Source organism: Macrosteles quadrilineatus, unplaced genomic scaffold (genome assembly GCF_028750875.1).
Source record: "Macrosteles quadrilineatus isolate MER2022 unplaced genomic scaffold, UCM_ALF_1.0 Scaffold_3__2_contigs__length_128488019, whole genome shotgun sequence".
In the NCBI taxonomy this organism is placed as follows: domain Eukaryota; kingdom Metazoa; phylum Arthropoda; class Insecta; order Hemiptera; family Cicadellidae; genus Macrosteles; species Macrosteles quadrilineatus.
In genome coordinates this window covers 62998344-63142522 of record NW_026542596.1, presented here as the reverse complement: position 1 = coordinate 63142522, position 144179 = coordinate 62998344, and the positions used below count along the sequence as shown (strand labels likewise).

Genomic DNA, 144179 nt, shown 5'->3' with positions numbered 1-144179 from the left:
TTGTTATTTCAGTCATTTAAAACCTCGTTTAGCCAAATACAACTATATAATCATAAAGAATAACTAGTACCCTTGTTATCTAACCGAACAGTAAAGCACAACAAATCATTAAATCAACCCTAAAATAATATAAACAAAATTTAGTTTACACTAAAGCCCAGTGTCACTGGACGTAAACTAGACACGAAAAACGAACTTTAAAATGGGATTAGAAGTCTACTTTTGGTTAGTTAGTTTGTGGTACTACCAAGTGAGTACTACCATAGACAAAAATAATAAAAAAAAGAATTAAATATAGACTGTCAGCCGTGCTGCGGTTACCACAGGTTCTGGCGCACACCGCTGGTAGCGCCGTGTAGTTATGTAGTGCGTACGCCATAACTACACGGCGCTCCCAACGGTGTGCGCCAGAACCTATGGTAACCGCAGCACGGCTGGGATATTTAATTATTTTTGTCTATGGTACTACAACCACTAACCTACTCATGACAATGTATTAATTTATTCAACCTTTAACATATCAATTCCAGCTGTTATGTATATATCGCTTGTCTTGTATCAGGATTCAGGATAGAACTACATTGTGCACTCTTTTGTCACTTGAGCTCGAGTAAGTTGATTAATTCCGAAGCTAACTTAATGGGGAACAAGAAAGTCAAGTCAATCAGTAGCAATGAACACAGAACCTGTATTGTCAGTAGGCTGCAATAGAAACTTATAAAAGCAATTTCTTTAAACGGGAGGGAAATGGTTGCGTTTTGGCGGGAGTCAACGCGTGTAATTGAATGCGTGTTGCGGGATATTGACCAAACTAAACGATGGATCGGGAGACGAATAGACGATTAATGGTCCCAAACCGGAGTTACACCTCAAGTTGGGGGTGTTTCTACAAAAACAATCCTTACGTGTCGTGCTTTGCATATTGACTCGCAAGATATGTGAACGCCATCCCAACCTTGCGGTTTATGTATTCAATATGTGGATATGTGTTACCTTCGGTCTATTCTATTTCACTTCTTAATAAAAGTTAGGTTTATTATTACTTCAGAAAAGATTGTTACTTTTTCTTTATATACATCCGAAATGGACACAGTAGGAATAAACATCAGGATTATATAGAATTATGATACTTAATCACATTAGAAGCTATTTTCAATTTGCATAAATAATTTGATGTCTTCAATAGGAAATCCACACTTTCCACCATAGCCTGCTTAGGAATTCAATGAATACACCGATCTTATTTTCCTAAATGTTTGTGTACTTTATCCTGCAGCAATTAATTACAATTAATGTTTTGGGTACCCTGAAATGAATGAAGTACATGTTGTCTTATATCTCGGGTTCACTACAAACACTGCAAGAACATCCACTCCTTCCTGATTAAATATAAGGTACTAGCTGTTGTACCCGTGCTTTGCAACGGGAAGAGGACACAAAATAGAAACAATTTAATCTTTACATCTGTTGCATATAATAGTTAAACATCCGCCAACACTTTTAGAAACAAAATTCAACTTTTATAGCCTTAATAGAAACGTTTAAGTTATGAATTTTAAATCTGGTAAGTAGTCGATACCACCATTTTGGTTTTGATTAATTTTAAATCTTGTGTAAGCTGATATGAGAAAAACTGACCAAATCTTCGAATAAAACTTTGACATACATGATTTACCTTCATCTCCCTTAATTACATATCTTTTAATTTATTATTGACATTTTAAATTTCAATTTTGAAGTTGCAAATATACTAATTATTAAATTTAAATGAACATTTTTTTAACTTCACTTTTCTTTATATTAAATCACAAACCTGCCATCTTCAGTTTCTTCACTCACAATAAATCATTAGCAAAAATAAATCAGCTAAATATTGCTGTGCCTTATCAATACAGTCTTTTGAAATACCTATTAAATAAACTATATCTATAGGTACTATAAACAAATTTAAACAAATAACTTAGCATTAAAGACAACAGACAAAACTAATATGATTATCAAAGCATCTGCATCAAGGACTAAAAAATGTAATAGCAAATACTATATGTTTAATTGCATCTCTGATTCTACTCTACAAAAATATCAACAAACAACTTAATATACAAACCAGTTCTTTTAATCAGTTCCATCATCCATTGCCTTTATATTTTCACACTTACCATTAAGTAAACATAGTAACAGATATTTCATCGATTTTAGAAACAAAAGAACACTGTGTACTGCTTAGTTTTATGATATTTTCCTTGGTTTAATTTAATCAGTGGTGTGACAAAACACAAATAATAAATGTATCAAATAAAGTAAATGTGAACTGAATGCTATGTTAAGATAAAATAAGAGTATTTTGTATTACCATTTGATAATTAAATATAGTTACACATATGCAACAGATTTTAGAAAACAAAAATCAATGACGTACAATTTAGTTATTGATGATATTCTTTAGTTTAATTTAAGCATAGGTTTAGCAAAACACAATAACTTAATTTACCTAAATATACATATAAAAAACAATGTGATGTGCAAGTTATGTTAAGTTAATCTAACACATGTTAAGCAGTTAGAATTTATTTAAAGTAGCCTCCAAATTCATACAAAACATCTATACATTGTAATTTTCATACTGTTTTCATAAAAAAATACCAATAACATTATTTCATAACTAAGATGCTTTAAAAAATCCAAAGCAGAGCCGGAGTTGATACAGCAACGGTTATAGCATATTTTTTTCTATAATCATTGACATAGTTTTAGAATAAATAATCCATGATAAAAGGTTAGATTAAAATAAACCTACCTCATAGTTATGGAAAATATTATATTTAATTTCTTGTATCAGCTGTCTGAAATTGTGAAATATGCAGTTTAGCAGTTCTTCTTGTTTACATTTAAATGTCAAAGCAAATGTAAACAAACATTGTTAGTGTTCTCATCGCAGCCATGGAGACCAATCAATATTTACTTTTAAAATGTTCACCTCAGAACTTTTAAAGCCAAAGGGGCAAAGCCTACGGTCAGTATCGAAATGTGAATAGTCCTATAATGGTCCTTGGTATGGTAACTATTTTTTTGTAAAATTTAAGCCCAGTTGGTTCAATAGTTTTTGCAACTATTAGTAATACACATACAGACAGACACCATTAGATTTTTATATCCTACTAATATTATAAATGAGAAAGTTTGTATGTATGGATGTATGTTTGTGACAAGTGAACGCGAAAAATACTGGTCGGATTGGGCTGAAATTTGGCATCATGATAGCTCACATTCCCGATTAACATATAGGCATATTCTTATTTCAGAAATCCTTTCGGGCTCCGCCCCAGTGGCTCCGCCCCAGTGGCTCTGGAGTTTCCCATGTTAACCTTATGAGAAATGGAATTATTGAATCTTAACAGCTGTTTCAATTAAACAAGTTCGTTCTGTTCTATGATGTTCAATAGCATTAAAGTTACAAGGATTACCAACAGGGTGCAGCACTATTATTTCTTTTACACTTACGACAACAGCTAATTTGCAACCAAAAGGTGAGTGAGCGTAGCGAACGAACTTCAACCTGGAGGCGAGTTAGCGTAGCGAACGAGCTAACCTGAAGGCAAGTGAGCGCAGCGAACGAGCTCCAACCTAAAGGTGAGTGAGCGTAGCGAACAAACTTCAACCAGGACGTGATTGAGCCATGCGAACGAGATAATCTTGAAAATTAAGAAGTTCAACGGGACAAAGCCTGCGGGTTGCAGCTAGTAATAGTATAGATGAACACCTCAAACAAGAGATTATTCGACCTTTGGACCAAACAACGAAGTAGACAAGTAGACTAAATCCGAACCAAAAAGTGTATTACATGACGGATGCTTTAACAATTAAGCTTTGCATTTAATTCACGTCGGGCATTTAGTAGGATAGTTTAAATTGTTATCGAAAAGTTTGAGAAAAAACTTAATATTTAATACGGTTATTCAAACTGTCCTTCCTAGAACAATAAAGTAAAATATGACGAATGTATTGTATGAACCAAAGTGTAAATTTAGTTCAATCCTGAGACTAGGAGGATAATAAACCCGATTAGAAAATTAAATTACATAATTATTTCATTTCCCCCGTTGCAACAAACCTTAATGCTAAGTAAATTTTCATTCGATTTACTGGAATGTTAGTCCGAAACAAAACTCAATACCTAGCTACTTTCCTACAAAAAAGTTTTTAAAAAAAAACCCCCATCAAAACCTAATAAAAGTTACCCCAAAAACTTTCCAACCTCAAAACAAAAACACATCGCGTGAACAATAACCAATAACGCGAGCTTCTTGGTCAATATAAGGAATCTATCGGGGCCGAGCATGCAATAAAAACGGGCGGCCATGACAGCTGATCGATCTAAAAGTTACCTTTATTGCATATCGGGAACAGCTGAGCTTGTAGTTGTCTAACGTCGTGGGCCCTGGTCGCGCAGAAGTCCATATCATACTGTCTAGACCCTAGAGTCGTGGTAACCGGCGAAACTCCCCCAACCCGACGTCGTAACCAAGCAACTGGAGGGCAACGTGGAAAATATCATACCTAGATAACATTCAATTGACATAGCTATTTCTGTAATTTTCTGCTACACTTTTTAGAGACTTTTGATTGGGGGAATAACATCTATCGGACGATCTATCACCAATCCAGTTGGCATCTGTATATTTTTATCTTTTTTCTCCCACTGTGGATAATTTTTCATCGTACAAATATTGACTTTTGGTTAGAAGGCATTCACTCTATATGGACCTTCTTCACCAATACATCCAATTGTTCTCACTCAAACTGCTTTTTTCGTAGCGGATGTATGACTAAATTCATCATATACTTTTTCAAAAGACATGATTTAGCCCCTGGGCTGAATTGAACATACTTCAGCATATATTGTATATCCTTTTTTATAGTGTCGGCGACTTTTGCATAGTTAGGCGAGCTATTCTTCGCCAATATATTCTATTGACATCTCTATTTTTATTCATTCCTCCTATGCTGGATTTTTTATAGCATTGAATTTTGGATCAGCTGTCATTAACAATTCATACTAGTATAGCCATATAGCCCACATTTTTTCGTTACAGTTGTATGAGCCCTCACAGAGAAAGCAACTGTTAAAATATATTTTCATCACATTATGATGTTTTTAGCTGTTAATTTGTGGTTGAATGTTACGTTTTGCTGTCCATGCCAGCTGTCATCGTCATTTGGGGACCGAGCAGGCTTTTACATCCCTAGGGCCGCAAAATCAGCTTCCCGCTTACTTTCATGAATGCATATTAAATACACAATCGGTATCCATAGCATTGCTATAAAATTGTTTTATTTTCACCGCTACCTAGCAAATATTTATTATTATTTTTGCTGATTCCTCAAATTATTTCTTCACATAACCTTAAAGTTGTAGTTGTGTTGACTATCAGTGTGCATTATTATAGTGGTGAATAGTGGTAATAGGGTAAAGTGTGGTGAAAAATAGCGTTCGTACCACGGATCGAAATGGTTTTGCAGCTCTCGAACGTTTTAAGTTCTCGACTTCGTCTTGAACTTAAAAAAACTATCTCGAGCTTGCAAAACCTCATTTTCGGCCCTAGGTACGAAACATACTAGTTCTTAGTTTTTGACTGAAAGATATCTGATATTATTATGATATTAAAGAAGCCAAAGTTTACAATAAACTGTTCAGTTTAGTGCCTATAGTTAAGTAGTTATCTACTAATCTCCATAGTCAAAGATTTAAGCCAGTCGGGCCATGGTTCAAGAAAGCTATCATTATATTCTATTTAAAAAGAACTAATCTATATTAAGTACAATTTTGGGAGATACAAAACAAGTGCAGTCAAACATTGTGTTTATTAGAAATCAGTAAGAACCAAATTAATTTGAGTTTGATCTTCAAAACATAAAGAATAGACTTTGATTAATGTTTGAAACTATTTGTTGGTTTTTGTGTGATATGCGGTTACATTTAATACATTACGGGTTCTATAACCTGTACCAAACCACAGTCAGACATGTTCCCAGAATAACTTGCTGAAGGGATGAACCAACCCCACTCAAGGGCGTGGCGTGCAACGCTTGATAAGTCGACAAAGTTTCCCGGTTAAACTTTTCTCCATCTTTCATAGTTTCAAAGTTGAAGATTGCAGATACATCCGATGACTCGATATCTATCGAAGTCAGTAGTTGAAGTATTACAAATGGGGGAAAGTTTTAACGGGATGCATAGTGGTTTTCGAAGGTCAACTAATCGTTTAGTGTTCTTCATAAGTGGTAGGCCTATGTACATTTTATCGGTTTATTGGGACGTTTTGAACACGCGTGGCATGAAAAGAACTTTGAAAAATCAGGTATATTAATTATTTTCTAAACAGCGAACTTTCGGTATTATTAATTACTTACATTCATTCCCGGAAAACGTCCTGTCCCCAGAGGCACTTTCCCTTGGTACCTCAAATAAAAGGGGGGCCTGGGGAGCCCCCAGTGAGCCAAAGTTCAGTTGTATGTAGGAGTGTAAGAACTGCACTATTTAAATAACGCTCTCTGTGGAATGAACGTGTAGCAATTAATACAGTAAACATTTACTGGATAATCGGGGTTCCAAAGTCGTTTGGAGTCATGGAGTTTGGAATAAATTTTGTTAAAACAGTGTTAAACTAGGATCTTTTAAACATATCTTGTTTACTGTACTGAAATACCTTTACAGTATAGAAAAAAAACATTTAAAAGCATATTCTGATTAGAACAGTACCACCAAAATGGACATGGTAACGAGTTGGGAGAGCACGGGGCTTCGTTCCCCAAGGTCCCTGGTTCAAATCCCACCAATCACGAATGGATTTTAAGCATGTGATAATGCTGCAACCGTCTAGACATAGTTTGAAGTTATGTGTACGGTTCCGGGTTAGAGCCAAAGTCCTAAGATGGAAGATGAGACAGAAAAAATAAAAAAATAAACTTGTTACTGAGCACAATACATGTCGTTATGCGCCAAATAAATATGTTTCTGAGATCCAGGATAAGATATTTTTGTAGAAAACAAGAATTTATTACAATTATTTTATTAAGTTTGATGAAGTAGTTTCTTCATCGTGATAAAAAGTATCGTTCAATAATCGTCACGAAAGTCCCATTTCGGGGCGAGACAGTGTTTTACATGCGAGTCGCCCCGAAATGGGTTACTTTCGTGACGAGTACTGTAGTGAAATATACTATATCGATATACACAGCGATATAAACCATCCGTTCGTGGCTATTTCTTATTTCGCCGGATGACTAAGTGGATAGTTCGATCTTGAGAAAAGCCAGAAGCTTTTAGATGTTTCGAAGCTGAGCCCAGCTGTACTTCTCGCTGGACTGTAATAAGCGGTCCTTGTTGAAGAACCAGCTGTTAGTTAGTCAGTAACAATGCTGAAATCGAATTCAACATTCATTTTATTCTTAAAATGTGCAATCAAGGGTGTGTAAGCGTCGTGTGATTGCAATCTAAGAAAACGTACTTGGTGTGATCAGAGATTATTGTGTGTGCGATTATTGAGTCTTCCAGCAGGCCAAGTTGGCTAGCTTGGTCCAAGTTTGTTCGACTGGGGCGGTGGCGACATCCTGTAATCCAACTACTAGAAAGTCTCGAATTGTGGATATTTATAGGCATGCAGACAACTGCATTTTACACCTAGTTTAAACCGTCTACTTCAAAATTGAACAGTTCGGCCCATATAAAGTTTATTGCACCCAACGCTGCCTGTTCGTTGTGAAATTCCCAAGTCAGTTGCCAGGATTTATCGTGAGGAGCCACCAGTTGTTTCAAACACCGTCTTAATCAGCTGATCCTATAGGAACCGTGTCACTCGGTTGCGTTGACGTGTAGTGTGCGTTGTCTGCGTGCAGCTGCGTACGTAGTGATATTGACCAAACATGTGGTAGAGTTCGATGATCCACCACGTGGCGTTAGTGTGCATTGTTACTTGGCACCGACTTCATTATCAACTTTGACTCGCCGCTTCCCGCCAGAAACTTTATAATTGGCGGGAGCTGGGGTGCAACGAACTGTCAGCGCGCCGTGTTTATGGTTGACGGCTGGGCTGGAGTGAGGATGGTTTAGGAAACGTGGTCGAAGTTAATCATTTTGACACACTATTTGAAAGATCGTATAGAGTGGTGTTAACTAAAGGAGTGGGGGGAAATGTATGGAGGTGAGGGTAACTTTTAGGGGATGGTTTTTATCCATACTAGGAAGCTTTAAAAGCTTTAATTTTAATTAAAAGTATGTGAGACATTTTTTTAATTGCAGTGAGGAGAAACATTAAGTTAGGAAAGGCTGACATCTCCTTAATCTAACCCTGTAATCGGTTTCGGTTATATATACATTCACGAATCTTTGCTTACGACCCAACTCCAACCACAGTCAACTCGTAGTTGACTGTGTGGGGGGGGGGGGGTTCCCCACTTCAAGGGGAGCTTCAACTCCTTCTGAAGTCAACTCCTGAACAATGTTCGACAATCTGCCCTGGTAGCTCAGCTACCTGTCAGTAGTTGTTAGCTGCGCAGTCTCAGTCTTTCGTCTGGGGGTGAAGGCGTGGAGTTAGCTGCTGGAGGAGGTCACGGCGTCACAACTGATGTCAGCTGTAGCCTCGCTAAATGCACGTCGACGAACTGCCTGATGGTAGGGAACTGTGATGACGACGTTCCGGACGTACCACGGAGAGTTGGTGGCACGCCGGAGGCTCCTACTCTGGATCGTTAGAAGTTTCCTGCGCGGTATCCTGCAAGTGAGATGGCACCAGGCCGGTGCTGCGTAGATGAGCACCGGTCTGAGCAGGGCCGTAAGTAGTCGGATCTTCAGCCGGATGAGCAGTCGCCTGGCGTTGAACAGCAGGCCAAGACTTCCGATGCCACCGGCGGTGAGGTGGTAGACTCTGTCCACGTGGGGGTAATGGTCATCCTCTTGTCCACCAGCGCCCCCAGGTACGTTACAGTCTTCTTCCAGGAAACTGGACGACCATCAATGGAGAGATGATGTCCATCTGCCTGTTGTCTGGTTCGAATGAAACTGATGGCTAAGATGGTGGAGGTAACTTATTATCAGCTTCGAAAGGCAGCCAGGAAGTGGGGAAGAGGCCAGTTTGTAAATTAGCCCTTCGTGCCATACTTGGTCAAAGGACTTGCTGACGTTAATCAGGACAGACATGGCGTGGTGCTTGCTTTCAAGAGCTGATGGTGTTGATCGGAGATGGTGTTGATGACACGACGGAGTTGAGTGACCTCTTCTGAAGCCGAACTGTTCTGCCCTGATTGAATTGAAGAATTCCTCGGGGAACCTGGCCAGGAAGATCCTCTCGAGGATCTTGGAGAGTACAGGCAGCAGGGAGATGGGCCTGTGGTTTTCAGGAAGAGAGGGTCTTTTCCGGGCTTGGAGATGAGGATCACCATAGCATCCTTCCAGGAGGACGGAAAGTGCGAGAGGCACAGACAGGAGTTCATGACTGCGGCAATGAAGACAATGACCCAAGTTTGCAGGTTCTTCATGGCTGGAATCCCTGACCAGGTGCTTTGCGAGGACGGAGGGCTTTGATGAGACCATCGATCTCATGTGTGGTCACGGGGGCAACTTCTTCATTGTCGTCGGGCTCGTAGATCCGTGCTCGGCGATGACTGGTGGTGCATACTTTATCTAGCACTATTTTGAGATTATGGTCTTAGTTTGTAAATGTACAATGTTAAAATGGGCTAAAAATTATAAGTTATACAATTCCTCATAACTTTGGAATGGGTCAAGATTATTAAAAACTTATTGTGGCTTTGTAATCAGGGTAAAATTCTAGTTTGAAATTATGGGTCACAACCCCACCTTTAAATAAAAAATACCCCCGCCACAGCAAACCTGCAGACTAAGCGAATTTCAACTAGTCTGATTACATTTTTACTCAAATATTTCCATAAATAAGACATATTTTTATTCCCTATTTAAATAACATTAGATTTAACGAGTGCTTAGGTTTGCTGCTACGGGCAAGGTAAAAAGTGTTTTTGACCATACGTCAATAGTATAGGATTCAATAAATAAATTTGCCAAATTTTATCAATATATATCCATAAACAAGTAAACTACAATAATTTTCTTTTTCTCCATAAGAATAACATCGGAATTTTAAATTACGCTATTTTTGAATTTTCTTCGTGACCGTTAGGCATGCAACAGCGCTTCAATATACTAAATTATTTTTTTTTAAGCTCTACAAAACGGTTTAGAAAGAAATTGCAAAATGTTTTGTTTTTAGGGTCAAAAATGGGAAAACCCATTTTTACCCCATAAAACCCCCCATAAACCCCCGTTCCCATAGTCTGATTATGCTGGATCGCGAACTCGTTCGAATAAACGTAGGTTTACACGTTTGTACCAAATTTCATCAAAATCGGATCATTTTTGCTCGAGTTATCGCGCTAACGGGCACATATATATCTTCTAATATATAAAATTCTCGTGTCACAGTGTTTGTCTGCAAACTCCTCCGGAACGACTTCACCGATCGTTATGAAATTTGGTGTGTAAATTCTGTAGGTATGCGAATCGGACGTAAACTATTTCCCGTTTCGAAATTCTTAAAAGGGCTCCGCCCCAGTGGCTCTGGAGTTTCCCATGTTAACCTTATGAGAAATGGAATTAATGAATCTTAACAGCTGTTTCAATTAAACAAGTTGGTTCTGTTCTATGATGTTCAATAGCATTAAAGTTACAAGGATTACCAACAGGGTGCAGCACTATTATTTCTTTTACATTTATGACAACAGCTAATTTGCAACCAAAAGGTGAGTGAGCGTAGCGAACGAACTTCAACCTGGAGGCGAGTTAGCGTAGCGAACGAGCTAACCTGAAGGCAAGTGAGCGCAGCGAACGAGCTCCAACCCAAAGGTGAGTGAGCGTAGCGAACGAGCTCCAACCCAAAGGTGAGTGAGCGTAGCGAACGAACTTCAACCAGGACGTGATTGAGCGATGCGAACAAGATCATCTTGAAAATTAAACGTAACGGTACTTTCTTTCCATCGGTCTGTCTTAGGGGAAACCTATAACTTAGGCGATACGAAGTTCGCCGGGTCAGCTAGTATAATATATATATATATATTTGAACGGATGTTGTTTTTGGCCTCTAGGGACCTCAAAATGAAAAATTAAATCGGTCCCGGGTCTAGGTCTTACCATGAGTACTACGGTAATAGCTTATTCCCTATATGGGAAATTCGCCAAATTATATATTACATCCAATATGGTGAAAACAAGATGGTGGCCGGAAATGACCGCCTTGTCAAAATTAAATACTCACTACCCAACAATGTTTGAAAGTGGTCCGGGATTCATATTTGAAAAAAAATATATATATAAAAAAGATGGAGGGAGTAACATTTAAAACTCACCCTGTATATGTTTTATTTTATTTTATATGTTAGACGTATTTTTTATTTATTTTCCATAAACTTAATAACACGTACAATGATAATCAAGTTGACAACATCTGGTTCCCAAAAATGTTTTTAAAGGTTTTGTTGTAAAATAGGGTCTAAACGTGACTTTAGCTGAAGTATTTGAAAAACACGGTGACTTTAGGTAACAACTACTTCAAACTACTTCCTTGCAAATCAATACAAAATTACTCACCAAAAATAACACCAATACGACTTTTAAACATTGTTAGCCTAATAAATAAATGTTATCCACGATTTATCAAGTGTAAATATGTCTTATATCTAATTCTGAAGTACGATTTCTACGAGCTAAGTGACGTCATCGCGTGTTATGAATTTTATGATATTTGTATGACGTCAGAAGCTTTTCGTGACGTGACCCCCGTAAGGTTTATGGGACTGCCTTTTGACTAGCAATGAGTCATAAACTTACCCAAAAACTTATTCGTATGTATACTATATGATCCGCGTACGACTTTTTTATGTGAACATCTTTAGTTATAAAATTCGTATGAGCTTTCGGATTTCTTGGGTAAAACTGTATAACAATAATTGTCATAAAGTAGGCCTAACTGCTTTCTAAACAACTCTTAAATTAAATAAACACTAGTGGAACCCCGTCGAAATCGACGGTTAATCTTGAGGTTTTATGTAAATTCAGCTAACTGCGTTGGATAGAGTGAAGTCATTAAAAATCTTAGTTATATGAAGGGAGGATAAGCAATAATAAGTAGGCCTATGACGATTGTGTTCCCTAAAAAACGTGATTAATGAATTCGTTTAACACAATATTTCCTACCTTTCTTTTTATCGGCTTTAGGTTGCCCAAAAGGTTTTTTAGGAGTCTTATAATTGTTTGTTCATGAGTTTGTTTCATACCAAAGCCACTTTCACTATATGGGAGAATGAGTTCATATAATTAGTCTATCATGTTACGGAAAGAGTCAATATTTATTACTAACCACTAATTCCATCTGCTTTAGGAAAATCATTCAGATTGTATCCGGATTTATCTTGAAAAATGTAAATCTTCATCTTTTTTTTATAAAAATATCTGATTCTCCAGGAAGCAGTAACATTCTTACTTCGATCTCAGCAATTTTAAATCCTTCTCTTGCCACATCGACCCATGTATGTAATCATCCTGTTCTTACTTGATAATTCATTAACTTATGGGATAGTTTTGCCTTGGCCATATAGATCACATAAAGCTGTGCATGTATTTCGTGGATTGGAATGAACCATAATTGTAGGAAATTTTATCACAAATCTTGAACATTTGCGGAACCAAATCCATAACCTAGTCCAGCATTGGTAACAAATTATGCAAATGCGATGAGATGTGATGACACTGTTGTGTTTCCGAATGTTTTGTATGTAGTGAGGTTAAGATGCGTTGTTCAACCTAGCTACATGTGTACATCAAAGCAAAAACTGTGTACACATTTTTTTTAAATACCTGAATTGACATTAGTTCACCTACTTTACCAAAACCATAGACTCCGTAGTTAGTCTATTCCAAAACTTGAACACAGCTCCCATCCTCAACGTACTCATCTATGACACAATTTTCAACTCGATTATCAAAAACTGTTATACCAATAAATGAATCTCAGGTGTTCTTTCTTGAATTTAAAAATAAATGGTGATTGAAAGTAGGAAAAAAGGCAAGTGCCAACCTTACAATATGTATAAGCTAACCCGATAAGGAATAGTTATATGTTCCTTTGAAATTGATAAGTCACACTTATTTCATAATTTAAAATTTTCTAAGAGCAATAAAGCATAGATTTTTGAACAAAACATTTCAAACGTATCATAAATTCATCATTTTGTTGAAACTATAAAAAAACTTGCCATGCAGTGGAGAATCCATTTAAAATCATAAATAATAATGTAAACATTTAATTTTGACAGTTTCAGTAAACCTTTGAATACAATTTTAATATTAACAGCTGGCTCATTAAAAGTAGTGTAAAATTATCCATATGGTCGAAATGTAAACAAAATTGCAGAGTGAACTTTAAAGGCCTCTGGGGCAGAGCCCCAAGGAAATTTACATCGTTTCTCTTTTGAGGGCTCACCTACAGCCCAATACCTTTCTTTAGACACCCCTACCAAGTTTCTACGCCCAGCCGTTCTCTCAAATTAGCTGTGACAAAAACCTCGTTTTCCTCTATAAGAATAACATGGGATGGGAATTTAAAGGCCACTGGGGCAGAGCCCCGAGGGAATTCTCCATGTTTCTCTTTTGATGGCTCATCTACAGACCAGGACCTTTCTTTAGACACCTCTACCGAGTTTCTACGCCCAGCCGTTCTCTCAAAATAGCTGTCACAAAGAAAAACAGTTTCAAATTAATATATAGATTTGACAAAATAATAGGGCGATATATTCATGTGATTTATATTTTCCTTAGCAAGCTATAGACAGCCGATCAGCTAACCAGCTGTATCAGTAACAGTTAGTTATGGAGTCACTACGAAGAATACACGTATAGATAACCATTCAATAGTGAATAAACAACTTCAAAAAATTATCAAGATCACTAGTGTGTCAGTGAAGACGAGAAATTGAGTAATTCTTGTCCGATTTTGATAAAATTTGGTTTGAAGGTAGGCGGGATAAACTTGAATGAGTTCGCAAACCAGCATGATCGGACCATGGAAACGGGGTTTAACGGGGGTTTTTATGGGGTAAAAATGGGGTTTTCTCATTTTTTTACCCTTAAAACACAAAATTTATCAATTTTTCTCCAGACCTTTTTAAAGAGCTTAAAAAACAAATAATTTAGTATATCAAAGTGTTTTTGTACGGTGATTGGTTAAAGAGAAAATTCAAAAATTGTTAATTTAAAATTCCCATGTTATTCTTATGGAAAATATTGTAAAATGTTGTAGTTGGTTTGTTTATGGATATATTTTGATCAAACTTGGCGGATTTATTTATTTTATAATAAGCTATTAATATTTAAAAAAAGAAAAGTACACTTTATCAATTTCCCTTTAGTAGCTAACCTAGGTACTCGTTAAACAAAATTTTTAATTTAAGAGATTAATTGAAAATCAATCCAGGCAAATGGAAATTCGCTTAGTCGGCAGGTTTGCTGCAGGGGGGTATTTTTACAACTACTGCATACATCTCAGTCGTCAAATATAAGAAATACTGTAATAACATTTGATAGTCAATATATAAAACATGAAGATGCGATCAGCCAGACATCAAATTCTATTAAACTGTACGGTTATTTTTGTACAAGGTAGGTTTTCGAACATTTTTTAAATTATTTTTTTCACAACATTCCTTGTCATAACAATTAATGACATATTAATCTAAAACTTCTGTGAGGATCTTCTAACTTATACTAATACGGTATATTATTATCACAAACAATTCACCAAACCAGTTAACTAAATAGGTCAAAAAGTTTTATTACAACTAAAATTTCCAATCATAGAAATACTTTTTAATACTTTTTTGTAAGGTCATCACGAAGAAACCATGGATAATAGGACCGGACGGTTTGTATTCTGAACAATACATTGAAAATCAAAGTAGCCCCATTTTCCTTCTTTTTGAAATCGAATGTACTCAATGGTTACTTTTATGCAGATATTTTTTGTATACAATCGAAATATTTCAACTAATAAAATATGTATTCATCAGTTTCAACACCAATAATTAATTTTAATTGGGAGACCCATCTGAAAGTTGAACCATTAAAGTAAGTATAATGCACTTTGCATACACAGTAGTAATACAATACAAGTATGCACACTGCAATATTTCGTTGGTGGTTGATATTTGAAAAGGTATGATATGGTTTGCTTGCAATCATCCATGTTTACATTTTTGACTAATTTACTGAATTAGCTCGAACAGCAAATGGTGGTTCACTAACCATAAACAGTGTATGGTTCAAGGCCTATTAATTTAAGGAGCGAAACCACACAAAATACAGGATGGTATCGTATGTTTTTAAGCCTACTTAAGTTTTGTTTAAATTACTAGAATATGCAAAAATGCGTAATGGTCCAGAAACTATTATCTAAAAACTAAAGAATCACCGATCAATGCCAAAACAAACAAAAAATTGATATTTCTATGCAAAAATCAAGAAATAAATATTACCTGTTACCTGTCAAATATATTTCTCCATAAGCCTATATTTACAGAAAAATTAGTAGTATAATTAATATATTTTATTGAGTAAAAATTTCTATCAGCAATCATTGTAAAAATATCAACAAAGATGCTTACCTCTACGGATGTCTACTCGACTCATGCCTTTTGCGGACACAAACATAAAATGCCGATAACATTTTGCCTCCCCGCAACATACCCCCCCCCCCCCCCCTCTAGAGGTCGATACAATCATGAAACTTGTCGCATTGTCCCATCAAAATCTGCTTCCGACATGTCTTGCTCTTTTCATAAACACCTTACCGTGGCACCGTCCCCGTTAATGAGATTGAGTTTGTAGCGCCTTCATATCAGGGTGGAATTTCTAGGCGAATTTGTTTGACTGGTTATAGTTGGTTGAACGAATGATAGCTCAGTTGCTGGCTAAGAACAGCTGGTTTTAAAGCCATGACCATTGTCCCACGTCATGGTCGATGGAAAACATAGGTGTTCTATCCCCGTCATATTATGCTGACGTCACTCGGATTACAAACACGATTTCACCATTAAAAAAATTAAAAAAAAATAACAGTCAAATCAAAACAAATACAGTATATACTTATATGGCAATTCAATCAGTTGATTTTTTGTTTCCAATCTGGGTGACGTCAGCATAAGACGGGAATATTACACCTATGTATTTTCCTTCCACCATAGTCCCACGTCATATAAATAATAATCGAATTTGCTGAGATTTTTTAAACGTCCACAATATACGGAGTATTCATGGATTGAGATATAACTATTATAGAGGTCGTCCAGTGGTCGAAAACTCGGCCAAAAATATGTAATGTACAGACTTCTCTATTTCCTCCCCAAACTGTAAATAAAACATGTGATTGGAATTTCTTCCATTTGTTTTGATTTTCTGTTTATATTCTGATGTTTCGTCACCAGCATGGCAACTTATAAGGACCATGTTAATTTTTTTAAATTTAAAATTCAATCGTTGTACTTATTTTTGAGTATATTTTAATTCATAAAGGGATTCTGCACGTAGTTTTCTAGCCAGAAAATGTGCCTAGAGCTACTTTTTCTACTATCACTACTAGGGGGTACAAGGATTTAAATGTATACTTTCAGTTGTTTTTTACTAAACTATAACAATTGCTTTGGTAAATAATATGCATGTACTGCTTACTTTGTGCAAAGATCAACACCTTTGATTTATTATGTTGTTGTGCGTTAACACAACTTTACTGGACTATCCTTTTATATAATACGGGAAGGCGATTTCTACGAAACAATACTCCTCCGTTAATAATGGACGGATTTTTTTACAAACGATGTGTCAAAATTAAGTGTTTTTGTGTAGACGCCCCCTTTCACCAATTTCTGCAATAAAAGTTCTCGGGCTTTGCCCCACAGGCCATCAAAATCCCAATGTTTTTCTTATGAAGGAAAGATTATGTTTACTTAAACAGACGAATAATTTGTAATAATTACAGCTGTTCGTAGTAAATAGCCTACATGATACAAACCAAAGCGTTCGTTTTCAGTTTGGATAACTGGAGTGGAGTGAGTGTTTGTTTTCAGAATGAGTTCAGTTCGTTTATAGTTTCGATAACTGGTGTGGAGTAATTGATTATTTATTAGCAAATTTCCCTATAGGGAAGTAGCTATTACCGTAGGTGGCACGGTAAGACCTAGACCCGGGACCGATTTACTTTTTCATTTTGATGTCCCCAGAGGCCAAAAACACCATTCGTTTAAATTTTTATATATGTATATATATACATATATAGACTTGTATATATATATATATATATATATATATATATATATATATATATATATATATATATATATATATATATATATATACGTCCGTGAACGCGACAACTTGAGTATTTTTTGTCCGATTTTGATGAAATTTGGTTTAAAGGTGTAAAGCGGGATAAACTTGAATGAGTTCGCGAACCAGCACGATCGGACCATGGGAACGGGGCTTTACGGGGGGTTTTATGGGGTCAAAATTTGTTTTTCTCACTTTTGACCCTCAAAACACAAAATTTCACGATTTCTCTTTAGACCTTTTTAAAGAGCTTAAAAAACAAATAATTTAGTATATAAAAGTATTTTTGTTTGATTATTAGTAACGGAGAAAATTTAAAAAAAATTGTAAATTTAAAATTCCCATGTTATTCTTATGGAGAATATTGTCAAATGTTGTAGTTTGCTTGTTTATGGATATATTTTGATCAAACTTGGCAAATTTATTTATTTTGTACTAAGCTATCAATATTTTACTCAAAAACACACTTTATTAGTTTCCTTGTAGCAGCAAACCTAGGTACTCGTTAAACCTAAAATTATTAAAATATATTTAACTGAAAATTAATTCAGACAAATGGAAATTCGCTTAGTCGGCAAGTTTGCTGCGGCGGGGGTATTTATCTTTTTGGTTGAGTCTTTTAAAGTCATCGAAAATTATGACTGTTATTCGTTTTGAAATAACGCCTGCAACATTTTGTAATTGCTCGAATTCGAGAAACAGGTGCACTAGTAATGGATATTTACTATAATGAATGAAGTGGAGGTAGACTTAAGTATATGTTGGCACAAACAACTTAATGAAAATATCGATCGATATATCGAATGAAACAATAGAATAATCGGAATTTTCATTCGGTTGTTTGTGCCAACAGATACAGAGGTCTACCCTGAAGTCTGTATGTCATAATGGCACGCAAAACCGTGTAGTTTAAATAAAACAAACCTCACGGACAAATTGTATTATTTTACGATTTCGTTCCATTCCACAGACAGTAGTCTAAAATGGCCTTTGATAAATCATAAAACTTTTGAAAAACCTATTTATTTCTAACATTTTGTAACATTGATGTAATTCCAACCCAAATCTTATCCATGTGGTACCATTTAATCATTGGCACACAAACACGAAAAGAATTAGTACCTACTTGAGATAATGTGAAGTGTTAAGATACTTCTTAAGACCGACACGACAGACAAGATAAAGATATTGTAAACCGTAGCAGACTATTCAGTTTCTATTGTAGTGATTGCAAACAGTTGAAATGTGACTGAAGAATTAACACTTTCTGGTGTGAACTGGTAGAATGTGGTTCTGTCTGAACAAAATGTTTCCAAGGAATGTCTGCAATGTTAAAGAAGTTTGACAGCCAATCAACGTGTCCATCGTTCAACATGTATGCCAATCGAGCCTTCTACATTGGCGACGAGGGGACGCGTAAGTAAATATTTTTGATTCTCTTTGTATACGAGGGAGTAGCCACGACAAAATTGTCGAGCATAGTCAAAAAGAAGAATTCGGACGAGTAATTATGTTTGTTCGTAATTTATCTTTGAAAAAATGTTCCTTTCACAAGTTTTTTTGCATTAGCATTACATTGATGAGACAATACAATTAATTTTCATAATGTCGAAAATTCGGAAAATGTTACTCGTAATTTATAAAGAATAGCATTTATCGTCCAGAGACTATACATAGAATAAACATACTATCTACGTACTGTACTTAAAACAATATACTGTAACAACTTTTTTACCCGTCATACTAAACAGATTTTTACGTCTGAGGCGTAATATCATTGTAATATTAAAAATTACAAAATTTCCAGCAATTGGGTTTGGATTCTAATTTACAATTATTTACTATCAAAATGCTCAGAAATTACTAAGAAATAGTTATCAATATCAGATTACATTTTATAATTCATTTTCTTTGTCCTAACTAGTGTATGACCGGACTCTATCGAAGTCACCTACTTATTTCTACTAGTAAACATTTTGTCCTTGACATGGTTATTGATTGGTGTTTTATTCAGTCCAGAGTTACGATTTATCCCAATCGAATATCCTCTTTGGCACTTTGAGACGTTTTTCCAACAGTTAAGCATTGTGATATACTTCTGATAATGTTTTTTATATAGCATAAGGCTTTTTCTTTTAAACTATGTTACAACTTTTAAACTATATAAACGAGAGCGCGCCCCGTGGTCGAAAACTCGATCAAAAGTATTTATTGTGCAAACTTATTTTTTTCGCCCCACGCTGTTAATAAAACATGTGATTGGAATTTCTTTAATTTGTTTTGATTTTCTGTTTATATTTTGTTGTTATTTCGTCACCAACATAGCAACCCATAAGGCACATGTTAATTTTTTTTTAATTTTAAATTCCTTTTTCGTGCTTATTATGAGTCTTTTTAATTTATAAAGGGATTCTGCACATCTACAGGAAAATATCCTTCATTTGGTACCAACCGCGTGTAATTCGGTCGAGTAGTATGGCCAGGGTAGCTGTCGTAAGTTTTTCAAAAATTTTTATCATATAGGCCTTCGATTCCCTTTTTGTATATTACTAATTTTATAAGTGATTTACTAAACCTTCCAAAGTCGTTTATTCACTGGCATGAAATCGGTCATTTAATGGACTTTGGTGTATAAAAAACAATTCTTACATGCGTAATTGATCTTTCGTGAACAATTTATGATATAGGGCAAACCCTTAAATATCAACCAAAAAGTAGGTATATATAGCATTAATACTCTCATTTGAGAGCATTGTTAAGTTAACAAAACTTGTTACCTTAACCGGTCATTCACTGGGCAAGTCACCCTAATCTGAGGCAAATAAACACCTCTAACCACTAAGAAGCAACCCATAAGCTTAAAACTCTTCACAACTGTATCTAGTAGTACTGTATAGGTCAACCGATACTTCAACCTATAAAATCTGTTGTCATCGGAAACCATAACCACCTTATACAGTTCTTTTACGGTGGTTAAGATTACATTACAATACCTAACGTAGGCAATGTATCCAAGTTATCTTGTTAAAGTTGTCCCTTTGTTGGGAATGCGACATGCACACCGCCATTTACATAAACGGGTTGTCGTGCGCGCTGCACGCTCGCAAACGCAAAGTATTAAACAATCATCACGACATTCCGCCTTTTTATGTAATTTATTTGTTTCCTGTGATAACAGTTTAAGTGAATCGTCCTTAATCACGAATACGTCTCCTCCCTTGGAAGATTCCATGGGTGTTTCAATGTAATAAGTTTTGTTATGAAAAATGTAGGTTTACCATGCTTTGCATATTGTTTATAATTGTATTGACGTAGTTTTCACACTGAAGTCCAAGAGTGGGCGGAAAACTGTTCCTGTATATTTTAACTCAAATATACAGGAATCGAATACCAGTATGGCCTCAAATTTGAACTCAAACGGATAATTGAGTAAAAGGTGGCAGCCGTTCAAAGATTTCTTGAATCTGCCATTTTAAATCTTTGGACGGCTGCCATTTTTTAATTTGATGTGCATATCGAAGTAGTATAGTTTGTCGGTGCCGTTTTTTGAGGGACGAGGTTTTTGGGCCAACTCCCCCCCTCGCCCATGTCTAATTACTAGTACATCTACCATTTCCCTTTCCAGTTGTTTGATATGTTGTTGTCTATATTTCTGTCTTATCATTCTCAAAATCATGTGTGGTTTGCATGTGAACTCGGACCCGCTCTCGGCTCATGGCGCGCTCCCGGTCGCGGGCGCGCTCCTGGTCGCGGGCATGCTCCCGACCCATGGTCGGGCTCCTGCTTCTTGCCTCTAGTGGCGGGGCTGTGAAATGGTATCTTTTGCGGAAATCCATGAATTCTGGCCACTTGGGAATCCAACCCATTTGACATACAATAAGTCACCCTTTCTCCTAATTACCTTCTCTACCAAATACATGTCTTTATACTTGGTCTTTAACAACTCCTCTGTATAGAATCCTCCCCTGATTATATTACCATTTTCATCTTTCAAGATATAAGTCACAGGCTTTGTATTATTAACTTCTGCCATTGTAAATAGCTCCCCTGTCCAATTTGGGGTATTATAGGAGAAAGGATGACAACGTAAACATAACCTCTCTTAGAAGTTATCAGTAGTGATTTTTAGTAATGAAAACACCGTCGTAGGTAAATTAGTGTACGCAACTCGCGTAAATAGTGTTAACGACACTCGTAGAAGTTTTTAAGGCACTCGCCAAGGCTCGTACCTTAAATTTTCTACTCGTGTCGTTAACTCTATCTTTACGCAATCGTTGCGCAAACTACTATAATGTGACAGTAAATCGTTTTAATGGTTTTATAAAGAAATTCTGTTTAGTTTTTGTTAAGAATATGAGTTGAATCGGCGTTAATTCATAACTCGCCTCCCGCTCCAAATTCTTGGGTCGCTACGCTAGCGGCACGGAAGAAATTGGTAAGTCGCTAGTGGCACGGGTCGCGTCTGGCACGACACCCCCACAACAAGTGTGCTGAAATAGTTATAATATTCCTTAAGTACCATATTATGTTATCTTGTGTTGGAACTAGGTCACCCTAAAGTTAAGGATGATTACATGAGTTAAGGTTGATGTACATAAACCAATAAACTTTTTAACACACAATCCTAAGGCAAGTACCTAAAGGAATTAGAAAGTTTGTTTACAAAACCAAAACTCAGGAAGGAAACAAGAGTAAGTTGCAAAATTGGTACTCTTGATTCCGGTTGGGTAGATATTTCTTTGTCAAGGTTACCAGCCTACTTCCGACATAGAGTAAGAAACAAACCTGAAACAACACTGCAACTCCAGCTGCTGTCTACACTACAACACCATTCATCTAGATCGACATAATGTCAATTCAGTCACACAATCATTTGAATCGAATGACAGACATCACTTCGAAAACCACGTTTTTTTGTTAAGGGGGTCCATAACGGATACATCCACTCAAAACTCAAACCCGAAAAGTTTGACGAAAACAATGCTTTCTCCATATACTATGTAGGGGGAGAAAGTAAAATATCCATAGTCTGTGTTAAATACAGTAGTTAGTTAAATACGACTTTGCATAGTGACAGTGAATTAAAGGAAAGGACTCAATCTTTCCACAAGTATTTTTTTAAAGAAATATTAGAAATTAAAAAAAAATTATAAAAGGTGAACAAAGGCCGCTCCTGAGGTGTATTCCCATAGTCGGTTTGGTGTCCTTACTAGGTTTGCCCTAACACATTCATAAAGCGTTGCCGCTTTGACACCTAGAAGCATCGGTCCACCCAGTAATTCATCAATTACTTCTATATATATACACTTCATTAGAGCAATCTTTCCAGCGAGAATCAACAATTTCTACGACCAAAATCGAGGAAGAATATGACGAAAAACTACAGATTTTTACGTTGGGTAAGTTAAGACTATGTATACTTTTAAACGTAACTGTTACTTTCACAGGTTTTACTTCGTATTGTATATTTTATTTAGGAGATTTTAAGATGTGATCTACATTACCGACAGACGGAGCTTTCCAGAGGTGCCTACAGGTAGCGTTGGCTGTACTGCAATAGCAAAATGGTGCCATTCCGAATGGCTCTACCTTATCATGTGTGTACACTTAATTATTTGTTAAAGCACAGATAATAAACCACCAACAATTGGTTTATTCTCTGTGGTTAAAGCCACACAGCAATAATTTAAATTTAACTTACCAACAGACATTCAAAGTCTATGTTTATCCAAAGCTAAGGAAGGCTATTAGAAATACGTGGTGTTACCATCGACTGAAGATTCATGTGGGAGTTGGAAATATTTTGGGTGTGCTGATGTCGACTAAGTGTTTTATGTGTGTCGACTGTGTGTATAGTATTAACATAATATATACCTATATACATGTAAATTGATTTAAAAACATAAGTTGAATAAGCTATTTTTAACTACCGTTACTGTAAAAAAAATATACTGTACAAATTAAAACCTAAATGAAGTTAATTGTCTCACAAACAAATCAAAACCCAAATGAAATTGTTTCACAACTAGAACATATACATCTGAGTAAAATTCAACAAAACTAATGAACCTAATGAATCAAAATCTGAATACAATTTTTAGTTTGTAATATTTATGTTAACACGCAGCAACAAATTTATAACAACTTTCACATTATTTGCAAAAAAAAATACTTCCAAATAATAATTAGTCTTTCAAACACTAAACTACACGTTTTACATTAGGATGCAAGCGTTGAACGACAATAATATTGCTAACACGGAATTGCAATTGGTCAAATGGAATGACGAATAAACACTGCAACAGCTGATCGAAGCTTAAGTACAGTATCTTCAAGTATTGCTAACCTGTTTTCTAGCTTACACGTGTTACGTACATAATATAATAATTTTTTTCCTACAGTCACCCGACAAAGTTGGCTTCCTTGCACTGATTATAGTACAGAAAGTTGCTAATTGCTGCATTTACTTACTTTTACCGCACACCAGTATTCCAACCAAACAACACAAAACAGCGTGCTTTTATTAGGCATGTAATACGTGTACTTAATTGAAAATAAGTTGGCAACACTTAAAGATACTACGACAACGATCAGCTGTTGCAGTGTTTCCGATTTCGTCCAAAGCTTGGATTTAACTTAAACTAAAACGTGTTGTTCAGTGTTTGAAAGACAAATTGTTTCTATGCTTAACAATAACTGTATGAAATATATAATAGGTAACACGAGTCCAAACTGCCTTTGCTGCACTCGAGAAACCTTCCACACGATTCGGAGGCGAGTTTTTTGCCGGTTTTTGTGATAGATTGCTCAGTTTCCCACACCAGCAACAAACTTAAACTTAAACCCACAACCAAACAACACAAAACAGCGTGCTTTTATTAGGCACGTAAAAATATGTGTAGGGTACCGGTACGCTTGAAAAACTGTTTATCATCTCCCCTGCCAAACATAAATTTGGTGTACTGAAATAAGTTAATAAATTGTATAGTCAGCTCATTAAAAAAAAGGTTAAAGTTGCGTGGTGATATCCTCACAAAGATAACCGGTGAATGTTTATAACTTAAAAAAACGTCATTAAAAATACAATATCTACCATATACACACCAATAGTTTATTTTACATACCCCATGTTTGAATAACAAACTGATTTGTTCCAGCTTCAAAGGCCAGCTTCAAAGGCCAGCTTCAAAAATCAACTCAACAAAGTCTTCATACTTTACATTGATCTCCCCTCTATTATATGGGTCCAGTTTTTTAAATCCGTTTGTAATATTTTGAAGGATTACACAGCAGTGAATGAAGTCATCCAAGAATATATTCCCCTCGGTCCCTTTTTCGAATCGTTTTATAATGACATCGACTGTTTTCAGAGGAAATTTCATCCCAAAAGTCTGAAGAGCAGTTAGAAGTTCATGATTGTTGATACTTCCAGAGTTATCCTTGTCGAAGCCTCTGAAGCAATTTTGCCACTCTGTGATGTAATTCCATAATGCACCAAAGTCCTGGAACGAAATCATCCCTTTCTTCTCCTTGTCAAACATTTTTATCATGAGTCGACAAGTTTCTAGGTTGAACGGTTCCCATGAACCATTTAATAGTGATTGTTGGAGTTCTGTAGAGCTTATGTAACCACTTTTATCCAAATCCACTCGTTGAAAAACTTGCCAAAGAAATTGTTTGTCTTCCATTGTCAAAACATGTAAATACTTTGAAAAAATGTTAGTTGTTTCAACGAATAATAAAGTAGTCTATTTGTGTTCTATGGAATGTGAGTGTAAACTAGAATTTTGAAATTGGCTAGACAAAAATACAATCTTGGACAGTTAGTTTATTTTCAATTTTAAAATCATCTGTATAAGCTTAAAAACAAACTTTTTAGAACAGTAATTAAGAGAAAATTTACTCATTGTTTTTTTAGTGGTAAGTTAATTCATTAGTATCTGTCAACTATTTCTCCTGTGATTTCAACAAAGATGATTAATTAACAATCAAATCGTGTTTTATTAACTGATGGTGTTAAAGTTACAAAAAAAGCTTTTTTTACAGAAGGAGATTCAGATGTTCCGCAAGCTCCTACTTCCCAGGAACCCAATGAATTCTCCAACAGAACCACACCTCCCCCTTTGAAGAGGTAATTTAAATTACCTAGTAATGTACTGTAGGTGAGCTTAGCAAGTTTGGTATTGTAACTATTTTTATTTACTACTGTTAATTGCTATGATATTTTCACTCTGTTACAATCATGTTAAATATCAATGAATTTTTTTTATGTAGAGAAATACTTAGTTTTCATCAGAACATTCAAACTCAACTGTCTTGAATGAAATTTGAAGACATTTATGCTTTATATTTAAAAAAGAAAATAAACAAGTCTTGCACTATTATTCTAAAAGTCGATGATAGACATTTTTTTCATCCAATCAACCGTTTTCCACTAAGTTTTACAACGATTTCTCCAATATAATACACAGCTCTCAGTTATCTTCACTTTTCTGTTTTCACTTTATTCTGTCTAATATACATTTCTACATTTCTAGGCTGTGCAGAATGTAATGATTTGCACTCACAATATTCTTGGACTATTTCTAGAACAATCTGGACCAAATGTGGTCAGTTTTAAAATAAAAATGAACTTAGTTGGATTCACCAACAAAACAGGACCCTCTTTGTATATGACTTTGACTACTGAACATCAGGGCTATATAATACATGTATTCTATAGCCCCGACTGCTCATAGCACTAAAGTTTGAGGAGTGTCAAATTACCAAAAAATAAATATATACTGTATGGAAATACATAAATTGCAATCAGTATTTCAACTGTAAATAATGTTAAAGGTTGTTTTTAGGTGCATTAAATTAAAAAAAATCTCAACCTCTCCGCTGAGGTTATTCCATACCACAAAGACCCACGGACATGAGGAGTGCAAAGGCTTTTTGCAGCTCAAGGCAAAATTCATCCTGAACTGGGTGGTTGATATCAATCACTAATTTCCGATCAAATACTCAAATACTGTAACATTTTTATCAAATCAGACAAAAACAACTAAGAGGACAACTTGTTGTTAACTGTATAATTCTAGTAAATATATAAAACTTGTATTTTATGTTACATCAAATATCTCAGTAACAAAGATCATAAAAGTACCTCAATTTCTAGACAGTAACACATTTTGCATTTGTGAGTGGCTTTTCAACTAAAATTTCTTTTGGATTGGCTACATACTGTTACTGTTCTATGAAATTGCGACCGTACAAAGTAGGTATTTTAAGCCAAGTATGAGTGTAGGATGAGTGTCTGGTCATCTGGTCCAAATAGTTAGGATGTTTTACTTAAGTATCTAAAAGTCAATGCTTTTGTAATAGTCAAAGCTTTCGTCTTAATTTTTACAACTATTGCCCAGCACAGGTGATCCCGGATGGCTAAGTCAGCTATTTGTGAACCAATGTGGCTGCGGTAACACTCTGCTAGTGCGACTGCTAGGAGTGGTGATACTGCTGATGGTAGTCTGGCTGCTGCTGGTAGTCCTGGTCGGAAGGGAGGTGCTGCCAGGTGGTGGCCTGTTCAACCTGCTGGTGTTGGTACTACTGGCTCAGCTGGTAGGGGAGTTGGTAGAACTGCTGCATCTTCCAGCCATCCTAGGCATGCTGATCACCGGCATCGCTATGCGGACTGCCAACCTGTACAGTGTCAGCGGGGTGTACGTCAACATCGTCAGTACCTTGAGGTAAAACCTGTTCAGCCAAAAGATATATTAAACACATTTTGTAAGAAGATTTGTTTCCTTCTAGATTCTACTCAATAAAACATTCATAGAAATCACACTTTTTTAAAAACTTATTTTGTGAAACTTTAAGGTTGTAACATACTGAGACTCTATTGTAAGTATGCAACGCTCAATTAAAGGATGTCTACCAAAGAATTTTTTTCAAAGTAGAACATCAAACAAAATCAATATTTTTTTCTTTAGAAACTAAATGATTAACAGTTGTCTGATAGTATTGACTATGGAACAGATCAATCATACTTCTGCGTAGATTTACAATATCATCTTTATGGATCAGCTGAACAATTTTAAAATAGATTCCGTCTAGTTTTAGAGGGTAATTTGAAGTATACTTTTTGTTTCTTACAACCAAATAAATCTATATCTATATAATTATACGTATCTGGTTAACTGGTATTCTAACCAAACAGTTAAGCAGAACTTTTGTAATCTATCCTAAAACAAAAGAGGAACTTATTCGACATCAGAGCACTCTAAAATAAACTAACCAACATGAAACACGCAAAAGCAGGTTTCAAAATTAAAAATATTATGACAAATCTATTTTCACTATTGAAAACCAATGACTATAAATACTGAAGAAGTCTTCCCATTGTTTCTATACAGTATAATGTTAAGGTAATCTTCATAATGTCATTGGTTTGATCATAGACAAAAAGAATTAAATATAGACCGTCAGCTGTTCTGTGGTTACCATAGGTTCTGGCGCACACCGCTGGGAGCGCCATGTAGTTACAGCGTACGTGCTACGTAACTACTTGACGCTCCCAGTGGTGTGCGCCAGAACCTATGGTAACCGCAGCATGGCTGACAGTCTATATTTGATTCTTTTTGTCTATGGTTTGATATACATTTAGACACCAACGTCAGTTATTGGTTCTCTACAGCTAAACAGCTTTCCTTAAAGCCAAAATAAAACTTAACTTACCATATCAAATTTGTATTGACTTTGCAGGGAGATCTCTCTTGGTGTTATCCTGATCAAGGCAGGTCTTGGTCTAGACCCTGTGGCTCTGCGCAAGCTGTCCTTCACAGTAATAAGACTGGCCGTGTGTCCAGGGCTGGTTGAAGCTGTGACAGTCGCTATCATGACACATCACTTCCTCGGCTACCCTTGGCTGTGGGGGTTTGCTCTCGGGTATGGAAACCATCACTCTTATGTTGGTCATATTAATGGGATTCATTGCTTAAAAATCCATTATATATTTAATTTATAGCTCACAACATTTTTGTTTATTTTTCGAGAGGGGAACATTTTGCTAAGGGATGCCTTGTGAATGTGGGGATTCCTGTCCTCCCTTTCTTCTGGGGATGAACCAAAAACAGCACCTCTTCTTTGCCCTGTGTATCCTGTAGGATCTCCTTCCAGAATAACTCCATGAACAGAGTGGAAAACCCTTGAGTTTCCCCTCGGCCGCCTTATTATTTTTCACTATTTTGTAGACAAAGCTTTAATTCTAATATGTTCCAAATTCCATCCTTCTTTCCCCATCCTTATCATTCTGCCCAGATAACAGTTCTGACCCTGTTTTTCAAATCCACCTTCTTCTGCATCACTCACTTGCCAGCTTTGGGCAATATTGATCTTTTGTTAAAGCAAACATTCAAATAAGGTTGTTATTTGCTTAGCTGACATAACAATTTGCTAGTAAACGCTTGTTTGTAGAATCCTTTTGTAGTGGGTGAATACTGAAAGCCTTTTTAGGGAAAAAGACAAAACTACTTTCAATTCACAAATTACCTTGAGTCTCCTGAATTTTACTTGCGGAGAGGAAGTCTTAAAGTCTTGACATGTATAATTACATGAGAACAACAACAAGTTCATTGGTACATATCTAAGACTAAATTATCATCATGCATTGCTGATGTTACATAATTTGAGTTTTAAATGGAAGTATTGATAACTGAAAACTGCAATTTCAAATTTTCAACTCAACTTTTACATCTGTAAGGTATTTGTGTTTAACATCATAAGCAAAGAAAGCTATTAACCCCACATGGATATAAATAGTCATTAAAAAATGTAAGAATTTTTGCAAATTTACAACTAAACCATATTTTAATCTAAATATGAGCTATAATTTGAAGTACGGTAAAATAATACTTCAACATTTATACAGTACAGCACTTGTTGACATCTGCAGGTTTCTGATGTGTGCCATTTCCCCAGCTGTAGTGGTCCCCACACTACTCAAACTGAAGAAGGAAGGCTATGGAGAGAGCAAAGGCATCTCCACTCTAGTCATTGCTGCATCTAGCATAGATGACGTACTGGCAATATCCGTCTTCTCAATCTGTCTCAGTATTATATTCTCAACAGGTAAATTGTCGACCATACGGAGGTAGGTATTTTAAGCCAAGTATGAATGGAGATGTAGGATGAGTGGTGCGATCTTGTAGTCTTGTTACTTACTAAGGCTAACATATTTCCTTAGACAGGACTGCTAATTAATAGCCCATTCATCCAACGACAACTAAGGGACCTACAGTTTATAGTGGAATCCGTAACGCATTTTTGCCTTGTAATTTACTTATGTCTAATTATCAGGATAGTACTGCAGATAGTCGTAGAACTCACTGGTGACAGTTTATGAACTACACATGATGCACCATTTTTATGTACATTTTGGGCATTTTGGCTAAAGTGTACACGGTGGGGTGAGTCAGTGGCTCAGTTGGTAGCGTCACTGACTTAGGGCCCAAGGCAGCGATGTCGTTGGTTCGGATCCTGGTCACTGCCGCAAACATTTTATCAGCACAGTTCACCTTCGTACTGTACCGGCTCACCCATTGCTTTGCTGGATACGTTCCACGCACAGATTTGTAGTCTACGTGGACGGGCAATTGCAAGGTTAAAAGAAGCCTCAACCTCTTTAAAAAATGTATTAACCTGTACTCTCTAATACCTGTTGAGGCCTATGCTCTAGACATTGTCAAAGGAGTTGTCTAGCAGTTTTATCCCTGGAGTACCTAAATAAAGATTTAGGTACTCCAGGGATAAAACTGCTTTTAGATTTTAGCACACTTCCAAAGTTTTTAAACTGATGACACCACCAAAAGATGCCTCTAGGTGTGTTAGAGAATTCTTCCTAAAATTCTTGAGAAACACACTGATCTTCATCGTAAAACTCCCTAAATTTTTATGAGAATGGAATGCTTCCTTTTTTTACAGTAAAACGCATTCATACATTCAAATATTCTTACTAAAACCCCGGAAACATGTTCTGTTCCCAGGAGAAAGCTTGGTGGGGCAGATATCTCAGGGTCCTCTGGATGTTATGGTTGGTCTGACAGTAGGAGCTGTCTGGGGTCTGACCTCTGCACTAACACCACTACTGGAGGATGTAAGGAATAAAATCATAAATTATTTTCTAACTTCTCATATGTAGATAGTTTGTGTATCATCACCATTACGTTCACATAATGGAGGTAAGGGTGGATTTTAGAAAGTTTGGAAATACCTTTACAATATAGTGAGATGAAACGAACAGAAATGAAGAAATGAAGATGGTTCACTTTGATGATGGCTCACTATGCACAATGAACATACAAGTTCAGAAAATAGCCAATAGTATCTAGAGTAAATGTTTGTCATTAACAAGACTACGTAACCATTTCAATATCGCATATTTTAAATTTCTAATCTGCTAGGAAAGGGGTTCAAGTTTTTCCTTTTAGGTTGATTTACTTGCAAAAACTTAATTAATTGCTATTGAAGGAACTTAAAGCCCTCTTGGACCCAACATTTTTTATTGGTTCCTTATATGAAGTTCATTTTATGTTTTTAAAAATATTGTTCTAGACATGTTCCATCACAATTATAGTACAAACAATTATTCATAAAAAACATCTATGATCTATTTTGTATCAACATAAAAATTTGCAACAGACACGTATTTATGATAGAGCATCTAACATTTACGAAGCAGGGTAGCAAAACAGTTGTGTTTAAAATTAAAGATGGTTTCTTGTGCGATGAATTTGAAAAGTAATATTCCTACTTAAATTTTCCGATGTTGTCAGGACTACCTGGTGTGGAAGCGAGTGGTGCTGATCGGGTGTGGAGGTTTGAGTGCAGTCCTGGGAAGTTCCTTCGCTGGTTACCCAGGAGCTGGGCCTCTGGTGGCCATCACCTCGGCCTTCGTAGCCTCCACAGTATGGGCTCAGCAGGGGTGGGCAGCCGACAGTGTAAGCGATGAATAATATCTGAACTCCCATCAGGCAATGACATTTTTGTGACATGTTTCAACTATGTTTACTTTCTCGGATGTCTTTGGATATAATTTAACCATTGACTATTAGCATAGACAAAAAGAATTAAATATAGACTGTCAGCTGTACTGCAGTTACCATAGGTTCTGGCGCACACCGCTGGGAGCGCCGTGTAGTTATGGCTTAGCCTACGTGCTACGTAAACTACACGGCGCTCCCAGCGGTGTGTACCACAACCTATGGTAACCATGGTAACCGCAGCACGGCTGACGGTCTATATTAAATTTTTTTTCTATGCTATTAGTCAAAGGTTTAAGTGTTCCATTCATAACCTTAAAATAATCATCCTCAGGAGAAGAAATATTTTCCCTTAAAGTCTTACGTAAGAAGGCATGGGGCCGTGTCTCCCTCTCGTTGGATGGCTGAAGAAAGATTTTTAAAAGTTTATTATTCATACAAATATTTAAAGACTGCAATGAACATCTTGAACCATTAAATAATGGTAATGGGAAAGAGGTATCTTTGGAGAGGATGAAAATTTAGTGAAACTCTAATCCCCCAGACTTCTCCTGAAAATCCCCCCACGTTATTACAGAAAAGGGAATAAGTACTTATTGACCTGCCTGTGATATTACTAAAGTAGTTACTACTTGATAAGAGTTGACCAGAAACAATTCAATTTGAAATTTCCAGACACATTCAATGGTTTAGGTTTATGTCTTAATCAGACAGTATTGAGTTGCCTTTGAGTGAGGTATTAATTAATTCTGGAAGTCTAACATTCTAATATATATAATATAATAATCCATGATATGTCATTTCCATCCCTGCTTGGGATCATCGACTTTACTAATTTAATAAATGTAGAAACAAAAACATATTGTTTTCTCATTCACAACATATATAGAACATTTTAACTTCAATCACTTTCAAATCCAGTTAATATGAGTAAAAAAAAAAATATATTAACTGCATTGACTCGAGTACGAGCAATTAGAATCTTCATGTCAAGCAAAACAGAGATTAATTAATTGAACAAATAAAAGTTGCTTTTCACAACATGTTTTTTTTTCATAGAACCCTGTGGAAAACATCTTCTCTGGGATATGGCAAGTGATGCAGCCTGTACTTTTTGCCCTGATCGGAGCCGAGATAGATCTGACTCTGTTACAACCAGAAATACTCACTTGGGGATTGATAGTAATAGCTGCAGCTTTGGTGGTTGGTATTCCATTAGTGTAATTAATTACAACTTATGTGTTAAATAACATAATATAAATACCTAAAAAGGTTACCCTAAGGTGTCTATATTCTTTGTTGTATAATGGTGGTAAGTTTGTGCGTAAGTACTTGAGCAATTTGTTTTTGTAAAATCAAGAATAAATATAGGGAATTTTTAAGTGATAAAATTAAGCTAGTTACCTAAAAAGAGTCTCGAGGCTTAAAGGTACACAAAAATAGCCGAACAAACACTTTACATTGTGTGTGTTTATACATGAACCCTTTGACTCTAGCTTAGAGAAAAGCTGGAACTCTCCCCCTTAAAATATTAATCAGCTGAATTGCTTTAGCGCTAAAAGCTTTAGGTATGGATAATGTATAGACTGTCAGCCGTGCTGTGGTTACCATAAGTTATGGCGCACACCGCCATAGGTTCCTGGGAGCGCCGTGTAGTTACGTAGCATGTATGCCGTAACTACGGACATGGCGCTCCTGTAACCGCAGCATAGCTGACGGTCTATATTTAATTATTTTTGTCTATGGTAATTACTGTATACATGAGAGGCAGGGATTGCTGAAAAAAAACATATTTATGCTTTCTAAAACTGCAACTTTAACATATAAGTATTTTTTAGTGTGTGTTTTTGTAAAATGCTCAGTATCCATCCAAATACCTAACATTTTTTATTAAGAAACTAGTTGAGCATAGATTTATTTGGGTAGAAATATTATAGTTAGTTAAGAGAGACATTAGGGTAGGTACAATATGTGAAAAAGTACAACATTCTTGTAAAAAGAATAAGTTGGTCATTAGAAATCATTAGTTGGAAAAACACTAGTTTTGAGCTAAAGCTGAATGTCAACTGAAATTGATAATCAGTAATCAAAACAAAAGTTTATACAGGTGCCTTGTTTTACATTCAAACTTTATATTATTATTGATTCATAAGCAAATCAAAACCGTACATAAAAGATCACTTTAGCAAACTTAAGATTTTATTATATTGTTTTAATCATCTTAAAACCAATTTAAATTTCAGATGCGAGTTTTCGCCTGTTCCTTGGTATTGGTCGGAGGGAAACTCAACTTCAAGGAGGTGGTTTTTGTTAACCTAGCGTGGTTACCAAAGGCCACTGTCCAGGTAACAAATTAAATATTGCCTAAATGCTTGGATAGTTTTTCTGAACATGATTTAGTACCTACATGATTCAAATCCAATTTCATTTTACGCTTATTAAATGGATAACAAGTCGAAAATGCTTGACAGCATTTATACAAATTCGGTTCTAGATTTCCACAGGATCCTACGTGTGTATAATACATATTTTAATTTTGTGTGTGTTTTCTAAACCAGTGGCATTTTTTAATTGATTAAAGAACAACCATACTGAAATTTCCATGGAATTTTACTACAGACCATTTCATTACTAACTCACTGTCGCAAAAGTAAAAATAGATGAACTCATAGAACAACTAATTATGTTCAATCTATGATGAGACCTTTTAGCGAATTTCCCTATAGGGAAGTAGCTATTACCGTAGGTCTCATGGTAAGACTTAGGCCCGGGACCGATTTACTTTTTCATTTTGATGTCCCCAGAGGCCAAAAACACCATTCGTTCAAATTTTTATATATGTATATATATATATATATATATATATATATATATATATGTGTCCGTGAACACGATAACTTGAGTAATTTTTATCCGATTTTGATGAAATTTGGTTTGAAGGTGTAAGGCGGAATAAACTTGAATGAGTTCGCGATCCAGCATGATCGGACCATGGGAACAGGGTTTTATGGGGGGTTTTATGGGGTAAAAATTGGTTTTTCTCATTTTTGACCCTCAAAACAAAAAATTTCCCAATTTTCCTCTAAACCTTCTTAAAGAGCTTAAAAAAACAAACAATACAGTATATCAAAGTGTTTTTGTACGGTTATTGGTTACGGAGAAAAATAAAAAAAATGTAAATCTAAAATTCCCATGTTATTCTTATGGAGAATATTGTAAAATGTTGTAGTTTGCTTGTTTATGGATATCTTTTGATCTAACTTGGCAAATATATTCATTTTATACTAAGCAACAATTATTTTACTTAAAACACACACTTTATTAGTTTCCTTGCAGCAGCAAACCTAGGTACTCGTTAAACCTAATGTTATTTAAATAGATCGATTGAAAATCAATTCAGCCAAATGGAAATTCGCTTAGACGGCAGGTTTGCTGCGGCGGGGGTATTTTCATAAAAAATTGACGTTAGCTCACTGTTTCAAAGGCTCAATTCAACTACCTATGTATCCTAGTTTTTGTTCTAAAACTTGCTACAGCTTCAACACAAGAACTCTAGTTCTATCAAGAGTATAAGATATTTAATTTACATTCCTACTGGTAAATAAAATGTTCATTAGTTCAGTTTTGCCAATATCTTTTTGTCCACAGGCAGCACTGGCTCCTCAAGCTTTGGACATGGCTCGTAAGTCAGTGGACCCGTCTGCGGCCGACCTCCAGCGAGGGTCAGAGTTCCTCACCATCGCAGTGTTGTCCATCCTCATCACAGCTCCCCTAGGATCCATCGGGGCCAGTGTGGCGGGGCCTCGGCTGCTGGCCAAGACATCCGACACACAGACCCAGCAAAGGAACGAGGAGGACCATCATCTGTAAAGTGTTTCCCTAGCCTGTAAATTAGGCGTTGTGATTTTTGTAAAATTATTTTGTTGTGTTTTTGTGCTGGCTAACTTTTTTTATCTTCTCCTAAACTATACCACGTCACATATGCCCAACTGGTTATTAATGGTCCAAGTGTAAAAAATAATAATGTTACATCTTTTGAGAAAACAAGCTGTTCAAATTTCCCGAAATATATGGTACAAAACAATAAAAATACAAATCACTGGAAAAAAAACTATACATAAGCTACATCATTTACCTTTCCCCACCTTAGACAGTAAACAGTTCATTTTTGTACTCTTTTTCCTTTTTAGTACCGGTAGTTAGTTTTTTGAATTAGTAAATTTAGTATTTGAACATCTTTTATGGTTTTTGGGCCAAAGACCAACACCCCTCCTACCAATTTCAGGAATTAAGCTCGTAGAAGTGAATAAACATATCCACAAAGTCCAAAGACACAACAAACAAAACAGGATGTTAAGGGGGTTTGAGTGAAAATAGGTCAAAAGTGTAATGGAACAAAATGTACACTAGTAATTAAAGTCAATTTCACAGTTTTGAATTGAAACTGATTTTACTCGTAACCCGTTTAAGATAGAAAAGAACATTAAAAAAAAATTAATTCTGCACTTTAACAACTTTTTATCAGATCCAAGCATTGGTTCAGCATATACAGAGCAAAATATAAAGCCTTTACATCATAGTCGAATTTCATCAAAAATAGCTTTCCAAAGTATTGCTGTAGCTGTAGGCCTAACAACGGAACGAATTAACTGTAGTGTGCGTGCTATTCAAAAACCATTGGAATGGAACCACCAACACCTGATGCGGTGACCTTTGTACTGGAATAATACAGCAAACGCTACCTATAGGCACCTGTTGGAAGCTCTACGTCTGTCGGTAATATAGATCACAATTGAAAATTGCACCTATAAAATATACAATAAAAAGAAAAACCTTTAAAATCGACAACAACGTTTAAAATTATTTACAGTTTTAAGTAACCGAGCGTTAAAGAATTCAGTTTTTCAACATATTCTTAACTTGTTTTTGATGACAGAAACAGTTGGTTCTCGCTGGAAAGATTGCGCTAATGATGTGTATATAATATAGAAGGAATTGATGAATAACTGGGTGGACCGATGCTTCTAGGTGTCAGAGCGGCAACGCTTTATGAATGTGCTAGGGCAAACTATTTAGTAAGTCCACCAAAACTACTACAATAGGAATACACCTCAGGAGCGGCCTTTGTTCACCTTTTTGACATCTTTAAATTTCTAATTATTTTTTTAAATCCAAGACTCGATCAAAACAATATTATATGTTCACGAAAATATGGGGTAAAAATAGGGTTTTCCCGCTTTTAACCAAAAAAACATAAAATTAGCAATTTCTTTAAAAACGATTTTGTGGAGCTTAAAAAAACAAATAATTTAGTATATTGAAGCGTTATTAACACTAATTATTACGGAGAAAATTCCCAAAAAAAATAAAATTCCCTTGTTATTCTTATGGAGAATAAGTAAACTGTTGTAGTTTGCTTGTTTATGAACATATTTTAATCAAATTTGGAAAATGTTTTTTATTTCTTACTAACTATTAACATTAAAAAAAAAACACACAGTTTTATCCTCCCTGATGCAGCAAACCTAAGTAGGTACTAGTTAAACTAATTAATTCTATTTAAATAGGGAATAAATGTTATATTTTTAATTAGACATTTTAGTGTAAATCCAATCAGGCAAATGGAAATTCGCTTAGTCTGCAGGTTTGCTGCGGCGGGGGTATTTTATACAAGACTTGACACAATATTACATGTTCACGAAATTATATGCGAGACAAATAACTTATGTCTGTAACTTACTTAGCTTGGGCTATATAGGCTATAGTGACATGTAAATATTAATGTAATAATATTGGAACAGAAGTTTCTTGTTAGGCAGATGATTTAAACAAATCAAAGTCGACCAAGTTTATTGTAAATTTGATCTTACACAAACCGTAACACACTATTTTAGAATCACATTCAATTCAAGTGATTGTGTGACTGAATTGACATGTCACTGATATGAATGGTGTTGTAGTAGTGTAGACAGCAGCTGGAGTCGCATTCATGTTTCTAACCGGTTTGTTTCTTACTCTATGTCGGAAGTAGGCTGGCGACCTTGACAATGAAATTTCTTATGTATCAAATTTGCAGCAAAAATAAATAAATAAACCAAAATTAACGTTATTTCCATAAAAGTGTACAATGGAAGACATAAACATCTTCAGTGAAACAAAACAGCTTACTTTGCTACTGCACAAAATAAAAGAGTATACATAAAACTTAAAAATAACAGTATAAAATTATATATTTCACAGCAGTTTATATTGAATACTTAAATAAATTATAATATCGATTTTTTGGGTTTGATGTTACAAGGAATCGGAAAAGTGTTTTGTTTGAAAAAAAAAAACAACCTTACCCAAACAACTTTTTGTTATTTAATAGATTACGCATTCTCTAAACAATGATTAGTATTTCTATTAACATTAGAAGGAAATGTGACGAAAATCACACAATGTTGGGGTTTTGGTCATTTGTAATTATATTTCTTAAGTAGGTAGGCCATGTATTCTATGGAAAAGTACCGGTATCAAGGATCGTCGTCAAAAAGGTTGTTATGAATAAATGTGTAGGCTTACGTACCCAAGATATGAGCTATGGGCCTATTGGCTGTATGGTCCAGCGATTGCATCACACGGTGAGTAGAAACAGAAAGTGACACATTGGAAAAGCGAGTTTAGCACTTCCTCTGTTAAACCTCTGTTACAATCACCCACTGCAGTTGTGATTTTTTACATTACACTTTACACAACCGCCATTGAAGCGCCGTCAATGAGTGGAAACCTTTTTTGTAAGCTATTGGTGACGATCATTTCAGTGTCCAGCCCTATACAACACTGATTCAAGGTCTTCTTTCTGGTTGTCAAAACTCAAGAAACATTTTATACTCAAAGAATTTCTGGTTCCGATTTGGACGATGTCTAGTTATTTAATTTCATTTACGGTTACACTATTAGACTATATTATTGCACTTGCGATTAATTAATTCCGTTATGTAAGAAAAACGTTTTTAATCTCACTTGGTTGGGATTAATTTGCTTTCAAAACGTGATTCGAAATGGTTGCGGTATTTGTAAACAACATTTGTAAACATATCATTGACAGCTAGAAAAAATAATCTTGATCCGAACAGCTGTTCGTTATTTCATAAACGATTATGTGATAAAAATTGAACGAAAATTTGACTAAAATCGCACAAAACTGCATTTTTGAACCTCCGTAATTTTATTTACAAAGTAGTGAGGCTATATTTAAATCACTAAAGACACTCTCGCCAATCCAGTGAATACATTAAAATGACTTGGATCTTGATAGGTACTCTGGTTTTCACGGGGAAGAATGCGTAAAATGCCATCTTGAGTGTTACAGACAAAGGGAAAGACAGACAGACAGACAGACAGACAGAAATAGAGATAAGACTCGTTTCTGCTTCTTTAATGTATAAAACGTAAAAATAACCTAAAAGTATATAATTCTGAGCAAAGTACAGACAAAACTCTAATTTTATTTATATAGAAGATAGATAACCTGGAAATTTTAAATGTACAATTTTTTTGGCAATTCATCTATCATTTCTAACAATTCTACACTGTAGAACATTGTTCGTTCAAGCTCTACACGATGGATGTAATAGAAATTGGGCCATTCCATGTTTTAAGGGTAAACATTCGAAAAACAATTTTTGAAAATTTTCCTTATTAACTTACATATTAACCGATCTTGCTGGTTTGCAAACTCAATATAAGTTAAGTTGTATGTGAGTTTCATGCAAAATTTCATCAAAATCAAACCTAAATACTCGAGTTTTCGTGAACTTATAATAAATGTTGTTAACTGGATTATTGGTCCACTGGATTATTATTATTATTATTATCATCATTATTATTATCATCATTATTATTATTATTATTATTTGCGTTTTGCCACAATAGATAAAAGTTCTTATACTGTTATGCCGTAGGAAATCCTTTGATGACCAGGGAAATTAATATTCTAGTTCTCATTCACTATTCATTACACGCTGTGTCAATTATACGGTACTAAAAACTTAAACTACACCTTTCCGAAGGTAAACAACTTTATAGGAAATGCACTCAAGAATCATCGAGGATCAAATGCATAGGAGAATAAAAACACATATCAGCTGACTGAGCTACAGGCGATCAGCTGTTTCCCTCGAAATATTTCCGCATAAAGTTGCCAGCCTTGTGGAAGGCTGCGCGCGCGGAAATGAAACCGAAGTAGATCAGAACTTCAGAACGGAACTGACCGGCGACTTGGAAGTTGCGAGTCACTTTGTCACTTGCACTTTGCTAAGTAGCCTACAAAGAGTGCGTGTGTGCGTGCGTCACTAGCGCTCCTGGTGGACAATATCAACAACTGTGAATCAATAGCAGACGCTCGATCAGCAGTCAGCTGTTAGGCGTACTTAGTCAATGCGGTGTGGGTTAGGCTCCGGACTATGTCTACTTGTTTTCTGCTGAGGTAGGTCCAACATTTAACTTAAAAAGTGATATTTATTTATTTTAACCAGTTTTATTTAGGAAGGAACGTTTTTTATATGTTTTGTTAGTGTTAAGGGTTCGGGTTCTCATGCCGGCACATTGTATGTCTGAAATGTTGCATTTTACATTTAATGTAACATTTTCATTTAACTTAGGAAACGTCATGTCACCTAGAATAAATAAACCACTGTATTTAATAATATGCCGAAACATAAATAGATAGATTGTATTTGAGGGAGAATCTAAGTACTGTTGGTAATTCACAGCACAGTTGAATTATTGATCAATTTAAGTAATTGGATTTTTATCTTAAAGAGTTAATTGCAATTTACACTGTTCAATGCACAATTTTAGAACAATCTTGACTATTATCTTTATTTATATTAAATTATTGTCTTACATTTGCCAATAATCCACCTGACTAAAAAGTTTGGTTTTATGTTTTATAATCTTTACTAGGCTACCGTCTTTTAAATCTTATAAATTTAAATTAAGTGTGTATTTATTAGTACTATACAGCAAAAGCTATTAGCAATGTAATAACAGATTACATATATGTTTTTGCCTTTATTATTAATAAACAAACCTTTAACAAATTAATACGTAAAAAAATAAATAAAAAGTCGTTCTTTTGACCACTTTTCTTGTAAAGGACCCAATTATTTTCGTTCACGGTAACAGATTATCGATCTCGAATAACGTCATGCCCAATGGTTATAATATTACCGACAATTAATTTTAATCATATTTAATTTCACAATAATTGCAATGTGCTATGTTCTCATGTTCTACCTTACCCATTATTCAATGTTGAATTGGTGTAGAACGTACTATGATATCAAACAATCAAACCAATCAAATCATTTATTGTCCATAAACATATATATACAATGCATAGACAAAAGTCACCAATGTCAAAATAAAAGTCATATAGAAAAAAGAATACAATTTCAATGTATAAAAAAAAAAATATTACCTCTTTATGGCTATTATATATAATTTATAGCTGTTAAATGCAAGATTTTATTTGAGGTAGTATATGAATGCTGCAGTATATTTCTACCGGGTATTTTATTGCAAATTAATTAAAAAACCATATATTAAGATATTTTGAAAAGAATACGAGGGTTATCTTATTTAGAACAATGTTTAATCCATTGGAAGGGTTAGTAAAATGATTTCAAGTTGTTGTATTGTAAAATCGATAGTAACGAGGGATAGACTTTGCGTACCACGACATTTCAAATATTTGTTTAGGCCTAAATATTTGCCTTTATATGTTTGTTTGTAAAAAAAAAAACTGCTTAAATTTGGTAGGTGGAGTTGAATCCGGTACTGTGTTTGGAATAGGCTGCGTTATTAAAAGCTTCCCATTATGTGACAAATTATTGCACCCTGACTATGTCAATAGATGCTTTAAATATAGCCAAACCTACTTACTTGGACATTAGTTATTACTATGGGCGTTGATTCCTTTATTGTAACAGTTACAAACACTTAATTTAAACGTTACTTTTCACAAATGAATTAGGAAGGTTTCATCCATGTGTAATGTACCCAGTTTTTCAACTACACCATCCGATAAGATATACGTATTGTTAACTATAACTTTATCTACATGAAATGTTGTATGCTGGTAAATTGCTGCCCTATGAAATGACGTTGACTACGACTTTAAAATACAAATACAATTGTAAAATGTTACTCGATTCTTTAATATTCAAAGTAAATCTGAACTCCAAACGTTAACTTCTTATTCCGACGCCCACCCCATGGATACATATTGCATTATTGAACTTTATTTATTACTTGGTCCTCTCCCATAAACTGTATTTTGGCGACGTAGCGGGTAGAGCGGGATTGCGCCAGTTTTGTGGGGGTTAAAAAGGGTCAGTCTTGCACGCACCGGGATTGCGCCAACTCTACCCCAGGTAGCCGGGTAATCGGGCAAACGATGGAATTTAACCTAACTTATCCTAACTCGGCAATGAAGGGAGAAATTAATATTGAACTTGAAGTATTTTCTGAACTTGAAGAAAATGCCGCATTGGCGCAATAACGGTGCGTTTGGGGGGGGGGGTAGATTTGGCAGTGACACTTTGCCGGTGTCTACCTGGCCCTAGTGGCGCAATCCCGGTGGACAGCCTTCCAGAGGTCCTGGTGCCCTTGAACCTGAGCCACTAGACTCCTTCGTCCTTCACGAGATTGCGCTAGAACTCGGTCTGCCTCGGGTCATACCTCAGGCCACCTTTTACATAGACTCAAACGTCCTCTTCCGTCCTCTCAAGTCGGTCAGTTTAGTCTTAGATGGGATATTATGCAAAAAAATCACCTAAATAATAATTTCTCATCTTTACCAATATTTTAGTGAGAAACATATATAAATTTTTCATATTTAAATTGTTCGGAAGTCCTTAGTTACTCACACAGCCGTCATGTTTTATTTTTCACCTATTATTATTTTTTAAGTGGTTAAAGATACGATATTGAAACTTTGTACAACCATTTATGATAACAAGGCAAAGCCACAAAAAAAAAAAAAATTATGAGATTTCAAAATCATAAAACAAAATAGTGGCTATTTAAATTGTGTTTATTAAATAACTCGAAAACCGTTGATTTTACAAAAGTTTAAAATGGCTACCATTTTGTTTTATAAATTGAAAAATTTTCATAATTTTTCTGTATCTTTGTATAGTTGTTCTAAATGTGTTTTGCTGTTTCAATTTCTAATCTTAAACCACTTTTTATACAAAAATAATAAGTGAAAAAACAAAATGGTGGCTGTATGAGTAACTAAGGACTTCCAGACAATTTAAATATGATGTTTCTTACTCAGGAATAATGCCCTAAAATATTGGAAGAGAGTTCTGGGACACCCTGTATAGGGGGTTCAACATCCATATATGTTTTTAGTTCGAAACTGGACCCAGCTATCCGGGGTAGTGTGAATTGTAATAAAATTTAAGCTTAATAAACAGGATGATCTCAGTAACAAACCTACTTATTTATTCACTGCCATTCACGCACATCTACCAATACCAATACGATGTGTAACCATGATGGTTTAATATAATTTTCCATATATTAAACATGTAACATGTTTTACAATGCAAAATTATTCAAAAATTCCTAAAATATGATTCCGCTCGCTCAAAAACTCGTCATTTTATAGTCCCTTAGATGTCTCAAAGATAAACCGAACCCCGACCATAAACTTTGCAAAAATAAGAAAGAGCAAACGTTTTTGGCATGTGACCTTTTGAGTTTTATTGACCAGTTCTGATGGATTGTCAAATCATATTTTTATTCAGAAAAAAAGAACAACTCAAAACCGGTGTCGTACTAGAACTATAATAGGTCTACCTCGAGACAGCCTACCCATCATTTGCATTCTACTTCTACATCTGAGAAGTAGGTGGTACAAAACCGCGGGGATCTTCCGAGGTCTTCGTGGAAAAACCCCGCCAAAACTGCTCCAGACCAATCACCTGTTTTTTTTATCAACTGTAAGACTTTAAGTTGGTTTCGTGCGTGGGTAATTTTACTAATTATGTGTATGGCGTAATGGGTAATACATCTGGCAAACAAATGGTACTGTTAGTAGACCTCTGGGAATAGAATAATTTTAGTTCATTGAATTAGAGTTATGTGGACGTATTTTTTGGGTTAACAATTTATTATAGGTACTAACTGTGAAATTGTTTTATAGTATAGTTTTTATGACATTTCGAATCGAGCTAGGTTTTTACGTAAATAAATGAGTATACAAAGTAAGAACTATTTTATACTCACCCAAGGATTTGAAAATATTAATACACTTCAGTCTATTTCAAACTACAAGTCAATCGCCAAACATGAGCTAACCAGGTTTCTTTTGTATCGGAAAGTATTTAGGTCAAGAAAGATAATATTACAAATCAGGAAACTACTACTGTCAATACACATTATTGTTTAACATAAACGAAATCACAAAACTTGTTTATTGGAAACTTTGAAAATTGATATTGCATTTCTGTGAAAACATTGAACGTTTTCAGAACTGAGTCATAGCCCTTTGGACGCACTACATGATTTATAAAAGGCTTGTGGTAAATAAATATTAAGCTTGACTGCAATATGATAATTTTAATTTTAATCTCCATCATTATTGATTATATTTATTGAATTTTCATCAAACACATGAAAATCCATACTGGATAAAATAATCTGTATAAATAATCTGGGATAAATTAATGTAACAGCATAGAAAAATTAATATAATACTTCATCCATGGTAACTGCCTAGCACCATTTAGTGAGTAATCGGTTTAAAACCTGAATATACAGTTTTTCCCTCATAAATAATATCACAAGATTCGGGGATTTTCAATTAGTTGTAAGTAAATTTGATGGTTGTAAAAGTTTTTTAGCAGTTTGTTTGGGAAAAAGATTATGCATATGTGGATAGCTTTTAATTAATTACCAGCAAACCTGGTGCACAGAGTTGTGCGCAATCGAGGTAATGAAAATAAGGATTTTATATTTATATTTCATTATTTGGCGCTTCAGGGTTTTTAGTTTTGTTGCTAAAGGTTGCGGAAGACCTAACTGAGTTAACAGTTTACGTACCGTATTTTTTTTGTGCAAATCGGTAAAAGGTTATATTTAAATTAATCGACATAACCTAACCTAACCTAACCTAACCTAAATAATTCTTTCTGTTTTTAGCGAATTTCCCTATAGGGAAGTAGCTATTACCGTAGGTGGCACGGTAAGACCTAGACCCGGGACCGATTTACTTTTTCATTTTGATGTCCCCAGAGGCCAAAAACACCATTCGTTCAAATTTTTATATATGTATATATATATATATATATATATATATATATATATATATATATATATATAGACTTATATATATACGTCCGTGAACGCGATAACTTGAGTAATTTTTGTCCGATTTTGATGAAATTTGGTTTAAAGGTGTAAAGCGGGATAAACTTGAATGAGTTCGCGAACCAGCACGATCGGACCATGGGAACGGGCTTTACGGGGGGTTTTATGGGGTAAAAATTGGTTTTTCTCACTTTTGACCCTCAAAACACAAAATTTCCCGATTTCTCTTTAGACCTTTTTAAAGAGCTTAAAAAAACAAATAATTTAGTATATAAAAGTATTTTTGTTCAATTATTAGTAACGGAGAAAATTAAAAAAATTGTAAATTTAAAATTCCCATGTTATTCTTATGGAGAATATTGTCAAATGTTGTAGTTTGCTTGTTTATGGATATATTTTGATCAAACTTGGCAAATTTATTTATTTTGTACTAAGCTATCAATATTTTACTCAAAAACACACTTTATTAGTTTCCTTGTAGCAGCAAACCTAGGTACTCGTTAAACCTAATGTTATTAAAATATATTTAACTGAAAATCAATTCAGACAAATGGAAATTCGCTTAGTCGGCAGGTTTGCTGCGGCGGGGGTATTATTTGATTTAATTTAATATAGTAAAAATAAAAGTTAATTTTACTAACAAATACAATAATATATACTCTGCACTTGAAGCTGAGCCAAAGTTTTATGCAATTTTGAATCTAAGATCGTTTGCTATCGTATACAGTTGAAATTTTATAATATATAAAACCGTTTCGTACGTTTAAAAATGTCCAAAGTGAGCGGTTGGAGTGTATTTTATATGTAATTTTGACTGTGACTGCCTTCTTTTGACGCTAAACAAGGAATGCTAATAATGAAGAACCTCTGATCACTTACTTCCTGACAATCCTCCAATTAAATGAAGAACTAAGAGGCAGTGGAAGTGATTAAGGTGATTTAGAGGCTGGAATATATGAATGGGATTATTTGCAAGGTCATACACTCATCACCAGTGCTTGACATGGTACACTCACTTACAGGACGTTATTTATTTCAATAAAATATTATTCATTACTGTCAACAGTCTTTGGAAAATCATTTACCTTACAATCTATCGTAACAATAAATTATTATAAATAGATGCCATTCTGCACATGAAATACCATTATCGATCTTAGTCGATTGGAGTATACATGCCATTTTGCTTATAAGAAACCCCAACCTTCTTGCTAAAGAAAACCATTAAAAGAATTTTTCTGTTTCGAAACAGCGGCTAATAACTTAAACCTTAACTAAACAAATGGCTGATTTTGTGAAAAAATGTCAAATCACTTTCGTTTAGCATTTTTTAATGTCTTTTGACCAAGTTGATTTTGATTCTTATACCTTAAGATCGTTTGGTAACGGCAAACGAGTTAACGGGCAATTTTAGAAAAAGTTGATTCTTGTTTTTTTTTTTTAATTTTGACCGATAGAATCATTTCCCAGAGTTTGGGTGATAACTTATGGGACACTGTTTATTTTTGTCGCTAATATTACAGCTTTGAGCCAACTAATTTTGTATGGTGTAACATTACTTTATCCATGAATGACTATTTAACTCTTACAGCACTATTATCAGATACAACGGATGTATGCCTCATAGACATCTGGGTGACGCGGGATCGCTTGATTTGGTAGTCCTTGTGTTGATTGCAGACTTTATACTGTCCAATGTTTTACAAAATTGTATATTTAATGGTATAGAGACTACTAGATGGGATCAACAGTCATAGACAAATAGAATTAAATATATACCGATAGCAGTGCTGCAGTTATCGTAAGTTCTGGCGTCCACCACTGGGAGCGCAGTGTAGTTAAGGCGCACGCACTACGTAACTACACGGCGCTCCTAGCGGTGGACGCCAGAACTGTGGGCTTGTAGGCTTAACTCGCACAGCGTAATCGATTTAGGATCAACTTGGTGTAACGATTCATTTACAGTGTACTGGGTTTTTTATAAACTATTCATCAAGAGTAGAAGAATCTCAGATATTTACCTTCTTAATTAGACGTGGTAGAGAGTACTTGAAGTACTACTCCTCTTTTAAATCTTTTTTTTTATTTCACTTTATGCAATTCGGAATTCCCACGTAAAATTGCTCGACCTCTTCTTAGATCACGTGAGGTGAACGACTCATCTCGTGAACGACTCGTCGAGTCATGATGACTAAAGAGTCGCGACTTGCGAGTCATCACTGAGTGAAGGTTACGTTGGTTTACATCATCTATATATAGCCAATAGCCAGACCACTACAGATCTCTTCGTATACATTTGCGCTGGGGTTCTCGGCAATACAAAAGATTTTTCAGCACGGGTTAAATTTAAAAATGTTTGGAATATTCATGAAACCATCAATAATACAAATTATAACATAAAGTAACATCTCAACTGCGCGGACGAAACTGTAGTCATACAATACACTGTTTTAACTGCCCTTAAATTTTCCATGATATTTGCTTGCAGTGCGTGCAGAATCCCTTTATAAATTAAAATAGGTTAAAAAAGCACAAAAAATTAATTTAAAATTTTAAAAATTAACATGGGCCTTATGGGTTGTCATTTTGGTGACGAAATAATAGCATAATATAAACAGAAAATCAAAACAAATGGAAGAAATTCCAATCACGTGTTTTATTTACAGCGTTGTGTAAAAATTGAAAAGTTTGCACTGATATTTGTAGTCGAATTTTCGACCACGAGGCGACCTCTAGTTACATAAAACTGTATAGCAATAATATTGAATTTTCACCATACTATTCCCATCAGTAAATGCATGTTCAACATTTCTTCATTAGGGTATTCTTTATGTTTTTACAATGTCAACAATAAAATTGCATGATGGTACAAAAGCCATGCAAAACAATTTAAGACACTAACTTTAGGATAAATGAAATCTTCGATGTATCGAACCATCTGTTCGAAATGGGTAAAAATCACTCACATTTTTCAATGTAAATAATGGGTTCGTTACAAAGGAATACCAAATAACACACACTATAAAGGGTATCACAAATTTTCATATACAAATAATTGCTTTTTTATCGTAGCATGGATTTAAAAACATTCTGAAACTCCGCAATACTCCAATCCTATCGGTGTAGAGGTATCAAACATTTAGATGGCATCTTGATCGGGTAATTATTTTTCATTATTCCAATTGATGTAAAAGTTGTCACAAAGCAGATTTATGGCTGATAGTTTTCTATAATAACGAATATAAGTGTCAATAAAACCGTGAATGCTCTAATTCACAACCATTGCGGCCGAGTCTGGGATACGCAACTGGAAGTTTGCAGCCGGATGTACGCACCTTGATCAGCTACACTATTAATTATTCATAATTACCTATATCGCTCATAATCTGACTTTCTGAGGAAAATAGCATTGGAAACTCTCGGTGTGTTTAGTAAGTACGCTGTTGTTCGTTTGTCCAATTCTAGACTGAGGAATGCTCTCTCGTGCTTACCATCTTGATTCTTATGTTTACATAGTTTCTTTTGTGGATAAGGTAAATCAGTTAAAAAAGTAGAGAAATAGAAATAGATTAACAATATTTGTATCGATTTTTTATATTTTTTTTACGTCATAGATTTAAAACCATATCGTATTGATCATGTCGATTAGGCTAATGCAATACTCTGTAGACTTTCCATTCCCATTTTAAAATCGTGGATAATTTTAGAATGATTAGAGTGAAGTTCTATTAAACCACTAACATTTTTTATTTTTTCAAGTGCCAACTCCTTTCACGTTAATCATGCAAAACTTTACGCGAACTTCTTCTAAGCGATAGGTGTTTTATGTCTCCTGTTCGTTGCCATACTTACTACAGAACATACTTGAATAGAGGGGATAAACTAGGAAATATTCCTGTAAATTAGTAATTAAACTAGATTGTACTTTGTAATCGGAGATTTCGTGAATCATACGGCATAAATACGTAGATTGATACAAAGTGGGGTTTTAAAACCTGGTTATCATGTGAAAATCCTGTGTCTTTGCCCAAGAATAATAATTTAATGGCGTCGGCCAAAGAGGTGGGTTTTACAAATTTTTTATAGAATTACGTAATAGTATATTATGTTACTAGTGCTGAAAATAAGTGTTTACCGGACGAGTGTAGCCGTTCCCGTGCGTGACGAAGTCGAGGGTGGGATTACCATATGAGATACGAAAAACATTTTGAACGAGTGACGTACTATATTTTACGCCATACTACTCCAAGCTAACTCAACAATTAAAAATCTGTACAAATCCTTGTATTACCACTGACTAAAGGACTAACAATCACTACTCATAACCGAGAGGTTATGTTTTTGTTTATAACAGCTCATTGCCAAATATAATAAGCTGGTTGGTGTCTGGCGGCAAACAGCTGTTTTCTGGACTAAATCCTTGCGTGGGAAGTTTGTTAAAACATTGCAGTGTGGCGTAAACATGTTGTATAATAAAATCAAAGGAGATGACTACAGCTGATCAAATTAGGAAAGGGTGTACTAGCACCCAAAGTCAGTGAAACTAAAAACTACTTCTGCATTTTGTCGTAGTAATTATTTTAGAGAAGAAGGTTTACTATTGTTTTGTAACGTTATATTTCAGTTCAATTATATTACGCAACTGGAAATTTCGTGACGCCTACATACGCTGATCGAAAAAAGTGGGATTTTAAAACTGGTTAGAGTATGAAAATCCAGCGACTTCGCCCTGGAATAATAAACCATTTTATGGCGTTGGTCTTAAAACCGGTTTTATATATTACATTATATATTACGTAAACCCTTTGTATAATGAAAGACAAATAATTAATCTGTAAAATGAGTTGTCTGTGGTATAATGTGACAAAAAAGTTAATTTTCTTAAGTAACCGTGAACATAGTCCGTAGTACAAATGTTTGGTATATTTATACAATACCGCGTACTTCAAATGCCTAATTCATTTCCAACACCTATCATATTGTAAACACAACTTTTAGAGAGGTTAAAAATTAGAGAGACTTAGACTTTTAGAGAGGTTAACTTGTATTTGTTGAATATATTTTCATTGCACTTCGTTACTAATACACCAATATGAATCGATCCAAATATTATTTGGAAAATATTACACATTCCCAAAAATTTATGCATACCATCTGACGATTTTGCCTTTGATTTGTATTGCGGATTGCCTGAAGGAATGAACATTGATGCGGAAAACCAGAGAAACGTCTTTACGTTCTCCCATTTTCGATTTGGCTTGTTGCCCGGTCGCTCTTTAGTGTACATTATCAAATTTCCTTGGCAAAAGCATTTTTAAAATATCAAAGAGGATAATTTTAGTTAACATACAAATATTTGCCTGACGAATTTGTTGATACTATAATTTTTAATTGAATTAAATTGATAGAACAATTGAAATAAGCTCAAACTGTTGGTAGTTTAATATAACAAGACAATTTCAGTTTTTAAACTCGGTACAACAACCTTATCATGATAGTGGAATGTATACTTATTTTAATGACCTAAGGTTGGAGGTAGGCTAGTATAAAATAGTTCCAACTTAATCCGAGTATAACCACAACTGACTTATTCTCTTATAAGTTACTTATTCTCAATTGACCAAGCCGAGTTTATGTAAGAAACAAACAGCGTTACTATACAGGGTGTCTTGAAAAAAATACATAACATGTGTCCTATCTCATAAGGTTTCGGTCTATCGTCTGTATGCGATTTTTACAACAACATTCAACAACAACTCCTTAACTGTAATTTTTACTGTTAACCGCAATTTTTGTGCAAAATATAAATAAAAAACTCTTGAACCGTTTAAAAATGGAGACTTTAAAAATATTTGATGCAAAATTCCATTAAAATCGTTAATTTTACAAAATATTTGCATGCTAGTAAAATCTAGTAAATTTCATGCAGATTACAACGATATCTTATAAGCTTAGTTTGGACAAAGAATAACTGAGAACTGTTTTTCTTTTCATACAGTTTTATTGATAAAACTACTTTTTAACATTGTTTAAAGATGAAAACAGAAGGTATGGCAAGGAAAAAAAAAATAATTTCTGAGTTATTCTTTGTCCAAACTAAGCTTCTAAGATGTCGTTGTAATCAGCATAAAATTTACGAAATTTTACATATCCTATAAATAAATATTTTGTAAAATTATCGGTTTTCGTGGAATTTGGAATAAAATATTTTAAAAAGTTGTCATTTTTAAACGGTTCAAGAGTTTTTATTCATTAAAAAAAAAAAAAAAATAGTGGTCGATAAGATAAACATTTTTACAGAATTTCAACGATGTAGCTCAAACAGTTAAGGAGTCAATGTTTTTGTAAAAATCACATGCTGACAGATAGGCCGAAAACGGATTGAGATAGGACACATGTTATACCGTAGTACTCTTTTTGCTTCTTTGGACATGCTGAAAAAATTGACAAAGTTTGTTCATATGGTTGCAAGATACCCTGCATCGATTTGTAAGGAGAGTACGTCGATGATTATGTACTGTGGTGACAGAAGCCAGAATGCGCTTACGTTGGCGATTCTCACGTTCCTCGAATGTTGTAGAGCAGACCGCTGCAGCGTTCCGAGAAATGCGTCAGCATATGCTGAGTACCATGGTTTGTCAGATGTATCAGCATCAGCATGTCAGCATATGCCTCGAATGAGCCAGATGAGAGTCAGTAACTTTAGCATAACGTTTCAGGTTCAAATAACATTAAACCTTGATTATTCACTGGGCGTGTCTTCGTCCAATGGTTAGGCGTTAGGTGTTGTGGTTAAACTCGAATCAAATATTTTTGACCAAACTATGAGAATGAGAATTTAATACAAGTCCAACTTTTTAAAATAAAATCAAAGCCCATTTTGGGAATCATTTTGTTTACAAAATGCAAAGCACCTCCACCAGAAACAGCTGGGTAGCTGAGTGGTAGTTTTACCTACTCCGATAGGTCGTCGGTTCAATTCTGAGAAATAGTATATTACGTTACTAGTCCTGAAAATATGTAATTACCGGACGAGTGTGGCCGTTCCCGTGCGTGACGAAGTAGAGTGCGGGATTACCATACGAGTCCGGTAAACACATTTTGGACGAGTGACGTACGATATTTTACACCATACTACCATTGACTATGAATTCATAGTCAATGATACTACTCCAAGCTAACTTAACATTAAACAATCCTTATACCCACCTACCAAAGGACTAACAACCACTACATAACCCCTAAGATAGGTTATGTTTGTATTTATGTACTCATTACCTCATATAATCAGCTGGTTGCTGTCCGGCAAAAACTCATTACAGTACAGTAGTACGTAATGAAACCCCATTTGATTAATATACATAGCTGGCGCCAAACAGCTGTTTTCTGGACTAAATTCTTGCGTGGGAAGTTAGTTAAAACATGTTGGTGTGGCGTAGAGTAATGTTTAACGGTTTGAAACTAGACCCAGCTGTTTACATTGTCCTGGTAGAAAACCAGCTGATCTTAGTCAGGGACAAAGTTGTCACTCTTCCATTCAGCATTCATTGTTCATCTTCGGACTCTAATGTCCCGACGTCGTACAAATCGGATGTAATTCTAAAATTAAAACCATGTATCCTCTGGATTAGTTAACAAATAAATTTAGATACGCTTACGATTTTTAAGATTATTCAACCTCTACTTGAGTTTTCAATGTTTTCAACGCCAACGTCAGACCCCAACCTTGAATGTTCCCACGGCGGTGTCTGGCAAGTTTTGTGTAGTTGTACTGTAATAGATTTTGAACCGCGTCATTTGGCCAGTTTTCTAAAATCTCAGAAACGATTTGGATAAACGGGTTGATTTTCTGCTATCGGTATGGCATTAAGTGTATAGCTGCATATGGATTTGTCTACCAAATGCTTTGTGTTGAAGATTATCGTGGACAAAATAAAACCATGTATTTAAATGTATTTATGTATTTATATGTATTTAAAGTGTGCAAAAGAACAGTTTTCATCCACAATGCCTCTCAAATGTATAAATCGATCAATTGATTCTAACTAAGTCTTAAATGAATAAGCGACTTTGTTGTTTGAACACTTAACACTAATCGAATGAAAACAAGTTTCGCCGACAGATCCTAACACTAAATGTGTTTAAGGAAACAGACACTTCAAAACAATTTTGCCCTGATGTCAGTTTTGTGGTTTTGCCCACCTAGGGCGTTTATTTTACTAGTTCTAATCGCCAATTTAGGCCATTTCCTTACTGTGTTTTTGAGGGAGATGTTTCCGGGATCTGTTAACGGAGTGAAAATGGATAGCTCATTGCAAAAGTGTATTTTGCAACTCACAGAAATATTCGTGTATTTAATTCATTTCTACCAATTAAATACGATTAACATTACATTAGCTATTAAAATGCTACATTTAATGAAATATTTCGTACCTAGGGCCGAAAATGAGGTTTTGCCGGCTCGAGTTAGTTTTTAAGATCGAGACAAAGTCGACAAGTTAAAACGATCGAGAGCTGCAAAACCATTTCGGTCCGTGGTACTAACGAAAATAACAGTTTAAAAACTATAAATACATAGACACTTGAAACTTTGCAAGCATAATTTTGGATACTTGGTGAGTACATTAAACCAACCCTCTATTGATTAGTAATAATTGTGTACATCCAAGATGATTTTTTTTATTTAAAAAAATTGATAGTTTTTTGTCCATATATTTATTAAAAAGGCAAACCACGCATAAATATATGGATGTGGTTAATAGGCCTAAAAAATATCAGTATGGTACTGCTATATGTACTTAAATAGAGAATCCCCATTTAAAAAGCATTTATCAGGAATATGTACCCCCGTAAAAATTCCTTCGACTTTTAAATTGTAATTTTTAAAATTTCAAACAATTTTAGTATTCGCAGGCAAATCGTCGCCAGATTAAACATTCTAGCTTAGTAGGCCTATTTTAAACAATAACACTAGAGGTTTTGATAATATATGATCAAGGTTATGCATTGTCCTAAGAATAAACCACACAAAACAAACACACATGAAGAAATCTGCCAACTTTAGCCCTGCGTGCGTCACCTTGCTGGGACTGCGGAACCGTGATGTGGTTCGCGATTACCATTATTTATGTCGGAAACCTGTCGACCTTGAAACACCTGGATCGACCGAGAGATTGTTTTTATAAGTTTCAGCGGAGTAAATAATTAGAGATAATCCTTGGTAATCTACAAACACCTGCAATGACTGCAATAATCACGTTAGTCGTTGTGGAATTGTATGTAATTTATCTGTGTCCTATACTTTGCATACAATTCTTACGAATCGTCTTAATTGATTTGTTGTAAAGCTATGTTTAAGGTTTAAGCAGTATTTCTTTTTTTTGTAACATATTAGGCACTCACAATTTTTATTTGTATCGGAGTTCCGGCATATAAGGCGAATGGAGTCATTTGATTGGCTGATCCAATAGTGACAGATAGCAGATGCAGATATTCGATATTTTCACCATATCCTACTAATATTATAAGTGAGAAAGTTTGGATGTATGTATGGATGTTTGTTACAAGTAAACACGTAAAATACTTGTCGGATTGGGCTGAAATTTGGTGTGATGATAGCTCACATTCCCGATTAACATATAGACGCATTCTTATCTCAAAAATCCTTTCGGGCTCCGCCCCAATGGCTCTGGAGTTTCCCATATTAACCTTATGAGAATTCATATTTTAAAGGAATTAAAGAATTTCGTCAGCTGTTTCAACTACACAAGTTGGTTCAATGATATCATAGACAAAAAGAATTGAATATAGACCGTCAGCCGTTCTCCGGTTACCATAGGTTTTGGCACACACCGCTGGGAGCGCCATGTAGTTACGGCGCACGCTGGCACGCTACGTAACTACACGGCGCTCCCAGCGGTGTGCGCCAGAATCTATGGTAACCATGGAACCGTAGCACGGCTGAGTGGCTGACAGTCTATATTTTTTATTCTTTTTGTCTATGATGATATTAAATAGCATTAAAAATGTATAAGGTTTACCAACAGCACTAATATTTGTTTGCATTTATGACATATGACAGTATCTAATTTAAACCAACTCGCAACGGAAAATGGTTTTTATTGTTTAGTTGCAGTGGTAATTGCATTACGATTTTAATCACATGGCGATCTTTTTACCATCGGATGGTTCTTGTTTTTGTACATACACAGTAAGCTATGGAACCACTGTAGTTTCCTAAGACCAAATCCACTCACGATTATCCTATTTGCGATCTAAACATTCTCCTTAATCGCTTGTAGAAGTCGGTGATATGTGTAAAGGTAAAGTGAAGGGACAAAGCCATGTAATGCATCGTTAACTATAGCAATACCATCGTTATCGTAGGCTCGTAGGATATCAGTGATTCATAAGGCATTGTTATTGTGTACTGGATTGGTTTGGTTTTGTAACGAAGATTTTTGTGTAATATTCCTTGATTTTTACCACTCTAACATCACTTTAATGGGTCCAATAATTTCAAAAGAGTAGAATGCATAGTATAACATGTAGCAGTATCCATATAGTTATATAAAATAGAAAGTTGTGAATAATAAATATCTTTATAAATTCAGTATTTAATCTATGCTTAAGTTGTGTTGTAACTTCTCTTGGTATAGAATGGATCCATCAACAATAATTATTGTGATATACAATATTATTATACATATATCATTATAATTTACAATTATAATTACTGTATTATAAATATTATGAACCAATAAGTATGCATAGTTGAAAATCAGAATTAGCAACAAATACACTTTGACAGGAGGCCTACTAAAATTATTAAATTATATGACTACAGATTTTCTCGCACGTGTGCAGAAAATAACGTGTATACTTTCAAGGATGTAAAACCATGCATACATAACACAGATATACAGAGATAGATTTTTTTAAATATATTTTTTATTAGCATTTGATTGAGTTGACCATTTTGTGACAGCAAACAAAACACTAGAAGCACTAAGGTTATCAATCACGTGAAAAGCAAACTCAAGTAGGGGTTTGTTGGGGATGGTAGTTTGGGGGGGAGGGGGGGGGGGTAGAAAAGGGGTAGTTGTGGCAAGGGAGGGAGGGAAGGGGGCTCGTCAATAATACAAGGGTCACGCGGAGCTGCGGACTTGGCTAACTTATGCTAAACTTAATGTCTCCTCAAGGTCAAGTTTTACACAAGTTAAACTTTGCTCTGCAAAGATGCCTCTGTTATGCAATGACTGCACAAAAGTGATTATACTACCTGATACGACTAAAACTTGTTTGTATGGATTGGTAGTCAACTTTGAGTAAAATCATTCTTGAAAAAAGTTAATCAATTTACTTTTGTGAAATGAGGACTCTGTCAGGGAGTATTTAAACTCAAATACAAATATGGAAGATGAGTGTAGGGAGTTGCCTCGTTCTCGTTTGCTCTTAAATCTTTGTTATTGGCCAAGACGAACTGTTTTTTTATCAATACTTGACTTAAAATACCTACCTTCGTAAGGTTGCCATTTAATTTTTTTTTCTTTTTCTACGCAAGTGACATTTTACAAGAGAGTTACGAGAGAATAAATGTAATAAATGTAATTAAAAGTGTTTAAGTATTGTTTATCAAAAAGGCCGATTGAGGACAACTGGGCCAAATTTCAAACAATCAAAAAGCTATTGAATTTTTTTAGATCAAATAGGCAACCTAAAGGCTATCTAGTCAGTCCTGTCATCAAAACTCATTTTTAAACAATGCTGCATTTTTTAAAGAGGTGTTTCCTGTTTATTTACCAACATATACAATATGATGCTGTCTTGTAAGTGCTGTCATGTTTAATGGTAAAAATATATCAATAAATTATTATGATGATTTATGGAATTTCGGAAAATACAGGAAATATCTTAGATCCTCTCTGTAAGTAGATGATGGACTAAGACGTCTAAAGGGTCATTTATATGAATTATATTTTATTGTTATAAGTTGTCATATTCTGTTGGTAAAAGGACGATTGTGACAAAAGCGGGTTTTAAAATAAAGTAGTAATTTTATTGTGTTTGTTCCTACTTCGTGCAATCTAATAATGAATCAGTTAGGGGAACTAAGATTTAATCAGTGTTGGCTCTACTCACTATTTAATTGTATTCTTGAGCATCAACGACAACTTACAGTTTCTTACCTCTGCTAGCACGTGATTTGGTGAACTATTAAACCACGCCCTGTTTAAATACTGTCATTGACTCTAAACCTACCAATCGTGACTGATCCAAACATCAACCTTGAATCAAAAACGAAGACAACGTTACAGTAACTCCTTCACCGTTGAAACTTCGGTAGGTTTTTCGTCTCGCCAACAATGCCTCTCAACTCTCTATTCTGTCTTTTGCTGCTTGAAGTCAAGTGTCGAGTTTATTGATGTCCTTTTAAACATGGTTCTTCCAAGTCATTCTTTGTCGTAGTGCGTTTTCTTCATTTAGGGTTTCTCAATCTGACATTCTTAATTGTCTAAAATGTCGTAATCTTCACACATTATTCTTTACGAAGCATCGACGCTTACTTGGTTGTGAATTTCAACATTAATATAAATTAAGGGCGTTGAATGGCGTGCCACAAGTTATCTATCTTTGTTACTGGCCAAGATGATCCGTTTCCTAACCATGCTCATCTATTAGAAGCCCAACTATCAAAGAGAGTTTCCTGGCCCACCTCAGTCCACATATTTTTATGCGATAACCACATGCAATGTCTGATAAATCAAATCAAATCAAAATATCTTTATTCATATAAGACAAGTACATGTTAGTAGATCTGAATAGTGTCAACTTAGCTATTTAAATAAGCATTTGCTTAATTATTCATTTTATACTCTTCTTTTGAATATAATACTTTGCAAACCAAGTTAGTTTTTCGTTTTAGTTTAAATTTGGAACGGTTTACTTGACACTTTAATTCTTGTGATAATTTTCTGAAATAACTTGCTCTTTTGTAAGACGGCTTCTTTGTGTAAAATTTAAGTCTATGGTGAGTGGGTATGATTTCATTCTTTTTTCGTGTAATAGTGTATTTCTAGTTCTAGTGTTGTATCCTTCTTATTGTTTAAAAATATCATAATAGTGTCCAAAATAAATTGACCATAAACTGTTAATATGTTTAACATTTTAAAATGTTCCCTGCATGATGTATCTGGATGTAGGTTCTTTATCATTCTAATTGTATTCTTTTGTTCTTTAAATATTTTATCTATATTTTCTAATTTAGATGAGCCATACAGACTAATTCCAAATGAAATGAGTGATAATCCTAGTATAAATTAAGAAAAGGAAAAATAAAATGATTCCTTAGAGAAATCCATGGTTGCTTCTTAAACTTATTCATCAACTATTATAAACGGTTATACAAAGCAATAGCTTGCCATCAGATTTACCTCAGATTTTATCACACGAAAGACAAGACATGAAAGAGAAATAAAAACACTCTACAATTGTTTGAATCACACAAAATACTTCAGTACCCCAAGGTTGAGTTATTGAGGTCACAGGTGATGCTACTAGCTTGCCACACACTGACATCGGCTAGTTTTTACTAAGTGCTCTAGTTGTTTATTTAGCCGCAAGGGGTTTTGCTAGATCTAACAGAGCTCAAGCATAGATGAATCTACTTCATGGCTTAAGTATTGAAATATTGTACATTTACAGTTTTCATTGTAAACTACGAGTGAATTGTTTAATTCCTCCTACAAAATAGCCCATTTATCAATTAATAATATAATAATATATATTATGGAACTGCTTTGATTAAATTTATTTTAAAACCTGCGCTGCTATTTTCATTTGGACTACTGGTTTAATAGATACTAGAGGTCGTCCAGTGGTTGAAAACTCGACCAAAAATATATAATGTACAGACTTCTCATTTTAACCCCCACCCTGTAAATAAAACATGCGATTGGAATTTCTTCCATTTCTTTTGATTTTCAATTCACATTTCGTTGTTATTTCGTCACCAGCATGGCAACCCATAAGGCCCATGTTAATTTTTAATAATTTTTAACCCATTTTCGTGATTATTTTTGGGCCTATTTTAATTTTATTAAGGGTTTCTCCACATCTACAGGGGAATATCTTTCTTTGCGTAGATTTCCCCTGCAATTCACACGAGCTAAGAAAAAATGTTTGAAAGAAACATGCTAAAAAACAATTGAGTACCATTATTTTGGGTTGATGTGTTTATATTCAATTTATCAGTAAAAAACCCTTGCAACATTTTGGCTAGTAAAAATTGACGACGAAAAACCCGGTGTACAAATACTAACTAACCCTTCTAACTAACCAAAGAAATTGAATATCCTTATAACTTTGGGTTACACGCCATGTTCATGTTAGTTATTTCAAACCACACTTTGAACCAGCAAAATAATATGTATAGCAATATTACGTTATTTAGAATTCTTCAAATTTCAAACATCCTACGAAAAACCTCTTACCAAACATAACCACTGGGTCCGTTATAAGCCATTGACTTTCTGCTCTCATCTTATCGTACAATCTGATGTTTTGATGTTCATTAAATGTTCAGTTATGTTTGACGTTGATGACTAATATGTTTATCTATTTTTAATGCGAGTGTTTTCAATCGGCTAACCTGAACAAGAAATAATTTATTTCTATGATTATTTAAAAGACATCTGATGAATGGTCAAGCATAAAACAACTGGTCAAAATCCGTTACGTGCCCACAACTCTACTTTTTCCAATTACACTTCTATAACTTATTAAAACCTGTTAGAGAAGTTTAGTTGGTTAGGTTAGGTGGGATGACTGTTCTAACCTAACCTTACCCAACCAACCCCCAACCAAACTTCTCAAACAGCTTAAATTGGTTTTTAAGTAGACCTACCCGAACTAAAATTACAGATTTAGTACCATAACTAAAAAGTAACCACGCATGTATCACTGCAAGATTCATATTCTTGCGTATAACGGTATAACATGTTTGTACTTTTCTTTTACACGGCCTTCTCTTGTAGTTATAAATATTCAACATTTGTTATCAGGGAGTAGATCGTCTTCCATCCTACGGAAATAATTAATGATGAAGGATCACGGGAAGTTTGTAAACACTTTCGTTAGATAAACTTTATCTACTCGGTAAACAGTGTTTCATCGAAAGAGTGAAAACATAATGTCATGAAAGTGTTGTTGATTGCATTGTTGTTTGGTTTAGACTATAAGCTTAAGTTTAAAATGGTAATTTAATAGCTTATGAACATGTTAACAGAAACTATCCGATAGCTAGGGGCCACAAAATTTATACTTTCCATTGAAATGGTGACCATACAAGTAGGTATTTTAAGCCAAGTATGAATGGAGATGAGTGGCGCGATCTTGTAGTCTAGTGACTAAGGCCGACATATTCCGTAGAAACAGCTGTTAATTAGCCCATACAGCTAATGGCAACTAAGGGACCTACAGTTTATAGTGGAATCCGAACCACATTTTTTTGCCTTGGTATATACGAATTGGTCTAACTATCAGGACAGCACTGCGAGTAGTCGTAGTACTCATTCGTGCGGACGTTAATCAACACCAGGGAGTATCGCATCCACAGTGATTCTGTGATTCCAACGACTCCACAGTGAGCATATAAATATCCACAATTGATTCTGACACCAATGACTGACATGACATTTTGTCGATAAGTCAGTTGACCGGGAATTATTTAATATAGTAATTTTATTCGCGATGGATATGAGAATTAATTATAGTTTTGATTTAATACTGCACTTCTGTTATCATTACAAATGACATTATGTTGAATTGGATATCAAACTTTTTATCTTGTTTATTTAATATTCTCATTAACGTGGTTAACTTACAACAAGGCCTTCATTAAAATTTATAAACATGTAACTATCCAATTTATCTGACAAGTATTTAAATTTTTTCCTCCATTTAGCGAGCAATTGTAAATAAGTACAGCGATTGCATGTTAATTAACTACTTATATTTTACATAATAATTCTCTATATTATACATATTAGCCTTCAAGAAAAGCTTGCAATAATTGTTGTCACTGAGCAAACGTTGTGCCATAAGTTTAATCTCTCTGATAAAATTTTACCCATAAAATTAAATTTTTAATCAATGTAACATAAAATAAATTTTCTTAACAGTTTGTAAATTAAACGATGTTGAGCCACCCGGAATTTCGCTATGCTGTCCCCATCGTTCACAATGCTCGTCTTCATCAATATTTTTTTTATTAAAAATATTACTATTCTAGGAAATGCTTCGAGTTTTCTTGGTGTGTTATATAAAAAAAAAAAAACACTAACAGAGTACCCTTCCTTCGTACGGGGTTGGCGTATAAGTATAAAATGCTTATTACAGTTATACTCGTGATTTGCGTTTGCAATGGGAGAGGACAATTGTTAACTACGACAAACGTTAACGTTTAAGAAAATTTGGTTTACCTTAATATACGGTATACCATAGTGTAGCACATCTACCATGGCCATAATGTTCTACCACTGCGCCTAAACAATAGAAAAAAGTAAAGTTCTCACAGCTTTTTGTTGCTGCATGGTTTAAATTAGCTGTTGTAATAAATGCAAAAAGAATTGATAGTGATGTACCCTGTTGGTAAACCTTATAACCTGTTAATGCTATTAAATATCATAGAACCAACTTGTGTGGTTGAAACAACATTGGCAAAATTATTTTATTTCTTTTAAAAATATGAATACTCATAAGGTTAACATGGGAAACTCTAAAGCGACTGGGGCGGAGCCCGAAAGGACTTTGAGATAAGAATACGTCTATATTTTAATCGGGAATGTGAGCTATCATCATACCAAATTTCAATCCAATCCGCCCAGTAGTTAATGCTTGATTGAACTTCAAACAAAAAACATAAATATATACATACATACAAACACACAAATTTTCACATTTATAATATTAGTATGATATGATTAATCTATTTTTTCGTTTTCTAAAATTTCCTTAATCGTAGTCGAAAATTAGAAGAGGTTAAACAGTATCTTTTAACTGCATGCAAATTAAAATCAGTACTTAATTACATGACTTACAAATTCAAAACTTAACGCTTGGAAACTTTACAAAACGTCACAAAGCTTCTAAAGCATATACAAAACTGTTTTAGGACCACTCTTTTCCATTACTAGGCATTAATAGAGCAAGGTTTTACTCAGCTTGCCTGTTGTAATCAGGGCAGGAACACCGGATGTGATGTTAGAAGGTCGTTTACAGGACGATGTTTACTTTACCTCAGGCTCAGGTCTTTACAACATTGCTTTGACAGCTTCATGTCGCCATCACTGTCTAGACTTCATGGAGAAACTTTTGTAAAAACTCTATGTAGATTAAATCATGCCATTAAAAAAAGAGTAAACGATAAAATTTATCTGTGTTTTTATTTGTTTGATTTTCCAAATTAAATTTTGGCAATTCTTATAGGCCTACTTAGGCTATATATGCACGTTTAAATAAATAAATATACAATAATTTGTTAGAAGGTAAAATCTAATTTTTAAATATTAAAAGTAACTTAAATTGTCGTATTTGTCGTTATTTAAGATCGAAATAATTGAAAAAGTCCGTATTACATGCGAGGATGCAATAAAACAAAGAGATCATTGTAATAAGTTTAATAACAAGTAGTAAATACTCTTTTTGCACATTTTTACAGTGCAACGTCAACAAATCCAAAAATAAATATTATTATTTAAGATTAAATAAGACTTTGGTTAGATTACAAGATGATTTCTAATCAGAAAACACGACTAAAAAGTGACAAAGATTTAGTGTACTAGCAGACTTAATGATTATATTTGAGCGATTTTAGCCTTCTTAAACTTTCTAACTGTTAACTTTTAACGTAATCTTAATGTTTATAGGACGTTGTTGCAGCACTTCAAAGAAGACAGGAGGAAAATAATTGTGATCGGATGAATAATAACGGAGTTTTTCAATTGCCTAACGCTTCTGTGATTTTAAACTGACATCACTGACGTGGAAAGAGTAGAACCATCGAAATTCTATACTTGAACTTCCAATTCAAACTATGGAGGAATTCAAGTATACGGAGGGAAACATGGATGACGCCGATGTGTATCAAGTGAGAATTTCAAACATTTTGGAATGTTTTGGGATTACGGTTGTGGTGATGGGGTTTACGATGGATTTGCATGAAAAAAAAAATGTACTGTTCAAAAAAGGTGGAGACATATTTTACGTAGTGATTCCTTGGGTCAAAACGAAGAGAAAAATCAAATTAAAACTTTTTCCAAAATCGCTTTGCTAACCATATATCTGCTATTTTGTATTTTTACATAAACATTTTTAGCTTTAAATTTCTTTCAACCAATCTTTATGAAATTTTGTATGTATCTATGTTAAGGTAGAAAAGACCCATGTTAAAAAAAAAAAAAAACAACTTGACTCAACTAAATGTAAAATGAGGCAAACTCGATTAACTTCTGCCATTCTGCCTTATTCTACCCCATTTTACAACTAAAATTCGTAATATTCCAGCTATTTCTTATTCGATTTTTTGAACGTGGTATAGTTTGATAGGGAATTAAAAATGCTAAATAAAAGTCCTTGAGACATTTTTCATAATTTCAGCCACTTTTTAGTAATTTAAGTATAAAAGATTAAAATGGCCATTATAAAATTTTTAAGTTGAATCAAGATGATTTTTTTATAACATGGGTTCTACCTTAACATACATGTACAACGTTTCATAAAGATCGGTTTAACAAATTCAACGATAAAAATATTAATGTAAAAAATGAAAAATGGCGGATGTCTGGTTAACGAAGCGATTTTGAAAAAAAGTTATTCTTTATTTTCTCCCAAGGAAGATTCTTATTTTGAACCAAGGAATCATTACGTAAATTATGTCCCCAATTTTTGGAACACCCTGTATAATATTTAATATTGTGATGATAAATGGAGATTGGTACAATACTTAGGTGTTGGGTATGTCTCGTATGAGTTATAAGGAACAAAATTAATACTTGTAAACAATATAATTGAAAATAGAAACCTTTCGTGTAGCCAAAAAGTGGCTTATTCTATCTTACGTTTACAATACACCTTTGCCACACCCTGTTTACTTCTAAAATAGCTTTAGTACTCTCCATCGTAAACTTTTCATTATACTGATGAAAAAAGTAGTCCTCATCCATCATCCATCAAAATAAAAATATATCCCAGCTTCATAAAGCTTGCAAATGATGATATATCAATATACAGTACCAGTAGTTTCAATAATTATAATTATTCCAATAGTAAACTTATAAATCATACTTCTAGGTAATAATAAAAAGTCATACTTAGAGATGTCTCTTTATTGTACATTCACATATAAAAAATAAAATGGGAAAATGTAATGATTATAATTGATGATTATTGTTCAACCCCTTCTAAATATTTTTGTAGCCATGACATTTTTCTTCTATATAAAATGATTGTAAATAAAAACAATTTTCTATGATGTTATACTGTACTAGAGGTCGTCGAGTAATCGAGAACTCGACCAAAAATATGTAATGTACAGACTTCTCTATTTTTATCCAAATCATGTGATTAGATTTTCTTCGCTTTGATTTTCTGTTTATATTTCGTTGTTATTTCGTCACCTACATGGCAGCCCATAAGGTCCACGTTATTTTTCTTTAAATTTTAAATTCATTTTTGTGCTTTTTTTTAGTCTATTTTAATTTATAAAGGTAGCCTATTCTGCACATCTACAGGCAAATATCTTTCTAACAGTATGCGTAGATTTTACCTGTGATGCACACGAGATGAGAAAAAAGGTCTTAAAGAAACATGCTTGCCTATTAATATATAGATATGTCGCTTTAGAGATTAAAATGTTTCAGAAGCCCAAGGCATTGTTGAAAGCCTGACAAATTATTCCCGATGCTTTTGTAAGCTTAATACAATGTGCAGAGTGAGTAAACACTGAAGCTTTTGAACTAAACTAAGAACATATTAAACAATCATATCTAGAATTGACAAAACATAATCATTTGAAAACCCCTATTTATTACTTTGCCCCAAATAGATGATTCCAATTTCCCCAATGGGAAATAATCAATTCATAATTATTACTGCTTTAATGAATTAATTAATTGTATAGTTCTCCAAGTGAAGATCTGAAAATCGTGTCTTTTCAACCCTCGCTCATTTCCCTCAAAAGCTCGTGTCGAAAAGAGCCTTTTTATGCCCTAGTGATGGAATATATTACTAAACAATAGTGTTATGTAAAGTATTTAAGTATTGACCTAGTCTTATCACATTTTTACACTTGCCAGGCAAAGTGCTAAAGGGTTTGGGAGGGTGAAGTGAAGATCGATGTAAGGAACATGTCGGCCTTAGTCACTAAAGACTACAAGATCGCGCCACTCATCCTACACTCCATTCATACTTCGCTTAAAATACGCACATAGTGGCATCCCCATCTTAAATAATTGATAAGTTAATTATAACACTTGAAAAAGAAGTAGTGTATTGGCAAATTATAATCTTAAATTTGACTAACACAAGTTATTATGTTTATTCCATTATTGATTTGTCAATACAATATACCTATTATTTTCCATTCGTCCTGACGAGATACATTTCGAAAAAAATCTCTACCTCTAGAGTCAAGAAGATTGTACATAATTATACCGGTTTCTAAGGGTAGTTTAAAATCGATCGATTCTAGGATTATGTAACTTAAACACAATGACCGTTCAAAATAACAAATCGTTAAACCCTATCTAGCATCGGATAACTGTAACATTACGGCAATGACTTTGACTGAGTGAGTTTCCTCACCCAAAAACCTTTCGGAATTATCAATGGATTTTCCGATATCTTAACAATAATCACGACAGTTTAGTTTATATACTTTACGATTATATTTACAGAAAACCTGCGAAGATAGGACTAATGGGTTAGATATTGATGTTTAACGCCAATAGAAGTAATAATAATGTTATTTTTTCTTTAAAGAAATGTAATGGATTGTGTCCTCCTGAGAAGCTATAAATTAACACTTTTAACTCATTAAAGGATTTGTTTGTTTTACTTTTAAGAAATTCCCAATAGGGAAGAAGCTATTTTAACTTTAATGCTCACGTTTTTAAATTTCACAACACAATTTATCATATTTGTCTATATCATCTTACTCCTTAACCTACTCATGGCTTATAGAATATGTGACTTCTTTGTACAAAATACCACGGGTGTAGACTTTTCACACTTACGTCTTATCAATCTTTGAATTTTTATTTTAGATCGATTTAGACCGTCAAAGTACAGTATTGGTCAGCATTAATTCATTTAGGGGCTTCAATCAACATGTTATTTATCTTAGCCTAATTCTTTCGATATTTACCAAATATTTCTGAACAAAATTCTTATCTAATCACCATCACAAGTCTGAACTACTTTTTGGGATAAGTGGTGGTAAACACGCACATCGTATACATGGTAAAAACTAGTCAAGGTCTAGAGACTACGCCATATCCGTGTAGTTGGGTGTAGGGTCTAATCGAACCAACAAGGGCCACAAAGTACTAAAATGGAGGAACGAGTCTTGTAAACGGAGAGTCTTCGGGTAACACCTTATTTCGCTCTAGTTCTTTTAAAAAAACATTGATTAATCATATAACAAGAATGGTATTTTCATATACATTAAACATATTTTGTCCTACAATCACCACAGAAAGTTGCTAATTGCCGCATTTACTTACTTTTGCCACACTCTTTTTTACTTTTGCCGCACTCTTTTTTTGTCGCACTACGGTATTCCAACCAAACAACACAAATCAGCGAGCTTTTATTAGGCACGAAATACGTGTACGCTTGAAAATAATAAGCTGGCAACACTTGAAGACATTACGACTACGATCAGCTGGTGCAGCGTTTCCCATTTCGTTCAATGTTTGGATTTAACCTAACCTAAAACGCGTTGTACAGTGTTTGAAAGACTAATTATTTGATTCATAGTAACTGTAGGATTTTCATGTGTAACACGAGTGAAAACTGCCTTTGCTGCACTCGAGAAACTTTGTGTGCATCAAAGTGCCACTTCGCCCACTAGTTACACAAATAACTATTGCCTACATGTATGTTGTTTATGTATATAATGGCTATTCATTGATCCTTGAACGAAGGTGAATTCATCCCAATGCATTTGATGAGAAAATATGATTAAATTCAACAAGCACACTATTGGTTGATCCAAATTCTATCTAGTTCTAGTTCTATCTAGTCTCACTGTTAGTTGACTTTCGTCATCACTTTCCACTCTCTTATGCAAAACGCCAATAAGTACATCAATTTCGCCTCGCGATTTTTTTGTCATATCATTTCACTTTTCAGTCTTGTAGCATAGGCTACTGTGAGCTCTTCTACATAAACCTTGGTGTGCGTGCAGCCTCAAATCAGCCCAAAATCGTAACCACAACTGAGCACACGCAACTGCCATCAAAATGTTTCCCTTACAGTAGGTATTTATTACTTTAGAAATTAAAATAAACATCTAAGATTTATTTGGTCTTATTATACATTACATATAGGTTAATCGTCCCTAAAAGCTGAAAACAATGTTAAGGAATGTACTATTCTAACACTTGAGTGCTAATAACTTCTTTGGTTATTTGAATATTTTAAAATCATTACAGGAAAATAGAGGTATTTTTTTATAAAGTACTGTTTGTCTTGGTATTAGAGTGATATCTACAGTGTGAAGTTTACTATAGAAAAATACAATCCTGATATAACATTGAACGAATAAAATATTGTAGCTCCGAAATAATAAATATGCCAAAATCAATCAATACTGTATACTGTAAACTTAACTGTGCGGTGATCAAATATGGGAACCTAGCATCAATGGATATCCAAACGCGTGTAGCTACAATAACTAGGTCTACAAACCCGATTGCATATCCTTATAATCCTTAATTACCCCGTCGAGTAATTTTTATGTAATGACTATTAACATTGAAATAATTACTGAAATGCTGATCTTTTAATTGAACTCTTTCACACGCCTTAACTTACAACTCAGGTGGTCATTTACATTGAAATAACTAAGCGACTCATGATAATACTTACCATAGTAGGCCTTAGTTATACTAACAGATGGCAAGACATTATCTGGTTAATGATTTGTTTTGCATTACAGCCAACGTTAATGATCTTATAATTATTAGCGAATTTCCTATATAGGGAATAAGCTATTACCGTAGGTCTCATGGTAAGACCTAGACCCGGGACCGATTTACTTTTTCGTTTCGAGGTCCCCAGAGGTCAAAAATTGGGGTTTCCCATTTTTTGCACTAAAAACACAAAGTTTCACAATTTCTTTCCAAACAATTTTGTAGAGCTTAAAAAAATAAATAGTTTTGCATATCGAAACGTTGTTGTATGCCTAATGGTTACGGAGATAATAAAAAAAAATTAAATTAAAAATCCCCATTGTATTCTAAGCTATCAACATTTCAATTATAAAAAAAAACACCTCAATACCTTCCCTCTAGCAGCAAACCTAGGTACTCATTAAAATTAATGTTATTTAAACAGGAAATAAATCTGACAATTTTAAGGGAATATCTTAGTATAAATCCAGCCCGGTAAATGGAAATTCGCTTAGTCTGCAGGTTTGCTGCGGCGGGGGTATTTTTTTCTTTATGGTTTCTACTGTCATAGTTTTCCCTTCCACAACTGAAAATGTTTTGTCGATGAAATTGCATTAACCATGTGTTCATCCACAATATTTACGTAAACGTGTATAACCTCAAATTCGTAAAAAGTGAAATTAAAAAAAATCTCTACAGATAACTATACATCAAATGAAACCAGGATACTATAAACGATGATATTAAATAGAGACTAGAACAAACAAGATTATCCTAGTGGAAAGTCAAAGGCGTACAAATTATTTCCACTGACGTATGACAGATGCTGTGTTGGTATTTCCTTTGAATGATATATACGACCGACTTGTGTTAGTGGTGCAGTTGGTGAAACAGTCTACGCTTTGGTTAGTTTTGATTTATATTCCTTGCCTACTCTATGCTTACTCCGCATATTTAGTAGGAAGAAGTGGAAGAAATAGTGTTGTGTATTTTCTTTAGGTTAATTTTACTTTCCATTGGAGTTCGGTCTGTATATGCACGGTCTTGATGCACGATTCAACTAAAAGGATGCTTTAGACGTAATACTATTTTATAAGGCTGCATACTTCCAATTGAAATAGATTTTTTAAATATTCCATCTTTATTCTTCACCGTATGCACTATTCGAAAATAACTCATCAATGCTTTTAGGTGAAGTACAAAAAAGTATAGTACTACTCATGATAACTGTGTAGTTGATTTCGTATTTTATTATCAACTAGGAATTTTTCAACATACTCGTAAATGGATTCATTGTTTGGTAGTAAATACAATCCTTTGATGATAGTTATTCTATGTTAACATGTCTAACTTTTTATATTATTTAATGTTTAAGTTTTAGCCATTACTTAATTCAATTGTTTTAAAACCATTTTCAAAATGTGATAACTGCACACGGTTAAATACATTGAGAAATAGACTCATTTAAAATTATCCTTACAAACTTTGTAGGTTCGATTATAGCTTAAAAAAAAAATACCATTGGATTTATACATAGCCTTATTATGTTCAGATTTCTAGTTATTAAGTATTTTTTTATAGAAGGGGAATTAAATCTTACCTCATGTTCCTTTACGAGCATATTAATGGGGTTTTTTAAACGCGTGGGTGTATGTGGTTCTTTTGTGGAATATCCTCACCATTCTAAACTCTATGAAATGTATTTGTGAATCGGTTTTAGAGGATAATAATAGAATAGTAGTGGGAATTGTTTGGTTTGAAATAAAACTAACTACAAATAATTGTTATTTATTGTAATTACAATAACTAACTTAGTTATTTAGGCAGCCTTTTCCGCAGTAAATTCCATTGTTAGGCTGGGCTAAGTTATCCAAATGTTAAATTTCCCTAACTAGCTTAGATATACAAATATACCATTAACAAGTATCTAAGCTCATCGATTTTATATTTTAGCAAAAGATTCAGATCTTTGTAACTACGTCATCGACATTGTCTTCGATCATAACAATTCAGTACAGAGCAGATGTATGTTTGTTGTATCTAACCATAAAGAATTAAATATTGACAGCAGTGCTGGGGTTAGCATAAGTTCTGGTGTCCACCGCTAGGAGCGCCGTGTAGTGTAGAGCGTGTGCATTAACTACACGGCGCTCCCAGCGGTGGACACCAGAACTCATGCTAATCTTAGCACTGCTGTCGATCTATATTTAATTCTATTTGTCTATAAGAATTAAATATATACTGACCACAGTGTTGGGCTTAGAATAGGTTCTGGCATCCACGGCTAGGAGTGCCATGTATTGTGTAGAGCGTGCGCTACCTATATGGCACTCCCAGCGGTGGACGCCAGAACTCCTGCTAACCTCAGCACTACTGTCGGTATATATTTCTATTTATCTATGATCTAACAAACCTCTTCTATGTTCCGCAGGTGGAGTATGTAGACAGGACCATGGTGCTGTGTTACATTCTCGCTGGAGTGTTGGCAGTGATTCTCATCCTCTACTGGAGTTTCGAGGTCCACTACTTCATCAGGATGGGACTGACTGTGTTTAATGCGAGGGTGTTCAAGAGAAAAGTTCATATCTTGGACTCCACCTCTGTCACTGGTGAGTTTGTAGAGGTTGTTCATTCTAGGCTTACCTGTAAACCACGTTAAATGCAACTTTTCCTTAGCAACTTTTGCGGGTAGACTTCCAAATCTGTTGGCACAAACAACCGAATGAAATTATCGATTATCGTTTCATTCGCTATATCGTTTAGTTAGTTAGATTAGGTTAACCTTACCTAATTAACTAAACGATATATCGAATAATCGATATATTGATTGATATTTTCATTCGGTTGTTTGTGCCAACAGATACGGAAGTCTACCCACTTTTGCTAAATTGGTGGTTTTAGCGTAAAATCTTTAAGACCTCATAGTTAACTAGAGTTTGTCATTTCATTCCTTATTATTAGATTCATGCAATTGGAAAATGGTAACGTAGATAATGGGTATGGATATTACCTAAAAGCTTATATGTTGCAGTATTATTAGACGTTTCTAATTTTCATTTCCCAATCCTACAAAAACCCAACAATGAAAAAAATATGTTAAATTACTCTGTGTAATTTATTCAAACCTGTTTGTTATAAGAACCCCAAACCAATTAAACAAGGAAACTTGACGATTTTGTCGCCAGGATTATGTCAATCAGCATTTTAAGTAGGTTAGGTTGGTAGCCGTGTCGTGTCAACAGGCATTGTGAAGATATCAGCTGTTTGCATTACTTTGATGACTCAGCCGCGAGTGTTATACGACTTGCAACATAAATAAACATTGCTTCTTCCTTTGTCTTTTGTCGATACAATTAACTATGTTATTGACCTAGAGAGGATAGTTATTTGTGTAACTAGTGTTGCAGTCGTGTTACACATTATATTTTTCATACTATAAATTGTATAAATAATTAGTCTTTCAAACACTATACAACACGTTTTTAGGTTAGGTTAAATCAAAGCGTTGAACTACCAGCTGATCGTTAGTAGCATATTTAAGTGTTGCCAACTTATTTTCTAGCGTACACGTATTACGTGCCTAGGGCCGGCGCGCACTATCCCGACCACGACCACGACCACGACTCCGACTGGTCGGATACGACCAGTTTTATAATAGGAATAAATGAAACAGCGCGCACTGGTCGACTGGTCGGACCCTGGTCGGGCTCTGGTCGCACGACCAAAATTTTCCAGTTTGGTCGGGCCCGACCCGCTGGTCGTTGCAGCCAAAAATAACACACAATGTAATGGGACGACGCGCACTACCCCCGACTTGCCTCCGACCCGACCAGTACACCACTCAACCCCCAGTATTCCTAGACCAATCAAACGGTGAGCACTAGTTTTTTGCGCCGGTCTGTGAAGTGATTCATTTGGTAAAATGTCACAGGATTTTGACACTTTCGAAACCTGTCTTCGTATTGACGTAGCTCTTCATAAAATGTTGCAAAATGCCCTTTCACACCTGACAGTTAACATTGGATGTACCCAGTATAGTTTCGTCTTCCGCTTAACGTACTTATAATACAAATGCACCATAACAACTACTTCTTCAACAATCATCTTGACACTGAAGTTTGTAAAACATTCGTTGCCTTGGTCGGGTCGTGCTCTGGTCGCATGGTGAATGACAACTACTGGTCGGGCGTTTGGTCGTGGTCGTGGTCGTGGTCGGGATAGTGAGCGCCCGGCCTAATAAAAGCACACTGTTTGCGTCGTTTGGTTGCAATACTGGAGTGCGGCAAAAACGAGTGCGGCAAAAGTAAATAAATGCAACAATTAGCAACTTTGCGTGCTATAATCAGTTCAAGGAAGTACACTTTGTCAAGTATCTGTAGGAAAAAATATACATATAAATTAACTTTCGACTCTGTTCAGCAGTTCGCTTCTAAACGAACATTAATATTTGAATGGCTGTGTTTAAGTTTTTGAGAAGTTACTTTGCCCTTGGAAACCGCTAAACTTAGTATTTTTTGACATAGCTATCTATGCGTGCTCACACGTCATGGTAAAATTGGACCAAATTACGAACAACTGTTCCTGGAAAAGCGGATATAAAATTACTCAAAGAAGACTATTTTTTTTCAAAATATCTGATCATAATTTTTCAATTTTATCTTGAACTGCTATTCACATCCAATGTTTTATATTGGCTATAATGTTACATATGTCGTAATTAACCCTCCCCCACCTTTATCGTGTAGTGCATTTAGTGTTCCATGCTGATAACGAAAGTATACGAGTATAATATCATAGATAAAACATACTCCTTTTGTTGGTTAGTCTATGATAATGTGTTGAATTTTTTTAATGAAGTTAAAATTGTTAATGTAAAAAGTTAGTAAAAGAATCAAAGAATCAACTTATAGTCCAATAACAATTTGAATAATTCTCAACAGATTTATTTCCCGAGTGATCTTGCAAGTCTGAAGGAAGATTTGTCCGTTATCACATATTAGTTTTGGATAATCTTTAACGTCAAATCCTTTAACGTCTTATACTGACCTCGTTCACAAACAAAAACATTATAAATCAAAACAGGCACTTAATACGTTTAAGATTATTCAGTGACGTATTCGATTTCATTGCATCAGTTTGTATAACTGGGGTTGTATAGCTAAACAAAATGAAAGATTTCACAAGCGAGCAAACTGTATGGTATTGCACTTTGTTATGACTTGACTCTGATTAGGCAGCACATCAGTCATTCGTCATTGCTAATAGTAAAGTTAAAGTGTCCATCATAAATAATTATCTTAGAAAAATTTAGTGGAATTGTGCTTTCAGTCAATTTAGAAGATTAATGTTTTTACTAACACTCCAGTCGCAGCACTGTAATTTACAATTAATTGCTTTATTGAATATCCAAGATATCTTCCGAAGAAAATAAACTCTTAGAGCATTCCATCCTCATGTTAAAGTTGTCGCCTGTTTTTTTAACCAAAATTGTCGTAGTTAATGTGAGCCACCGACAGATTGTGCTGATCTAAATTACTTATTTCTGTCGAATAGGCTACACAATCTTTTTTACCAATTCAAACTAATGAAATTAATTATTGTCAGCTATAGCAACTGTTATGACCCATCAACTTGGTCAGCAAACAAAAATTAGGTAGAAAATAGAGTTTTAGTCACTAGAGCATTCTGTGACTGGCTCACACAACTACGTTCATTTTTAACAAAAAATTGGCTAAAGCTGGTCCATATAGATGAGATGTCTACTTAGAGCCAAACCTGACATGAATATGGTTTAACAAATGAGATTTTTGCTGAATTTAATATCCTACCACGAAAGACTCTTGCCAAATGTCATGGAGAAAATTCGTGACAGCACCAACCCACTTCTCAATAGCAGTAACGACGCACATTGTAAACATAAACAATAAAATATTTTACCATTACAACTCCTACCACGTATACATTTTGATAGTTTAGTGCCAAAACGAGATCTGTTAGTCAAAACATCAGGGACACACAAGGCTTTGTGAGGTTTGTATTGAACGTTTGCCAAACTCAAACTCCCAAAATCTAGCAAACGACTTGGTTTCCAAGCGGTCCAGGAAGGGATCGAACCGGTGACCTTGGAGTAGCAACGCTGTGAAGCCACACAACTGGGACAGGTTGTGTGATTGTATCGGATTCGACCTCATCGAAGGCTATCGCTATCACACAATTGCTGTGGATTTCAAAATCACAAACCTCTTGACTCTTAATTTGGACTATTTTTATAGCTCTCCGAGTTCTTTGTTTTGGATTTTTTTTAGCTCTATGAGTTCTTTATTTTGGACTATTTATAGCTCTCTGAGTTCCTTACGGTAGACTATTATTTGACGGCTTTTAAAGTAACATTCTTGTAACTCTAGTCCATATAATTTTGTTATGCACCATAATGTCGGCGATTTACTTTAGATTTCAGCCATCTTAAATAAATTTGAAAGTGTTTTGTTAGAATTTTTACTGTTTAATTGTTCTCTTTAAAGTTTGTATTTTCTAGCAGTTTACAAATTATGTTAAGCTTCGTTTTTGAGTGGCAAATTCATTTTTGGCATCCGTTACTCAAGTATTTCGCAATATACATCCAACAGAAGATAAAAATAGTATTACCTTATTGCTAATTCCTAGACGCTTCTCCAACTAAAGCAGAAGGATATTTTGAAGCGTGTAGAAATAGCTTACAATATAAATTTGTTAAAAATGGTTGCATAAAAATTATATTGTTTTGAAGCTTCGTATCAACTATAACCAGCCTTAGGTTGAACAAAGAAGAGTCGCCATATTAGGTTTTTCGACACAAACGTTATAAAAACGTCTTTTTTCACTATGGCGTTTCAAGAACTAACTGCTGTTCGCATAGAGGCCACCTTCCATAAGCACGTCCTGGAGGTCCAGGGGACCGCCGGGAAGGTGGGAGGTGGATGACCGAGGATCGCCGATTCCCCACACGTGGAGCCAGGAGCAGGAATGACCTTGGGAGAGTACATCCTCAAGGACTTCCAGGACAACGGGAAGCGGGAGATGGGAGAAAGTTGTGTAACTGACGTGACGACGAAACTGTTCTGTCGAAGAGACTGCAATTTTTTATAACAAGTAGCAGAACAAGTAGTAGAATAAATGTATTTCTGTCTTGCCATAGTTTTAAGGAGATATGCAGCTTGGAAAAACCTCTTGTCAATAGAAAAAAACAAATAATCAAACAAAAAACCCTAAATACATTTAATTAAACACAGTTCCATATTAATGATCAATAATTGCATAAATTACTCCACTTCGCTATTTAAATGAGTTTCACGTGATTCAAACAATTATAGTTAAACTTTTTATTACAAGTGTCCCTATAATATTCACAGAGGTCATTTCGTGTGTAAAAAATCAAAAGTCAACTTGGAAGAACATGTTTTTCTGAAACCCTAGAACACGAACACCTCTTAACTAATCACGTGTTTATAGTTACATTTTTTTTTTTTTGCTTCGTCAAATGTTTTTATTAATTGGTTCACATTATCTAATAGCGTTTTGTCACCTTGAGAATGTTTTTCTCATCGAATCGGATGTCGGGATGCAGTTAGTTATCCACAAGCATTAATATTTGTAAAAAGAGTAAAACATTACTTGTATTTAATCACGATTATATCAGTTTGTAAGATTAACTTTGGATTGAATATATTCAACTTGTAGACCATCGTCGGTATAAAAGAATTATCTTCTTTGTGAAACAAATGAAGACAATTTCATCACATAGTTTCTGTATAGCTTATGTAACGTGCGTTTTGAACGCTTTTATCTTTCGTTTCTGTATAATAATTTATTTATTTTAACAAAACAAACAACTTTTGGCCTTTACTGTACTATTTCTTGCCCTCTGAAATATTACCAACGAGAAACGAGCAATCTGTAAAGGTTTCCCTAGATCCAGAACGTCTCTCTCCTACTCTCCACATTTCTAATAGATGAAAAGTCACATACTTAAACAGTTACAAAATGACTCTTTAGTAGCCTACTAAATGCATCTTAAATCTTGTGAAATTATTTTATAAACGTGATAAGAAGGTTATTTATTTTTCCTACAGTCATCTAACAGAGCTTAGAAAGTTGCTAATTGCTGTATTTACTTACTTTACCGCACACTTTTTTTTTCGCCACACTCCAGTATTCCAACCAAACAACACAAAACTGCGTGCTTTTATTATGCACGTAATCTGTGTAGGCTTGAAAATAGGTTTGCAACACTTAAAGATACTACGACTACGATCAGCTGTTGCAGTGTTTCCTATTTCGTTCAACGTTTGGATTTAGCCCAACCTAAAACGTGTTGTTTAGTGTTTGAAAGACTAATAATTATTTCTATGATTTATAGTAACTGTCGGAAAATATTATGTGTAACACGAGTGCAAACTGTCTTTGCTTAACTCGAGACACTATCCACACTCGCCTACGGCTCGTGCGTAAACATTTTAGCTGTGCAGCAAAGTGCCACTTCGCACACTAGTTACACAATAACTATATAAAACATTTTACGATAATATTCTCTTCTCTATGATACTACAATCATGTCATCGAAGTGAAGCTGATTGTTGCGTTCCAATGCGTATGTCGACACGCTGGAAACAGCAACCTGCCCAGCTCAAGGAGAACATCTGGATGTCCCGGTTGTAGCGATAGAATGAAAGCTGACTTACCCATAATGAAACAATTAGTGACAAAAAATCCGAGTATTGAGCAAAAAGCGACAATTTTCATAAACGTGACAATCGGATCACTCAGTAATAATTTATCCCCAAAAAATTATATAAATTAAATAGTTTATCAACATTATATCCCCCAACTCAGTTGAGAGTAACCATGATATAACTGCCGTAACTAAAAGTCACTCCCAGCGGTGTGCGCCAGAACCTTTGGTAACTGCAGCACAGCTGACGGTCTATATTTAATTCTTTTTGTCTATTGTGCCGATCACTTGAACACCAGCCTGATTGGCGCCAATTTGCACAGCCGTGGTAACAGGTGATAATCAGCTGATCGAGCAAGGCCAAGGTCAGCCATGATAGTGCTTATCCACGTGAGTGGCTCAAATATTTGTATACTACAAGTGTGTTTGTCCAGGGTTTATAGTCAGTGGTTTGGCTAAATTGCAATCGTTTCTCGGTAACGTGGTCGTCGGTAGCGTAGAATGTGTGTACTTGGTATTCTGCTTGTTAACACTGTTATGTACATTGTACAATCATAGACAAAAAAAATAAAATATAGAATGTCAGCCTTGCTGCGGTTACCATGGTTACCAAAGTTTCTGGTGCAAACCGCTCCCAGTGGTGTGTGCCAGAACCTATGGTAACCGCAGCACAGCTACGTCTGTATTTGATTCGTTTTGTCTACAATACGTGTTGTATGCAGTGGATGTGATCGTCTTAAACTCCGAGGGTCGTTGTTCCAATTCCAAACTAAATACAATTTGTCATTGGGCTAAAATTAGGTAATGATGCTATTTAAAAAGTCAATGTTAGTTGGTAACACGAAAAGGACAAAATTATCCTTACAAAAATACTACGAAATCCAACGGTGTGCAATCACGAAAAAACAAACACTAAAGTAATTAACCTTCGCACACACATAAAACATCTGAAGGTTCAAAACCTAACAAAAGCAAAAAGAAAAACATGACCTTTTGACGTTAGTGTAAAAACGGTATTCTTAACCTTCTTTAAAAATATGCTACTTAAAAAATGGGTCTTTCCAATGAGAGGGCTGCCACTAATCCCGTTTATACAAATGAAGGTGATGTACAACTTACAACCTAACCTAACTTGCATTCTAACAGTGGTGGTCTTCTTCTTGGATATACCCATTGACTATAGTGTTATATAGTCAATGATATACCCCTTCTAGATTCTTCACGAAACTGACACACCGAGATTGTATGTTTCACTCTAGCCCTATTCTTGTACGTTGTACACATGCTATGTACGTGTACATGTACAGGACGGGCGTGTGTACTTGACCTCATGTACGGCCTCGACCGCTAACATTTGTTGCATGTTAATCATAGTTGCCTAATAGAATAGAATACTGCTGTAACAGAGTCTTTAGTTTAAAGACTACTAGTGTACCTGTTGCTCGAATTCGAGCAATTGCATTACAGGCGACTCAAAGATTATGGAAATACTCACAATCTACACAACAGTTAGATATAATCAAACTATTTTGTAAATATCTTATCTTTTTTCAAAAAGCTGATCTTGTTTTTTTAGTGTTTTCTACAAACTTTCCATCTCATAGTCGCATTAGGTTGTCCATTATAACGATTATAAATGAAAAAAAAACATTATTTCTATTTCTTCTACTTGGTTGTGTTCTATGACTTTTTCTATGTTTCCATTGTTTGCAAATCGGTTATTTCAATGATTGCTCAAGAAATGTAGAACAGTGTTAATTCAGTTTTATTTATAGCCTATATCAAATTGTCCAGGATTTCTCACTTTTTTCCATTCTATACACCAACCCAAGCTTCGTCTACAGATGCAATATGCCAACGAATATCACCTACGTACAATCTCCAAGAAGTGGTAAAAAAGGCAGAAACTAACCCATACAATAGATGTAAGTTAACTCCAAAAGAAAAGAGTTACTCTGTGATGATAGGATTTTCCACTAATTTGGTAATAGAACATTATATTGCAAAACATGACACGATGCAGAAGAAAATCCATTTTAAAATCAGAAAAACCCATTGCAAATACCTTCATTTTGACAAATTCAATAAATCAACATTTAAATATTAACAGCTGTTTCATTAAAAAGTAGTGTAGAATTATGCATATGGTCGTAATGTAAACAAATCTGGAGGCAACTTTAAAGGCTTCTGGGGCAGAGCCCCAAGGGAATTGGCCTCGTTCCTCTTTTGATGGCTCATCTACAGACCAAGACCTTTCTTTAGAGACCCCTACCAAGTTTCTACGCCTAGCCGTTCTCTCAAATTAGCTGTGACAAAACCCCCGTTTTCCTCCATAAGAATAACATGGGATGAGAATTCAAAGGCCACTGGGGCAGAGCCCCAAGGGAATTCACCATGTTTCTCTTTTGATGGCTCATCTACAGACCAAGACCTTTCTTTAGACACCTCTACCGAGTTTCTACGCCCAGCCGTTCTCTCAAAATAGCTGTGACAAAGAAAAACAGTTTCAAATTAATATATAGATAACAAAACATATTATTTGATTTAAGGATAGGCACATGTTTATGGATACAGTAGCCTATGTTCTAAAAACATAGGAATTTACCCAAATTAGGAAATAATGATTTCTTAAAAATCAATAAAGGAATATTTTGATGATGAGCTTGAGGGTAAAACTATATTGACTATATTGTCTACTAAAAACACAAAAATAGTAACAACACTGATTAATTAGTAACAAAGTAATATTCCTCTTCTAACACCAGTCCAAACTTTTATCATAGTCATTATTATAATTTAAAATAGTCCACGTATCATCTTATTACAATTTTAAAATAAAAATATAGTAATCCAAGTTGAATTTAGTGGCATTTCGTACATTTTTAACAATTTACAATTTTATCTTTTGAATTTCGCAACACAGATTCACAGAAAGCTATTATTACAAAGCTAAGTAACTTAGAAAATTTCACATTAGCGAAAACATTTGCTATAAAAATTGTAGCAGTAAACAGTTCGCCAACTAGTTACAGTCGCAATATGGACTTGGCTCCTGCTCAAACGCTGATACATACTGCAGTACATTAACGTAAGCTCATGCTATCTATATCTGTGTTCGAACTGCAGGCGTTGGCAAACTGAATGTAAATACAGTATTCATTATGGACAATAATCAAAACAGTTTACGATAAACTAATTACTGACCTCCATGCATAACATTTTAGCACCCATTGCACTGTGCCAAAAAAGAGTGTTATATTTTTGGCAAATATTACAGCAAACAATCAATTTACCAAATTCTGCACCCAAAATTTGAACTATTTGTAATGCTGCAAACTGTTACATGAATGAAAATATTCCAGGTGTGTGCCTGAGTACGGATGTGGATACACTGCTGTACCATATGAACAATGCAAGGTATTTACGAGAGTTGGACTTTGCCAGAGTGGACTTCTACGAGAGGACAGACTTGTACCGTACCATTCGTGCCAAAGGTGGGGCCGTTGTCCAAGGGGCATGTACCATCCGGTACCGACGGTTTGTGCGTCCCTTCTCCGTTTACACGATTACCTCCAAGGTAGGGTCTCAACTTCTCTTAAATGTGTGTGTGTGAAGATTATGAATCTGTGAATCGTGAGTGTGTGAAATTCACGGAAGTAACTTGGATACTAGTTGTGTATGCAATATGCAATCTTATAGTTGATTTGTATTTAAATAAAAACCATTCATTACCATCCATGACTTCATAGCACATAAACAATCTAATGATTCAACCAAGTTTGTTAATTGATTTTGCATTGTTTGTAATTTGGTAAATGTATGAATCCCATTGTTTGGAAAAGACTCAGATTTACTTACACTCTTATAAAGAAAAGAGATCTCATCATTATTGCCATAAAGAGTATTTTGCCAGCACATAAAATTGTTAGGAGTTATTCATTCCAAAGTTAAGTGTGCTCATGTATTTATTTCAATCATCTGACAGTGAAATATAACTACCTCGCACACTCTACATTTTTAGCCAGAAATATTTTTCTATTTTTACCCAAGGATCACTCTTATCTAAATAAAAGCGCAAACTCCCCAAGAACTGTCAGGTGATCCTAGTTTTTGTTGGGTGACTAAGGGTATCCGCCTAACCAAAGGGTGGTGAGTCGGTGGCAGAGTCAGTAGTGTCATGGACTACGGGCCCAAGGCAGCGATGTCGTGGGTTCGGATCCTTGGTCACTGCCGAAAACAGTTTATCAGTACATTTCACCTTCGTACTGTACCGGCTCACCCCTTGCTTTGCTGGATACGTTCTACACACAGATCTGTAGTCTATGTGGACGGGCATGCAAGGTTAAAAGAGACCGCCAACCTCTTAAAAACAAATTGCAACCCTTTGACAGTATTCTCCTTACAATCTTCCTTTCAGTGATTGAAGTCTTATTGTCACATTTCTTGCATTAATATGTTTCTCAACTTGCAGATCGTCTATTGGGACCAGAACTCCATCTACATGGAGCACAGGTTCATCACGCCCAAGGACGAGTTTGTGAGAGCGATCGCGCTGTGTCGCCAAAGGCTGATCAATGTCTCTGCGGAGGATGTCATGACAGAGTTGTTATCCAACGGAGCCAAAGCGGCAGATCCCGAGAGAGGGCTGGAGAAGCCCGAGTGTCCTTTGGAGGTGCTCCGATGGAACGAGTCTAACGAGATCTCCTCTGCAAATCTCCGCAACGGATGCTGACCTCGGTTGGACCTTCCTGACAAGGAAGAAGTGACCATCGACATGTGAAAGTGTTGTGATAAACTCTCTCAGAGAGAATCGGACAAAGTGATTTTAAGGTCTTAAAACTCTGCAATGCACTATGATACAGTGTACTTAAATGTTTGTGTTATTCTGTCCTTTGAAGTGTTTAATGATTTTATATGTAAGGATTTTAGACTTAGAATATAAAATATTTTAAAGCTTTGAATGTAATGTGAGATGCTTTGGTAAAATTGTTTAAAATCGTTCGAAGCCGTTATTTTTTCAGTTTTGTTAAAGCTTTGAAAAACAAAGGTATAATTTGGAATACAATTTGACAAAAGATTATCAATTTCCATGTTTCCTTATGCACTATGTAGTCCTGATTCAAATTTGGTTATCAACAGTAAATAAACATTTTATTTATGAAACCTTTATCAACGTCAACCTATTTGTTGGGCAAACAATCTTACAGCGACACCATTTTGTAATTTTAAACTCAGTTTTTAGAGTAGTTTTACATTACTCTTGGTTATAATGTGACACTTTCACCTTATAGCTAAAGAGCTAAGGAACGGAAGTACTTTTTTCTCTATTGGGTACCCATGAATCTGTATCTAATGTTGACAAACTTGTAGTTTCAACCTGGACATTTAAATAATGTTATTGTTAAATGTAGACCTAATGTTACTTAATGCTGTGGTTATTTATATAAGTTAGAGAATTGTAAAAAAAACACAAATCTGTACATACTTTAGTGTTTATCATAGAACCATGTAAGGAGATCAACATGGTGACTATAGTAGTTAGAGAATATTTCCTTTCATTGGACTGTTACACTAGTCATTCTAAAATAACGTGTTGTAAGTTGTAAAATGCCTTGATGGAACTTCACGTTCCAAGACCATATTCTTCTAGCTATATCTGTTACATTGAAATTTGACTCATGCTCTTCCATAGAATCAAATTTGTTGTTTTAATTAAGTTTTTAAAGACTGAAGTGATAGAAAACTGTAACATATATGGTTCCAAACACAACAAAAACTCTTGAATCAAATTATAGGCTTACTGCAGCCTATTCACACACATTTTTATTAATTTGCCGTATCAGCACTTTAACCCTTTTCAGTCTGTTTATTTTTGTCTGAGGAAAACCAACTACTTAGGGAATGTTTTTCTTCTATTCAGATGATACAATCAATAAAAAGATAGTTATATCTTTTATGATTTAAAAAATAAACTACCGTAATAATTATGTTTCCAATATTGAACTCATGTTCATTGCAATTTGAGTTTGGTACTTGGAAACAATACTGTATACTCCAAATATTTTTATCCTCTATTGTATTGGAAAGTTTGATTAATCAAATCATGGTTCTATTATTACTAATTTCTTTGTGTCAGTGGACACTCCAGTAAGTATAGACTACATCAAATCAAATCATTTTCTATTGGATCAAGATGCCATTTAGCTTGTGATCAAACTTATTAAGTGACAAAAATAGTTATAAGTTAGCATAATTCGTCTGATGTTTTATTGACGAGTAAGAGATGTTGGATATTTTTCATGACACTCAAATTAGTTTAGGTGATTTGAAATCATAATGTGTTAGGATGTATGTATATACTTCTAAATTGTATGGGTAGTATAAATATATATCAACATTTTGCTTTGAGCTTTATTAAATTGTCTGCTGTTACGAAATGTACTTTCTACTGTTTCTATATTTTTTTTCTTTAAAGACATGTACTACATGTTGATTACATGTTATTTATAATAAAAGTTTACAGTTTCAATGGGGCTTTTATTTCAGAAAGATTATCCCTTGTTCAACTGGGTTTAACAGTTATGAAACCATCATTTCGTACCACTTTCTCAACTATGTACCCAGGAGTGTTCTAAGTAGATTGGTTAATCAATCCTATATTGGTGCAAAGATGGTCATGTACCTGGGAGTGTTCTAAGTAGATTGGTTAATCAATCCTAGATTGGTTCAAAGATGGTCATGTACCCAGGAGTGTTCTAAGTAGATTGGTTAATCAATCCTAGATTGGTTCAAAGATGGTCATGTACCCAGGAGTGTTCTAAGTAGATTGGTTAATCAATCCTAGATTGGTTCAAAGATGGTCATCTACCTGGGATTGTTCTAAGTAGATTGGTTAATCAATCCTATATTGGTTCAAAGATGGTCATCTACCTGGGAGTGTTCTAAGTAGATTGGTTAATCAATCCTAGATTGGTTCAAAGATGGTCATGTACCCAGGAGTGTTCTAAGTAGATTGGTTAATCAATCCTATATTGGTGCAAAGATGGTCATGTACCCAGGAGTGTTCTAAGTAGATTGGTTAATCAATCCTATATTGGTGCAAAGATGGTCATGTACCCAGGAGTGTTCTAAGTAGATTGGTTAATCAATCCTATATTGGTGCAAAGATGGTCATGTACCTGGGAGTGTTCTAAGTAGATTGGTTAATCAATCCTATATTGGTTCAAAGATGGTCATGTACCCAGGAGTGTTCTAAGTAGATTGGTTAATCAATCCTATATTGGTTCAAAGATGGTCATGTACCTGGGAGTGTTCTAAGTAAATTGGTTAATCAATCCTATATTGGTGCAAAGATGGTCATGTACTCGGAAGTTTTCTAAGTAGATTGGTTCAGTGGCGTAACTAGAACATGGCTTTGGAGGGGGGATGGATGAGGTCAAAGTCTGCACTCGTGTAGGGAGTCTGGGAAAATTAGGAAAAATTAGAACTCCAAAACTTGCGTTTTCAGGCATTCCAGAGGTGTAATCAGGTTAAAAAAAACACAAAAAATCAACCCAATTGAGGCTGTCTCTGGCCGGCGGGATTTAGGAAATAGTATTTCTTGATTAAGAAGTACCACTATCAGTAAACACACATGATTGTTTTTACCGGCCGTCTGCGCGATTTGCAACTTAATACAGTTTCTCCAGGTTTTAGACATTTGGCTGACATACCCTGCCGAAATCCCATTTTTACCCCATAAACCCCTGTTCCCATATTCCGATCATGCAGGTTTGCGAACTCGATAGAATAAATGTAGGTTTACACGTTTATACCAAGTTTCATTAAATTAAAGTTGGATCATTTTTTGCTCAAGTTATTGTGCTAACGGACACATATAAATGTATACATATATATATATATATATATATATATATATATATATATATAAATTTCATGGTGATTTTGTTCTCTTGGGACCTCAAAACGAAAAGTTAAATCGGTCCCGGGTCCAGGTCTTAGCATGAAACCTAAGGTAATAGCTATTCCCTATATGGGAAATTTGCTAAAAATTGATATTTTGGTTTAGTTTCTGTTTTAATAATCTGTCTTCCAGTGGTGTAGTGGAGGGGGGACGCATGGGAATGGCGTTCCCACTCTGCTTATTCAAAGAACCTATATATTGATAGGAGACCCGTTTTACTTTTACCACTACATCGGTGAGCCTTCCTGTGCTTTTAAATTTACAACGACACCACTGCTGTCTTCCCAATTTGTATCTGTTATGGTCTAGTGTTGGAGCAGGTAATAATTCTGAAGTAATGTCTTGTGTCAAGGAAAATACCCTGATATCCTCTTAAGTTTATTAAAGGGCTACTTCACCGATATAAATCTGATGTGTTTGAAGATATCTCTTGTGAAAGAATTGGCAGTACTGCAATGCAATCTCCTGAATATCGACAGTTCTCAACATCTTAAATGATAATTAAGTACTCCAAATGCCCACTTACTGTTGACAGATTCTATTAATAAAAATGCTTTTAAAAGTATCTGGGATTTCGTACTATACAGATTATAAACAGAAGTTTACTGTCTGATAACATGCAACTTTATCTAAGGCTTTTCCTTTCCGAGAATGAAGCCTTGTGTGCCTACCTAGCCTGTTCAGCAAACATCCGTTCACAGTTCAGTTGATGTTGACCTAGGGGTTGGGAGAGAGCATCTCACTTCTCATCATGTACTTGAACATTTCTTCTATTTTAGTTCTGATCACAAAATGTTTGAGTGCTCCACACATAGTGATAATTTTAGCTGATGACTTGGTAAGTCTGAATCAAAATCTTTAAATATTTATAATGCTTTTAGTATTTAGATATTCAGTGTAGCAGTAGCATGCAATGCAATGCAATTACACAAACATTGCATTTTGTTGTAAACAAATTACTTGTATTGTTTATCTCTTGTTGCGAACGATTTAACTTATAGTTTATATCGATAATAAAAGGAGGAAAACTGTGATGATTCCAAATGAAAACTAGTTTTAGATTTATTTCATGAGGAACAAGTTGAGGCAATGAGTGTAAAATCTATATAGATTGCAGATATGGTTGTAAATTACACGTATACCTAACTGAAGTGCAAATAAAACTCATTATAAATTGACCTAAAGATAGGTTTTAATAAACTCTGAAGTCAAGTAAGATTTGTAACATACAAATACAAAATGTAAATAGTAAACAAAGAACAACTGTGAGACAATAAAGAAATTCATAAATTAAATAAGGAGTAATAACAGTTCATATGTATAAAAACTAGGTGGCGTTCGCAGAGGCATCCACAAAATTGAGCGGAGTCATCAAGGGTTCATATTATATTGTTTTTGTCATACTGCAGTAAAAACAGTAGTTTTTAATGCATGCGTTGCGGGTCTAAAGTAGCATCTATCTATCTTCTATATATTTAATACGCGACATGAAACTTTGTGAACAATTAAGGCTTTTTTGTTTTATGATTTAACCCCACATATCATATAACAAAATGTTCGTCTAGGTGTGTAGATGTGCAAACTGGCTTTAGATTTTCAAAACATATCTTTTAAAGGGCGTGGGCGGGCGTGGGCTGCCCTCAAAGTTCCTTCCATAAGGATAACATTGTGATTGATTCGAATGTTATTGTATTCTAAAACAAATGTCAATACATTAGTAAAAAAATCCAGCTGTTTTGTTTGGTTTTGAAAAATTCTCAGCAGCATTCACTTGGCGAGATGGCATTAAAATGTCAGAAATGTGGTGCGCTACATTTTAAAGAAGAACAAAGAGGACGAGGCGAAGGATTTTCATCCAGCTGCCATAAAGAAAAGTAAATCTACCACCGTACCGAGAAATCTATTATATCAAGAAATCGATTGAGCAGGAACTACAAAGAGAACATTAGATCGTACAACTCTGCGCTCGCAATGGTCAGCACTCGAGCTAAAATTGAAGAACATAACGGTGGAGGGCCTTTCATGTATAAGGTGCACGATACAATTTATCACTCAATTGGCACCTTTCAACCGTCAGAAGGGGAGCATCCCACATGTGCCTAAATTTATATCTACGGACGTCGAAACCGCTGTTCAAGAAAGAATGCTAAACAAAGCTAATGGCTCTTGCAGCACTGAATTCATGGACATTTTGACTCAACATTTGGTTGATATTAATCCATACGCGCAAGTTTTCAGCACGATGAGCTTCGTCCTGCAAAATACTCCTACTGAACAGCAAAAAGAACTTAGAATGCATATAGCCAACGATCGAGCTCAAGACCAACGCCGATACAACGACGAAACTTCTAACGACGTTGCTATAATATCCTAACTTATTATTCGTGCGAATTCGCACGGGTTCAACTAGTTTTAATATTTAGGGAGTAAAAATAGTTTTTAGCCTCTATGGAGTAAAAATCAGCTGTTGTCAACTCAGTTGTAAATTTATATTTCAAACGATTGCATGTATAGAAAATATGTATCGATTCGTGCTTCGTAATCATTTTAACATACCTACAGTCCACAGTCTCTTCCCGTAGCATTTTAGCATTGCAGATACATTAATCCATTCCCAAACTCAACACTTCTCACCTTTATTACTTCCTTCACCACACCGTACGTCGTAGACCTGTTTCCCTCTCTTCCCAAAGCATTTTAGGATTGCTGATAATTGCTAAAGAAAGTTCCCACACTCTGCACTGCTATATAGCCTTACTACTTCCTAAGCCACTTCCTACGTCGTGGACCTGTATTCATCACTTTCCATTGCGTTTTAGTATTTTAGATGTAAAACAGTTTCCACACTCCAGACTGCTCACCTTTACTACTTCCTTCACCACTTCATACGTCGCGGACCTGTTTCATTCCTTTCCAATAGCATTTTAGGATTGCAGATACCTTAATCTAATCGTCATAAACAGTTCCCACACTACGGACAGCTCGCCTTGACTACTTCCTTCACCACTCCTACGTCGCGGACCTGTTTTCCTCCCTTCCCATAGAATTTTAGGAATGCAGATACCTTAATCTTATCGTCATAAACAGTTTCCACACTCCAAACTGCTCGCCTTTACTACTTCCTACACCACTTCCTACGTCGCGGACCTGTTTCCTCCCTTCCCATAGAATTTTAGGAATGCAGATACCTTAATCTAATCGTCATATACAGGTTCCACACTTCAGCCTGCTCACCTCTACTACTTCCATCACCACTTCCTACGTCGCGGACCTGTTTTCCTCCCTTCCCATAGAATTTTAGGAATGCAGATACCTTAATCTAATCGTCATAAACAGTTTCCACACTCCAGACTGCTCGCCTTTCCTACTTCCTTCACCACTTCCAACGTCGCGGACCTGGTTTCCCCCCTTACCATGGAACTTTAGGAATGCAGATACCTTAATCTAATCGTCATAAACAGTTTCCACACTCCAGACTGCTAGCCTTTACTACTTCCTTCACCACTTCCTAAGTCGCGGACCTGTTTCCTCCCTTCCCATAGAATTTTAGGAATGCAGATACCTTATCTAATCGTCATATACAGGTTCCACACTCCAGCCTGCTCACCTTTACTACTTCCATCACCACTTCCTACGTCGCGGACCTGTTTTCCTTCCTTCCCATAGAATTTTAGGAATGCAGATACCTTAATCTAATCGTCATAAACAGTTTCTACTCTCCAGACTGCTCGCCTTTACTACTTCCTTCACCACTTCCTACGTCGCGGACAGGGGCGTCATTTGGGGGTAGGGGGGGGGGCATTCGCCTTTACTACTTCCTCCACCACTTCCTACTTCGCGGTCCTGTTTTCCTCCCTTACCATAGAATTTTAGGAATGCAGATACCTTAATCTAATCGTCATAAACAGATTCCACACTCCAACTGCTCGCCTTTACTACTTCCTTTACACCTCCTACGTCCCGGACCTGTTTCCCTCCCTTCCCATGGAATTTTAGGAATGCAGATACCTAAATCTAATCGTCATAAATAGTTTCCATACTCCAGACTGCTCACCTTTACTACTTCTTTAACCACTTCATACGTCACGGACCCCAAGCTAGTGTCGTCATTTGATTATATTTATGATCCATACCGTTTCTGTTCTAATATCTGTGGAATAACGCTATTAGCTATTTATTTATCTACTTCATTCAAAAGTCAACACTTGATCATATGTTTTTGCTTATGTGTCAAATACTGCTTCCATAAGGATTACATTGAAACTTTGAGACCCAGTAGGGCGGATTCCTGAGAGACTTTTTTAACACCATATAGATGTTGGCACTCAACGATATGGTCTTTATCACCATGCAAAATTTGAAAACGATTGATTCAGCCGTCTAGGAGGAGTTTGCGTATTACGAAATGCATAAGAGTCGACGTATAAGAGCTTCGCTCGCTTCGCTCAATAATATCACACTAACATAGATTTCTCTTAATTCTGTGATAAAAGTGTTTGAGAAAAGCAGATCTTGAAACCTTGAAAAGTCAGTCAAGAGACTTCAAAAAGGAATCCAATGTTGGTGTAATTTAATGTACAGCCATGAATGAGTTAATTTCAGTTAATTTCCATTAATTGTTATAATTCCACGTATAAATAAAAGTGAGTATTATCAAATGTCTTCAAACAGTTTGGTCAAAAAAGAGTAAACATGAAATGTACAGTACACCATACATTAAATTACCTCAGCACAATGGTGTATCTGAACGCATGAATTGTACACTGGTCTAGTCGTAGAGTGCGGGACTTTTGTTCCTGAGGTCCCAGGTCCAAATCCCGCCAAATCATCAATAGAGATAATGACACAACCTCTAGGTCCAAGAAGTAGTAATGTGAAAAACAATCCCGGGCTGCCAAGCGTCCTAGGACAAAAAACCTTATTGAATGTGACGATGTGGCATGCAGTGTTCTACCTGGAGTGTGTGGTATTTCTCACCCTTTATTTACATTCTCTTGATAAGCAATAGCATGTCAAGGCTTTAGTCCTTTTACAGATTTTTCTACAATGTGTTTTCAGGGATGGAACGATGTCAGTTTCCATGGGTCAGACCAGTTCCAGACACCCAACATTGATGCCCTAGCATACTCTGGTGTCATTCTACGGGACTACTACACTCAGCCTATCTGTACACCAGCCAGGGCTGCCCTGCTTACTGGCAGACACCCCATCAGTAATGGTGAGAAATTATTCGACTTTGATTGATATTATGGTTAGTCTAATAGACAAACAGAATAAACATAGACTGCCAAAGGAAGATTCCGTGTTGTGCCACTAGAGCACGCTCGGTGTTTGATTCGTTGGCTCCTTGCCATATGTTCCCAGTAGACGCTGCAGAGGTGTGCGCTGTAACTACACGGCACTCCTAGCGGTGGACGCCAGAACATATGGTAACCGCAGCACCGCTGTCGGTCTATAATTATTTTTGGCTATGGTCAAATAGAGGGTTTATTGGGTTTAGCCCCAACTTAATTCATTGTTGTAGCACCTGAATTTGTATATTTAAATTCCTGTGTCAGCTGTTCAAATTGTAACAATCAAGATGTAAAATTGTTTGACGGGTTGCCTTTGTGAAACACCTCAGGCCAGGAAATAGATTCAATCAACTTAATTAGCTTTCAAGTGCACACAATTAGTATTTCGTCCCCTGAGGGACTTTTTCAAGCGTAAGTAAAATGGAAATTTTTTGACTACTTCATAAACTCATCTCTTTGTATATACTTGAAAAGTCTCTAGGGAATGAAACTTTGTGTGCTTTATATGTCACATTTATGTTCTATCTACCTGTACTTCTTCTAAGGTAAGCTAGCTGCCGTCACTTTATTCTACAAATAAAAATCATGGCCTTGAGTCTTTTTTGAGCAAAAACTACAGGAATAAAATAATAGCCAAATTGTATTTGAAAGCATTCCAACTTTGTTTTTACTCTAAATTGAAATATGTAAACATTAAGTTGTAACTTGTAAGCATTTAGGTGTTGTAACTGTTCTACTCAGGTATGCAGCATGATGTTATCTACGCTCCTCAGCCGTGGGGGTTACCACTAGAGGATCGACTGTTGCCTCAATACCTCAGGTCGGAGGGCTATGTTAGTCGAGCAGTGGGCAAATGGCACCTCGGCTTCTACAAGGCAGACTATACTCCAACCAGAAGAGGATTTGACTCACATTACGGCACTTGGTTAGGACACCAGAACCACTTCACTTACATGACGGATGATGTAGGTGATGAGTCAACATTTGTTTATGAACATAGTATAGACATATTTTATTCAAATTTAATTAGTTGAAAGTGTCACTCACACAGTATCACATTTTAAATGTAATATCTCCTTTGGTTTTTGGCATATCATATTTCATGTAGGCAAGAAAAGAAGCAATGTTGTAAAACTATGTTTATTTTCACTTTGGCTTCATTAAAAATAGAGCATTATTAAAACAAAATCTGTATTTGGGAATTGACCAACACACTCTGTTGGTAACAAAATTAATCAAGCTTTAACATGGTAATGTAAATGTCTACTTCTAACAATTCTCAAATTTGTAACTGATAAGGAAGACATTCCATATTGAGACCAGCCATTTCCATAATATTTCTACTCGCTCACTACTTAATTATGTGACTTAGCCCAACAATCCTTTGCTGTCATTGAACAGACCAGTGGTCTAAATACATAGCTGTTTAGGTAGGAAAAATTAGATGGTATCATGGTATTCAAAAGTACAATTCAATATGGCTGACTTTGAATGCTGAACTATAGACACACCATACACTCCCAATGACAATGATGGTCAAATTTTGTGTGAGCCAACATTATAACTCCAATGTTTAATTAAACAGCGCTCTAAAGATGAAAGTGCTTTGTAAAATTTTATATTCTTTTTCACAGAGTTTATAGTTCAATACATAATTCCACATTATTACAAATGAAAAAATCCCCTAATTCAATTCTGATGATTAGAACCATCCCGGCTATGACCTGCACAGGGGGCTGAATGTTTCATGGGACGGACGGAACACATTCTCAGCTGACTTGTTCACCAGAGAGGCTGAGTCTGTTATCCAAGACCATGATGTCTCAAAGCCTTTGTTCTTGTACCTCTCTCACACGGCGCCTCACGCTCCACTGCAGGCGCCTCGAGACGCTATAGCCTCAGTCAAGCACATTGCGGAGCGCAAGAGACGAATATATGCTGGTGAGGTTATCAATGACTCCCTCTATTGCACATTAAGTTTCACTACTAATAGAAATAGATATCTAACAGGTGTAAAATTTTTAGCCAGTTTGACTTCTAATTTGACTTTGAATTTTTGGATGGCTGTAATTTACGACTCAGTTGTTCTTTCAGCTAAAATTTGCAGCATTGTGTATTCTACTAATAAAGAACTTTAACTTGATGTGCATATCAACCTATGCTAACATTTTGTGATTTTCTGAATTCTAGTGGGTACCCCACTTAGGAGGTACGGTATCATTGCATTGCAATTCAAGACATCTTTGAACGGCATTGTATGGCATGCTTACGTTAAAAATTTCCTTCTGACTCCTAGTCCCCCTGAGGAGGTAGGGTATTTAGTCAATGGTATTACTGAATAATTTGGTAAAAATAGTATTTTATGACCAGTATAGCTTAGTTCAGGTATTGCTGCTTTATTAAACTTTTTAACACATTCATCTGTCCCAGGACTTTTTCCCACCCTATGTTTTATGGCGTTCAAAAGTATCAAGATCATATATTTTGTGCAGGGTGTATGCTAAAAAAATGAATGTAACATTTTTTTTTAACCTCTTTCAGCTATGGTGACCAAGGTGGACGAATCAGTTGGGAAAGTGATGCAAGCGTTGAAAAGTAAAAGTATGTTGAACAACACCATCATATTATTTCTCTCTGACAACGGAGGTGCTACTAACAACTATAATGGCAATGCGGCTTCTAACTGGCCTCTTAAGGGAGTAAGTAGACAATATACAATAGACAATAGACAAAGCTTTATTGTACATAACGCCTGATACAAAAGTAATTCCCAAGCTGGTACATGGTCAATTTATATCTAGGTTCCTTAATCTAATTATACCCTGACAAGAGTAAAAACTATTACAATTTATCTTTATAAAACGTCTGAATTTTGTAATACGCTTTTTGGCTCAAAGTCTCTTTCAGTTTATATGTAAAATTTGATTTTGATAAAGTTCTGTATGAATTAGGTAAATGATTGTAGATTTTTAATCCCATGTAAAGAGGCCCAGTTTCAAATTTTGTGTGCGAATGTTTGGGATATTGAAAAGTTTTGTTATTATTTCTCGTTTGATAGTTATGATTTATCTTATATTTTTCAAAAAAGAAAGGATTTGCATGAACATACTTTGCTATTTCAAATATATAAAGAGAAGGTAATGTTAAAATGGAATGTTTTTTGAAAAAAGGCTTACAGCTTTTTTTAGACTTCTGGTGAAAAATAGTTCTGAGAATTGACTTTTGGCAAGTGAACACTTTCTTGGCCTTTGCAGAGTTACCCCATAGAGTGACGCCATAAGCCAGCAAAGAATGAACATACGCATGATATACTGTCAAGCAGACTTCTAGCGGCGTGACCTTGGATAGTACACTTAGTGAATACCTTGTTGACCTTAATTTTTTATTTAGATGATGAATGTGATCAGACCAACTTAATTTTGAGTCTAAATTTAGACCTAAAAACTTAACAATTTTTGTATTACTGATTGTGGTGTCTGTAACTCTGTTTCTGAGTTTAAATTGAAGAATGTTAGTTTTACATTCATTTAATTTCAGGCCATGGCTCTCAAACCATTCATTGATTTGTTTAATTGTGCTGTCAAAAGTTAATTTAAGTTCACTTAGTGTTTTTCTTTTTAAAAGAGCAGTTGTGTCATCGGCATACAAAGTGAAAGCACAGGAATTTGTGGAAAGGCAATTAGGCAAGTCATTAATAAATATAATAAATAATAAAGGCCCAAGTATGGAACCTTGGGGAACACCATATGTAACGCTGGCCCAGTTAGAATAATATGTTATTGATTTTTTATTACTATTGTGCGCTGCTTTCGATTGAATAGGTATGATCGTAATAATTCTAGTGCCATTCCCTCCAAGCCAATATTCTTCAATTTGATCAGCAGCAACCTGTGGTCCACACAGTCAAAAGCCCTGGATAAGTCACAGAAAACTCCTGCAGTCACCTGTGACTGATCCAGAGCTTCAAGGACACTACTAATATAAGTAAAAAGAGCATTATGTGTGCTTAGATTTCTTCTAAAACCAAACTGCTCTTGACACAGTTTTGAGTTACATTCCAGGTAATTTGCAATTCTAAGATGAATTATTTTTTCAAAAATTTTAGATACATTCCTGAGTAAAGAAATTGGTCTGTAATTTTGACTATTATTATGTGTGCCTTTTTTTAAAATTGTTCTGATTTCAGACAATTTTAGCAAGTCTGGAAATTCACCTTTACTAAATGATTGATTGATGAGTCCAGCTATAATATCAGAAATAATGTCAGCAGTCCATTTCAATAATTTAGTGGGAATCTCATCCCAACCACAAGAATTACTATTACTTAAACTTAAGATAGCATTTTAAACTTCAAATTTGTTGGTAAAAGCCAAAAACTGTAATTTATCTGTATTGTCTGATTCTAAAGAGTTTTGACTGATGTACTTGTTATTGATGAAAGAGACATTTGGCACATTTAATATTTCCTTTATGTTGGAAAATTGAACATTAAGATATTCTGCAATTTCTTTGGGTTCATTTATCACCCTATCCCCAACATCAATTTTAGTAGTAGTCTCCGTTTTTACTTGAATGCCCAGTTCTTTTTTAACAACTCCCCACATAGCTTTACTCTTGTTACAAGATTTAATAATAAAATTACTATTATGCAATCTCTTAGCCTGAAAAACTACCTTTTTGAAAATTCTTTTATAGTTCTTAACATAGTTCAAAAATGATTTTTGCCTACATGTTTTTGCCAATTGGTGTAATCTTCTTTTAGTCTCTGAAGAAATCATTATACCCTGAGTAATCCAATTCTCCTTACATTGGTTTTTCTTTTCTTTAATTAATTTCACAGGATAAACTTCATTCAGTGAAAGTGTAAAACTAGATAAAAAAGATTTGTAGTTGTCATTCACAGATTTGTCTAGAGCTAAAGACTTGATATTGTCACTTAATGAGTTAATAAAAAGTGGTAATTTTTTAATAGGAAAAAAGCGAATTCTTTTGTATATACTTTCAGGCAAGTTTAAGGTTTTAGGCAATTGTAAAAATAATGCATTATGGTCAGATATGCCAAGATCAATATTTATGGTTGCATTTTTATCATAGCTTACACTTGTGAGAATATCATCTATGCATGTTTTTGATGTTTTAAATACTCTAGTTGGCTGTCTAAAATTTATTTTCAGACCAAAATTTCAAGACAAGTTCTCAAACATTTTTGTATCATTATCATTTTTTTAAATATCTATGTTGAAATCAGCTGCTGCTGCTACTATGATTTTCTTTGAGAAATCCTTTTTTTGTATTAGTTCCAGAAAAGATCTAAATTTACATAAAAATAGCTGTGTAACACTACTACCTGGTATTCTATATATGGAAACAACAATAATCTTACAATCTATTATTTCTATACAAGAGGATTCAAAACAGTATTCATCATTAAATTCCTTTAGATCTTGCCTCACAATAAAATTGATTGTTTCATGCAATAGAATGCATGAACCACCAGCCGATTTTGTCCTAAAATACCCATCAGCTAAAGTAAAATTGGGTAATTTATTCAAATATAGATTTGTTACTTTCTTTCAATTTGTGTTGATTTAAACAGATTATCTTAATTTGGTCAATATCCTTAATAATAGTGTACAATTCCTCAAATTTATTTTTGATGCCTCTAATATTATAGTGCATTAATTGACAACCTTTGAAAGTGGTTTTCATGTTTTCTCTGAGACTATTGCCAATAACAGGTTTTTTGAAATTACTGGTTGTCCTATAACAGGAACATTGGACATTAGTGAATTAAAACTACTATTACCACTACTACTATTACTTTGGGATGAACTATTTTGGGATGAACATTCAGTTGCTTGGATATTGGAAATACAAAAATTTACAATTTTGGTTGAATAGGGAGTAGAGGTGTTGGAAGGCTTAGGAGGAGAACACTGTTGGGGGAGCACAGACTGGCTTTTACACTCACTGGACACTAACTGCCTCTCAATAGCACCTGCTCCACTGGTCTTGGGTTGGAGTTTCTAGCTATGGCATCTTCTTCAACAGCATGCTGGGACATATTTGCCTGAGGTCTTGATGCCATGGAACGTGTTTCCTCAACATTTAGTTTTTCTTCTCGAGTGCTCTTCTTGTATTCCCTTATTTGTTGATGGAGTGTATTTTTAAATGCATCAAAGCTCAGTTTATTGTAAAGATTTCTTGATGATTTCTCTTCTTGGACTATCACTGAAACCGGAACGCCTGTTGCAAGTTGAAAATTTACAATATTGCTAGCAAAATTTTCAATAGGGACCAAGTCTCTCACAAGTCCCATGGGCGAACAAATTAATCTTTTATATTGTCTTTGTTTAAAATCGTCCGTCAGATTACTAAAAGCTGTACCATAATCTGATATTGCCGGTTTCCCATTATACGTGGCTTTGGTAACCAGTCCATAGACAGCTGCTCCATTTTTATAAGTTTGCAGTGTCAGATAATTGTTGAGCATATCTGATTTTTTGGGCCTGCCAAAAAAATTTCTGAATGGAACTGCAACTCCAGCAGACATATTTCTTGGATTTATGAAATCACCTGATATGCAGTGAGAAAAAGCCACCTCCTGGTTTGATTTCAAGCTGTCTATTATATGATGCATATTTGATACAATGATGTTTATGCTGTTGTGATTATTTAAAATATCGTTTATATGTTTTTGTGTTGTCAACCAAGATGAAATAGTGTTAAGGATTATGTGAGCTACTTCACTTTTGCCTAGGTTGTTCAGATGTAAGCCATGTGAAGTGAAGTGTGATCTTTGAAGAATATTTAAGTTGATCAAATAGACATTATTTATTCTGTCTACCAATTCGGTGATATAATTATTAGCAGTTAAGAGTTTAAGATTTTCAGAACTTTTTTGCGGATTTGTCATGTCTCAGGGGTATCGTGCATATAAAAACTGGCCTAGAAGAACTCAGAAGTTGAAGTTTAGATTCTAAATTACGGTATATTTCATTAAAACAGTCTTTAAGACTGTCATTACTGCCTCCAAGAAAGATAACAGGCGAGGTGTCACTGACAATCGAAGCAGAATCAACATCTTGTGTTAAAGTGGTGTTTGCTCTGACATACCCGAAAGCATCCACTTTACCACCACTGAGAGCAGTTAGTTTTATTGGTATGTCCCTACCCTGACTGTCAGAACAGAAGGTTATTTTTAGATTAGATTTGGTTTTCTGTTGTTTTGCACATTTCCTATCCGATCCTAGTTTTATGTTCTTGTGCTTGAGGTGATTTTTCTTGTGCTTGAGGTGATTTTTCTTATGTTTGTTGTTGGCTGTCTTAGTTTGGTAAGTGCTGTTTGTCGTAGATTTTTCTCCATCATTGTCATCTGATAACTTCTCCAGTATTGAAAACTTATTTACTTGTTTAATGTTAGATTCTCCTCCCGCCTTCTTAACATTTTTTTCACAGTTAGTATTGCTTTGTTTCTTTTTAGTTTGTATAACTGACCATGAATTACAACCAGCTGCCACCAGATTTTCAGTGTTAGGAGACTTGTTATGTACAAAATTGCTACTTACCCCATGTGGGATATGGTAAGTTTGCAGTTTAGTCTTCATTTCAACTGCAGGATACTGTTTAAGCATTGACTTGAGAACAACCATGTCAACTTTATTGCTTTGCCCATTGTAACTAAGGTATGCTAATAGTGCACGCTTTAATATAACTTCTGACTTACTTATCTTCACTTGTATTGTTTGAAGTACTGTCTAGACATCGTGTGACATCTCCATTTTCAATGGCTTTTACAAGCAGGTCAACTATTAACAGAACGTAGACACCACAGTCACTTCCATTTGTTTGCTGAGGGATGTCTATTACTTTAAAGTTTAGAGGTTTTCGAGCATTAAAATATTTATGTAATTTAAGCGACAATCGTTTTGCATGCTGAACATTTTTTTGTCCTAATGAGTCGAAGTAATAAAAGGTGTCACTACATTTTGCATAGAACATCAGACTCCAGTGCTGACCCGCTACTTCTAAAGCTGCATCTGCATCATTTACTGGAACAATTATAAACTGTTTATCCTCCAGGTGTAAGGGATTGGCAATGTGGTAAAAATCTTCTGCACATTTAATTGCCTGTGATACAGCAGGGTTTATTAAGCAAGTGTCTGAATTTATCAAGCCCTTGTGTAAGAGTGTTTTAAAGTAAAGGTCTATAGTCTATAGCATCGTCCGTCAGCCATTCATTGTTCAAAGTAGACTGAACTATACAGTTTTTTGAGTCAAGACTGTAATCATGAGACTTGACTTTGTCCATCTGTTGATCTTGTTTCATTTTTTCAATAGTATTTTTAAGAATTTCTCTTTCCTTATCAGCTTCTTGAGTAATATGGTCATTAATTTTTGTTAGAGAACTCAATTTGGAATCAAGCGCTTTGATCTCCAGTATTAGTTCTTCTTATTTTTTCTTAGCATTCGTTAGAATATCCTTTAGTTGCTCTTCTTTAACCCACAACCTATCCTCAAGCTCACTTTCGAGAACAGATTTATTGAGTTTAGAGTTATGCAGCTCTTGTCTTAATTCCTCATTTTCTTGTAAAAGAGATCTGCTCATTTCCTCTTCCAAAGAAATAGATGCATTTTGTACTAGTTCCTGTGAGCATTCACTTTGTTTGCAGTTTTGACACTTCCATGAGCTCAATTCCTCACTGGATAGTTTACTCACAGTAGAATACAAAACACCAATACATTTTAGGTGAAGCCAGCTGTCACATTTCCATTGCAGTAAATTGCACCATTTTTAACTCCTTTCCCACATTTACCACAATAACTGTTCCTTTTTTTGACATCAACCATCTTTTATATATTCGTGCAAGTATTAAAAAGGATATTTATATATATAAATTGTAAAGGTATTATAGAAAGGTATTATATGTAGACGTTACCTTTGACTATCAATACAACTTCAGTATCCAATAGTCAATGACGTTACATACCGATATAAAATTGCTGCTTAAATCTTTTAGTAGGTACCAATACTACAAAGGGATTTTATAACATACTAGCTGGCCCGACAGACGTCGTCCTGTCCTAATGTGGTTTTATGTCAAATGCTCATTCATTTTCAAGATGAGGTCGTTCGCATGGCTCAATCACGTCCTGGTTGAAGTTTGTTCGCTACGCTCACTCACCTTTTGGTTGCAAATTAGATGTTGTCATAAATAAAAAATAATAATAATAGTGCTGAACCCTGTTGGTAAACCTATTAAATTTTTAATGCTATTGAAAATCACAGAATCAAATTCTTTAGTTGAACCAGATGTTAAGATTCTTTAATTCCATTTAAATATGAGTACTCATAAGGTTAACATGCCTGGGAAACTCCAGAGCCACTGGGGCGGAGCCCTTTTGAAGGATCTGCACCAAACCTCACACAAACCATCCTCGAATAATGCTTAATAATACTTGAAAGTTTAATTACAATCTGTCGAGCGGTTTGGGAGTCCATAAAGGACAAACAAACAAACAAACAAACATACATTGGATTTTATATATATAGATTGGGACTCTGTTCTGTTTATTCTAGGAATATTTACTAACAAAATATTACTGCTAGTGTAAGTAATATTTTTTAGTAAATCTTCCTACAATAAACAGAACAGAGTCCCAATATGTTATAAAATCCTTTTGCAGCATTGGTACCTACTAAAAGATTTAAGCAGCAATTTTATATCTGTATGTAAAGTCCAAAATCCCCATTTTTGAAGGAGACTCAAAATTTTCAAAATCATTAAATGATACTTCCTGTTAAGTTTGCATGACCACCAAAAGGATATCTCTGTATAATTACTTAGAAAAATATTAGACGTGGATTCTTGACTTTTTATTCACCCTGTATATACAGTATCATTGTATTCATTACTATAGTCCAGGAGCAAACTGCACATATCCAGCTTCCGTGGGATTTTTTGTGAAGGGAATGTGTGACTATGTGGAATCTCTTTATTATATGTCACATAATGGTGTAGTACCGGGTGTTTACCCTCAAATTGCGGGGTTTGGTTTTTATGACGTCGTAAATCCAAGATGGTCGCCATGTGTGACATCTATTCATTAAATTAATAATAACTCTTTTCAGAGTAAAATAATCGAATTTTAATTTACACCATTGAATTCAGCTCAAAAAATCAAACAATTTGGTGTTTTGAATCATTGCTCTATGACCATTGGTTACCGAGATATTGAAGGCGGAAAACACAGAACATTGTCCCCATGTTATCCTTATGGGGAAAAAATAAAATTGTATATCTAGCTTATTACTCAGCATATCTAAATAATAATTGGTATGTGGCTTCATTTAGTAGAGATCTACTTGATTATGGCCTAAAATCCCCCATTTTTACATTTCCGTGGCAGCAAACCTGCATACTAACTTCCAATGTTTTTCTTATGGACAATTTTTTGCATGCTTGTTCATGAACATACTTTGAGAAATGATGATGTGTGGCTCCATTTTAATTATTTATTGAAGCATTTGCAATTCGTTGAGTATACAGGTCAGCTGCTACAGGGGTATTGTAGCTATAAAAAATATCACAAATTATTGGTATAAAATAAAATAAAATAGACTATAGTTCTGGGTCATATGTAATTTCGTGTGATTGTATGATTGGTGGTGATAGATAGGTAGTGACATATAGAATCGTGTACTACCGGGTGTTTTGTCTGAAAGTGTGGCCAAGCTGGTGTTTTTGGCCCGCCGTCTTGGATCCACCATATTGGATATTAATATAATTTTTTAAATGTAATGCTGGTGTTGTGACTCATCATTATAAGCTATAGATGTTTACGCTAATATCAATTCCGAAAACCGTGTGTAAATATCGTCTTTCGTTTCGAAGATATATTGAAATGAAAACTCCCCCCCCCCCATACATCTTTTACGGACGTTTCGTACTTTGATTATTTTTCTCATATATCCAGTTCTTATTATCGCTTGCAATTCGTTATAGTCTTAAAGTATTCAGTGATGTAAGGGATTTTATTCAAGCTATCGATCATTAAAATCGGACGAGTTAGAGTTGAGCTATGAACCACAACACAATATTAAATTTAACTTTTCCCAAATCAGTTTTATTAAAAGATTTATATCTCGGTTTGTTAATACGGCAAAAGCTTCATTCTAGTCTTAAATTACTCAGTAAATAACTGGTTTAAAATGTTATTAATCACTAAATGAAATCTGACTAATTGAAAATGAGTCATGGGCCTTTATTTAACATTAATAATTATTTTTATTTAGAAATCTTTCTTTGGTTAAAGCAATTAAAGACATACAGGGCTGGTCATCAGGGCCAAACATTTGTTTGGTGTAAGTACAGAGTAAATGATGTGTGATGAGGCATATAAGACTAAGGTTTCATGTCTACAAATTGTAACACTGATGACTAGCCCTGTATGTCTTTAACCAAAGAAAGTTTTGGACATAAAAATAATTTAATGTTAAATGATGGTTCATGACTCATTTTAAAACAACTTAGTCAGATTTCATTTAGTGATTAATAAAATGTAAAATCAAACATTAACCAAGTAATTTGAGACCAGGAAGAACTTAGTGACGTACTAATAACCCGAGATATACATCTTTTAATAACCACAGAACTTTTTTTCTTTTTTTGCTGAACTCCTGCATCAATCTTTGCATATTTCCAAACTTTCTATTTATTGCATTGTTATTTATTTTTGTTAATATAGTCTATCCTGTTGTTATTGCATTGTTATATCTTGTTCTTGTACAGAGTTTATCATATTGTTATTTTTTCTGAAAGTTTTATCTGTTTTTCGTTTGTTCTGCCTCTTTACTGAAGTTTCACTCGGCTACTGCATTGCATCATTGTTATTGTTCCTATACTGGTTTTGTTTTTCGAATATCTCGTTTTGTCAACTTGTTCAGATAGTTTGTTATTTATAGTTGTTACTTATAGTTTGTTATTCATAGTTTGTTATTTATAGTTTGTTATTTATAGTTGTTATTTATCTTTTTATGTCTTGTATTGTAATATTACATGTCATTCATTCATCATTAACATTAATTTCTCTATTATTTTGTATATTTTCTCTCATAATGTCTGTTAATGCCCCTGATAATGTATTATCAGTTATAATATGTTTCTCCTTGTTAATGTGTTATTTTATCAAATTTTGTTCAATGTTATATAATATCCCATCACCCCACAGAAACATCATCCTATTTCATGTTACAATAAAATATTTATGCAAATTCTCTCCATACCTATTAAGTACTCATCAAAAACCAACAATAATCATTTATTTAGAATAATATATAATTGTAAGAAAATTGCAATATAGTAATAACATCTTAAATATAGTATTATTTTTCAAAATTATCCAAAGAAAAACAAAATTACTGTGGCAAGTGTCATTCATGTAAATTTAACCAGCTGTGCATCATTGCAACAATGGACATGGACTTCCTGAGCTTCTACCATTGCCTCTCCCCAGATCCTGCCAACTCTTCACAGTGTGAACATCATTCTATTGGAAATTGTGTTTGAGTTAAACTAAAATTTATAATCCCAAAGTAAAACCTATATTTTAAATTTCTCATCATCCAAAAGTATTGGACAAGTGCATTGAAGAGTACCAATTTAGGCTATAAGAAGACAGACACTCCAAATTTGGTAACCATCATCCATCTTATTTAACTAAGGACAAATTTAATCTTCATTGGACATTTAATCAGTACAGCCTACTAGGCCCAAAAACTCAACTCATCAAGATATACATATTTCAAATTGAACTTTTATTCAAAATTTAATCTTCAAATCCTATTTTATTTCATTAAATTCAGTGAAACCATTTGGAATCTTTCTTTGGACATTTAACATTATTATATTAATAGCATCATGAACCTAGCTTAACTTATTTCAGAACAATAACTAAATTAAATTATTTGCATTTTCAAGAAGCCTAATATATCATTCGAACCGGCACGACCACCCCTCCCTGAGATTAAGAGCTCATATTCAAATAGTAATTAGTACTGTACTTTAGAAGAAACCAACCCAATAAGCCTAGAATAATATCATCCACTTTGGAAACCCCACCATTTTGAAAATTTACCATTGTTAACTTACCCTGTAGCTAATTCAACCAACAACTTATCTAATATTTGTATTTCATTAATAAATTTATATTGTAACTTATCAAATCTATTTATTCTTAAAATAATTCATAATTATAAGATTAAGACAAAGACTTACCTTATTAGACAGAAACAAAACACAAATTAGGAATTATCTTTATTAAGAAATAAAAATGACTTTCAGTTCAATGTGGGCTAACTTAGTAGCCAAAGGAATTTTGTAGGCCTAAGTTAATGAATAGCCTATAGAAAGCTTTATGGTGCGTAGCAGTATTGAAGTCTTGTTTTTCAGTTTTTTTTCACTACTTTTGTACTGGCCTGTGATCTTTTTCTGCTTCTTCCGTATGTAAGATTATTGTATTATTCATGTAAAAATGGTGCAACCATTAACAAATAAATAAATAAAATAAAATAAACAGATTTGTAATAAGTTAAATTTAATATTGTGTTAGGGTTCGTAGCTCGACTCGAACGCTCTAACTCAACCGAATTTAAAGATCAATAGCTCAAATGAAAGCTCATACATCACTGAATATCTTAAGACTAGAAAGAACTGCAAGCGTTAATAGGAACTGGAGATATAAGAAAAATAATCTTAAAAATGTTCAAAGTACGAAACGTCCGTAAGAAATGTATGGGGGAGAGTTTTAATTTGAATATATCTTCCAAACGAAAAAATATATTTAAAAACATATTTCAGCATTGAAATCAGCGTGAAAATTTTGTTCATAATGATGTGTCACAACACTAGCATTGTATAAAAAAGTTATTAACATCCAATATATGGCGGATCCAAGATGGCGGCCGAAAACACCAGCTTGGCCACACTTTCAGACAAAATACTCGGTAGTACACGGTTCTACATGTCATTACCTATCAATCGCCAACAATCATACAATTGCTTAATTCAAAATCCTACAAAATTACATATGCCTCACAACTATAGTCTAATTTATTTTATTTTCTAATACCTGTAATTTGTTTATAGCAGACCTACCCGTAGCAGCAGACCTGTATACTCAACGAATTACAAATGCTTCAATAAATAATTAAAATGGAGCCACACATCATCATTTCTCAAAGTATGTTCATGAACAAGCATGCAAAAAATTGTCCATAAGAATAACATTGGAAGTTAGTATGCAGGTTTGCTGCCACGGAAATGTAAAAATGGGGGATTTTAGGCCATAATCAAGTAGATCTCTACTAAATGAAGCCACATACCAATTATTATTAAGATATGCTGAGTAATAAGCTAGATATACAATTTTATTTTTTCCCCATAAGGATAACATGGGGACAATGTTCTGTGTTTTCCGCCTTCAATATCTCGGTAACCAATGGTCATAGAGCAATGATTCAAAACACCAAATTGTTTGATTTTTTGAGCTGAATTCAATGGTGTAAATTAAAATTCGATTATTTTACTCTGAAAAGAGTTATTATTAATTTAATGAATAGATGTCACACATGGCGGCCATCTTGGATTTACGACGTCATAAAAACCAAACCCCGCAATTTGAGGGTAAACACCCGGTACTACACCATTATGTGACATATAATAAAGAGATTCCACATAGTCACACATTCCCTTCACAAAAAATCCCACGGAATACAGTTTGCCCCCCGACTACTACCTTTAGTAACGGAAAAGAGGTTCAAGAACAATTCTTCTTCAGGGCAAGGACACGCTGTGGGAGGGTGGAGTGCGGAGTGTTGGAGTTATCTGGAGTCCTCTACTGAAGTCAACTCCCAGAGTTCACAGAGGCCTGGTCAATGTACAGGACTGGCTGCCTACATTACTGGAGGCTGCAGGAGTTGGCAACCAAACATTGGGTTGGTACCATTGATTAAATTGGTCTCAATAGAATCATTATACAAATTTTGAGCAATGACGGGCAAACTCTTTTTTCTGTCCGAGGATTTTAGATTTCTTTCTCTAATGTGGAGTACCAGTATTTGGCCATGATAAATCAATTGAAGTTGGTCACAAGGCTGGAAAAATCCAGTTACCGTCCTACAGCCCTTGAAAGTACACATCGTCAATACCTTTTTGTAGCTGCAATTAACCAAAACAGCTGATTCAGGTTATTAGCAAATTTCCCATATAGGGAATAAGCTATTACCGTAGGTCTCATGGTAAGACCTAGACCCGGGACTGATTTACTTTTTTGTTTTGAGGTCCCCAGAGACCAAAAACACCATCCGTTCTAATTCATATATATGTGTCCGTTAGCGCGATAACTCGAGCGAAAATGATCTAATTTTGATGAAATTTGGTACAAACGTGTAAACCTACGTTTATTTGAACGAGTTTGCGAACCAGCATAATCGGACCATGGGAACAGTGGTTTATGGGGGGTTTTATGGGGTAAAAATGGGTTTTTCCCATTTTTTACCCTAAATTTTGCAATTTCTTTCTCTACCATTTTGTGGAGCTTAAAAAAAGAAATAATTTAGTATATTGAAGCGCTGTTGTATGCCTAACGGTCACGGAGAAAATAAAAAAAGTGTAATTTAAAATTCCCATGATATTCTTATGGAGAAAATGAAAACTGTTGTAGTTTACTTGTTTATGGATATATGTTGAGAAAAATTGGCAAATTTATTTATTTCATCTATACTATTGACATATGGTAAAAAAACACACTTTTTACCTTCCCCCGTAGCAGCAAACCTAAGCACTTGTCTATAATATTAAAACGAAACAGTGTTTTTTTATTTCACGATTCTGAATCAACCACTCGACGGATTTTCATGATTTTTGTGTTGAAAGAAAGATAATTTTGAGAACTAGGGAATGTCGAAGCCATAAATTTAGTTTAGGGCCCCAGTTTTTTAGAAATTAAGTTTTAATTTTTAAAAAGTCTAGCAGCCGACGCTAAGATTCTAAACTAGCTTTTGGCATAAAATAATTTGCTTAACATAACAGCTGTAAACATTCAGCTTTTGTGTCACAAATTCAGCATTTGGATAAACACGTAAAGACATACTTAGGGTTGACTTATTTATACTATGTGTAATGCAAATCATTGATACGTTCAATTCTTCTGTAAGAGGATGACAGATTAATTAAATTATACATAGTAAAATACTAGGATGTTCAAATTATTTTTTTAATGCAATCTTTGTAATCTTCGATTTGTTTTAGAGCAATATACTTTGTTTTAACTAACAGCTGGTTAAATATAAACTATGGAACTATGAGGTTATTTTATTTACTCTTTAAAGAAGATCAAGAATAATCAGGAATCACGATTTTAAATTACCACCACAACCTCAGCCGAGTTTTATACAAAGATTGAACACAACGTCAACATTGACCTAGGATACTGCAATTAGACAAACCATCCTTTTATGAAATCGTGTTCAGTGTGGTTACGTTTGGGGGTGCCTATCAGCGCCCCCAAACGTGAAAATATCACTTTTATTTCAACTATGAATATATTGTAGTTTAAATTAACTAATATGGGAAATTACGATGTACACTTATTCAATGAGGGTGGGTAATTATTAAGGATAGAACTGATAACGGTATGGATAATAAACATTGCCAATTACGTCATTTGCTTTACTAACGTGTTTACTTTTTATATTCCTGCTACATGTGACCAGTTCTTTTTTTTTAATGAATGTTATTTGAACCAAACAGCTGTTTCAAAACAAACTGTTATTGTTTTTACTTTTGTTTGTTTACACTTATTTATTTAGCAATTAATGCAGTGAAATTGATATAGAGGATAGGTGTGACGATTTATGTGTACTGTGAATTTTATTGGATATTATCGTTTTATTTTAGGTTGTTTCTATTCAGACCTACTGGAAATTGTGTATATAGTTGTTGTATTGTGGTGATAATAATTATGGAAGAGGCAGGTATGCTATGGAAGGTGGTATCGTTGACCAAGTCTATACACTTCGCAATTGACTATTACTCTCTCGACTGTAGGCTACTTATAATCAGTGTGCGTCTGTGCGATTCGGCTGCAAATCTCACTTCAACGCTTTTCACATCGTAAAAATTGCAGAATTGCTGTTTTATTGTAAAATTATCGGATTTAAAATGCAAATCGTATAGGCCTATGATGGAATAAAAACATATTTGGTCACACAACATTTGTTTACAAGATGATTTTTCACATTAAAACTGCAAGAAACTTTGTCTTTATATGTGTAAACTAGCTGATCTGAATTGTACACGATTTTAACTGACTATACTGAATTCCCGTACGTAGGACGGGCTAACACCTCGTTAAATCTAATAATGTTATTTAAATTGGGAATAAATATGTCTTATTTATGGTAGTATTTTAGTAAAAATTTAATCAGACAAGTTGAAATTCACTTAGTCTGCAGGTTTGCTGCGGCGGGGGTATTTTTATTATCATCACTTGATTTGATGTGTAAACAAAAAATTGTATTGATTAGTTTGGATTAAACATTTAGTTATATTCAGTTTTGATTCATTAGGTACCGTATACATTTTAGTGTTATTTTCAAGATTAAGAAGGAAACACGAAAGACCTTCGAAGCGAAAATAATATACAGAATCTGCAAGGGAGAGAAGCTACAATCGATCCTCAGGAAAAAATTTGATTTCTTAGTCTACAACCGATCCAGTTCCAACCAGCTTATACATCTTACAAATATCTCAGTCAAGTTGCGAATTGAATACCTAATAAAAGTAGAGAAATAATTTCAGATCATATGGCCCAGCAAAATGAAGAACAAGGGGCCAATCGTCTTGAGCAGGAGCGACAAGCGTCAACAAATCACTGCTCAACGTTTGGAAGAACCTCAGTGGAGTGCAATTCTGTGTACATGACCATGGCTCATTGAACTTTATAGCCATACATTACAATCATATCTTTCAAATAAATTTGTTTATATGGTCACTTGTATTTTGCTTAATTTTGTAAGCTTTTATTGTTTTATGACTTTCGCTTTTACAAAGTTGTGTATATATTTTGCAGCCCATAGTCAGTTGGACGGAGTGAGCCAGTGGTCTGCTCTAAACAACCAATCAGAACCCCCATACACAACAATGCTGCATAACATTGATCCAATCAGGAACATCGCAGCTGTCAGAGATGGGGAATGGAAACTTGTTGTAGGTATGAATCGTAATTCAAGCACGAATTTTATCAATGCCTTAAAAAAGTGTTATAAAGGTTAAGTGGTTAATGTGTTGAATTTTGTTACTGGATCTGCTTTCCTCGTTGGAAATCTTGAGAGGAAAGAAGGACAAGGTTGGATGGGAAGGTACAGTAGACTTCCTCTTATCAGGACTCCTTGGGACCGAGGCCAGTCTGGATAACGGTTTTGTGGTTAAACCGACGTCCCCAAAAACTCGTTAAAACGGACCATTGGAATGCATACTGTATACAGTATTTGAATTAAATTTAGGAGAGCATTGTAATTAGACATGTGATCACTGATCTCAAATCTTTCCCACGAGAACAGTCGTTTCAGTACCGCCCACTTCCTACCGATCTAGTCCGGTTTAAACGATGTGCTGATAAAAATTGTCCGGTTAAAGAGATGTCCTTTCCACCGAGTCGGTTAACCGATGTCCAGTTAAAAGAAAAGGTGTCCGGATAAGAGGAAGTCTACTGTATCTAAAACTGGTCTGAAGAAGAATTTTCATTCCTTCATTGACTTACGGATTATCTTTCTACGAATTGGTTCACTAAACCTCCAACAGATGCATGATTGTAAATGATACCTAAATAAATATCTACTGTCATTTAAAAAGCTTCTTTATTTCACCGATACCTCTTTATTTTAACTCGACATCTTAAATCAACTTTCGAGTATGAAAGCATTATATACTTATGGTTTTTTTTAAATAAATAAATAACCTTCTTTAGTTTGGTTGTTAACATTCAAAAGAGTTAGTTTTAACTAAGGTGAAATAACAAGAAAAGTTTATTACAAGCACAGCACAAAAACAATGGGAAATGTTTATGATGGTTGTGTGAAAGAAAATATGATATCCTATTTTGGCTTGACAGGAAGAGTCCATGGAGGCAAGTATGATGGATGGTTTGGGAGAGTAACATCAAATCTTCAATACAACATGAGCCAAGTAAGAAGCAGTCTAGTAGGCCAGGCAGTACAGACTACACCCTTTTCTGTGCCTGATGACTCTGTCGTTCTTAGGCTAAGGAATGAAGCAACTGTGCACTGTACTAAAACTAGAGGCAAGTATCACAGTAATAAGTATTTCACATACTAAATTTCTAAAATTTTCATAAAATTTGTCCAGTTTAGAGTAAGGAATTTTTCAATATTGAAATTTTTGTTTATATTATATTTGTGGCTTTATTAGATCGGTTCATAAAATTTTAATGTTTTTCTCTTCCTTCGATGGCAACACATTGTTCAATGTGATATTTGGCCTCACCAATGCACTACCATCAATACTTGTTTATGGCTTCTACTTTGGCATCTTCCTATTCACATCACTCACTTATTGTTCCTCCATCTATGTTTTTTAGGTTTTTGACTTCCTTCTGTGTCAAATTTTCTATTCTGTATGATTCTTCTCAGATCATTTCCTATGATTCGTAACATTTATTTCAGTATTTGTAACAACATAAAAGTATAAGGATATTGTGTTCTATGGTGAGAGGGTTCTTGTCAGAAGAAAATCAATTTATAATTTGTATCAATAATTGATGGTGCTTTTAGTATTATGAAGAATATCTCTGCCTAAGATAAACTAAAAACTTCCAACTGTACGACCTTAAGGGTGTTTGGTCAAAAATTTGATGTCTTATTTTTTGTTATTGTTCAATTGTACTAAAAATTAGAGATACAAATATGTAAGAAAAAAATATTTATTTTGAATATTAAGCGAGATATGGAGCTTGAAAGAAGTAAATTTTTAAATCTTTGGTACCAGTTCACAGGGAGAATGGGTAATGCGATTCTCACCAAAATTTGCATTCAGGTGTGGAAAAATAAGATAATAATCACTAGCTATTTAAAATTAAAATTTAAAAAAAAAATTTATTTTTTATTTTTTATAAATTTTTTAAAAATTAAAAAATTTTATTTAAAAAAAATTAAAAATAGCTGTTTGTTTTTGGGAAAAATGTATCTGTATGTTGGAATATAAAAAAATGTTATATGTTAACTCGTTTGGGCTGTGAATTTGTACCTTTGATGCCTTGCGCTGTCGGAGCACTACTCGTTGAGAGTGTGTACACTAACACCGGGGCTTTAGAATACAACGATAAACGTATTCTTTCAATGTTAAGGGATGTTAATAATTACGTGATGTTAAAGTATTCTAAAGCCCCGGTGTTAGTGTACAAACTCTCAACGAGTCGTGCTCCGACAGCGCAAGGCATCAAAGGTACAAATTCACAGCCCAAACGAGTTAACATATAACATTTTTTTATATTCCAACATACATATACATTTTTTCCAAAAACAAACAGCTATTTTAAAATTTTTTAAAGTAACATTTTTTAATTTTTTAAAAATTTATTAAAAATAAAAAATAAATTTTTTTTTTAATTTTTAATTTTAAATAGCTAGTGATTATTATCTTATTTTTCCACACCTGAATGCAAATTTTGGTGAGAATCGCATTACCCATTCTCCCTGTGAACTGGTACCAAAGATTAAAAATTTACTACTTTCAAGCTCCATATCTCGCTTAATATTCAAAATAAAAAAAATTTTCTTATATATTTGTATCTCTAATTTTTAGTACAATTAAACAATAACAAAAAATCAGACATGAAAATTTGCGACCAAACACCCTAATAATATTATAAAACATAATTGTATGATAAGCTTTTGATCAGAAAATTTGCTCCTTAAAAATATATTTAAAAAGACATTTAATAGTATATTTCTCTAGTCACGAAAGTGACCCATTTCGCACCCTCGTCTTCGACTTACATGTCAAACACTATCTCGCCCCGAAATGGGACTTTCGTGACAAGTATTGAACGATACTTTTTATCACCATGAAAAAAAAACTACATTTGAGTTAACCGGGAACTTCAGTTGTAACTTTGTTGATGTCAGGCAAAGTATTGTTTGTGTAGGGAAAGTAATGAAAAGTCAGCTGACCGCACTACAGTATTTGTTTTTGGTGTATGGAAATTGATGATTTTCAAAGATCATCCCATTTTGACTTGAGTTATTACATAACTTACAGCTGTATATGAGCTGTATGGAAATTTGCTATTTTCGAATAGAGAGTGATGAACAAAATATTTTTGTTACACATATTTAAAAAAAATTTAATAGGGTAATTACTGAATATATTTCTCATTTAAAAAGGGATTAAAATGTTTAATTTTTTGCAGGTAAGAAATCCAAAAAAGACAAGTGTCGGTCGATGCGAGCTCCATGTTTGTTCAACATTTTGGCCGACCCTTGCGAGCAGAAGAACAAGGCCCTGAGGAACCCCGATGTTGTGACTCGATTGACCCACCTGCTGAAGGGGTTTCATCACGTCAAGCCCTGTAACAAGCCTCGTGACCCCCGCAGCTACCCTAATCTTTGGAATGGAACTTGGACTACTTGGGGGGATTTTTTATCTTCAAATTCTTAGAACGGAATATGTTCAGGGCTCTACCCAGCTTTAGCAGTACCGGGACCGGGTAAAAATATTGGGCTGGGCCCCCCTTCCCTTGAGGTATTTGTTTGGCGGAGCCCGTCCTGGGGCCCCGGTAAAATTGTCCGGAAAAACCGATCTGCGTACGGCCCTGAATGTTAGAGTTAGAGATCAACTTTAGTTAGAAAGAGAAGCAAGGCAAATTAAAATACAGGATTGAAAGATCGGAAAGACATTTATCTAGGTAAATAAAGGTAAAGAGGTAAATGTACCAGTAGAAAGTGGAATTCTAGATGTATAAATGACTATACCTTACCTTCAATATGTGTGCAAGAAAATGCAAATGTGTAGTATTTTGTATCGTTAAGTTTTTTTATCAAGTCGTTTAAAAACATAACTTTTTTTCTGCTTAAGTAAGTTAGTGTTAATTTAATAACTTTTAATCTCACACCAATTAAAGCCTAATGTCCTGATGGAATTTACTTGCGAAATCTACACCACACCACAACACAAGAAGCTGTGGGAACCCAAAAATCTCCAGGTTTTGTTTGAGTTAAATTAAACAAAGTTCTAGTTATTTTTATGTCATATAAAATGTCAAATAAACTCCCACTCAAAGTGCATAATTTGTCATCTACCCACTGGAACATACAAGCAAGCTCCTTTGCTTTTGAAGAAGGGGTTTTTCTCTAGAATGAATTCTTTGATGACCCAACCTTGAACTTATAATCCTTATATATTGTCTCTGCTGGCCAAATTAGAATTTTAATTTATTTGTAATTATTGTGGCGCCTTTACCTGTGTGAGTGAGCGAAAAAGTATAAAAAGTATTATTAGAGGATCTGCTCGGATGATCTCTGGTGAAGTATTGCTGTCAAGTAAAAACTTAAAGCCTTGAATGTCTTAAATCGTAACTGATGAGGTTCTTAAAAAAAAGAAAATTGAAGACAATTGACCTGTATAAAATTTATTTGTATATTGTAAAAATGTTATACATAGATAATGTCTTTTCAGTGAAATAAACATTTAAATTCTTTTTTAACTGTAACAATAATACATTTTCAGTTTAAATTTTTTTAACATTCAGAATAAAATTCCCAGAATAACTTTCTCTGGTTTACACTGCATGGTATGAAAATGAAAAGAAGATCATTTATTTTTTACCTCGTTAAGTGTATTCATCAAACTGACGACTCGTAAAATATAACTTGTACAACTTGTGGTTTAACACTGTGCTTGTGCAACTCCTCTGCTAGCTGCTGTACTGCTTGCTCCCAGTCTTTGGGCTTCTTATCTCGTGTGAAGTTGACCACAGTAATGATCCTGGAAATCAATAAAAATTAGTTTTTTATTTGGGTGTGTAAATTATACTACCTTTTGCTACTTCAACCATTTGGAGTTTTGAAGCACTACTACTCATCTCAGACCATCATATTTTGGCTCTTGGCAAAAACCTAACAGCTGTAACTCTCGTTTTTATTATTTCCTTTGACCTTGTGTTCAAATTTATTGGAATTTTAACCCTTTATCGACTAGAGATGGACAGTTCAGCCAAAAATATGTGACATAACTCAGAATAGTTAGTTAGCAAATTGTACATGAACCATGATTAGATTGTACAAACTTTCAAGTATTGCTCATGATTTTGAGAGCTATCAGAGACTTGAAATTATAATGAAAAACTGATGATAGTTGATAAGAGTACTTCCTCAATAATCTAAATGGTACTTGATTGACTTAGCCATCAGCTTGTTGTATTGTTATCTACAACGTCTTATTGTGAATAAGGCTTAAAAGAGTACAGTTTGTTTCACAAGTTAAAAACCAGTTCCCACATGTTTACATAAGTATGTTTGTTTTACAAACCTGGGGCGAGTCACTCAGTATGAGTCACCCAGGCGATGAGCACTTTTTCCTATCACTGCACTGGGGGTATGGATATCAATTGGATATAATTTTTGATCGTACCGACCACTCTATTGTTTATTGACACTTGTAAGAAAGAAACTAACAAGTCCATTCAATAGTCGATGAAACATTTCGATTTGATTTGACAAACCTATATGACGCTTCCCGGAGCTAGGAAAATATCTTCACCAAACGGAGCCTGCCAGCTGTTCTGTCATCTGCTCGTGCATGCACACTCTAGCATCTATTGCACTAGCATCTTTTGCAATAGCATCTTTTTGTTTGGTTTTTAACGCAAACAAATTTGTTTGTAGGGCCAACAACTTTTTTTTTTTTTTTCAACAGATCTAGTTTGCTATAAATTTAATAAATTTATAAGTAAGTTATTTATTAGATACTGGAATCACAGTTGAAACCTTAATGTCAAACCTTTCTTGACATAAAATTAAAGATTTACGTTTAATGTAATCTACTATCTACAATACACACTCTTTGAGATTGCAAAATTACCATGTTGAGCCTAATTATATTATACATATAATAATGCAACAATATAATCAGCTGATCATCAATGAAGTTACCAAATTATGAGCTAGTTTTAGCGAATTTCCCATATAAGGGATAAGCTATCTATTACCGTAGTACTCATGGTAAGACCTGGACGCGGGACCGATTTTTTTCGTTTTGAGGTCCCTGGAGGCCAAAAACACCATCCTTTCAAATTTATATGGGTGAATAAAAAGTCAAGACCCCCCCATCTAATATTTTTCCAAGTAAATATACAGAGATATCCTTTTGGTGGTCGTGCAAGCTTAGCAGGAAGTTTCATTTTATGATTTTGAAATTTTTGAGTGTCCCTCCAAAAGGGGGGATTTGGGGGGTAACTCAAATATTTTAAATGTAAACCCCCTTCAAGTGACATCTCATTTTGAAGTGTTTACAAAAACTTAAAGAATGGAAACTTAAAGAATGGGGAAGAGATAGCGACCTCTAGTTTTCACCATTCTTTAAGTTTTTGTAAGCTCTTCAAAATGAGGTGTCACTTGAAGGGGGTTTACATTTAAAATATTTGAGTTACCCCCCAAATCCCCCCTTTTGGGGGGACACTCAAAAATTTCAAAATCATAAAATGAAACTTCCTGCTAAGATTGCACGACTACCAAAAGGATATCTCTGTACATTTAATGGGAAAAATATTAGAGGGGGGGGGTCTTGACTTTTTATTCACCCTGTATATGTGTGTGTGTGTCCATTAGCACGATAACTTGAGCAAAAATGTTTCGATTTTGATGAAATTTGGTATAAACGTGTAAACCTACATTTATTTGAACGAGTTCGCGAACCAGCATAATCGGACTATGGGAACAGGGGTTTACACAGGGGGGTTTTATGGGGTAAAAATAGGGTTTTCCCATTTTTGAGCCAAAAAACATAAAATTTAGCAATTTCTTTCCAAATCATTTTGTAGAGCTTAAAAAAAACAAATAATTTAGTATATTGAAGAGTTATTATGCGCCTAATGGTTACAGAGAAAATTCCAAAAAAATTTAAATTTATAATGTTTTTATTCTTATGGAGAATAAGTAAACTGTTGTAGTTTGCTTGTTTATGAACATATTTTGATCAAATTTGGAAAATATTGTTATTTCTTACTAACTATTAACATTTTACAAAAAAACGGTTTTACCCTCCCTGATGCAGCAAACCTAAGTACTTGTTAAACTAATTCTATTTAAATAGGGAATAAATGTTATATTTTCAAGTAGAAATTTTAGTGCAAGTCCAATCAGGCAAATGGAAATTCGCTTAGTCTGCAGGTTTGCTGCGGGGCGGGTATTTTTTATCTCGTGTAATTCAGGTTGCACAAAAAATACCCTGTAAAAATGTATAGTATATTTCATCACTAGGGCGTAAAGTGACTCTTTTTGACCCGAGCTCAAGTTTTAAGACCCAGGTGAAGCTGAGGTTGGAAAATGAATGAGGGTTGAAAAGACACTTTTTGCCTGTGTGATGAACTATGTTTTCGTCATATTACACCATTGTTTAAGCAAACTAAGTTAGAAAACGACAAAACCTTTCATACAAAGATAAACTCTCAATACGACTTTTGACAAAGGATACAGAAAAAACAGGTATTCACACAACTTGCTTAGAGTACACAGAAAGTTGTAAACAATAGACTAAGTAGCAGAGACCTGCGCAAGTCAGATTGTACGTCAGATCGTTGGTCTGCCATACGGCCGAGGGTCTCTGCCAAGGCTTGTAGATGACGCCAGGACTGTGAGTACTGCTGTCTCACCAGCTCTATGATGGTGGACGTTAGACTCAGTCCCAGCAGGATGTAAAGTGTACACAACAACATGTACTGCGGAGTACCTGTAGAAAACATGTGTAACGTCTTAAAAATACAAACATTCTAAGACTTTGGTAGAAGAGTGGTGTTTTCGATCATCTTTACTAGCTTTTCCTAGGTAAGCTAGCTGAACATTATCCAATTTGAATCAAAATTCCTTATTAAATACTTAGTTTGCTTCTTAACAGTGCTCGACTTGCAGGGAACACAGTTCTGGTACCTCTCTTTCGGACGATAAAAATATTGGCATTAATAGGTACAAAATCACATTAAATAGGTTTCAGTTCCTGCAACTACGAGGGTTGTTTTTTTTTCAACCTCCGATAGGCTATGAACAAAAGACAAGTTCATATAAAACATTAAATTTATTACCAAAAGTTTGGTCCATTTATGGTTACTTTTTGACATAATCACCAAAGAGATTGAGACATTTGCTATATCTGTTAACCAGCTTTTTAATTCCCTCTTCAAGAAAAGTGGCCGCCAGTACATTCAAAAAACAAAAGAATTCAAAAAAACAAAAAAATTCAAAAAAAAGAAAAATTCAAGAAAAAATAAAAAAAGACTTTAAAATTTCTAGAAATTCAGTAAACAAAGCAATAATGGTGAATCTGTGGTTTATTTAACCATCCTGTCAAACTGTTGAACCAAGTAATCTGAAACGACAGTGAGCTGGTTCAACAAGTTGGCAGAATGGTTAAATAAACCACAGATTCACCATTATTGATTTGTTTACTGAATTTCTAGACATTTTAAAGTCTTTTTTTTATTTTTTCTTGATTTTTTAATTTTTTGACATTTTTTTGTTTTTTGAATTTTTTTTGTTTTTTGGAATGTACTGGCGGCCACTTTTCTTGAAGAGGGTATTAAAAAGCTGGTGCACAGATATAGCTAATGTCTCAATCTCTTTGGTGATTCTGTCAAAAAGTAACCATAAATGGACCAAACTTTTGTTAATAAATTTAATGTTTTATATGAACTTGTCTTTTGTTCATAGCCTATCGGAGGTTGAAAAAAAAACAACCCTCGTATTTTTTTACAAATCGAGCACTGCTTCTTAATAGGCAAACTTTGACTATGATATGGATTAAATAGAAATTCCATTCCAATGTTAAAAGTGTAGCTATAATAAAAATCAACGCAATTGGATTTTACCACTAACATTGAGGGCTTTGAGAAGGAAACCTTAAATATATTTATAAGTTATCATTAAATTTACCAAGATGCTGGATTTTGAAATGATTCCTGGAAGGGGTTTGTGTTCACTAACGATTTTAAATAGCTGTGATTATTAAATTTTGTGAAAGCTCAATTTATAATGATTAAATCTTCTCAATGCCTCTTACTTGGAACAAGATCTCCAAATCCGATAGTTGTCATGGTGACAAAGCAGAAATAAAATCCATCGAAGAACGTCCATTCCTTCTCCCAAGATATGAAAACGATCGAGCCAATGGCAATGTAAACAAGCAGTATGGAGGTAGCTAGTGCGGCGGAGGCCAGCGATCTCTTCAGTCCAGAGGCCTCGGGCATGCTGGGTAGCGAGCTAGCGAGCAGCGAGCCGAGGTCTGCTAGCACGCTCAAGGTCAAGGGGATACCCACAAGAGCATACATCATACAGAACAGACGGCCCTCCATGGTGGAAGGGGTGATGTTCCCGTAACCTGAAAGTATAATAACTATCAGCCAGTAGAGTTGATGGGTAAAGGAGAAATAATGTATTCAAAGAAGCTAAATGATGTTTAAAGAGAAGGGGTGCAAAACAATAAACAAAATTTTCTGGTTTTCATTTTACTCATGTAATATTTAATTTGTTTTAGTAAAATTATGAAGTACCTTAGTACCTAGTATCCAAAGTCAATGCTAGTATTCAATTACTCGTTTTAACAAGAGGGTAATAGATTATAACAAGACCAGTGTTCGATCCAATCCCTCAAAAAAGTTGAACTTTCAATACTTTCATAGGAAATACTACAAAGGGATCATTGTGGAAGACAAGAAGTAAATGGGCCCAATTTTGGAGCAGCTCAGTCCGTATTTAGACCTGCAACAATATCACAGACTTTATACCCAGGTATTAGGCACATCAGAACCACTCTACTGGCTCGTTATAATGGTCAATGGCTTAAATTTCTTGTTTGACAGGAGTACGTATTTGATTAGTACAGGAGCTGGGTAGCTGAGTGTTAAGGTGCTTCCCTATTAATCAGGGGTTTCTCGTTAGATCCTGGGAAAAGCATAATTACAGTCGGGACCACGAGAGTCTGCAGTTGGCGTCAGCCAATCACAAGACAGGGCTAGTGCTACATTGCCATATCGCATGTTGACAAAACTATGTAATATATACTAAGCAATATTTTCAAATCAGCTGGTATTATTAGATTTGGCAATAACGCACGGTCCTCATTGGCTCCTTCGAAGTCACGTGGTAAATAGGCTCCTCCCTCAACTGCAGACTCTTGTGGACCGTACTTACTGTTAGTGGTTAAAAACTGGACTCAGCTTTCCTTAATAATTGGGTATTCAATCAATAATAGGCCAATAAGCCAACTGATCTTTTATTTAGCTATCCTTTGTTTTAAAATACGCACCTTGGTGTGTTGACGTAAATATAATCTAAGCTGAGCCATATGACATACTTTGGGTGGACGGGTGGTTATATAAAGGTGCAAGTAACATTTTGAGACATTTATTTTTGTCCTAAAAAGTTTTGGACTAAAATTATCTCCTATAATAAAATAAAAGCTGTTTTGTATAAACGAGAATGTAGAAACTCACCGATCGTTGTAAGGACAGTAGAAGCAAAGAAGACAGCCTGCAGATAGCTCCAGCGGGCTAAGCTATGGATGTGAGTTGTGTCTGATAGAGGTAGCTGAACACCTCCCTTGGCTACCTCTTGTACTACTACCTCATACCTGAACATCGCAGAAAAAACAGCATTTTAATAATATGTTATATTGCCTTACTGTCTTTAGTGATTGCTTATTGCACTAGTTTTACGTCATGGTTTCCACTCCAGAAGTAAAATAGTAAATTTGTTGGAGCAGCTTTTCCCAAACTATTTGACTCACTAGTAAATCACAGGAAAAATGTTGGGCATATTGCATCTGTAGGTACCCAAACTTGACGCAAACGCAATTTTTTGTTTCAGGATGCTAGGCACAAGTCCAATAGGATTGATCTTCAAATTATTCTAGACCTAGGGGTTGGGGCATTATCACTTAGATAAAATCCATGGTGATCTGGTGAGATTTGAACCCAGGACCTCAGGGACCAAACTCTCACGCTCTACCACTAGACCAGCTCGCTCTCCAAACCTAAGGGGAAAGTATATTCAGTACATTCACAATTTAACCGTGATTCCGAAGTTGTGTTATTTTTAGATAGATGAGATTTTAACAGTCTTGAGGTTTTCCAGGATGGGGATCTCCCCACGCTAATCATTCACAGAAGGTGTTTTAAATGTGTGCAATCAAACAACCATAGTTTTTTCCAACTGCAGGAGGTGATCATTATGTCAGTATACAAGCAGGAGAGCAGTACGATGACACTATGTCTCCTCTATTCAAAAGTATATTTCTCGGTAGACCATCTTCTATATATATAAAAGGCAAAGCCCTCACTGACTGACTCACTCATCACTAATTCTCCCACTTCCCACTTACCTAGGAGGCTGAAATTTGGTACACTGATTCTTTAGGCATTAAATAGGAAAACTAAGTGGTTTTTATTCTGATCGGACTCTCGGGCTCCACCCCAGTGGCTCTGGAGTTTCCCATGTTAACCTAATGAGTACTCATATTTAAATGGAATTAATGAATCATAACAGCTGTTTCAATTAAACAAGTTGGTTCTGTTCTATAATGTTCAATAGCATTAAAGTTACAAGGATTACCAACAGAGTGCAGCACTATTATTTTTTTTAAATATTTGACAACAGCTAATTTTAAACCAAAAGGTGAGTGAGCGTAGCGAACGAACTTCAACCCGGAGGCGAGGTAGCGTAGCGAACGAGCTAACCTGAAGGCAAGTGAGCGCAGCGAACGAGCTCCAACCGCAAAGGTGAGTGAGCGTAGCGAACGAACTTCAACCAGGACGTGATTGAGCCATGCGAACGAGCTCACATATGAAGTTAAACGGGGCAAAGCCCGCGGGTACAGCTAGTTTTATTAATAAAATATAATATATTACTATACAAATTATTTATAATGATTTAATAGTAATACTATAGATAAAACATACTCCCTTAGTAGATTTCCCATCCTTATGGAACAGCTGAAGCCAATTTTACTGTTAGTTCTGTCCGGTGTACTGTAGAGTCGTGTTTTGTTTACAATTCGCATCTTGCTATTTCAGTAATTTAAAATCTCGTTTAATCAAATAAAACTATCCAATCATAAACAATAACTTGTCTACTAGCTATATAACCAAACAGTGAAGCACAAATCATAAGAAACTAACCCTAAAATAATAGAAACAAATTGTAAACAAAACACGACATCGTCGACCTCTACAGTACACCCGACAGAACTAACAATAAAATTGGCTTCAGCTGTTCCATAAGGATGGAAAATCTACTAAGATGTATGTTTTATCTTTGACTATTAATACAACAACACTTGTGGGATGCAAATAATTCAAGATTGAAGTGAGTCAAAGTGTGGGAACACCTGTAAAGTAATAATTAAGGGTGTGTTTGGTGTATTTGTTTTTATACCTGGCAAGCGCCTGATCATACTGGATGTAAGAGAGGGATCCATTGTACATGTCCCAGAGAAGCCACCTTCGCTCCTCTCTCACTTGCGACTCAAGCTGACGTAGTCGGCTCAACTCATCCGGGTACTCTAAGTGACGGAATATCTATGGTAACATGTTATGGTAAAAATTGAGGTACTTGTATCACATACCAACACTAAATTAGAACATAGTGTTAACACTTTTTTATATTTTAGTTTATATTTATAGATTCAAATGCAATTTTTCACAAGATTTCTTCATTTTCATTGCGTCGACCGTTAATAAATAATACATATACATCACAAGACATGATACAAAACCATAAAAAACTGGCGGCCGACTTGAGTCAGTCCAACAAGAAATTGTATTGAAGTCAAGCATGTCTTTCAGCAGAAAGCTTTGATAATAATTTTTGACTTGTCTATCCAGGGTATTTGCTAACATTTTTTAAATTGAAATACATTATAAATTAAATCTCAAAGTGTTTACTCGTTTAGGTTCGTTTTGCTAAACATTGTCTTGTTAAAGACAAAATGCACATTTTTTATGAAACAAGCAGCCACAAGCATCAGCAAATAAAGTAGACCTTCTTTAATAAATCATTATAATGCCAATGTCTGTAGCGTAGCTTAAATCTGATATGCTTGAACTCTTGCCTAAGGTGCCTGAAGAATAAGAAGCATTTTACTTCACAAAATAATTTAACTTAAAAACCATATTGTATTTCTCGTTTGTAATAATAGTACAAAATAGTTCTTTGTAGCCTATGATATTCTTCCAACGTAAATTGTAGCGGTTTCCATTTATTGACTCATGTGCCTCCTCTTTTTCATAACTGGCTTCTATATAGGCTTATGTTACTTTTTTGTACAACTTTGTCTTATTTTTTGTGATTTGGCAATAACATAATATTACTAAAATAATACCCAAATTCATACAAAATCCTACACCCATATATGTTGTCTATTTCCATTTAAAAAATCACTCATTGCAGTTCCTTCACATAGATTGAGCTTTGGTAAAATATTTACTTAAAAATGAACTTGTGTTTTCAAAAGAACTGTGTGTGAGTAGAAGAGAGTTGTCTGCGCAAACAAAGGAGGTTGTTGTTTCAACAGTCTAAGTATACTCTATGACGTAAAACACAATCATTTCAAAACCAATGTTTGACTGTATTGAAACAACATTTGTCATAAATTCTACAGTGTTTTGGAATACTTTGAAGTTCTCAGTTATTGAGATTTTACTTAATTTTAAACCAGTAGGTTACAAATCTATTTATTTTAAGATTTGGATTTTTAACTATGTTTCAACCAGTGTTGTGAGTAATTTTTCTTTTTGTAAAAACATTAATTTTTTACTCGCTTGACATGTAAATTTATTTCCTTGCCCCAGTGGCCCAAATGGGTCTGTAGGGGCCTTATCACCCCCACTGTACAGCACTCGTGCTACAACCTGTATCAATTATGTGATAGCCATACGCAGGCATAAAAAGATTTTCATCATACAGCAAAAACAGCTTTTTCCAATACATATGTTAAAGGTCTAAAGTACTTCAGTAGCTCTTTTCTTCTCTAGGGTGAAAACAAATCATCTGGATTTGTTTGAGGACATCCCCTGTACATTTTTTCCCTATGACGGTTGTTAACTTCAATTAAGAAATCGGTCAACTTTAAATGAGCATTGTGACAACAATTTTACCATCAAGTTTAAAGTTTATCAAGACTAACCAATCCTCCTAGGGCTGTGTAAACAATGAGAGCAACAAACAGCCCAACATGACTTGTAGCTGCTTTGTACCATCTCTTAACAGCTGATAGTCTCACAGAAGGATTCATGTTCTTCTTCTCCTCCTGTCTGCCAGCTGACACTCCATTCTCTGCAATCAGCTGATCCTTGACACCCATCACTGGTTCTTCTCCTCACTGTAAGTGTTATATGAGGTTCAATAAGATCTGAACTAAGTGTTTTTTTTTCTAATGCAATTTCAATAATGTACATTAGAAATTTGTGTTAACAAGGTAATTTGTCCTCAAAAGTAGTATTCAGCAAATATATAGGCCTAAGCTTTTTTCCCAAAAGTTTTGAGTTTGTAGCTCTAAATATAACTAATTTAGAATACCCAAAATACTCTTTATACAAAGTAATCAAATTGTGTGAATCAAAAGTAAATTAATCTGCTGAATATAGCTAGACATAGATAGCTATATTTTATATTCATCATTATTGAAAAGGGTTGATTTTATAAAAAAATGTTTCAAATGCAGATAGTCCAATCAAAATAAGAATATAAATACAATGTAGAGGACTTTTTTCAAGTTTGGCTGATTAATTTTTGGAAAAACTAAGGATATTTAATTAGTATTGGTACAAAGGATATAAATCACATAAACACTAAACATAACAATTAAAATAAATTTTAGTTTTATTTTTATTACTTAGGGGTTAATATTAACTTGTTTCTAAAGACTTAAACTTTAAAATACCCCCACCGCAGCAAAGCTGCTGACTAAGAGAATTTATATTTATCTAAATCGGTTTTCAATCCATTTGAATAACATTAGGTTAAACGAGTACCTAGGTTTGCTGCTACATGGAGGCTAATAAAGTGTGTATTTTAGTAAAATAATTTCCCCTATAGGAAAATTCTCTAAAACTAAACTAACATGTATTAAGTACATTTATTATTTTGTTTTATAGTTCAAAAGCTTACCCTTGCAGCTGAAGTGACTAGAGCGCCAACTGACAGCCAACAATCACTGGAACTGGTAAAAATAGTTCTCCGAATGACACCACGAATAGAAGGCATAAGTGCATGTTGAAGTTCTGTACAGTTTGGAGTCTAAGTTTGGTACAGTCTGGAACTTAAAAGCTTTGTGTTTTCTAAGCTTCATCTGTGTATGACTTATGATTTTATTGTAAAATTTTAAAACCTTTGTTGCTGGCTTAAACAGGCGCTGAGTGTACTTTAGTTTGCTGAAAAAAATAAAAATTGTTTTTTTTTCAACAATTTTAAATTTAACCATTATTATTGAAGTTAAAACTTGCCAAATTTTATTGGATACTGGTTCTGTAAACACAAAATCTACTGCAGGCAAAATCTAAGGGGGATATTGAAGATAACTTACCGCATATAGCAATCATTTTAAAATAAACAGTACAGACTCCGAAATTGTGCCTTGAGGTACTCCAAAGTTTTCACCTGGATATGCGTCACCTGGGTTATTATTACCTTTTGAAGCACCATTAATTTAAGTCTAATATTTTTCCAAAACAGAGGGTATAAACAAGGCCCCACTAGAAAAACAGGCCATGCTGCAGGATCCATGACATCACACTAGTGGATAGATTTCATTGATAACTTCATTGCCATCATATTCATATTCATATTCAAACATCTTTATTCATCATAAGTCATGTACATTGGAGGTACAGTGAATAGTGTCAGAATACTTAAAATAAAAATACTATATCTATTTATGGGAGGTGGAAAACTCCTCAAAAGAATATAATGCTAAATTTATTAAATAATCTTTTAGAATTTTCTTGAATTTATAGATAGGTTTGTTTCTTTTTTTATCAATTCAGGGACAAATTTTAGAAACTCGTAACCAGCGTATGAGGGTTTTTTCAAAAAATTTTAATTTGTGAGGCTGTACAAACTTTCTTCTCCTCCTGAAATTATAAGAATGTACTGAATTTATTACTTGCTCAGATTCATTTTTTTTTGCAATAAGAACTGTTTCATAAATATATTGCCCATAAACTGTAAAAATTTGTAATTTCTTAAAATGTTCTTTTGCCGAATCATCTCGTTTAAGCTTAAGCATAATTCTGATAGCCTCTTTTTGCCGCTTCAGAATGCTATCCATATTAAATTTTTTTGTTGACCCATATAATGCTAAACTGAATGAAAGATGAGAGTGGATGTGAGCAAAATATATACTTTTTAGGGTTTTCAAATTACAATAAAAGGACATATTTGACAATGCATAAATTCCGGAGTTAGTTTTGGTCAAAACTTTCTGTGTGTGTTTATCCCAATTCAAATTTTCATCTATTGTTAAACCCAGAAAGTTGATCAGATTTTCCTTTTGAATGTTATTTGAGTTGTAAATTATTGTTGGCTCTTTTGTAATTTTGTTCTGAGCTGTTCTGAAATTCATAAATTTTGTTTTTTTGTGAATTTAATAATAAGTTATGATTGTATAAATAGTTTCCAATATTCTCTAATTCTACATATGTAAAAATTTCAGTTTCTTCTGGAGATTTAGATGATACAATCAAATTAGAATCATCAGCGTAAAGACATAATATAGAATTTTGCTTGTAGGTTAAATTATCTTCCATGCCCTTAAGGTAACACAAAAAAGCAAAGGCCCCAAAATTGAACCTTGTAGGACCCCAAATTTAATTGGTTGATAAGTTGATGATGATTTGATAATTCTATTATGATTTGTCAAATGGGTAATTTCCACAAATTGAGATCTATTTGTCAAATAGAAAGAAAACCAGTTAAGAGCTCTTTTAGATATTCCAATTATTTTAAGTTTTTCTAGTAATTTTCTATGTTTTACACTATCAAATGCTTTAGAAAGGTCCATAAATATGCCAATTGTATAATGTCCTTTGTCTACTGAATCAATGACTGATTGGATAAAAGAAACAGCTGCATCACCATTCCCATATGTTTATGAACAAGCTGGCTGTTAGTAAGATTTTAATGGTAAGAGTTTAGTACAACTATCCACCACTGTGTAGTGTTGCGCTGCCCGTGCTGCAGTATATATGGCCTGTTTTTTCTAGTGGAGCCTTGGTATAAAGCAGAAATATAGTATAAATAGTAATTATAAACAGATTATAAGGATGGACCTAATGTGACCTTGGGGAATGTGTTATCAACTGTTATCAGTGGTGGTGATTTGTCAGTTGTCCATTGAGCAGTGAAGTGTAGGACTGACCTAACCTTAGACCTCTTGATTGCCCCCTCTCTTAGTCATGAAAGATACAAAAACATATTTCATTCTGTGCATGATGACTTTGTAAGTAAACATTGCAATTACTTAACCCTAAAATGAATAAATGTTTCACTTTTTTACCAGAGGGAATGTGCATTTATACTATAATTTATTTAAATTCTCACAGAAATAAAGTATTTAACAAAAGCGTTAAATGCTGGAATGAAGTATTATTTATAAAGTTTTGTTTTAAATAATCTGAAGAAGAAAAGTGAAATTACAAATATTCTGATGAAAGGGGATAAAGAATTACCAAACAGTTCTGAAAACTACTCAAACTTAATCCCTTAAGATTATTTCTAGAGTGTAACATCTTAATTTGATTACCGGATGCGGATTATACATAAGAAGTTTGTAAGCCTTATTTGCTTTTTACTTTTCCGACACATAATCCAAGTCCTAATTTCAAGACAAAGACACTGGGTTTATAATAGCAACGTTACATGTTTAATTTAGTAGTCTTATTTAGAGTTAACTAGAGTCTGGAGCCAAGACCTTGACTATTTGCAAACATCTGTTATGAAATCTGTTTATATTTTTTGCTCTTTGGCAGTGATATTGTAAGTAAAAAGATTTATTAATTTGCATGTTCTGATTGCTGCACTTCCTTAGAGCATTCATTTCTAAAGAAAATTATTTTTTGTATGTTTTTACAACATATATAATATATACATTTACAATAAGGTTCTGAAATTTTGTAAGAATACAAAATTTAGTTGGAAGGAAAGAGTGATGTGAAAAGAACCATGTTTAAATACAATTCTTGAATTTTAATATAAACTTGCAAAGCATGAGCTCTATTTCTAAATTGGCGATACTTCTTGATTAAAATTAAAATATAAAAGATTTGAGCTACAGTAAAGTGTTTTTAATAAGTAAATTTTTTATTTTCAAATTGTATTCTTTTATAGACAAACTAAACATCAAAAGTTAACAACTCATACTCAGACAACAATACATATGTTGTTAAAATGAAACTGAACTCTTTGAAGCATGGATAGTTTTTTTCATCACTCCGTAACGAAAGTAACTACTTTCAATAACAGCTGACATCAATGAAAGTAGTCGTTTCCCAAGCGCCAAGCTCTAATTTAGGGCGAGGGAAAATCGATCAGCTGATTTTCATTTTCAAATTGTATTCTTTTATAGACAAACTAAACATCAAAAGTTAACAACTCATACTCAGACAACAATACATATGTTGTTAAAATGAAACTGAACTCTTTGAAGCATGGATTAGTATATTTCATTACTAGGACCGAAAGTGGCATTTTCCGACGCGCGCCCAAGTTTCATGTGTGAGGCAAAGCCGAACACAGGAAACCCAAATTTTACGTGCGAGGCAAAGCCGAGCAGGTGAGAGTTATTTTCACGTACGAGGTGAAGCCGAGGACGGGAATATTGGAGCAAGTGTCGGAAAAATGCTTTTGGTACGAGTTATGAACGATACTTTTCATCACGACGCAAAAATACACAGATGCAGAATAACATATCTCAGTAGCATTATTAGACCACTCTTTATCATTGAAAATACACTTCACGACTTAAATATATGGCTTCATAATTGTAATTATTTAGATAAATGTATTGATAAATACTTCGTCACTTACGTTAATTAACTTAACATTTTGTAATTTGTACCAGTGTCCAAGCTTTCTGTATTCCTCTTCTTATCCTTCCGGTGATTTATCCGGTGAAATGTGATAAGTTAAGTTGTTTTCATCAAATCATCAATAATGTTAGACATACTTTGAGCAATTCCAAACATGCACTATGTTAAAAACACAGCAAATCAAACAAATGCCTGTTTCTGTATGGATTTAGATTGTTCAACAATAAAAACAGCTGTTTCAAATCATTAAATTAAACCGTAACACTAGCGCACGTAGTGAGTAAATAGAGAACTAATCGAGAGCGAGGGAAAGTAAATTTAGAGCGAGGGAAAATCAGCTGATCGATTTTCCCTCGCCCTAAATTAGAGCTTGGGAAACAGCTACTTTCATTGAAGACAGCTGTTATCGAAAATAGTTACTTTCGGCGAAGAGTGATGAAAAGTTTTTTTCATCACTCCATAACGAAAGTAACTACTTTCAATAACAGCTGACATCAATGAAAGTAGTCGTTTCCCAAGCGCCAAGCTCTAATTTAGGGCGAGGGAAAATCGATCAGCTGATTTTCCCTCGCTCTAAATTTACTTTCCCTCGCTCTCAATTAGTTCTCTATTTATTCACTACGCGCGCTAGTGTTTTGTTATGGTTTAATTTAATGATTTGACTCAGCTATTGTTCAAAGTTGTTTTATTCTTTTATTTTGATATTCAAACAAAATGTATTGAAAAATATACGTAGGTTTCCTTTTAGAACATTTTATTTTATTTTATTTTCATGTTCAATCAAATTAATTGAGAAATAAAATAGTTGTAATATTACTGAGGTCTGCTATTCTGTATTTGTGTATTTTTGCGTCGTGATGAAAAGTATCGTTCATAACTCGTACCGAAAGTTATTATCCGGCACTTGCTCCATTATTCACATTATTAAATAAAATAGCTCTCACATACTCGGCTTCGCCTCGCACGTGAAATTGATGTTCACTGTGTTCGGCTTCGCCTCACACAAAAACTTGAGCGCGCGACAGAAAATGCCACTTTCGGTCCTAGTAATGAAATATACTATTATCCCACCTAAATTAATCACTTTGTGCACTATTTTTCAGCTGATACAAAAAAGTAATATAATTGTTGCCCAAGCTCTACACCTTTTCCACTTTTATTTCAGAAAGGGTCAATTGTATTTCAGAATGGTCATTTGTATTTCAGAAATGGCAATTTGAATTCCAGATGTAAGATTTTAATTTTAGAAAGTGTCAATTGTATTTCAGAATAGTAATTTTAATTTCAGAAATCATCACTTTTATTTCAGAAATGGTCATTTATATTCAATAAATGATTATTTGCATTTCAGAAGATGTCAATTGTATTTCAGAAATAATTTGTGTTAACAACTTTGTCATCAGCATTAGGAATTAGCTATAAATTCGTTATGAGAAAAAACCTTTAGTTAGTATAATTGTTGTATCATAGGATGAGATTCAACTCGGAAAAATATCTCATTAGGCCCTGGTCAAATCAGGAAAAACGTGATAAACTTTTCTAGGCTAACCTAATTAACCTAAACTTAACCCTGGGCTTCTTATAAATTAAATTTGAATCAGATCCGCTCCGACTGTGTAAAATTGTCTAATCGATCATTTCTGAAATACAATTGACTTTGTCTGAAATACATTTGACTAATCCTGAAGTATATGTGACAATTTCTGAAATACATATGACTACTTCTGAAATTCAATTGATGTTTTCTGATATAAAAGTTACTATAGTCTGGAATGCAAATGATACTTTCTGAAATGAAAATGATAATTCTGAAATACAATTGATGCTTTCTGAAATAGACTTGACACGTTCTGAAATAGAATTAGAAAAGGTGTAGTTTAAGTTCTAAGTTTTATCAGTTTAAAGCAAGAGAAACCGATCAGCTGATTTTAACTTGCTCTAATTTACTTTCCCTTCCTGTCAATCAGTTCTTCATTTGTGTGCTAATGTTTGTTTACAATCATTCCTTTTATAAAAAAAACCAGCCGTTTTTACTGTTCAACCATACACAAATGTAAACAGAAACATGCATAAACTAGTTTATTGCTGTGTTTACTGCACAATAAACGTAACCTTAAACTTGAACTTCTAATTTTTATGTTATTGTTATTTAGGTTTTTATAACCCATTTGCTTCAATTTTCCTTTTAATGTTACTTAGGAAATACAGTATAATAGTTTTATTTTACCGAGGACTGCTAATTCTGTTTGTAAGTATATTTTGAGTCATGATGAAAAGTATTGTTCATAACCGCTTATAACGTATAATGTTTGACGTACCATACCGAAAGTAATTTTCCAGCACTAGAGCCAATTATTCCCGTCCTCCGTATTACCTCGTACATGGATGTGTTCAGCGGCATAAATAACACCCCCACAACCCCTGCAGTGCGGGAGGGCGCCAAATTCCAGGGTCCAGGGGGTACTGAGGTCCTATTGACACCGCCGACAGCAATCACAAGACCTACCTGTCTACATGACCAAAGAAGATGTTCACGATTTTGACACAACTGCTGAATGAGATGATGTAATTTCCGTTACCGCGGGAGATGAAGATCGCTCGTTGTACTTACGCCACTGCATGTGTTTGGCTTTGCCTTACTTATGAAACTTGAGTACACACCGGAGAATGCCACTTTCCAGTAATGAAATTTACTATTCGATCATTTAAACCCAAATGCTGATAGGAATATTATTATTTTATTGATGCTTCAAGAAGAATGAGTGTACTATTTGTTACTAGATGATTATTTTAGATCAGTAACTACCATACCTAATTTTGTTCTGTAACCAAACTATTTTTATTTATTTTTTTATTTTCAGTGCAGTCCTATTGGGGCTGGGTCTGTTTGCAAGTATTTGGTGGCTTGATGCTTCAGTTCAAGCTTCTAAAACTTCTCCTCACATAATTATCATCTTGGCAGATGATTTGGTGAGAAAACAAGGAGAAAATAAAATATTCAATTAGAATAACATAGCTGTGCACTTAGAAATAGTTATCTGTAGTCACTTTGATAACGTCTTAGGATAAAATTATCAGTATGTGTAGCCTAGTTTACGCCAAAAATAAAATGTAGAAACATGTGTATAGTAGGACAAAAGAAAATCTATTGTAGCCTTCTGTTGCAGGCAAAAGTAAATTATGCTTAACCAGAATATCATACTACTCAGTGTCATTGACTTGGTTTAAAAAATAAAACTTTCAAAATGCTCATGTTATGTCTTGGCAAACAAATACGATACTCACACCTCTTAATGAAGAAAGGGTACATTAGTGAGATAATGGACTTTGACAAAGAACTTATAGAAGTTAAAAGAATATGCCATACATAAAAAGTTAGTTTGACACATACGTGTTATTGTTACATAAGTACTTTTTTAAATCCAAACTGTTTGTGCTACCAAATACCGTAGCAGGCAGGACCAGATCTTCCATAGTGGACAAGCCCGCTAAGGCGCTTTTTCCAATCGGTTGATGGCCAATGCGGGAGATCCTCAGTAAAGTTGTAGAAGGCTTTTGATGTCTGTATACCAGTACATATACCTATACTGTGCGGTAGTGTAAGTGTGGACGTGTATTCTAAAAAGGTAGATATACAGGATGCAGTTTGTATGTGTGCAGATTCATGCAGCATTCAGGGTAGCATCCAACTTTCTGACACAGTTTGTCCAGAGTATTCTCCTCTTAAGGCTTAGGTCACATGTTAACTTGACCTGAAGAAATATGGTGAACAATCTCAGGTCCGCTTCTAACAGAGTAGAGGTTTTTAAAATTAAATTGAGATTTTCCTGGTTAATTCAGAAGCCTCACACACTACTGGTTGACCACCTGGGTGCATAAACAAATTTTACCTCCTCTCCATGAATACAAAACCAAAAAGATAAACCCTCTGAACTTTTTGCATACATTTGGATTATGATTCCAGGAATTGAGCGACGTCAACTACGCTACTCAGCCTATCTGTACACCAGCCATGGTTTTGTTCTAATATTGTGTTTCCAGGGATGGAACGATGTCAGTTTCCATGGGTCAGACCAGTTCCAGACACCCAACATCGATGCCCTAGCATACTCTGGTGTCATTCTACACGACTACTACACTCAGCCTATCTGTACACCAGCCAGGGCTGCCCTGCTTACTGGCAGACACCCCATCAGTAATGGTGAGCAGATCTTCTGTAAACCATCATAGCCTGTAGTAGTTGGTACCTATATTAAAATTTTTGATGGTTTCTACAGTTCAAAAATTTGCATTGAAGAAACAAACGTATAATATTATATCTTTAGTGTTTAAATGCTGTAGGAATGGAGCATGATGTGATATACGCTCCACAACCATGGGGTCTCCCACTCTCGGAGCGTATAATCCCACAGTATCTACAGTCTTTGAACTACAAGTCTCATGCAGTGGGGAAGTGGCACCTCGGCTTCTTCCACTCCAACTATACTCCAGCCAGGCGAGGCTTTGACTCTCACTACGGCTCCTGGCTTGGGCATCAAGACCACTACTCACATATGGGGTATGAGGTTAGAGGAATCGTGATAAGTTGGATTTAAAAAAATTATTTCAATTTACGAATACATCACTGATTAGTACGTAGACAGATTCAGCCAATAATGTAGGTTTGTAATAAATAAGCCCTCAAACAAATAAAGTAGCTAACACCAATCTTCAAATAAAGAGCAACAATATATTTTTTTAAACTAGATACAATCTATATAAAAAAATCAATCTCTAAGGAGTGTGTGCTCTTTTAGCGAATTTCCCTATAGGGAAGTAGCTATTACCGTAGGTCTCATGGTAAGACCTAGGCCCGGGACCGATTTACTTTTTCATTTTGATGTCCCCAGAGGCCAAAAACACCATTCGTTCAAATTTTTATATATCTATATATAGATATACATATATATACATGCATATATATTTACACACATATATATATATATATATATGTGTGTGTCCATCCGCACGATAACTTGAGTAATTTTTGTCCGATTTTGATAAAATTTGGTTTGAAGGTGTAAGGCGGGATCAACTTGAATGAGTTTGCGAACCAACATGATCGGACTATGAACCCCCCATAAACCCCCTTTATAGGGGGTTTTATGGGGTAAAAATAGATTTTTCCCATTTTAGACCCTAAAAACACAAATTTTCACAATTTCTTTTAAAACCATTTTGTAGAGCTTAAAAGAACAAATAATTTAGTATATTGAAGCGTTATTATGCGCCTAATTGTTACGGGGATAATAAAAAAAAGGTAATTTTAAAATTCCCATGTTATTCTTATGGAGAATAAGTCAACTGTTGTAATTTGCTTGTTTATGAACATATTTTGATCAAATTTGGAAAATACATTAATTTCTTACTAAACCACAGTACCTTTTAACATTTTACATTAAAAACAACTTTTTTACCCTCCCTGTTGCAGCAAACCTAAGTACTCATTAAACTAATTCTGTTTAAATAGGGAATAAATGTGATATTTTTAAGGAAACATTTTAGTTTAAATCCAATCAGGCAAATGGAAATTCGCTAAGTTTGCAGGTTTGCTGCGGCGGGGGTATTTTATGCTTGTATTTTCTCCAGCCTCATCCAGGGTATGATTTCCATCGTGATTTGAACGTCAGCTGGGACGCTGCAGGTATGTACACCGCAGATCTCTTTACCAAGGAGGCTGAGCAGATTATTAGGGATCACGATGATTCTCAACCTCTCTTCCTCTACCTTGCCCATGATCTGCCTCACGCTCCTCTGCAAGCTGATGACAACATTGTCAAGAGATTCTCTTACATTCCAGACAAAAGGAGACAGAAATTTGCAGGTAACTATTGGTTGAATCAAGCGCTTCTTCTTAAAAAGAGAACCAACAATAAAAGTGTATTATTTTGTACATCAGTACATGGAATGGTATCAAAAACTATAGCCAAAACTTAACTTAAAGAAAACAAGTCTCTGTCATAAAGTAAAACATGAATTTGACATTTTTTTGCAACATATATGCACATTCCTCCATGGTTGTGAAGACATCATCATGCATCTTTCGGCCCCACCGGCCATGAAGTTATTGTCATTGCGATGAAGACATCATCAACGCTACAGATAATCGTGACAAAATCTATATGTTAGCCGGGTTGCAAAGACATCATTATTGCTTCCTCGATTGCAGTAATATCTCATAATTCCACCGCTTATACGGAGGCATCGTCATCACCTTTCGAGATGGCGGCAACATCTACATTCCCCTCAGTCATGTTAATTATAAAGTGTAAATGTTAAATTAATGAAACTAGTGTACCTGTTGCTCGGATTCGAGCAATTGCGGAGTATTACAGGCGACTCACGAAGATTATGGAAAGCATAATCAATAACAAAACCATGACCATGATGGTTTTTGTATTGGGTTTTCGTGTTGTGTTGTACTCACGATCTACACAACAGTTAGATATAATCAAAATCTTTTGTAAATATCTTATATCTTTTATCAAAAAGCTGATCTTGTTTTTTAGTGTTTCTACAAATTTTTCCCTCTCATAGCCACATTTGGTTGTCTATAATAACGATTATAAATTTTTTTAAAAATATTTCTTTTCTTCTACTTGGTTGTGTTCCATGACTTTTTCTATGTTTCCATTGTTTGCAAATCGGTTATTTCAATGATTGCCCAAGAAATGTAGCATATTGTTAATTCAGTTATATTTTTAGCCAAAACATGACACGATGCAGAATAAAATCGATTTTAAAATCAGAAAAACCCATTGCAAATACTGTACTTCATTTTGAAAAATTCAATAAATCACAATATAAATATTAACAGCTGTTTCATTAAAAAGTAGTGTAGAATTATGCATATGGTAAACAAATTTTAAGAGGCAAATTTAAAGGCTTCTGGGGCAGAGCCCCAAGGGAATTGACCTCGTTCCTATTTTGATGGCTCATCTATAGACCAAGACCTTTCTTTAGAGACCCCTACCAAGTTTCTACGCCCAGCCGTTCTCTCAAATTAGCTGGGACAAAAACCCAGTTTTTCCTCCATAAGGATAACATGGGATGGGAATTCAAAGGCCACTGGGGCAGAGCCCCAAGGAAAAATATTTCTTTTCTTCTACTTGGTTGTGTTCTATGACTTTTTTTACAACATGGGATGGGAATTCAAAGGCCACTGGGGCAGAGCCCCAAGGGAATTTACCACGTTTCTCTTTTGATGGCTCATCTATAGACCAAGACCTTTCTTTAGACACCTCTACCGAGTTTCTACGCCCAGCCGTTCGCTCAATTTAGCTATGACAAAGAAAAACAGTTTCAAATTAATATATAGATGTTAATAATTATTGATTATGAATTATCAAAATTGTATTGCAAGTGTTAATAAAATGTATTAATTTCACAACATTTGTTAGGGCTACTTACAAAAACCTTTACAAATCATCAATGGCAATACGTTAAAATTCCCCCCTAAACATCCCATTGGCTCAAGAGTGCCGCTGTCCGCCCTCACTGAGCATGCCACACATGCCCTGTGCAATGAGCTCGGAGAGGAGATCGTCAACCACCAGATTCCACAGATTTGGTGACAAGACGCCACCCTGTAGACACCCTCTTTGGGCCTTGACCTCTCTCACCGTCCCACACAGAGATGCTTGTGCTCCCCTACTTTTGAGCATGTTGCCTACCCACCTCACAACAGTGCTTACCACACACAGTGATGGTGTTATTTTTGTTGGTTTTGGTATGGTGGTATGGAATGTCTGGTTATATCAATAGTTAAACGCTATACTTTATTGGTCTTCAAATTGGATATTTTGTTCTAGCAATGGTGACAGCACTGGATGACTCTGTTGGTTGTGTAATGAGGTCTCTTGAGGCGAAGAACATGTTGAACAACTCCATTGTTCTGTTCCTATCTGACAACGGAGGTGCAACTAATGGATTCAATGGCAACGTTGCTTCCAACTGGCCTCTAAGAGGGGTTAGACGAGTTTTCTTACTTTTACAGCTGTTTTATGATCTAATTGTCTGGTTTAGCAATAAATAAGTTAAATACTGTAATACTTTGATACTTTTAATACTTTAAAACTTAAATCTGAAATGGTGACCATAGAAAGTACGTATTTTAAGCCAAGTATGAATGGAGATGAGTGTCGTATGAATGGCGCTATCTTGTAGTCTTGTTAGTGACTAAGGCTGACATATTCCTTAGACACTGCTGTTGATTAATAGCCCATATAGCCAATGACAACTAAGGGACCTACAGATTAAAGTGGTATCCGAACCGAACCAAATTTTTTTCTTAATTGACAAATTGGTCTAATTATCAGGATAGTACTTCGGATGGTTGTAGTACTCACTAGTGTGGACGTTAATCCACACCACGGAGTATCGCATCCACAGTGCATGCCTATAAATATTCACAATTCGTGACCTACTAGTTGTTGGATTACCGGACAACACCACTGTCCCAGTAAAAAAAATAATGAAATTATAAATACCAGAAGAGGACGTCATAAATTGCCGAGGCGCATATGAAAAGCTAAATTGAGTTCTGACTATGAATAGTTAAAAACTTTCTTAGCTTCTTAAACAACTAGATCCTTTTTAGTGCTACTTAAAATAAGTATTAGTTAAGTCGCATGGGCCTAAATTTTAACAAAGTACTGTATCATGAATAATAATTAATTAAGCCAATAAACAAGACGATTCCATAAACATCAGTTACCATTTGTCACTGTTTTATACATTTGAGTGTTTTCTAACTGTTGATTGCATATTCCACAGATTTAGAACATTCTGTCAAAGACATCTTACGAAGGGAATTTAGCTATGAAATACACAAATCGAGAATTAAAGATGTATACATTTTATACATAAGATTAAAATAGCATTGTAAATTTTTCAGATATATATATATATATATATATATATATATATATATATATATAAAGCAGAACTAATTAACAAAGAATAACTACGCCACTTTTTACTATATTGATTTTATTTTTGATATTCTTTACTTCAATACATAAAATATAAAATTAGCAATATATTTTTTTTTATTCAAGGTATTCTTGGCGACATTTGTCTTAAAAATTAGTATAAAACAAGGTTTTTGACTTTGGCTGGGCTTGTATTTTAATTGTTACATTTTAGGCACTCTCTCAACTGAGGATGGAATCAGATTCCAGATCCTGCGATGTAATAATCAAAACTTGTATTTTTGCTATTCCTAATGGAAAATGTCCGCAATAACTCCACTAAACAAAACACCATCAAAACATAGCCTAAATCAAAGAAGTATGTACCTAATATTAGTTCTAAAAATTATCCCTACCATGATATCCAGGGCAAGGACACGCTGTGGGAGGGTGGAGTGCGGAGTGTAGGAGTTATCTGGAGTCCTCTACTGGAGTCAACTCCCAGAGTTCACAGAGGCCTGGTCAATGTACAGGACTGGCTGCCTACATTACTGGAGGCTGCAGGAGTTGGCAACCAAACATTGGGTTGGTACCATTGAATAATCGGTTTGAACTGTTAAAGGTGGAGTTGTAAACAAAAAATGTATAAAACAAATGTAAACAGTAGAGGCTCTGGGTCGTGAAGAGGGACATTGATTTAAAACCCAACATAAACAAATATTCAAAGTCTTCAATGTACATTTTAAATCATTAAATGCTGCTGATGTACATATTTTCGTGGAGGAGTTCGTAAAAATCAAAATAGTAGGCAACGGTCCCCATTGTTGAAAACACATCCTGGAGCCCTTCAAAAAGTACACAGGAACACAATAGGGTAAAAATGAGTTGTTGTAAAAAGATGTTTGAAAATTGTACATTTTTATGTTTTGGAAGGATTTACAGGATATACCGTAACCATATGTTATACAATAATTATGTTAATATTTTCTATTCCAACCCAGACTAAAATGTATTGATCAAAGGTAAAAAAATTATTAAATTTACCATCAAGGTCTGTTAACCGGTTGATAACACACACATTAGATATTTTTAAAGGAGTTCAGTTTTTCCCATATAGGGAATAAGCTATTACCGTAAGTCTTGTGGTGAGACCTGGACCCCGGACCAATTTTCTTTTTCGTTTTCATGTCCCCACAGGCCAGAAACACCATCTGTTCAAATGCATATATGTGTGTGTGATGTCAGTATGTTAGCATTTTAATTCTAGAAAAGATTATCCCTTTTCATTCAATGAAATTTGGTAAAAATGTGTAAACCTACAGTTAAACCAGCATGATCTGACTATGGGAATTGGGTTTTAAGAGGTAAAAATTGGGTTTTTCCATTTCTGACCAACAAAACGTAACATTTTGCAATTTACTTTAATGTTATTAAAGTGGTTTAAAAACCTGAATTTAACTTAAATAAAAAAAAACCCCCGCCGCAGCAAACCTGCCAACTAAGCAAATTTCCATTTGCCGGAATTGATTTTCAAATTAAATCTATTTAAATAACATTAGGTTTAACGAGTCCCTAGGTTTGCTGCTACAAGGAAACTGTTAAAGTGGGGTTTTTAGTAAAATATTAATAGCTTAGTATAAAATAAATAAATTTGCCAAGTTTTATCAAAATATATCTATAAACAAGTTAACTACAACATTTTACAATATTATCCATAAGAATAACATGGAAATTTTAAAATAACAAATTTTTGAATTTTCTCCGTAACCAATAATTGTAAAACACTTTGATGTACTTAATTATTTGTTTTTTTAAGCTCTTAAAAAAGGTTTAGAATGAGATAAATTGGGATATTTTGTGTTTTGAGGGTCAAAAATGAGAAAACCCATTTTTACCCCATAATACCCCCCGTAAAACCCCGTTCCCATGGTCCGATCATGCTGGTTTGCGAACTCATTCAAGTTTATCCCGCCTTACACCTTTCAACCAAATTTCATCAAAATCGGACAAAAACTACTCAAGTTATCGCGTTTACGGACGTATATATATATAAATCTATATATATGTACACAACATACATATATTAAAATTTGAGCGAATGGTGTTTTTGGCCTCTGGGGACATCAAAATGAACAAGTAAATCGGTCCCGGGCCTAGGTCTTACCGTGCCACCTACAGTAATAGCTACTTCCCTATATGGAAATTGTTAATACAATAATACTTTTTGGATAAAAATATAAATAAGTTGGAGAAAAATACTTGCAGTCAGTATAATATTGCTATTGGAGTTATTCAAATCTTTAACATTCAAACTAGCGTTTCTAATTTTACTATGATGACTTACCTAATGCATCTTTCAGATACAAGCCATCTAGATGGTGTAAGTCAATGGCCCTCTTTGCAACAGAAGACAAAACCACCGTACTCAACTATGCTGCATAATGTCGACAAACAGAGGAAAATTGGTGCACTGAGACATGGCGACTGGAAACTCGTCACTGGTACTTGTACTGCATAGTCTAACTGAAAACAGATCAGCAAAAATTGTCAGTTGTTCTCATGATCACTGTTAAATCCTTCTATTTCTTTCAAAATCCGTACACTGACTGTGCAGTCTTTAAAAAAGCTTGAACCACATAGGGCTTAGCTAGCTTATAACTTTTTGTAAGGAGTTTGTTGTAAGGCTGGTCATCACCAAGACAATATAGTTCGGCCGCTTAGAAAGCGACCTCCTCTAGCATTGGTTAGCATTAGCGTGCAGGTCGCTTTCTAAGCGGCCAAACTATAGTAGGTTCACTGACTTCTTATTACTTGACCAGGTTAGTGAAATTCAGATTAAACAAACTTTTCTTTCTATGAAGAAAAGAAACATTTTCCTGGGACCGGGTGCACCTTTTATCTTTAAAAATATTTTTACAGATGAAAATCTGGAATAGTGTATTCCTAATTGAAAATTTAATACAGCATACTTTGCCAAAACCCTGTAGTTTACAGCAACAAATAAACTTCCTAAATTCCTAAACGAGATGAAATGTTCACACAAAAACATCGGTCAGACCCATGTAAAAGCATAATTTTAAAATTTATTATAAAAACAATCTGCAATTCAAAAAATGTCTTCTTAAATGTTGAATGAACTAAAATAGTTTTGTAAGAGCAATCGGATGATGACAATGTGGATTGTGGATTAGTGATACAGGAAATTATCACATGACCATGGCAAGGCCACAACCTCATTGTGAAACTGGCGTCAGAGTTTACCTGCTTCATTGAAATTGAAAGTATCTCCGTCAAATTTCGGTTGAGTAACATCGATCAAAAGTGAAACAGTGTCATGAAATTAACAACTTAACTGTCACCTCACCTCTGGAAGCTGGCGGGAAAAGTCATCTTAGCAGTTTCCTTGGTTTAATAAATAAAAAAAGTTGTTATCTATGTCCTTTTCACGTATTATTGATATATACATGAAAATACCATGAAAACCAATCAGGAGAATAACAAAAAATCCAATATAACTAAAAAAAATTAAATACAACTTTTTATAACAAATCAGCAAAGGTATAATGAAGCAGCATTAGGTACTGCTCTTAAATAAGTTGTCATAAGCTTATTACAATAAATCATAATATATTAGTAATATTTTTGTACCTACAATATGGTGTCTACCTAATTAATGTTAAGTGGTTTGCAAGAAAGTCAACATATTAGAATATGTTTAATTTATTTCATATAATAATTTGTACTCATTTATTAGTATCCAATGTCTATAATTTATCAGTCCAATACCAGAAACTCCTACAAAATCTTATAGGCTTATTTGTTAATTTAGAATCATTCAATAAAAATATACCTTAAATTTTAAATTTAACAAAATGAAGTGAAGACGTCAATGTTTGTTCCAGGTAGAACGTACAACGGAGCTTACGATGGGTTTTACGGACGTTTGAATGGCAAAGTGGCTTATGATTTGAATAAAATAAGGAACAGTGAAACAGGAAATGCTGTTAGTAACACTACATCACCTCTGCCCTGTGACTCTGATATCTTGAAGATGAGGACAGCGGCTACAGTCTCGTGTTTATCTTCCCAAATAGGTAAGCAGGAAAGAGATTTAAAATAACAATGATAATAATAATAAGAGGAAGAATCAATTAATCATCTAAACATTACATGGAAAACACATTGTCAGCTACAATAATCAGGCTAGTTATTAAAAGTCACTTCAGCTTCAGACTATTAATCAGTACTAGAAGTGGTCCAGTGGCTGAAAACTCAACCAAAAATATGTAATGTCACACTTCTTCTATTCACACTGTAAATAAAACATGTGATTGGAATTTCTTCCATTTGTTTTGATTTTCTATGTATATTTCGTTGTTATTTTGTCACCATGAGCATGGCAACCCATAAGGCCCTTGTTAATTTTTTGTGCTTATTTTTTAGCCTGGTTTAATAAAAAAAAAAAAATTCTGCACACCTGCAGAGAAATATCCTTTTAACAGTAAGCATAGATTTCCCGGCAATGGACAGGAGCTGAGAAATAAGGTTTTCAAGAAACATGCTTGCATATTAGGATTAAAATAAAATGAAAACTCCTTTGTTGAATACAATGGATCGTTCAACAGGCAGTTTGTCAAATTAGACTAAAATCTATATATTAATAGACAAGCATGTTTCTTTAAATCCTTTTTCTCAGCTTGTGTGCATCGCAGGAAAAATCTACACATATGGTTAGAAAAATATTTGCCTGTAGAAGTGCAGAATCGATTTATAAATTAAAATAGGCTAAAAAATTAATTTAAATTTAAAAAAAATGTCATGGGCCATGGGTTGCCATTCTGATGGCGAAATAACAAACAGAAAATCAAAACAAATGGAAGAAGTTCCAATCACATGTGTTATTCACAGCGTAGGACCAGGACGAAAATAGACAAGTTTGCCCAATACATATTTTTTTGTTGAGTTTTCAACCACTGGACGTCCTCTAGTATAAATAATTCAACACTGAAATGGTAAATCACTAATCAGTCTTAAGCCTGAAATAATTTTAATTAATTATTTAATTTAACACAGCATTTTGTACTCCAGCATTTTTATTTTCTAATCAAAGAAAACAATATGATTTTTATTTTCCAGCAACTCCAAAAGTGACTCCACACGTAATTCATATTAGGGACACAATGTTTATTGTGGATATCAATGAAACTGGTTCAGCAATGCAGAGGAAAATGAATAAAAGAAAACATTTAAACACTTCTAATGAAGGTTTGTGGATATAATGGTCATAGGTCACATCTAAGATAATAATTATAGCTATTAAAGTATTAATTATGATTAGAAATGGGCCTAACAATATAATGTGTAGCTGCAGTTTTTACGATTTTCGTATTAGATTACTTAAAAAATGCATTGGAAGACTTTGATTGATTTCTAAAATTTAATGTAAAAATTTCGATCTTAAAAAGTCTAAGCTTGTCGTTATTAAATTAATTGTAAATGTCAATGATTGTAAAAATATTAGCGTAATTTTTCCTTACGCTGTACTTAGATTGATAATACTGTTTTAATTTTTAAAACAATTATTCACAACATTTTAACTGTGGATTTGACATTCCTTTCCTTTCTTTCAAAATACTCCTTCAATAGAAGAATAATGAAAATCTGTCTAGTGGTTGTTTCAGAATATTTAGGCAAAAAATCCCTTCAGGTTATAAGGTTATTTCATGTGTGTTTGATTCAGTTAAGGTTATTCAGATGAAAAGGTTTATTCATTCTGTGTACTGTAGTTAAATCCAGCGTTGCATTTATATATTGTATCTCAAACTAAACTCACAAAGTTATTCACAGCTGTTCTTTTACCAGTTCCCACACAGAGTACACTGGATGCCACCGCGTGTAAACCTCATCTATCCCCGTGTCTTTTCAACCTGCTGGAAGATCCCTGCGAGAAACGGAACATAGCGGCAGAGTTTCCGGAAACAGTAAACCAGCTGATGTCCATACTGCAGAGCTACCAACCTGTGGCACCAAATAACCGACCAGAAGATCCCCGCAGCTATCCGATCCATTGGAACAACACTTGGACAAACTGGCTAGACTTTTTGTGATGTGGAGAAATGTTAAAAATACACCACACCAATATACGTTGAAAGAACCATGCATAGAATAGGTTATGTTATATTTGTATAACACTGATATAACAGAGTGTGTATAAATATGATCATGTATAGTATGATGAGTGATGGATGAGCGTTTAAGAACGAAAGAGGCCCAGATGATTACACTATTTATTCAAGATTAAATTTTTATTTCAAAGACATTTACACTTACACATCTGGGTCCAGTATTTAATCATAAAAAAAGAATTGATTATTTTTACTGTTCATCGTATATGAACAGGGAACTTTTTTTACAAAATCACTTTTCAGAAATCGGTTTCATGCGTGTAATATTTTATAAATGCCATTTTTGAGGGAAGGATTGTATATGCATTTGTATCAATTACAGTTACATTTTATACTGTACAGGAAACAAAAAATAATATTGCTGCAATTTTGTGGCTTTAAAGTTATAAATTGTCTGCAATGTGTTAGTTATCAAGTGTGTTTTCTTTGTAATGGACTGAACGTGATATCCCACCATAATAGTTCGTAGATTTTTGTTTAGTTACGTGTAGGCTGTGACTCCAAATATTGGCAAAACCCAATAAATGTATACCAAATAAATTAAATGGATATTTTTTCCTATCTTGTTAACGATTTCAACAGTGACATAAAAAATTGCCTTTTACTGCTACAAATTCAGGTGCATTATTATAGTACTAGCACAACCCGTCTTGACTTTGCTCAAGACAATTTTGATTAAAAAGCTAAATGCTTTATCTGAAACTACAGATAAGGGAGTAACTACTAAGTTATTTCCTTGCATGTGCCGATGCTAAATAATAAAATAGGGTCGCCGGAATTTTATCCCCCTGGAATTTTACCCCCTGGGCAAAGCTGACGTCACTATGACGTAGTAACCTGAGCGGCCAAAAGTTTGCCGATTTTAGAAATTGAATGATTGATTTTCTTATTTCTGTTTTTAATTAATTGTAAACATTTCATTATTTTAGTAGCCTATCTTTATTTATTTTGTAATCTCAACTAAGTAAACAGAATTCGCTGTTTTATTTTGATCATATTAACCAACAGTTGGCTTCAAAGATCGAAGCCTGATACTCGAATCTCAAAATTAAAATTAAAAAGCTGTTCGATTAGTTAATCTTACTAATATTATAAATCTGAAAGTTTGTGAGTTTGTGTGTATGTTTGTTGCTCAATCACGCATAAACTACTGGACGGATTGGGCTGAAATTTGGCATGATGATAGCTCACATTCCCGATTAACATTAAATCATATTCTTATCTCAAAAACCCTTTCGGGCTCCGTCCCAGTGGCTCTGTAGTTCCCCATGTTAATCTTATGATTTTTCATATTTAAAAGGAATTAATGAATCTTAACAGCTGTTTCAATTAAACAAGTTGGTTCTGTCATAGACTAACCAACACAAAACACGACCTCTACATAAACCGTACAGAACTAACAATACAATTGTCTTCAGCTGTTCCATAAGGATGAGAAATCTACTAAGGGAGTATGTTTTACTATCTATAGTTCTGTTCTATGATGTTCAATAGCATAAAAGTTACAAGGATTACCAACAGGGTGCAGCACTATTATTTTTTTTTAATTTATGACAACAGCTAATTTCCAACCAAAAGGTGAGTGAGCGTAGCGAACGAACTTCAACCTGGAGGCGAGTTAGCGTAGCGAACGAGCTAACCTGAAGGCAAGTGAGCGCAGCGAACGAGCTCCAACCTAAAGGTGAGTGAGCGTAGCGAACGAACTTCA

The 144179-nt window shown here is 34.6% G+C and overlaps 6 protein-coding genes across 12 annotated transcripts; 4 read left to right on the top strand and 2 right to left on the bottom strand.

Annotated features, from left to right (window-relative positions):
* The first annotated feature begins 18657 nt into the window (after nt 1-18657).
* Nucleotides 18658-35539, top strand: LOC128989812 (sodium/hydrogen exchanger 9B2-like). Of its 3 annotated transcripts, none has more exons than XM_054411872.1 (10): nt 18658-18859; nt 25490-25574; nt 26853-27171; nt 28187-28369; nt 29376-29551; nt 30466-30575; nt 31255-31419; nt 32521-32664; nt 33705-33806; nt 35110-35539. In XM_054411872.1, the coding sequence occupies exons 3-10, from the start codon at nt 26945-26947 to the stop codon at nt 35329-35331; spliced, it is 1329 nt and encodes a 442-aa protein (XP_054267847.1). In that variant the 5' UTR covers nt 18658-18859; nt 25490-25574; nt 26853-26944; the 3' UTR covers nt 35332-35539. The 3 variants fall into 3 exon arrangements, with proteins under 3 accessions (XP_054267847.1, XP_054267845.1, XP_054267846.1); XM_054411870.1 differs by having other exon boundaries at nt 26848-27171; XM_054411871.1 differs by lacking the exon at nt 25490-25574.
* On the bottom strand, nt 24543-25263 carry LOC128989813 (programmed cell death protein 6-like). Its single transcript, XM_054411873.1, has one exon. It carries the CDS (start codon nt 25129-25131, stop codon nt 24616-24618), a length of 516 nt encoding a protein of 171 aa, XP_054267848.1. The 5' UTR covers nt 25132-25263; the 3' UTR covers nt 24543-24615.
* Nucleotides 35540-39730: 4191 nt separating the features above from the next.
* LOC128990821 (protein THEM6-like) lies at nt 39731-83239 on the top strand. 3 transcript variants are annotated; one of them, XM_054413425.1, is made up of 5 exons: nt 39731-39931; nt 62770-62977; nt 70435-70612; nt 80073-80287; nt 81182-83239. In XM_054413425.1, exons 2-5 carry the CDS (start codon nt 62924-62926, stop codon nt 81440-81442), a joined length of 708 nt encoding a protein of 235 aa, XP_054269400.1. In that variant the 5' UTR covers nt 39731-39931; nt 62770-62923; the 3' UTR covers nt 81443-83239. The 3 variants fall into 3 exon arrangements, with proteins under 3 accessions (XP_054269400.1, XP_054269399.1, XP_054269402.1); XM_054413424.1 differs by having other exon boundaries at nt 62757-62977; XM_054413427.1 differs by lacking the exon at nt 62770-62977 and having other exon boundaries at nt 39733-39931.
* Nucleotides 83240-85403: 2164 nt separating this feature from the next.
* On the top strand, nt 85404-111726 carry LOC128990126 (arylsulfatase I-like). Its single transcript, XM_054412386.1, has 9 exons — nt 85404-85511; nt 89732-89891; nt 90709-90932; nt 91674-91908; nt 92509-92666; nt 104806-104962; nt 108100-108240; nt 109141-109329; nt 111457-111726. The coding sequence occupies exons 1-9, from the start codon at nt 85425-85427 to the stop codon at nt 111702-111704; spliced, it is 1599 nt and encodes a 532-aa protein (XP_054268361.1). The 5' UTR covers nt 85404-85424; the 3' UTR covers nt 111705-111726.
* Nucleotides 111727-112763: 1037 nt separating this feature from the next.
* On the bottom strand, nt 112764-123466 carry LOC128990928 (TWiK family of potassium channels protein 7-like). Its single transcript, XM_054413587.1, has 7 exons — nt 123419-123466; nt 122436-122630; nt 120686-120828; nt 118747-118883; nt 117315-117632; nt 115811-115991; nt 112764-113030 (listed from the first exon to the last, which is right to left on the bottom strand). The coding sequence occupies exons 2-7, from the start codon at nt 122610-122612 to the stop codon at nt 112889-112891; spliced, it is 1098 nt and encodes a 365-aa protein (XP_054269562.1). The 5' UTR covers nt 122613-122630; nt 123419-123466; the 3' UTR covers nt 112764-112888.
* A 2103-nt stretch (nt 123467-125569) lies between these two features.
* LOC128989803 (arylsulfatase B-like) lies at nt 125570-143030 on the top strand. Of its 3 annotated transcripts, none has more exons than XM_054411856.1 (11): nt 125570-125747; nt 130197-130305; nt 131377-131536; nt 131677-131900; nt 132964-133198; nt 135186-135343; nt 136715-136871; nt 138647-138787; nt 140189-140380; nt 141423-141551; nt 142134-143030. In XM_054411856.1, the coding sequence occupies exons 1-11, from the start codon at nt 125704-125706 to the stop codon at nt 142391-142393; spliced, it is 1809 nt and encodes a 602-aa protein (XP_054267831.1). In that variant the 5' UTR covers nt 125570-125703; the 3' UTR covers nt 142394-143030. The 3 variants fall into 3 exon arrangements, with proteins under 3 accessions (XP_054267831.1, XP_054267833.1, XP_054267832.1); XM_054411858.1 differs by having other exon boundaries at nt 125573-125747; nt 142149-143030; XM_054411857.1 differs by lacking the exon at nt 125570-125747 and adding an exon at nt 126169-126283.
* Nucleotides 143031-144179: the final 1149 nt, after the last annotated feature.

Excerpts from the sequence above, each read along its gene's own strand:
- LOC128990928 (XM_054413587.1), bottom strand. The coding sequence starts at position 122,612 with ATGGGTGTCAAGGATCAGCTGATTGCAGAGAATGGAGTGTCAGCTGGC. Across the intron at positions 117,633-118,746 it reads TACTGTCCTTACAACGATCG|GTTACGGGAACATCACCCCT; the intron begins GTGAGTTTCTAC and ends TTATACTTTCAG. Across the intron at positions 115,992-117,314 it reads ATTTGGAGATCTTGTTCCAA|GTACTCCGCAGTACATGTTG; the intron begins GTAAGAGGCATT and ends TGTTTTCTACAG.
- LOC128989813 (XM_054411873.1), bottom strand. The coding sequence starts at position 25,131 with ATGGAAGACAAACAATTTCTTTGGCAAGTTTTTCAACGAGTGGATTTG.
- LOC128989803 (XM_054411856.1), top strand. The coding sequence starts at position 125,704 with ATGAAAGATACAAAAACATATTTCATTCTGTGCATGATGACTTT. Across the intron at positions 125,748-130,196 it reads ATTCTGTGCATGATGACTTT|TGCAGTCCTATTGGGGCTGG; the intron begins GTAAGTAAACAT and ends TTTTATTTTCAG. Across the intron at positions 131,537-131,676 it reads CAGACACCCCATCAGTAATG|GAATGGAGCATGATGTGATA; the intron begins GTGAGCAGATCT and ends TAAATGCTGTAG.
- LOC128989812 (XM_054411870.1), top strand. The coding sequence starts at position 18,763 with ATGTCTGCAATGTTAAAGAAGTTTGACAGCCAATCAACGTGTCCATCG. Across the intron at positions 18,860-25,489 it reads CATTGGCGACGAGGGGACGC|AAGGAGATTCAGATGTTCCG; the intron begins GTAAGTAAATAT and ends CTTTTTTTACAG. Across the intron at positions 29,552-30,465 it reads CAGTATTATATTCTCAACAG|GAGAAAGCTTGGTGGGGCAG; the intron begins GTAAATTGTCGA and ends TTCTGTTCCCAG.
- LOC128990821 (XM_054413425.1), top strand. The coding sequence starts at position 62,924 with ATGGAGGAATTCAAGTATACGGAGGGAAACATGGATGACGCCGATGTG. Across the intron at positions 62,978-70,434 it reads ATGACGCCGATGTGTATCAA|GTGGAGTATGTAGACAGGAC; the intron begins GTGAGAATTTCA and ends TATGTTCCGCAG. Across the intron at positions 70,613-80,072 it reads GGACTCCACCTCTGTCACTG|GTGTGTGCCTGAGTACGGAT; the intron begins GTGAGTTTGTAG and ends AAAATATTCCAG.
- LOC128990126 (XM_054412386.1), top strand. The coding sequence starts at position 85,425 with ATGTACTTGAACATTTCTTCTATTTTAGTTCTGATCACAAAATGTTTG. Across the intron at positions 104,963-108,099 it reads AGTTGGCAACCAAACATTGG|CCCATAGTCAGTTGGACGGA; the intron begins GTTGGTACCATT and ends TATATTTTGCAG. Across the intron at positions 109,330-111,456 it reads GCACTGTACTAAAACTAGAG|GTAAGAAATCCAAAAAAGAC; the intron begins GCAAGTATCACA and ends AATTTTTTGCAG.